The sequence below is a fragment of the Gavia stellata genome, chromosome 5 (assembly GCF_030936135.1).
Source record: "Gavia stellata isolate bGavSte3 chromosome 5, bGavSte3.hap2, whole genome shotgun sequence".
NCBI lineage: Eukaryota > Metazoa > Chordata > Aves > Gaviiformes > Gaviidae > Gavia > Gavia stellata.
The window spans coordinates 32652268-32796446 of NC_082598.1; positions in this window are offsets into that span (position 1 = coordinate 32652268).

The window sequence follows — 144179 nt, forward strand, 5'->3', positions numbered from 1 at the left end:
GTAATACGGACTTTGAAAGGTCAGACTTGTAGGTATTAAAACACTTACAAGAATATCTATCTCTATCCTCAAAAGTAGTAATGCTAATATATTGAGCTGGGTTAGAGAAGGAACAGATAAGATCAGATGGAAGATTAATGCAAGTCAGACAGCAAAAATTACCAGATTGAAAAGGAAAGTGAGAAGAAGAGTAAAGTAGCTATAGCTGTTGAAAGAAGCTTGAGAAACACACAAAGGTGGGAGCGATAAAACGTACAAGAAGCACTGAAGGTATCCAAGACTGCCTGGGTAGCCTGACTGCTGCAAGCCTTCATTTCCGAGCCACTATCCTCTGGAAGGAGTGCTACAAACCTGTAACAGCTCATTAGCCTGTATTCTGAAAAGAGGCTATTTTTACCATTTATAGTATAATGAAGTTTCATGGCCTGACCAAGATTATATTGGTGTGGGAGCATCCACGGATACAGGAATACAAGTTGGTGATTGAGTAGCTTGAACTCAAGTAAGTTAGAATAGTTTAAAGAATGAACAGCATGTCACTAAAATAGGTGAATTACCAAGTTTCTGTATTATTATTTCACACACAAGTTCACAATTATTAGCTACTTTTACTTTCATCCAGATGAAAAACATTCTCTGTCAAGCTTAATATTTGAACCAGTATTTATTTAGTTAAATTGTGGATTCTTCTCAGCAGTTGATCTTTCTTGATTGGACTATCAGAATCTCTATCAGATCCATTAGTTAAAAGATGTGCTGGCTTATTCCAGAGAGACAGCAGAAAAATTTGGCCAATCAAGAATGCTACCAAGCAAATCTCACTCCTTCCAAATCATCAGCTTCATGGGAAGAGTAAAAAGATGTATAGGCAAACTAGAACTCAAAATTAGTTAGAAATTGTCTGTAATGTTACTGTTTGGAGGTATGGGTTATCATCAACTTATGCAACCTATTGACTTCTCGAATCTGATTTTCTATGCTGTGGCTTGGTTTTTGTCACTAGAGTCTTAATTACACTAACCTGCTGTTCCTGAACCCCGCCTTTTTTTTCCTTCTTAATAGCTGCCTTTATATCACTATCAAGCAGGCAGTTCAACATTCCCTTCATTAAATCTATAAAACTTTGAAACCAAACCTTTGCTTATGACAGTAATGCAATCTTGTGATTCTTTGTTGCATACCATGTCACCAATGTCTGGCCACACGTTGTGGACCAATGTGGCCACAATTATAATTCAATAGCAATATTGCTACGTATCAACTCTGAATTTTGGTCATTGCCATTTCATCCTGACAAACACCTTCTCTGTTTTGATTTATGAGACTTACGTCTGGGACTACTTAGCATGGCATTTTTTTGGAGGCTGAATTTGCAGATCACCACAAGACAAAATGTATTCACTGACACAATGTGCAACTGGTAAGGGTTAATTAAACTTTTCTATATCAAGAAGAAAATTTGAGGGCTAACCATTGCATATGAATTTTTTTTTATAATTGCTTGCTCTAAAATTCATTATCTTTATCACTAAGAGTACTGGAACCATTCTTTTGCCTTTAATGGCTGGCAGATTTACCATAAATAGTGATAGTTCATGTCACTGAAATAATTGATCTAGTAAAATCAGTTATAACTGTGCCAATGTGATTGCTTGTGACTTGAGATACCATTATCTCAGGGCAAGATATGAAAACTGAAAGTAGTCTGTAAAAAAAAGCAGTATGAATTCTCTTTGAAAGAGGCAATCAGTAAATAAAAAGGTAGTTCTTCTGTACCAACACCTTCTCCACAGAATCACTGTTGTCTTTTTCCCTTTCCAGTGTGAAAGCAAGTAACAGACACTCATTCGATTTCTACAGTGCTGATATCAGCCGCTTAAACTGGGGTTAACGCATCTCTCTAGAAACACTGTTTAATATTTCCTCATTCTGAGCATCTTACACTAGTATATTGTTAATAGCACAAATCGTCTTTTATCTGCGTAGATTATTATTAAGAAATTAAAATATGAATTTTGCTCTTAAAGTCATTTGACCTTGGTTGAACTGTCAAAAGGGTCCTCCAGCAAACTGAATGTTATGGTATATAACATATTGTTTTGCTTTCTCAACATACCTGGTTTTATTTGGTTCATTTTAAAAGAAGATTTGCCTCCTAATATTTTAACTTTTAAAAAACCCAAAAAACCCCAGAAGTATCCATCTGATTTCCAAGCCAGAAATACTCAAAACCAATAAGCATATGGGTTCTCAGCGTTGAGCAACAGGAATAGTAGCCAGTAAGCTACTGTTCTGTCTAGGTGTTCTTGCAGTGTTGGCCAGGCACTAGGCTCTCTCATTCTAGAAACAGGAGACAGACCCCGGGTGAGTCACTGCCTTTTAAGGACCCCCGTCACTATGCACCTTTCTTTCTATACAGTTTTTTGAAGCTTGGACAACAACCACAAAAATCAACTAGAGTCTTCAGCTTCCATAATCTAGTTATGTGATGGAAAAAGCTCTTTAAATTTACAAATCTGGATTTAAAAAAATCCAGATAAAATTACAATACAGGAGTCTCTGACAGCCTGCTTTCCACACCAGTGCTTTTCCCAAACCCATCTCTCTTGAAATACACTCAGAAACAGTGAGTCAGCTTGGGAGACAACATAAAATTAAGGAAGAGCTTGACAGCTACTTGGTTTGTTTATTGAAATCAAAGTGCATCAAAAGGGAAAGGTATGGTCAAAGAGCAGCATTTGGGTTCCTCAGCATGGTGTACACTATGATCCTCTGGTAAGAAAACAAGCAGCATATACTACATCCAGAGAAGAAACCAAAGACATTAAATGCTGATTAGCAAGAAAGTAATGGCTTCACAGGGGCATACCATATTCTTCTGCTTTCCACAACATCCTCTTGGAGATCAGTTTTCTTGCAGATGAGGGAGAAAGTAGAACTTGCTTCATTTTCCAGGTATCACCTTAGAATTACAGCAAATGCAAGGGCTGAGAAACAAGTGGCCAGGGCATGGCAGAGGGGTTTATTTATATGAGGAAATCTCACTGATAGGTATCACTTCACCAAGATAAACAGGAAACAACAAACACCTTCTTTGTATTAGTAATTAACTTCTTTCCCTCTTGTCAGTCCCTTTACAGGTGGCCACTGTCAGGTTATCAGTTTCCTTCAAGATCAGCAGGTGAAAAGCAGAGACAGGAGATCTTGGTAGTTTAGAAGCAAGACCAACATACAGGCAAGCACTTTGAGAAAGCAAAGAAAGGTGAGAGTAGATAAAAACAACATCTGGTAGCTTGTAGTAGACCACAATGTGTTTGGAATAAAGCCTAAAACTAACCCTAGATACAATAAAATTTCAGATCAAAAGCAATTTCACTTAAAAATAATCTATGTTACATTATAAACTGTCACATCCCTGTCTCGTAGCTAACATTTATGATTAGAACTGTTGGGATTTCAAGAAGTTTTTCAAGAAGGTGCTAGTAGCAAGTTGGGAAACATCTGTGTTTGAACGTATAAAATAGGGCCATCTAATTTCCAAAATCTGATGAGCAATATTCCACACTTCTGCTTCTCTGGGTTCATGGTCAGGATTAAACAACAGGGAAATAGTGTGAAAGATATCGTCTGTTTTTACAGTACACTCTGATTTTATCTTTTTTTCCTCTAGAGACACCATTGTAGAGTTAAAGACTGGTATTTCAGAAAGTTAGCTTTTCTCCAGATTATTCATTTTCTTGCCAAGTACCATTTTCTCTGCTCTCCCAAACTGCAAAAACTTGATCTGCAGAGACACAAGAACTCTTTGTCAGTGGAAAGGTGCACAGGTAATAACAGAATTGTGTATATCCTGGGTATAGAGGTCTTAGAAGTTGTGGAAGATGAATCAGAGGTAAAAGCAGAAGAATCCCAACTCCTTGTGTAAAGCAGACTCTCCCATCATTTGCTTTCTCTATGTCTTGCAAGGTCTAATTAGGCCAGTCCCTCCCAAACCAGGATGTTTGTAGCACTCTTTATAAAGATGTATAAACACTGCTACAGAGTTTTCATGCTACAGTGTATAAATCCACCCACTAACACCCCAGAAACACACATTTTGCTTAATGCTGCAAGTCAGTGTGACTTTCTAACTTTTACACTTAGATTTACTGAACTGTTGTTTGCACTTATCTATAGGCTTGTATTTTCTGACTCTTTTTACCAGCCAGCTTGTCATTCCAACATGAAACCAAGCTAAAAAGAAAAATACTTAAGTCCTCTTAATCTCTCTTTTTCCAGCTTTCATGCAAACGGAACTTTGCTCAGCTTCAGTCTTTTGGGGACTGGCTGAGCTACAGATAAGCAGATCTGCACCAGGGAACACCATTGGAATTAAAAGGCTGCTGCTCGACACATTCCCCTTTAGCAGAATAAACTAAGACTATTATTTTTGTATATGTAGTTCATAGAATATCCACTGATCCCACCTACTGTTATCACTAAATCATACGGTTTTGTATTTTAAAGTTTTGAAGTAATATTGTGCTTTAGAACCTAGTTGACCTTCTCATCTGAAAGAAGTCAGCTAAAATTGATGGCTTGCTGAGAACTAGCAACTCTGAAGATTTAATTTACAGGGCATTTCAGTAGTGATCCCTATATGAAGTGTAGGTGAGTGAATTGATCTACCAAGTACATTAGCAGACAGGACAGCCTGAGCAATCCAGCCTTTTTGCAAATTCAGCAACAGAAACTAGTCTAACAGGTCTATGCCATCCAGTAACTTACACTGAACACTAGATACTTGTTTTCTTCCTAGCATGTATTTGCTAAATTATTTTATTCAAGTACAAATATTATATGTTTATAAAATTAGAAGATATGCTATACTTGAAAATTGCCATGGAAAATGCAAAAAGGGACAAGATCTGTAGAGCACTTGTAAATCTTAATTGTATACCTTTATAATGCAAATCTTTGGCTAGGTGAAGCTGTTGGAATGAATACCTGGCATATGTATTATAAAAAAATATAGACTACTATATCATTTCTCAGAAGAATACTTGTAGTCATACAGTTATAGAGTTTTCAAAAGACCTTTTTTTCTGTCCAGTACAATAATGTAAGACTGGTTACAGTTTCACCTATTTAATAAAAACAAAAAGTAGTAACTGCTCACAATCAAATAATTATGTAGTGTGTTCAGCATTGTTTAATACCGTCCCTTTGCCAGCTAGAGACATGAACTGCCAATCAAGTTATTTATATGCTTATAAGCATTTGCCGTTATATGCATATACACATTTTTTTCACTCTCTGCCATTGCTGTTGTCTTTTGAGGAGACTCCTCCCTATCTTTTTTTTTTTTAGTCTTCATTCACGAGTAGAACACAGTTTCATAGTAATTTAAGCCCAGAAAGGTAAGATTTGGACTTTTTATTCTTATATTGTATTCTTTATTATATGGGGTATATGGCTTAGTCCTCAAAAGGTCTATATATGCTTACCGTAATTATTAACTAATTACCATTCAGGATCTAGACCTAGACCTGAGAGAAGGTAAGTTTTACCATTTACTTGGTTACCATCGTTCCCAAGAGGTCCATGGACTGGTTTGCAGTAGTTGTGTGACTCCTTTTTTGAAACCAACATATGCCATTCAAATTGACAATACCACTTGGAGGAACTGGAGTCTCGTCAATGCTTCAGATGTACGGTATCATTTTCTTTGATATGTCCAACACTAGAACTGGTTTTGTATTTCCTTTAGCGTGGCTTAATCATGGATAGAAAGATGAACCAGGCTACTTCCTGAGGCTTTTTCATCCCTGTTTTCTTTAACTCTGTCTTACTGATGTTAAACAGTTCTAACATCTTTTAATCTTTCTTAGGAACCATGGCTATAGTTAGATCTTTATACACTCCATTAACTACTCTGTCCATATATTCAACTCCAAAAAAGTTTGAATTTGATGCTGTGATTCAGCTGCCTTTTTTCCAGCAGACTTTACTGTTGTAACGTGGACATAAATTTGGTAATTGTGAAAACTGTGTGGCAGGGATCACAGTGGAAAGTAATTTAAACTATTTAAAAATACTCATAAGTCCTCCAAATTTCTAAGAATTGATGGTTGGACTTAATGATCTTACAGGTCTTTTCCAACCTTAATGATTCTGTGTGATTCTGTAACAAAGGGGAAAGTCTTTAGCAGCAGGGGTTTTTTGCCTTTTGGTTTTTTGGGGTTTTTTTTGTTTGTTTGTTTTTTGGTTTTGTGGTTTGCTGTTTTTTTTTTTTTTTTGTGGTACTATGATTCAACAAGCAAAGTCTCACAGGCTTGGACAAGCAGTTAGTTCGACATCCCAGCAGGCCACACATGCTGCAGCAGACCTTTTGCCTTCAAAAGTTTGATAACTTGCTGGGGATTTGACAGAACCCAGAAACTGCTGAAAAAACTATGGTATCAGTAACAGGCATTGCAAGATTGGAGAATTTCTGAAGCCACAGAGCTTGTGTTTCTCTGGGCTCTGATTTAGCCTATAGCTAACTCTGGCTGTCACAGCTGGGCAGCAAAATGACAAGGCCATCACTAACTACAGACTTTTCTCTGTATGTCTTGCAAAAAGAAGAAAGGTTCAGTATATAGCAAATATTGTGCAGTAAAGTTGGTATCGTACATGTTTAGTCATAGAGAAGAAATTTCCTATTTCAGGCCAACTCTCATAACAAGCAGAATTACATAGCCACCAATGAAAAAATATAAAAACATCAGAAAGAATGCCATAGAGAGAGGACCAAATAGCAGCAGGCTAGTTACTATAATCAAGAGGGACTATGATGTTCTGTCCCTTAAGGCAGAGGAAAATACAATGATAATTTGTACAATTGAAAGCTAATGTACTTCTTGTTCATAATTCAAAGCATTTAAGAATTTTAATTGGTAAATCGATCAAAACCTTTTCCCAGGAGTGTTCTTTTTGCTGGTTATAGCTAATACTAAAATGTTCACAGATACATTTTATGTCTATCAGAATTAACAATTCCAGAGAAACACGGGAGCAACTATTTTCATAATACTACCGTTGATAGTGAAGACCTCTCTCCCTCTCTTCTCCCTCTACTCTTCACCAGTACTGTTTTATATGCAAATATCTCATAAACTTTGCAGATTTCAGCTGTTAAGTCCATTAATTAGCAGGTTAATAAAACCTTCACTTTAGACCTGTTTTCTATATTCCTAAGAAGTCTGCTTAAAATACATTCTTCGTCTTGAAGCCAGAAGTAGAGCATACCAAACAATACTAAATTAAACATGGTAAAATTTTGGACAACAGCAAGCTCCTTAATGGCTCCTTATGCCATAGTGCAACCTGGAGGAGGAGAAGATTTTTTTTCTCCTTAATGAAATTTTCATCTTAATTAGTCCTAATTTATTATTTGCTTTTCCAAATGTCGTATTGTACAATCACTTAACCTAGTTCACATTGCAGCAAATCCATAAGACTCACTTCCAACCCCCAGAAGCCCCTTCTCCTTTATCTGTCTTCTCAACTTTTTCTGTTGGGCATGTCTGTGTATGCATACATCACAGAGAAAACAGATTCGACGTAACAGAAGAAAACTATTCAGCTTCTTATTGGCTGATATAACATTTCTTACATGCAGCTGAACAGATTCTTACATTAATCTTTAAATAAAAGTTTTACACCAAAATTGTACTAGCATTGCAGTAAACATTAACAAGAAAATAAACATTTGTTTCATTTTTATAACACAAAACATATTTTTCCCATTATACAATTTAAGCTACATTAAGCTATTGCTGAGGACAGAGTCCTCAGGCCTCCAATGATTCGTAATTCTGAATTCCCTATTCAGTATTGCTGCACATTTCTCACTTCATAAAGAGCTTCTAGCTAACTACTGCAAATAAAGGCCACCTTGTTGCAATATACCATAGTCATCCGTTTCCCCTTTTGATACAGTCAAGGATGCTTCCTGAATAGTAAGTTGTACCTTCTCAAAGACATTTGCATTCAAACCAAAAGACGTAATTGAGTCTTAGGGATTCATACAAAAATGAAAATGCAATTATGTGCCAAATATATCTAGTTTTTGTTAGTACGTTAAAACTACATGTGCCGATGGACATCACATTAATTCATAAATGAGGAACAAATAACCTCATATGAAAAGTTAAAATAAGATGTGCCTACTGCATAAAGACCGATGTTTCTAATCCACGCATGTGTATGTGCAAGACTTTTGTGTAGCATTTTTTAAAGAAATGTGACAGTTTTCAGTAAATTGGGTGCACTTCACATTAATTAATGCTGTATGGTATAGAAAAATGGTAAGATCCTCGCTTGAGTCAACAGATTTTTACCTTAAAATGCCATTCTATTTTTTTTCCTAGTATTACCAGATCTTTTAAATCATTTAAGGAGGAGATTTTTTTTAATTGAACAACTGCCATGTTGTAATTCTTGCACTTCAACAGCAAGAGCCCTTTCCAGCAGGATGCATCTATGTCAAAGAAAACAAAACTGGTGTTAAATCAGCATTGCTATAAAGAATAAAAATTAAAGAAAAGATTGTTGTAGAAAATATGAGAGGAATAAGACTAAAGCTGTACCTTAGTTTAAAAATAAAATACGTAAGCCAGAATAATAAAAAGCTTCTTGTCTTTTATCCAGGAAGTCTTGATAAGTTTTGGTACCGCTTCTGAATATATCATACAAGTTTGAGATGAACAGTGCTAGTAAGACATGGTATATTCACTAACATTGCAGATGAGAAAAAAGTTTGAATTATTGCTGAACTCAAAATATTACTTTGACTTTCATTCTTCAAATATTTAAGTCAGAAGTACTGAGAACAAAACAACCTTCTTAGATGCCTTACCTGAAACAATATCTTTTCTCCTCTCATGTACATTCTCACATCTTTTATCTGATTTACTATTCCTTATGGAGCAGCTTGAGAAAGGTTTTCCTAAGAAGTGTTGCACAGCCTCATTGATTTCAGTATTGATAAAAGTTTCCTATGGATATAAACTTTCCTTGAAAATCTTTTATTCCATTGCTTTGAAGTTTTACTCATCTCTTAGCAAGTAGAACCCAACAAGCCATCAGGCTGATCACTCTCTAAAAAGTTCTCCTCATTCCCGTATAGGTTTCCTTCAGCACCTAAAGAGTAGCTACCTTTAATTAATCAGTTAACATCATGTCACAAATTATATATAAAATAAATATCTTAATATATCAGTGCCTTCCTGACCAGAGGTCAACAAGGACCTAAACTTGTGAGTACAGTTACTGCAGTTCTTAGTGTAGTTTGTATCTCTTCTTCATTTTCTTTTTTAATTCTGCCATAATTCTGTCTATATAGATTTTTTTCCTTTGGAACAGAGGCACACTGATTTCTGAATGAATTCATGTTAAAGCATAATTACAAAGGAAAAATAATAAGGAAAAATTAGCATATTCAGTGTTTCTCCTGCTCATTAAATAGCAAAGATATTTTGTTTACCATATAAAACTGAAAGAATTCAAACTTTCATTCTAGAATAAAGTTGGGAAGTCACAGAAATTCTTTCCATGTTTCTTCTATATTTATTACCTATCAGTTTGGGGCTGCTGCCAGGGGTCTCAAAGCATGCCAGTTAAGGTCTGCCAGAGCTCCTCAGGCTACGTGCACTGCCTTTTATGGTACCATTGTTTTTTCTTAGGATCGAAGTGTTCACACTGCACATAGGTAGAGTTCAGTATACAGTATTTTTTGATGGACTTTGATGCATCACACTCTGAAATTCTGCATCTCTACCTTCTCTATTCCATCTGGCCCAAATAAATTGCTGGGAGCTTGGGCCTGGATTGATTCAACCTCAAGCCCAGGCTCCGGGGAATGCTCTGGAGTTTGGCCTAAGCTGGTTCTTTACCTGGGTACATGAATGTTGATGAAAGATCCAGCACCAAATTTTACAGCATCCTAGATGGTGTCAAGAATCAGTACAAACACACTGTCCCTTCGGTAAGAAGCGTTGCATATATTTCCCGGACAGAAGTCTGGATCAGATGTGTGTTGGTACAAAGCAAAAAGCTTAGCAGAGAAGGTATTTTAGACTGAAAGATGCACTCTCGGACACTGCAAGGAGAGAAAGAGAGCACTACCTCTCTTGAGCAAAACTGCAAGGGTTCAGTGGTTGGTCAGTGCTGTTTTGGAGGTGACATGTGCCACTGTAAGAGCTGAACAGCTGAGTGCACAGCAGTATCATGCCGGTGGGGAAAGGAGGACGGGGCTTCGGGCAGCTGTCAAGGACAGAGACAGAGCAGACTGGCAGAGTCCAGACAGCAGCTCTGGGGCTCAGTTTGAAGGTGTTTCATGTGACACAGTTTGAGCTCTGTGAATCAGCATCTACAGATTGAGTGTTCACTGGGACTTTTCAAGCCAGCTGTAGTAATCGGATTTTTGTGGAGTCATTAATCATCATTACCACACAGCCCTGCAGTAGTGCTGCGGACCCAACCAAGACTGTGATAGTGTGACAGCACTTACGTCCACAAGTTTACAGTCCGACTGGGTAATTCTGATTATGGATACAGGAAAGAGACACAGAATACAAAAACAGATTAATAACTTCCAAAGGCCACAGACATTTGCAGAGAGTTTGTTAGGAAAAGTACAGACTAGCGTAAGGCAAGAGTAATGAAAGCAACAAGACGGGGGGCAGAACGGGCTAGTGGGAAACGAGAGGGGCACAACATGGTGTCTAGAAATCCATCAAAACTGCAAATCTGAGTGTCCCTGCAGGGTTTTGTTTCCCACAGAGTGGGATGGGGGAAAAGCTTTCTCCTCTCTCTAAACTTCTTTTTTAGGAATATTCTGCAAGACAAAACTATCAAACTCATAGATAAATTTAATATTTATAACTGTTGCTATGAATTCTATTACTTCCCTAATGATACTTTTAACTTTTATGTCTTACGGCTATAGAAATAAACCATTCCATGCATTTTTACAGCTTAACAACGCAATGACGTTTTACCTGAATTTATTGCAAGTATGTAATGCTACTTAAGATAAAAAGATATAATTTTCTCATTATTACCTATCATATTTATGCAGATACTTGTCTGACAGATCTGGTAAGGGCTAGTAATTTGAGAGGGGACGCTGTTTTATTAAAAGGATCAAAATAATCAACCACAGACATAAGAATGGAGCAGAGCAAAAAGTTGTGAATAACTTAGTAATTCTGTCTACAAATTTTTAGCAAAAGCTAAGTAATTCTTCAGTTTGGTTGTATAAGAAAATTTTGAGCTGGATACTGCAAACTGACATCAAATTGCCAGTCACTAACTTACAGAGGTGTTGAATCAGGCCCTGGTTTGGCACAGACAGATTAGATAAACAAGAAAATAAGCTTTGCATAATTAATGTACTTGATTAGCTATTGTTGTTTGCTCTCCTTAAGTTCTTCCTCTTTTTCCCTCACCCTGAGGTTAAAGTTATTAAGCCTGAAGTACTATGGAGACTAGAGCCTTCCAGAAAACAGTAAGAAATTACTTATATAATTATCCTAAACAATGCTTTCCTGAACAAAGAAACCCAGAATAAATCAAAAGCAACATCTAATATAGATTTGTAGATCTCATATGGTATTGCCAGAAATAACAGATACAACTTGGCGTATATCTTAAGCAAGTTTCTAGGAATATATATCAGTGTCCAGTAAGACTAACTGTAATTTTTGAATTCTAGTATGCAGCTAAGCTGCATGCAGTAAGAGCTCCAAATGAAAATGGAGTCACCTAATCCTCAGTTATATTCTCCCCAGAAGGGAAGCTTTGCCTCCTACCCTTCAGCCCACCTCTAGCATTACTACGATCCTGGGGATTGGATTATTTGCCAATTCCAGTTTATTAATGCAAACAGATACACATGAATAAGGTATGGGACTTATCACATTAATTTTCCAATTTGCATTTTAAAAAATTGCAAACAGATAAAACTCTCCCAATTCTCTGCAGTAGTTAGACTTTGAGACTGGGGATCCCCAGAGATCACTTCCAGCCAACAGCTGTATGCTTGTATGAAAACAGCACCACTCTGGGAAGCTGTGAATGGATCCAACACAGCTGGATAATGGCAAGTATGGAGGTAGGAACTCACAGCTGAAGCCTTTTAGCCACTTCATAGGTCCAATCAAAGATACCAGCAAGCTGTAGTCTTATAGCACTCGCTTACCTCAATATTGCTCCATAAATTGCCAAGTAAGCACACTGAAATCCTCCTCTGGGCACAGAAAAGGTTAGGGAAGGAGGCCCAGGATGGGGGGGGGGAGGGGGAAGGGGAAGCAGGAGGGAGGAAGGGAAAAGCAGGGAAATGCCAAGTCTGTGTAATAATGTAAACCTAAGTCTTCGTGACTTCCACGTAACTGCCAAACTGAGACTCTGACAAAAATACTAAACTGTATGAGAGCAATATAAGGTGTTATATTACAAACCTCCTAGTTACAATTCAATGTAAAATATTAATTGAAAGACAACATATAGAATTGAAAGGCAACAGTGATAAAATATTGTATATGTTCTATATAAAACATATATTTATATATGAATAAAATATATACAATACATAATAATAATCACAAAAGTCAGCTACCACAAACTAAATACAGGACTTTAAAAGTGAGCAAACAGCTATATGCACAGGTTTCAATAGGAAAGTTTAGGATGGAGTCCAGAATACATGGTATACTGTAGCTGGCTTAATAGTAATATTTAAGCTGCCAAATGCAATATCTTGCAAGGAAGAAATCTATTAGACAGCAATACTTTGGGAGATTAAAAAAGCAAGTACACAAAAACTAAATAACTGAGGATATTTGTTATAGAGGCTCTAGAAACCCAGAAGGAATGAGTAAATCTTAAAATATTGTGTATTAAGAAATTTTCCCTGTCATCAGGTTGTTCTGTAATAATCTCTGCAAGATCCTTGTACCTTCTTTTTGCACATCTACTATCAGGAATTGCATATTGGACTCCACATATCACTGGGCTTACTTCCCAGGTCAGCTCTTATCTAATCAGCATGAAATATAGATAATGAAATAAAATCAAACATAGTCACTAAAGCTAAGAGAGAATAGAAATCTCCTCACTATGTTGACTACTCTTCCAGTAGAGGAGAATGTAAGGGCAGAATTAGAAAATCAGTTAGACTATTTTAGCTATAACACGGCTTGGTATGAAGATGCATCGTAGATCCTCGCAAACACATTCATGAAAACCTGAACCTTTTAATAGCAGTGAAAATCAGAATCACAGAATCACTAAGGTTGGAAAAGACCTGTAAGATCATCAAGTCATCCCTTTGAGGATTTAAACAAGTGTTTATATTACTCCATCCTCTAACTAATTTACAGTGATTATTTCTAAAAATAGATGAGTTTTTTTGCTTTTATTTAGTTTTTCCACATGAAAGAAAAAGTTAATTGACTACTAATGACTAATCTGGGTACAGTGCCAAGACATGTTGATATTAACCCGAAAGATATATTTAAATTCAGTTACATGTCTAAGATCAATAAATATTAGTCTAAGCTATGAATTAATAAATTAAAATTAATTCATAAAAGTATACATATATGTTATGACTGAGGTGTTTTTTAAGACCAGTTTTTAAATTGAGGTATTCTCTAACACCTTGCTCGGAGAAGGAGCTGGAGTTTTTAAAAAGTAAACCTGAGTTAGAGGAACAAGCTTTAAGGCCTTCCTTTTTTACAGTAATCCAGAAAAAAAAACCCAAAACACCACCTTTCTGAGTCCCCACCCTAAATAAAATATTTCCTGTTTAGAAAACAACCCACAAGGTGGGATTTGGGGCACACCTGTCATATGCAATCCTCACTTTTGATGGCTGCAGGTCCCCAGGAGCGCCCACTACCTCCACTTCCAGCTTCTGCCTTTCCAGCCATCCCCCAGACAGGGCAGTCACCTCCCAGAAGAAAGGAGCAGGCACACTGCATTAAATCAAGAGACACCTTCAAATTTGTGAGTGTTTTCCTGATTGATAACTAGTTCACCAGAATGACATATATTCATTAACAGAAGTACCATACATTGGTACCACATGCCTGACAGTGTGCCCAGGTGGCCAAGGTGACAAACAGCACCCTGGCCTGTATCAGAAACAGTGTGGCCAGCAGGACCAGGGAAGTGATGGTGCCCCTGTACTCGGTGCTGGTGAGACTGCACCTCGAATACCGTGTTCAGTTTTGGACTCCCACATTTCTCCTAGCGCAAATTCCTCTATATGAAAGACATGCCCCACTTTCTCCCCAGCTGATGCGGTAGCCCCACTGAGCTCCCTGTGTGCTTCTCCCAAGCGCCACCTGACTCCACCTGTCATGGGATTTTCAAGAACCAGGACCTGGTCTCCACTTATGATAAACTCTTTCCATTAGCCCTCCAAAAACAACACAAGAAAAAAAAAAATCAGTGACTGACTCAGGAGAAAAAACTGATGAATGCATGGAACCCTTTCCTTGGACTACCTGGTAGTCTTTTGGACAGACTAAAAATTAAACAAATTAAAAAATTTTAAAACATTTGATGAAAATTATTATTGAAAGACTGCTTGCTTTAAAAAAAAAATAAATAATTCTCACCAGTTAGCAAAAAGGGAAATAAAATGAAGAATCTACGCTAACAAATCTCCTGCCAGCTTTAACTCAAGGTGACATCTTTTAAACAACACAGTGTCTGGCAGAATCAGAAAGTTTGTCTTTTATTTGCATCTTCTTCAATAGAAGAAAGCATATGAAACATAACCTCCAAAAGTATTCTTGAAGTACTTGGAAACATCTAGCATGAAATATAGGTGCGCAAAGTGATCATTTTACAAATCCTCAGAATAGTCTTACTCTTTGCAAACATCCCTCTTCCAGAGAAGTTAGGATGTTACTAAATCACAAAACAACACACCTCATATTCAGATAAAATTTCTGTAATAACCAGCAGTCTGCTACCATGCCTGCACAGCTGCTGATTCTGTGTAAGAATATCTCATAAATTAAGGGAGAAGTGATGATAGAATTACAATTTACTTCAGAATTCAATTTACCCCTGCTGGTAAAGGTATCAATGTCCACTCGATGTTTTTTTATGATTTTCAAGCTCATTCAACACATCTCAAAGTAGATGCAATATAATTATCAGGTTGATCCAACAGTTACATTGTTTATGAATTCCTTCTGCACCAAAATGAATACATTTACACATTTACAGTTACAGGAGATATGTGGAGGTGTGGATATTTTGCTCAGTAATCTCAGTTTTGCAGAATGAAAGAAACAGGGAGCAATGCACGTGCAAGTATTACAAGATGATGACTTGGATACTGGTTCATCCACAGGAAGATCTTTCTACTATGAATTCCTTTACATTGTTTTGAAGAATAACATGAGAACTATGCATGCTGTCTAAGTAGGTGTTGTCTAAGTAAGCATGATTAACTTAAATTATTTCTATCAATCGACAACTAATGAAGAGTTAAAAAGGTCCATGAAGGTTTTTAAATCCTTGTTTCTAAACATTCTAGTTAGCAAGAAACAAGGAAATACAAGAAATTAATAATAACAGCTCTGATATTTTATTAAACTTAGTAAGTTGCTTAGGTATTATGATCTGGATTACTTTATTCGATAAGTGCTTGTGTACAAAACATGTATGCATAATACCTTGCTTAGAAATCAAAGTTAGAATTGGAGCAATTAGGTGCATTGTTTGGATTTCTCTTGAAGTGGAATGAAGATTAGTCATTCAGCTGATTACAATAACAGCAATAATTTGAAAACAAATGAATGGCATCAAACAGCTGGATTTCTATATTATCTAAGACCTGAGAAGTCTGACAAAACAAATGTGTTCAAAAATTGTAATTAGTAAAAGAACTGCTTTTTTGCAAATCTAAAGAGGACAATATTGAACAAACGGATGTGGACAAGGGAGAAAACGATAATTGAAAAGAATCAGTGAAAATAAATTATGATCTCTTCATCACAGAGATGACGTCTGAGGTTATACTTCAAAGTGACATAAAGAAGAGACTGAACTGGAAAATAAAAAGATGACGGGTAATAAACCCTGTTACATTTTCTTCAAAACTCTCTCACATGCAGTCCAAAATAAGTCAAACCAAGAGTTTACATTTTGCCTTAAATTAGCAAGAAGCTAATAATCACGAACAGATCACATTCCAAAAGAAAATAGTTTTCTGATATTACTAAAGGTGAAACAATTTCATATTGTTACAGAAAAGAGACAAGATGTAAAATAACATGAATACATAAAGAAGCAAACACCTCTGAAGAGCCTGCTGTAGCTGTCTGACAGCTATCAGATTTGTATGGTGATCTGAAAAATTATTAAATGTTTGCATCATCTTATATGGAAGGAATACATGAGGGGAAGAAATGTTTAAGTGTGTAGGAAGAACAAAACCAACTACATTATTACTAGAAACAAGAAAAGACCTTTGGAAGTAACACAGAACAATAAACTGAAGCAGTAAGGCATCACCCAAAGATTATGACAAAGGTGGAAAGCAAATAAAAGCTTCAGATGTTTGTTTTGATCTTTAGCAGAAAAATAACAGTTGATGAATTCTGCTTGTACGGTTGTGAGCTGAAACAATGCCTACATAGTAAAGGTAGAAATAGTGGCTGGCAGCAGAAACTCAGTGGTTTTTACTGAGTATGAAATCACCCCAAGTCTAAGGTGTGTAGTGACCACAGCCTCTCTTTGATTATGTTTCCAACCAGAGAAATCAACACACTGGTTTTCATTAGGGAAAATTATCAGGCTGGGAACATAAAGAACATTGATGTATCTGAGACTGAAGCGAAGAAGTTTGCTGAGAGTCTGAATTTCTGATTCCTGTGGCATGTGCTATCCTATTTGCTTTCTTTGCTACCACAATACACAGATCTCTAAGAAATGGAGAAGAATAAAATCTTACAACCCTAAACCAGGACAAAGGAGAGAAGTTCGTCCAGCAGTATAAAGGCGCAAGATACTGAATGGTGGCAAAGAGAAAAAACGGTTGTGTAATGGCAATTAAGAGGGGAAAAAAAGTATTGACCAACAGAAACAAATTAGTACGAAAGACAAGACATATCTTAAAAGAAATGAGGCATCATTTCATACCCTTAAACTGAGATCAGATATTAAAGCTGGTGTGCAAGAGCAGGAATTTTAATTTTTTTTTGGTCAGAATCTGAACTAGATTAATTTCCATCAAATATCACTCATTATTGAAAAATCTACATTCTAGATTGACTTGGTTTTGCAAATACAGCCATTTATCTGTGAAATTAAACCATGCTGACATTCTCAAATAAGTTGTATACCTACCAGTGATTCTCTCAGCCTCAGAAGAGATTCAGGGTGCTTTGTGGTGGAGATTAGGAGGCAACACAAAGAGATCAGCGTTCATTGGAAGGACAAGAGAAAGGAGCTTGGAAAGTAGGGTATATTTTAAGGAACAGAAAAGCACAAATAAATGAAAAGTTTTTGCCAGGGTACAGAGACAGGGTTTAAGTTTTGTCAACTTTCATTACAGGTATTCCTACTATTGACAGAGAGAGTGGGAAACATCAGGGCTGTCAGAAATACCCCCTCCCTCTGCTTGCCTTATTAACTTACTAAGTGCATGGCTGATGAAACCAAGGACAGGGCAGCCAGGCAAAGAATGGACCAGCGAGAACTTCATCAAATTCAAAGACAGAAAGTCCTACACCTGCAATAGGTTAACCTGTGCCATAGTACAGCACTGGCTGGTTCGCTAGTGGCTCTGCAAAAAAAAAAAAAAACCAAAACCAAAAAAAACACCACACACCAACTTGAACCCGAGCCAATAGTGGAGACGTGGTGTGGAGATGTGTGCTATTCTGTTTGCCAGGTTTCTGGTCTAACCAGCACTGAAATACACTGATCAGAGCTTGCAAGGGCAGCTAAACTTCCCCCAAAACTGAAGTAAGAGTTTGCATGCTGGGGACATACCCCAGGTCACATTAGGACCTGCAAAGCATTCCTGGACTTCAGACTTCAAATAGATCTAGCAGACTCAAGCAAAGGTAGGCTTTTAGGGCTGTAAGATCTTCTGGGAGTACTTTGGTGTACATTTACTGTTTAGAGTGATGGAGTTTCTACTAGTTATTCTAGGAGAATTTTATAAAAAATGTCATCTTTCACATAAAAAAATAGAGAGATTCTAAACTTTGGTAAGAAAACACTGCCTGAGCAACTAGTTATCTCCTCTTATCTGCTCAAGCACCACTGCTGTTGCTGGCAATAGTAAGATGCAGAGCAAGGTATATATTTGGAAATTATTTTACCCTGCATTAACCTTCCCAAATATATTTACTGTCAGATCCCTATGTAAGGAGCCTCAAAAACCTTAGAGAAATCAGGTCAACACTCTCTTCCTCTATCTAGAAAACTTCTGATCTAGAAGCCTGTATTAAGCTGATGAATGTCAAGAAAAAAGACTATTCTGTAGAATGGCCCTGAGAAGTATTTATTAGCCTTCTCACAAGATGATACTATATTCCATTCCAGATCTACTTATAGCTCTTTAATAAGTTGCTTGTCTTTAATAGGAAAATCTTTTACACACCTCTTTGATCTTCAAGTAATTTCAGGTAAAATACATGAATGCCATTTCATATAATTCCTGTTCGGAAATGAAGATTGCAGTAATCTTAAACTTTAAGCATCCATCTTCTAATAAGAATCTATCTAGTTGGTAAAGGGTCTGCACAAACTTTGTATGAAAAAAATTACATACTGTTTATTCAACTTCTGTCAAAAACATTGCATATTTTGACAGAAATACATTTTACTAGGTATAAAAACGTATCATGGCTTCTTAGAATGAAAAATGTATTTGAAACTTCTATGTTTAAGAGATTAATGTCCAGTTTGGTACTTGATTTTGAATAATTTAAACCTTATTGCTTTATTGCTATATTTTCAGTTGAAAAAGAAAATGTCTTGTAAATCTGCCAAGCTGCAAAATGTATCAACAATTAGCATGTCCCTTTGTTCTGCTTAGAACAGCAGGTTCCTTAGAAACATCTTTTCTTTTTTTCAGTATATGCAGGTGTCATTTTTATACTCTGCATAGTTTGATAGGAAATTTTACTTTCCTTTTTTGCAGTACTTGATACAGCAGGGATACCACAGAATATTATGAGATACTAAAAGTGGCCAGTTTTGCTTGTGTCAAGTAGTTCAGATGGTGATTTTCAAAAGCCTACAGAAAACTTAAATATACCAATGGTGGTTAATTCATTTTCATATATGGACTGAACTTAGTGAGGTACTTGAGTTAAAGAATGTGCACACTAACTTTTATCAGTCCCAACAGACTCCACCTCCTCTTAAGCGGCAAGAAAATGCAGGTGGGATGGACAGTAACCTTTTCAGTCGAGAGCTGGACTTCCCAAGCAAGGAGGCACAGTGCATGCTCCTCCGGGGAGACAAGGCAGTAACTTGAGCTGGGCCCAATCTTCCTCTTGGGAGGGCTTGAGTACCCTGGTCCAAGATCCTAGATGGTGGCAAACAGGTCCCTGACATTTTAAATATCACTGGGTGCCCACCTCCCACATCAGAAGGGTATAGGTATCAGATGCGTCATATCTGCAATTCCACAAGGATATTTCACACATTGCAAGGATCTAAAATGGCACCAGACACCTATGGTAGATCAACTTTATTCACAGTATTAAGATTAAGTCTTTGAGACAGAAATCCTTTTACATAAAATATATGGTACTTGTTTCCCTATAGGAATTCAACGAGGTGTAGAGTGAGAATACATTTCACAGAGAATATAGAAGAATTTGAGTGACATGATGAATAATACACTTTGTGTCATGATCTCATCTCCTCTCCTTTTGCTGCTGGAAGACCATAAACAGAAGGAAAAGATCATGCCAAATGGATTTTCTCTCCTCATTCCTACAGCATTGAGGGATAAACAGAGAATGCAGCAGCTGTGAGGCCTGCCTAGAAAAGTTAGTTACTCCAGGGTTATCCCAGCTAAAAGATCTGCGTGATCTAAAGTACAGGTCTTAAATTACAAATGACTCAGAGCTGCAACCTAGAATTGCCAGAGGACTGATTTGTCACAACTGTCAGTGACTTTCATGGTACTAGAGCTCCTACAGAAAAAAAAATAAATAATGAATATGTTTAGGCGTGAGAAAGTTTTGATAAGAAAAAGAAAAAATTGCCAATATTTCCCCTGGGATAAATAATTTCATCTTGTTTGCACTAAGAATAAAGACTGTAGAAACTCAAGTACAGTGATGCAAACATTTTCTCCTAGAAGAAATAACATATTCGTGAAAACAAGGAAAACCCCTAATGATTAAAATATTCATTAGAGGCACTATCTACATTTAAATTGAGGAAAACTACAAGGCTTGTAGTTTCTTGTGAGATTTCCCCCCTTCTGGATCAACAACAAAAGATGTTTGTTATTCATTCATGTTATACTGTTTTTCAGTTCAGAAGCTGACAAGCTATGAGGGTATTTATTTGTCCTTCACTCCCTCCTCCATGAAATAAGCTAGCTTTTAAAAAGGAAAAGGTGAAGTTATATGTTTCTTTCTTAGGACAGTGCTCTATTTTTACTTCCTTGCTTTAATGGTGATGGTATCTGATTTTTATTTTTTTTTAAGAGTGGGGTGGAGGTGTATGGGGATTTTTGTATTACCTCTGTAGGAATCACTATTAGCATTGTATTAAACCCTTACTACTGAGTAAGAATGAATACAGTTGCTTATTCTCCGATAGGAGAAAATGGCTATAGAGTATTTTCAGTGATAGAGGACAACCACAATTCCAGCACTTCCCTTTAGCAAACAAGAATTTAAAGCCTAGTTAGTAATTTCCTCCATTTTTCTGAGGTTATTTACGTAAACTTAAAGGAAATACAAAACAAAGTATGATCAAATGAGAATGGGTGTGTTTAACACCCACCTTTGATTACTTTGAATACTTATGCACAAGGTCTAGATAATGATAAAAGTAGGTCTTCAAATGCATCAGCATCAAAATTAGACACATACAGTAGAGTTTAACAAGACACTGTACTTCTTCTTTAAAGAGTCTATGGAACTAGTGTAAGATATCACTTTTCAAAGTATAGACATGCAGAAATTTCTGTAATATTGCAAAGTTTGTAACCACATGCCTGTGAGGGCACTCTGACTCATACTAGAAGGACTGTACACACCCGTTGCTCCTTGTCCCTCTCACCCCAGACACAGGCTGTCATTTCACAGACATAAGACACTCTAAAACACAATTCTCCCTTGCTCCCTTCTCACCCCTTCCATTATCAGCAGTACTGAAGTTTTCTTCTGTCACAAAACTGCATTGTATAATGGTCTTAGGCGGGAAGAAAAGGAGCTCATAGCAAGGCAGCAATTAATTGCCCCATATTCCTTCAGGGAAACATTGCTTATAGCCAGCTGGTTAATTAACAAAGTCGTAGCCATGAGGCAACGCAGCCTGGCAGTTGCAGAGCTCATGTGACTAATTTGATTCATTTTCATTTCATTTGTTGCTGGATGCAAATATTTAATTTTTATTTGTTACAATGATCAAAAGTTACAGGTTTGAAAGTTCTAAGAACCCCACTATGTAGGAACTGTAAGGAAGTTTTAAGGCTTCTGAAAAGTTTTTTTCTACTACAGACTGACTATTTTTCAAAGACAAACATGTTTGACTACTCCTTGTCCATTTAGCAAGTTAATACATAACTCGAGTCGCTGAACTGTCTTATTAGGAGATTACAAGTTAGTGTACAGTACAGCATGAAGAAAGTGAAAAAAGCTAATGATATTCAAAGTCTCTGACAAATAGCTGTTGAGTAGCTGCTGAAGGCCCAAGAGACAAGCATATGGTTAGATCAAGTAGAAGTTAAGTTAAAGCTATTAATAGGGTTCCTTGTCATTCTGGCCTCAGATGCGTTGAAGAAAAGTCCTCTACTTACAGCCCATTTTCTCCTGCCCCCCCCGGATTAGCCCGCAGTGGTAGCAAATCCTGTTCATTGCCTACTGCAGTGGTGTAGGACTCCTAACACCAAAGGAGTCCACCGAAGGTCAGCTTCCATCAGCAACTCTGTACATTGATTAACACCAATCTCCAAACAACCTGCTCCAAGCTAACTTTCACAAGTTTTTTTGAGATTTGGTTCACCAGATCTCTCCTCTCCAGGCAAACATGTTTAGACAACCATTAAGGATATGTGACTGATCCCAGGTGCTGTCTTTTGTTCTGCAGTGATTGTTGAAGACAGAACTTGTCTCCAAGCCCAAGACAGAGAGCTGCACTAGAGAACTGCCCTGGCAAAGAGTTTCAGAATCAACATTTCCCAAAAAAGTCATGTTACAGGACAACCAATTCTTTCAAGTCCGGACACAGAAAGGGAGAAATCCGATGCACTTTTTGGCTCAAATGATTGTTGAAAATGTTTGTGTATTTCCATGTTGTTTACAAAAGGTGATTCTACATCACAGACACGTGACAGTTTGAGTGCTTTATTTTATTCAAAGTTGAGCCCCAGTTCAAATATAGGTCCTATAAACTCAACAAATCATACAGCAAACTGAGTTTGCTACCAGGCTGTAAAATGTTTCTGATCTTGTCTGAAGCTTCTTAATATAATGACATTCCTCATGCCTGGACCCTGCAGTATTCTCTGCTAGAGATACATTATAGTTTTATGCGTTACATTAATAAATGCTCTGATTAGCACATGATTATTTTTTTAAAATGCTGAAATTATTTTCTTATATGCAGATAAGCTATTTAACAAATTCTTTTTATTACAGAATTTATTTTCTTACCAGCACTCCTGTGCACATTCTGCATTAAAAAATAATGTTTCCCCTTTAGTGCCTGAGTGATTGCCCTCTTTTCCTATTTCCCATACTGCCTGTTTATATGTAGTACTTCAGGCACAAATATTAAGGAGCCATGAATTTTCAAATCACTACTGTGATTTATCCTTTAACAAATAAGATCACTACCTTCATATTTAGCCCATCCCTTTTAGCACAGTTCTCTTGTACCACAGTCCTTGATGTCAGCCATACTAGAAAACTCTTGCAAAAGCTTTGCAAAACTTAGTAGATTGCCTCCTCTCATAATTAAATAAGAGGGACTCAACTCAGACAGGACAACTATGAATGCAGCCACAAGTCCTTTTCATTTTTCCAGTCTAAGGACGATACATCATGTGTCCTGCTTCAATGCTTGAAAAGAAATCTTAAGGGCTTTCACAGCACCAGACATTTTATTGCACCTTGCTTTCCCTTGCAACTCTGTCAATACAGCTACATCAGTTTCCCCTGGCTGCAAACCAACCTCTAATTTCACTTAGTGTCAAGAAGAGTGGTGCTCAGAAGCCATGCATACTCTTAAGATTTCACCAAAGCCACTCCTATAATGCAGGAGCCCACTGCTGTTAGCTTCTATGTGTTATTTGGGGGGAGGGGAGCACAAAGAGAAGTCTTTTTGATATTAAGATTTACTTTGTTACCCACACCAGAACATTGATATTTGTAACAGAGAGCACAGACTTTTGGCCTTAAGAGGAAAAACAGTGACTATTTGGCTAACGTGGCTGATGTGTTGATCCACAACTAGATCAGACAAGAACAGTGAAAAATGCTGGTGGGTCAGAGTTCTCAGTCTTCCAAGGTGCTGGCCAATATTAAGTGCACCTCATGTGTGAAAGTGTACTATTCCATCTAAGAAGCCATGAATCTCAGGAGGATGATTTATCATTTATTTTCAGGAAGCTGACACAGATATATGATGTTCCGTATACTTCTTCACTATAAAGATAGTGTCTGTGCTCACACTAAAGGATTCAATTACACTCATATGTTGCTTCCCTTACAGCAAGTTCCATCAATAATTCCTCAAGTGGTTTGTTGTTGGCATTCATACTAGCGGAATGGCTTTTCTTTTGCTCCTATAAATATGATAACGTAATTATGCTCACGGTCCGATAATTTTAGGAGGCACCAAGGCTTTCTGAGAGAAATGTATTCTGTACTTTCCATCAAAAAAGTCAAACAAAAGAAGTAAAAAAAGAAGTAGTAAGCAACATCAACTAAGCAACACTCCAGATTAAAATCATTTTGCTTACGTATACTGATTCAGATCCAAGGATCTCCAACTGCAAAATTTCTGGATGACACTATACCTACATTGGAACTATTCAAATAATAAATCTGAGTAGTTGTTAAGAGTAATGTGTTGATTCACAGCCACCTACAGTACTCATTTCTATTTGTACCTGCCCAGCAACATCCGCCTCTGAATAATTTGGGTTATGGAGCTCTGTTTTGGATAAGCTACATGCAGCTATGAATTCAATCATCTGTGACACTGGGTGTTTATATGGCAGCTTATCCCTGCTTCGGTTGTCTTGTATGACATGTTCCCCAGCAGCACAGGAAGGAGACTTGTAGTGATACGGAAATACTCAAACAGAATATGCTACTGAGCCAAACTGTCCTGAAATGAATACTACAATATGCTTACAGTTCTATTTGCTAGGCAGAAAAATATCTGTAGTTTTCCAGGCATGGTGGGGCAAAAGCTATTGGCTCAGGTTTCCTATAGCACCAGCATTTCATGGAAGCTTGACTTAATACGCAGAAACACTCCAAAGCCACGTTCTAAGCCACCAAACCCCTGTCTCATATGTATGGAAAAAAGCTGAAGAGTGTTACTAAAACATTTTCCTGGAGGACTTCACAGGAATGGTGGTTTGTTTTATAGGTTAGGAGAATTGAGTCTCTGAGTGATCAACTCAAAGGTCATGTAGTGATTCAGTGTAGAATTACAAGTCAAATGGAGTGATTTGTCTTATCTTCTGACTTCAGGTGAAAATATCCTATTTCATGGGGGGAAAAAAAAAAGCTTCAGGAGTCCCACCACCTGCTTATCTCTTTGCAGAATCTAAGCATATTTCTTCCATATTTATCTCAATTAGCAACTGTTGAGAAGATACTGAACTTAGTGGAAGAAATGCTGTTTTATAATGAGTGGCATAATTTTCAGGTTTTGTAGACTGCAATTCTTGGTCTTATTTATCTACAATATATTAAGTCTTTTGGGAATTTACAGGCCAGAGACATGAAGACGAGAAATAATTGCCTCTCATGAATTTTTACATTCTAATTAAACAATTTCATACTGTACCATCACAATAGCCAAAGACTATCAAACAACTGAGTCATGGTGTGCTTTGACTTACATTGGAAATGTTCTCAAGTACAATTTATACCAGTCTCTTTGGATTGTTAAAAACAAGTTACAGAAACAGGAACATTGTTGTAACTGCTCTGAGACCACGCCACAACAGGAAAACAGGTACAAAAATCCACCTAGCTTCAATAGAAGCAGAATTTGGTCCCTTACCATCAGCAAGCGATTTTCTTGTGCAACTAGCTAAATCATCCTTTATCCTCTCAGCACTAGAAATGGACATAGCCTGAGTCCTAGCACAGCTGCCTCAGCAGAGGGACAAATGGCCCTTTCAGGGACAGTCTCACACATACCCCAGACGATAGGCACAGCCCATGATTAATTGCAGACAATGCAGAAAGTCAATATGCTCAAGTTCAGATTCGTCACAAAGTAAAGCGCATGGCAACAGCAGTGATATTTCCATCATTCCTTTCATAGGCCACATTTACCAACTGTTGGCCAGACGTACAAATAAATGGACTTGTCTCTGCTGCTATCAAAAGCAAAAGTTAATTTCAAGACTAACCGTCAACGTAACCATGATCCACAAGGCAGTTACAGCTGCTACACGTAGTTAGACAGAAACTTTACTTGGTGACTAAAGTGACAGTGAGAAGTTGAGTCTTCCCAGTGTGACACATTTGGCATACTTTTTGTTATACCATGCTACATAAATGTAGAGTAAGGTTTGGGGTTTTTTACTGGCAAAGTTATCGTGTTGGTATTTTACTTAGAAGTCAACAGGTTTTCATATTCATTTACCATCTATTTGATGATTTCAGCATCTCCCAGCTGGGTCAAAAGACAAAAGATCCTGATTGCTAGAAATGTGGTCACTGATTGTTTTTTTAAAATACTTCATCAATGTGACAGCAAGAACATTAAACAAAACCTGTCAGGAGAGCACTCATGTCCAGAAAAAAAATCCATTAGTTAAACTAAAATCTGTACTTTGCCAAAAAGCTTGTGAAATGGTAATTGCATAAAGTTTTCAGTTGATGTTATTTTCCACATAGTCACATCATGTACCTATGCGTGCTTCAGTACCTAGTTGCTCGGAGTATGTGAACAGCATTCTCACAGACTTCTTATGGTCAGGCAGGCAGAGTAATATGAAGGTAGTAATCCGGCACAGTGACCTCCAGTTGCTAAATCACATCCCAAATGTTTTTGGACAAGATCACAATAAGTTCAGAAAGCACATAAATAATATTTTTAAATAATGTATGATTTGTAAAATTATACTTAACTTATAAAATAACTGATTAATAATTTTTCGGAGTGATACATAGTGGCCAAAACATGACAAAATACAGATTCTTTCCATTTTAAACAAATTTTTCATGCTGCCTTTTGCACCTGAAAGGAAAACCAGGCTCAGAATTATTAACATATGTGATCACAAGGCTCAAATAAAACTTTAATAAACAAAATGTTTTGTTGAACATGCCTATTGAGTCACCTTGATTGCTTCACCTAAAGTCACTCTTTCTATAGCATTAAAAATGTCTTAAATTTTCTGAAGACAACAACTGGAAAAGAATATTACTATCAGCTTCATTCAGAATGTAGAGAATTTCAGGTGTGCAATTTTTTGGGGGGTCCTAATAGACCTATTTATCTTTCAGTAGTTTAACTATTTGACATATTTTACCACTTTTACCAAATATTCCTTTGATAAAGTATTAATTGGCTGTTCTTTAGAATCTATTCATATGTCTTTACTATCTAGTTGAACTCTCCACTAACAGATGTTAAATGAAACTTTAAAAAAATTATCAGAAACAAGGAAAGACAATTTCTTAGACTGGTTCATTGTGCCAGTCCTCCAGTGGACTTAAAGACAGTCATAGACATGAGTGTCACATTCTCCATAATTTTGTTAGCAAATTTGTAGAAACATCTTAGAGAATAACCGTTCATCATTCTAAAGCTTTTCCAGGAAAATGCACTGTGTCCAGTAAAGTTCCTACTGTAGAAAGTTGCTTCTTTTCAGAGTAGATTTCTGCTTAGATTCATAACCCCCTGCAGCCGTTTGGTCTAGACTGTGGGAATCACAGAAGAATCATATTCGTGCCTAAATTATCCCACATCACCTCCATCCCTTGTTAAAATTCAAGTAATATAGAGCACACTGGTCTTCGCTCTTCTATAGTAACCAAAGTCCACAAAGTCATGAGCAGACATTCAGCAAAGACTGCCTATTATTATAAAACTTTCACAGCATGTAGGAGGCTAAATCAAAGTCCTTAACCTCAATAAAATAGGAATTAGTTTTTTTCTTTTTTGTCCTCAGTCTTGGGTGTGCATTGACTGTCACCAAGATATGGACCAAAATGCAATCTAAGGTGTCTCATAAGCAAAAAATTCACAGGGCTACACATCAGAATGAAATTAAAGCTTTACAAAGCTGCAAAAAAATTAAGGGATGTGGAAGCTGCTACTTGTTTAGATCTACTATAGGGAGGTAAGGTTTCCTCTGCACCTCTTCCACTCTGAGCAGAGTTACTATTCATACCAAAGGAGACCAGTGCACATAAGGCCACTGGTGTTTAGAAAAAACATTTGCATGTAGCTCCTGCTTTCTATTTTTGTAGTTCAAGTGGCCAGAATGCACTTTCTTTCATCTTTTGACAAGCTTTCACCAGTCCCATTCACCTCATCCTCTCAAACATCCTTCAATTTCTTTAGGGTTTTTTGTGGCTGATTTTTTTTTTTTAAATTTTGCTATGATTGGATTTGCATTTTGAAGCTTTCTATTCAATATTATATATGCAACATGTCAAAGCTTTGATTTCCACTTACCACCAAATAGAGATAAAAGTAAACACACAAGCAGTAAATGAGCTCCTTTTTAGTGGAAGTACACTGCAGATGGAATGTAGAATTGATGAGCATAGAGTACCAGCAACAAAAAATTCTATTTCATGTTTAGCACAACCAAACTGAAAAAGATCTTTTATCTAACCAGTGTTCTTCCTGACACCTGCAATATAATTGTATAAATATCTGTTGTTCCTATTTTGCCTTTCATTTACATTCCTCCTACTTTTCACTCTTTCTACTGCTCTGCTTTGTTTTCTTGGGTTTTTTTTAAATAATTAAGTAGCGCACAAATGATAATGCACAAGTTCACCATTTCTTCAGTTTCCCTTCCCATCCCCTCCCAGCATTATTTTTCACTTTAACACAACAATAACTATGTAGTCTAGTATTGTAATCAAATGAAATAGTCCTCCCAATCCTGATACAAGTCAAAGCAAAGTTAAAATTAAATTAAAAATCTCTACTATTTCAATTGTTTGATTCATCTCTTTCCATTCCAAATAACCACTAGATGACAACATGGAAGAAACATTTATTCTGTACATCAAAATCTAGCTTTCAAGTAACAGTTGTCCCCTCAGCCCACTAGCTCCTAAAGATCATAACTTAAGTCAACATGGTCTTCATACTTCTAAGTTTTTCCCTAAGCCTAGTTTAGATGTTCTGTTTTTCACCAGTTTTTGGTTTCTAGAGTCAATGTGTGCCTCTCATTCAGATAACGTTGAACAGATCAGCTCCTTCCCTTGACAATTTCCTTGCACCAAGGTTCAGCTTGTCAGCTTTCCAACTACTGTTGATCTCTTTTCTACTCACCTCCTCACACAGCAGAAGCTGTTTCCAATCCATCTGATTCTTAAAGCATCCATTTTTAAAGATGCAGTTTACTTGCATATGGTAAGAATACTAAATATATAGCCATGACATGGGGTAACAGGTATTTTTCTATAATTCCCTATTATTATTTTTTCCTCTACTGAGTTAAGAACATACAAACAGCAGGCCTGGTTCAATTCTACTAGTCACACCCAGAATTGAGATGTTCCTTTTCAATTACAAGCAAATGATACCTTTCATAGCAGATACAATTTTTAGGGTGCACCCATCAAAAAGGGTATATTTATTGAGAAGATGGTTTTGGAGCATCACAGAAGTATGCACAGAGAGGCCTGTTTAGAAGTGAAAGCCTCAGGAATATCCAGCCTGTGCCGAAGCATTACATACAATGCACTTAGAACAAACACATTGAAGGAGAAGTCCACCACCCATCATTAATATGCCTACTGGAAGTGCAGCAGGTCTTTACTACCAGATTGCAGTGAAGATTTAGATAAAGATCTGACTTCATTCCAGTTTAAGTATTTTGCATTCTCTAAAATGGTAATGAATGCTGACAAAGATTTATGCACTATTGTTTGAATACTTTATTGACTGCCTCTATGTAACTGTATTTAAGCAGTCACATGAAAAAAAGTTTGCAAAGAGGTTCCAATGAAAGCTAGTTCTGAAAACATGTCACAGAAGAGTGGCTTCCCAATAGACTACATGTTTGACTTGTAGATATCAAAGTTCAAATGCTGTAGAGGATAGAACACTTCATACTTGGAATATTCATTAGTTCATTCACATAAATCCGTCATCCTGATATTTACAAACAATCCTTGAAAATTAATTGGTAAAATTACTTGGGGTTTGGGTTTTTAAAAATAAACACATACATGTGTCAATTCAAGGGAAAAGTCTTACACCAACAGAATTTATAAACAATAGAATATTTCAAGTTTAGAACACTGAATACATAACAATCTAATGGATAGACTAAAAGGTTTTTGTTTATTTGTTTTAAAAGTTTGGATTGTTTTTTGTTTGGTTGGTTTTACTGGGGTTTTTTTTGTTGTTGTTTTGGGGTGCTTATTCCAGAAAGTATTCAAAGCAAGTGGTTCAATCTTTCTGTAATGGTAATATTTTTTATTCACTCTGAACGTGAGATACATAAATTGTCTTTGCATAGAGCTTAAATTAGAAAGGAGAACTCTCACCATAAGACAGATATTATTCAGCAAGATTTTTTCTTTTGGTAGGTCCATGTTGAGGCTCCAGACAGTAAGTGTGTAAACAACAGTTGCTATTTACATTCCAAATGGAGATGTAGAAACTGTTTTTGTTATTTATAGTATTTGTGAAATTAAAGCAACAGGTTCAGAGGGTATATGCAATTGTCTGTAGTAAATTGATTCTCTAGCACTTCCATTTTAAAAGGTGGCACCTGCTATCTTTCCTTTCTGCTCATTAGTTCTCTTTCAATTATAAGCACTGAAAACATTTGTACTCCTCAATTTGCACGAGGCTGATGAACATCGAGATAGAATTCAATGTGTCCATTGATTACTCTACTTGATGTGTACAACTCACAGTCTAAAAGAATCACAGATGAAATATCCTGTCAGCTACTAATGAATCTGATTGGTGCTTCCATTATATGTTGTAAGTATTTCAGCTAGTTTGGTACTTTTCAAGCCTTTTAAACATTCTGGTTGAGATTACTGTAAGACAATTTTAGGAAATAAATTACATTAAGAGAGTCAAATAAAGATAGAGCAAGGATACTGATATTCAAATCTTAACACCAGTTTATGCAAAAACCCAAAGTTCCAATCCTAACATACCTGATTTTATAAGTGCTTCTAATGACTAAGAATTAGTGGTGTTTTTTTTCTTTTTTTCAATTTAAGATGACTAGAGAGGAAAAGGAAGATTTCTATTACATTTTAGAGCATTAGCAGAATCTGAGTTCCCCTTTGTCACACTTTTATGCAAAGTTGCAGGAAACAAATAATTTTCCAGCAAGAGTACCAATCAGCATAACTACTTTATTTTACAGAAACATTATATGGGGAGAAGAGCATAATGGATCCCTTTATTTTGTTTAGTATATCAAACTCAGTCATGTCTCCATAAAAATATACCACTTGAGAAGCCACTTCACTGACAAAATCAGCAGTTTCATTAACCTTAGCTGATCTCTTAACCTTAAGGCTATTAACAAGTCTGGCAAAAAGTGTCTAAATATTTGCTGCAGTGATCACTTCAGAATAATGCAAAATAAGAGGCCTTATCTGAAAAAAAATCTCGAAAGCATCGCATATTTAAATAATTTGGGGCTTTTTTAAGACTGGAGAAATAGTTTACAGAAATTTCTTTGATATCAAATATATTACTGAACATTGCTATCTGTTAAATATTTTTCTGTATCTAAATATATCCAGTTATTGTATGTTAATGTTCTATGTGGTGCACAGAAACTAAGAAAAGTGTCCTCCCCCTCAGAGAGATTTATATGGATGTGAAATTCAACACAGAATTAGTAAAACTAAGTGTGCAGACATATATACATAAATAACCCCCCCCATTTTTTTATAGTATTCACATTTACCCTGATCTTGAGAGCTTTCCTCTGCCCTTAGTTACACAGAAAATTCGTGGTGCTACCCACGAATGTAGTTACCAGTGGTTGTATGTATGCCTGTGTAAGTGCTTGTACAATATCAATAGTTTTAATGGCTGCTCAAGGATGAATGTTATCAAAGTGCTCTTTTTGAGCATACCTAAACGTATCTCCTGGTGCCTCAGCTTCTTATACTTGTCCATTGAAATTTCAAAGTAAAACATAATGGAGGGAAGGTGTTGCAGTGACTTAAGATATCAATGAACCCAGAATACCCATGGATTATTTTGTCAAATAGCCTATGTGCATAGATAATTATGAAAGAAAATATTAATTGTGATTCCTAATTACATTTTCATATTGAGAATTAGAATTACTTCACTTGCACAGAATCTCAATTTAATTAAATAGACTATTGAAGCATTGAGTTATCAGGTGAAATAAATTAAGTATAGAGGGTGGATTAACACTGTCATAAAATATGGAAAGTGCTATAGTACTTTCCCATGTTTGTCTTTAGAAGTGGCTTGTTAAGAATCAGCTACATATCAAGGACAATTTACACTTGATAAAGCCAGTGCAACTGAAAAATTACTACAGTTACTGTCACTACAGTTATATCTGTTATCACTATATAGTTACCACACATTAGTCAGAACTTCAGGAACACAAATGCGTTGATGTGGGATTTCAATAATCAGTTTTATGAAACATGGTATTTTGTCAGCAGTTTTGTGGATCAAGACAGCGCCGCGTACAAGGCGGTGTCAGGAGAAATCTGTGATGCTGCAGCAACGGCTGGAATCTGTTATATGATGAAAGTGCTAACACTGATCCTGTACGAAAGTATTCTGAAAACAGACGTTTTAGCCTGAAGTTACTTCCATTTTTCTCCCCTAAGGAGAAGCTTACTTCCAGATACTGAGGTCCAAACTGTGATGGGATTGGAGAAACACAGAGGTAGCACAGACAAAAGAGGAATCAGCACACCTAGTATTGAAAAACAATTACTGTGAAAGATGAGGATGTACATATACCATAAATCAATCCTTGCCATGACAACAAAACTGTGAAGAAGCCTTCAAAAGTCAATATTGTTGAAGTGTATGACCAATGGAAACTCTGGTTTCTTCTAGGAACACTGTGAAGTCCATGACACTGATAAGTACAGAGCTGTAGGAAATTATCCTACCATTTTGTTAAAACTTTGTAATCTAATGTGTTGTTAGAAATACCAATAGGCATAATTCTATAACTCACAGTTGAACCAAGTATTACCTCAAATAAGAGGACATCTGCATCTGTTGAACTACAAGCCACTAAAGGAATATTTACTTCTCCCGGTTACTACTGAGGGTCTAATAACGTACTGTTTCTACCAACCAACCTTGTCCTGCCTGCATCTGTAGGTCATAACTACACCATTACCATTCACATGTAGGTTCTCGGCACCGTGTGTATAAACCAACAGCTCCACATTCATACCACACGGGCTTCCTCAAATTTCCAGTACTGAAGACAATACAGAGCTGAGCCTGTTTAACACCATATTTGTCATGTAGCAGACTATTGTGGGTGAACTAGCTATCAAATTTAGGGGTTTTTTTCCCCCCTCAAGGGTGCTGGTTCCTTATACAGCTCCAACAAGCAAAACTAATTCTAATGTATATTAAGAAAACAGTAGTGCCCGTAACCGCCTAACCCTCAGGCAAACCTGCCACATAGCGAAGCAAAAAAAAAAAAAGAAATAATATTTGAATATTTAGTCTACCTAAGAGCAGCAATGGCTGGCTGAGTAGCTATTGTATGTTAAACAACATATCATGGCAGATAGCCAACATATTCCCTCCCCTTTCTTTTTCGTCTACTGCATAGAGAAAGGGAAATCTGGGTACTTACTCTAGTTTAGAGCAGAATTTGGAGCTGAAAAGACAATGCCTCTGGCAAGGGGGATGGCAGGTTCCCTGGCATAGCCAGAGTATAAAACCTACAACATATTTTTGTATTCAAACATTAAAGCTTTCACTCTAATAATTATCTTGAACATGAATTTAAGAATAAAGGCTCTGTAAAGCCACTTTTAAAGCCCAGTCTGTTGTCACTGAAGATTATTTTAGTAACCTATTACCTCTAATAATTTTCAGAGCATGTACTCAATTGCAGGTTGCTCATGGTTGGTATATCATCATAACTTCAGATTTCTAATGACATCTGGCTATAGCATAAATTGCTAAGTCACAAATTTGTGTTTATTCCAAGGCTATAAAATATTTAACTTCAATCTGCAAATATTTTCACATTAGTTTAATTTGTATGATCAAACATTTACTGTATAGCATTTTGTATTAAAAAGACTGTTTACATACATACTGATATACTGCTTCTAATTAAAAAAAAAAATGTATCAACAACTTCTGCAAAAAGTTTAGCTACTCAGGATTAGTGAGACCTGTAGTTAACTTTAATAATAATGTTTTACCAGTACTTTCTAAAAATATGACTTAGACCAGATAAGAAACACTGGAGCAGAAATAAAGTTTGGGACAAATAAATCAGTATTGGAGCTTATAGTTTTATTATTAAAGTATCTGAGATGTGTTGTATAATTTATATCTATCATTATTTCCTCAGAATGTTTCTGCAGGGTGATGGTTTTTTTCCTCCATGACCTTTCTATCTAACCCTTGTTCTTTTGCCATTTTTATCTCCTAATCTGTGCTTTTCTTCATCTTTAAAATGCTGCGTACAAGAACTTTAATACCATGTCACTATAGTAAAACAGCACTTTGTTACAATGACTAATCTGTCCAGCTTTATAACCATAGGGGGGGAAAAAAATAATAAAAAAAAAAAAATCACAAGAACAAAAAAGTGTCCCAAAATATTCCATCAACAGCACAGTCCTACTCTTGCCAGCATAAGGTTTCTCATTTTTTTCCCTAGAAGAAGGTTGTGCTGAACTCTAACTTTTTAAACACTCATGAAATTATATTTATAGAAGAAAATGGGATTACCTATACCAAGACAAATGAGGGCCAATTCCAAACCCACCATTTTTAACATACCAAGAAGCTTTAGGGTGGAGTTTGACAGATTAACTTGCTATACGCTATGCTAGCAGTCCTATCTGTAGCAGTTTCTATTACAACTACAATTCACAAATACTCAGAGAGCACATTTACCTGTACAGTGTCCCAGTTATTTCATAAGACACAGCATCTAGCAGAAACATCTTCAAAACATACTACAAAAATACAAAAATATTAAATACAAGATTGTTTTTACCTCTCATGTACCAAGCAGTGGGAAACAGAAACCATATGCCATCATTATTTTTTCCTAAATCTGCAGCTTAACTCCTAGAACAGCTGAGTTGTGTTGCTAAAATTAGTGTTTTACAACAAGGGACTGCTAAGTAAGAGACAGAATACGATGATCATTTAGAGGGTGCTACAGAAATAAACCATCTAGAATTCCAGATTATTCAGTCTTGTTTTCAGAACATTTGGATTCAATGCAAAATTAAAGGAAGAACAAAACCCTTTCTACTGCCTATATTTTGAACATTGCTGTGGACCGCACCAACATCTAGCCTCAAAGTATTCCAGCACTGACCTCCAACTATTTTACTGTTAAAACATCCATTAACATTGCTTGCATCACGTTAGCAGTATATTATAGAAAATGAGCACTGCATCTCAGCCAATGTGCTACTGCTAACAAAGTAAAGGGCACATTAAGATGCAGTCCCTATTCTACAGTGCAGACATTTATACAGAGATTACAGAAGCCAGTTGAAAGATTTCCAGTTAAAATTACTTGTGTCGTTAATAGAGAACATTTAGTCAGCAACATCAACTGTATGTTATTTTCTCAGCTAGAGATATTATACTAGGTACAATGATGATCACAGTAATAATGTCTTTCAAAAGAGGTTTCTAAACTTACTTTTGTACTCTAGTTTTTGGTTAGATCAACTTAAAACTGCAGTCCTTTGTCGAACAGGTGAACTGCAGCAATCATACAATATACAGCATGAGGAAAATGTCAAACATACACATGAGTGTGCCATAAAACTGATTTACACTGCTTGAAAAGAGTATTCTAGCTCTTGAGCAAAAATAATGATGGGGGAATTATGAATTTGAAGAAGAGACTTTGTTACCTTCATCACTTCAATAAAAACAAAAGCCTGTTACAAAAGAGCAGAGATTTTATTTTTACTTTAAAAAAAAAAAAAAGACCTCAAGTCAAGTAAGCAGCAGCAGAGGATGCCATTTGTACAAATGAAGCAAGATGTTCTCTCAACTGTTCCCCCCGCCCCGGTTTTTCCAAGTTTTTAAAGCATAACAGCAAAACAATACAGAAATATGATACGCTAAATATATGCAACTCATAGCAATTGCATTCAGGATTTATATTTGACAAACAACCTTTGGTTGCCAAACTAATACATGTATACACACACGTATGTACGAATATTAGGTTGGCAACCAATGATCTTGCTTAGAGTTGAAATGCTATGGTAGACAGTACCATAGAAACAAAACAGCCTCCAAACATCAAGTAATTCTGCAGTTTGTTTGCAAGACAAGGTACTAAAAGAGTTAGCAACAGTGGTAAACAAAAGGCCAATGTGCTATGGGGACTTGATGATTCAAAAAACTAAGATCTCTCAGGTGAGACATGAGATAACTTTGTTAGGTAACTTAGTTATCACCATTTGCCTGGCTACTGTGTGGCAACACAGCAAAATGCAGGAGGTTTGCCTACGTAAGGGTTGCGATTGAAGAAAGCACGACATGGGCAATAACTGCACAAACAGGCTCCCACAGCTGATATATTTGCCAGAAGCATGAGATGGTCATTTGAGTGGGACAGGTGAGAAGAGACCTGGACCCTGAAAAGACAGAGGGAAGGAAATGGAGAAGACCCAGCTGGGAGCCATACTGTCAGCCTGGGAACATCAGCCCTTCAGAGAAAAGGGTACATCAAGTTGGAAAGTCATAACTCTACCAAAGATCAACTCTACCAAAGTTGGGCAAATGACCTCTTGATATCCCTCGTAGTCCTATACTCTGATGCCTTGCTTTTTTCTTCCAAAATGAAGCAAGTCTAGCATCCAACTGGTGGTTTTATTATTCTAAGCAAGGACAAGACTGACATGCTAGTCTGATTAACTTGTTTGAGATCTCAGAAGTAACCATTTACTCAGATTGATATAGTGCAGTTTCTCACTGCAAGTAGGATGCTTACATACCAGATGACCCACAGATGATGACAGTGTCTTTGCAGATTTTTTAGCAGTTAGTGCTCTGTCTTCTGAAATGAGTATCTGTAGAGTTAGAGAATGCAAAACATATCTAATTAAACACTCAGTGAGACTATTCTCACAAGCAAGATGGATTAAGATACACAAAACCAACAGCAATACTTTCAAATTTTAAGTCATCTATAACATGGGATACCTATGAGCTTAAGAGAAATTAAGTCAGCTTTTACTTTGTCAGATCTAAAAAGAGACCTTACGTTTCCACCAAAGACCATAATATAGACATCCAGGTCTGTGTTGAGTAATATTCACTATAAAACAGTCCGTTTTTAGATTTGATATGCTTTCAAGCAAGCAGAGTGAAAAAGAACCAGAGCTGGGAGTGGAGGGTGAGGGGTGCCCAAAAATAGAGTTTTAGTTGCTGACATGCCATTATGTAGTTTTTATTTGCTTCCTTTTGACTCCTTTTGTAGGTTTTCCAGCACCATAATGTAGCACATCAATTCCGATTCAGTGTTGTCCTTGAACATACAGAGTTCAGTATACAAACAGAACACTGAAAGAAGCAATTTAGGTTCTTCGTCTCATGCAGTTTCTTAGGATGAAAGCTGAGAAATCTCACAGGAGAAAACTATTTTTTTTGAGCCGAAGAGATACTGAACAGCATACTTTACCTGTTCAGGAACTTACTACGCTCTACAACATTAGTGAATGAACATCTATATCCACCCCAAAACTATGTTTTCCCCCTTTCCTGAACCTGCCACACACACTTTACTGCTAAAATTGAACCACAGAATGTAGCATACACATATTTCAGATATGTGGGACTGTTCATGCATAAATTTAACCTTTGTAACGGCTGGAAGCTTCCTTTCTCCTTAGTTTCTTCCAAGATTTTCAAGTCATTGTTTTCCTGAAACAATGCACAAGTCTGAAAAACAGCCAACATTCCTCGGAGTTCTTGCTTTGGTATAATTGCTTTTAGCTTAAATCTACCGATATGTACTGCTGTATAAAAGCTTTTACTGGCCTAATATCTCTAGGTAAAAATGTGACAGCAGAAATCTATAACTGGCATCTTTTCCATGAAGCAGCAGAAGTGATCCCTCATTAGAGAAACAAGTAGTTATCTCCTAGCAACTAGATAACATTAGCTGTGGAAAGTGAATGCTAAGGAAATTGTCCTTGAATGTCTATTCCTGCTTGAGGAAAACAAAAAGAAAAGTGGAGGCTGAACAAGTTTTGTACGGTAAAATAAAGGAAAGGCATAGGGAAGTCTCAATGACTGAGCCTAATTTCCTTTGTAATTTTCAGCTTTTGTTTTTCTGGCTAATACCTTATGACTAATGTATCGGAACAAGTTTTAATGATAATTGTGAGTTAGTTTAAATTCACTTCCTCTTTGATCTGAAGCTATATTAAAACCCCAGACATGATTTGGGTATGTTTTACTCTCAAAGTCAAACCCTACATTCAGAACAAGAAATCACCTTTATGCTGAAGTGCAGCAGTATCTTAAGATCCTGGGCTGGACCGTAGCTGTTTCTCAGTTGCCAGATAGCCCAGGGTATGGCACAGGTGTGCAGCAGTGGTAAGAGGATTTAAACATCCTGATATAGGACAGACATTTTTAGCTTGCAGGAGATTACTCAGCAGCAGCAGCTACAGTAGAAAAGTAGAAAGAGGACATACTCAAAGGGGGTAGAAATGCTTGAATACTGAATTTGGGCTACTCTACCAGCTAGTACCCATAAGACTGAGTGAAAGGAGTTTAAGAAATTGCATGAAGAGAAGCAGTACACTGGAACCCCCAAAACCTCAGAGCATCACCTAACTATTGTGGACAGCAAACCACTTCCTTCAGCTAGGCTGCCATATCAAGTGTTATTGATGCAAACAGTTGAACCATGGTCCTGAAATAAACACCAAGAAATAAACTGAAAGAGATAACTGCAAGGCACAAAACACATTACTGTAAGGAAAAGAAAAGCCTCCCAAAACCCCAGAGTCTCAGGTTCAGCACACAGTAGAAAACACCCCTCTTCCACCAGGTGAGCAGCTGCTGCACACTTCCCAGTAATTTAAAAGCACAGCTATTAACTGTATGGAATGTAGCAGAGGCATCCACTGAGGATCCCACCAGTTTGCACACGCTGAGACACTGAAACTGTTTATGTTCCATCAGATGGCTTTTAAACTGCTTTTGGCATTCATGTGGAGTTACAGTCACAGCAACCCTATTCTGGACAGTACGGACAGCATGTGAAAAGGCAGTAGTAGGTTTTCAGCATGAGTGGCAGTGGGGCTGGTATCCTGAAACAGTGTGCTCATAATAGTAAGGCTCTCTAGAAGCTCAGAGGAGAGCAAGAATGCCAGACAAACAATATATGTTTATATGTTGTTATTTGGTATCCTCAGGTTTGATCCAAAACTGCTGACATCCACAAAAAAGATTTGTTGAAATAAACGTGTCTTAGCAGACCCTTTCATTCAACCACTGCTGCAGAAAGGCTTTTCAGCCTGAAAGATTCACCTAAATGACAGTACATAATTAAAGGCGCAGACATCAAGACAAGCTGGTCCTCAACCTCTCTTTCAACTTCACATCACATGAATGTGCAAAAGCTATCCCACAAAAAAAAAAAAAAAATTACTTTTTCTTTATTGAAAAATTGATCCTACTTAGGAAAAAGTTCTTTTGTTTATGTCACAACTCCATATAGATGAACTGCCTATAGATGAGTTGATTCAAGAAGACTTAATGGCCAATTACTGGTTTGAGATGGAATAGTATCTACAGTGCATGACAGAGGTTGCTAATGAGTTACCTCCATGAAAAAAAGGATTCATGAACCAGAGGTTCTGAAAACACTACTTGTACTGTAAGGTCTTAAACAAGGGTTTTTAAAGCCTCCTTCTTTACACAACTCCTTACTGCTTGCTTTTTAGGTGTTACGAGGTTTCATTTCTAGTTTACAACTTAGGAAAAAAAAAAACATTTCCTTGTTTCCCTTGCTAATTATTTTGTGATGCCATAGACTATATCAATCAGATCAAAGCCAGAAGTACAGGAATGTTTAATGACATCCATGACTTCTGAGTGCACATGGTCCTGTAAGTCAGTGGTATGGCATAAAAGGTACTTATTAATAAGACAAAAAAAAATGAAGAAGCCAGAGTACCTGTTGCAATACTACTGCAAATACAAAGAAGGGTTTGTATTCACTTTCAGTCAACATCTGTTGTAAAAGATGCCTCATCTGAAAGGATACCTTCCCCTATTCTTTTACTATCTAAGTTACACAAAGCAAGTTTCCCTTAGTGGGAAAAAACACAGAGGAAACAAGTTTGAAAACATTTTCTTCAAATAATTTTGAATAATAGCCTTTGGTTTAATCACTTTCTTAAATGACAAACTATTCAATGAGTGTGAATATTATGGCAAACATCTATGCTTCAGATATTTCCTTCTTTTTTAAAAAGGATTCAAATCTCCTGACCAACTAACCTCTCAGGATATGGGGCAGATCACAGGGGGCGGGGGGAAAAGGAGGACTGGGGAACAGAGGACTTTCTTGGAGATGTCCAGAGCTGCAGCTAAAGGTGAAGCCAATTATTGTTCAATATCAAACAACAGCTGATTTTGTAGTAACTAATTAAATGGAAGACATTATTATTGTGTACCTCATTTAGAGAAGCATTTCATCACATCTTCTTTATAAGCCTACTACATAATGACAATAAATGTTACAAGGAAAAGAAATCAAAATAAGAATAGAGGAATAAAGATTAAAGAAAAACAAGGTTTTAAGTTAAAATTTAAACCAACTTTTTATGAAAATTAAATGGCTTTGAATGAAATTGTAAAATGTACTTTTCAAAATTCAGTGCAAATTAAGTTATGTTTTCTTTCTGAATGAAGGAGACAGTAGAAGGAGCAGAACAAAAGAAGAGCAGACACGTAGCCCAATAACTAGCCGTATTTACTTGTATGTGCTTGAACACATGCAGGTTATTGGAGAAGATCAAAAGGAAGTGTGGACTGAGCATTAGTACTAGATATGATGTAATAGATACGATATCCATATACACACTTCTTCGTTTAGGGACGGCATTTTGTGTTTTCTGAACCCGAGTTTTTATTGTCAAAGCACTAATAAAGATACATAAATCACCCATGTGAAAGAAGCACAGTGCTATCAGCCCCAGCTTTCATTGCTAAGACTGTCAGCTTTATGGGATTCTCCTTTACTCCTCTCTCTATCCCTAAAAAAGCAAAAGCCTTAGAATTAATTACATTAGTTATGACATAAGTTAATTATGGCAATTAACATGAGGATACATTTGACCGTGAAGTCACTGTAGCCTCCAGTCTCTGACAGAAACTAGCATCTGTTCCAATATCCTGCTGTAAATTACATCCTTAGAAAAAACAGCAGGTTAGCATCTTCATCGTAAATAGCCCCCTCCTTTTTTTAATCACTAGTGGTATATTTCCATATAGATGTGCATATGTATAGACATTATTATTTAGATAAATATGTACATATACACACATTTATGTATCTACACACATAAATATTCATGTATCCTGACCAAGGATAAAGCATACTTTCACTTGTAGAGAGTTCTAAGTTTTTGCATTCTCTGACTTACTAGTTTTAGTTATACTGCAATACTTGCATGATGACATTCAAGAATAACCTACCCTATGAATCAATAGCAGCAATGCTTTGTAGACCCACTCAGAGAGTCAATGCAAGCTCACTAGCATGCTCCAGCTGAGAATCTGGCTCCTTATTTCCGCAACAGACAATGAAATCAGGCAAATCCTTTTTGGTAGGTATAATGTAACACTCTCCTACACATTCTTTTTCAATATTGATAACTCCTGTCTAAAATGCTAGTTTAGTGCAATCAATAAGATGTATACTTGCAAATAAGAAATTAGATTCTTAATGAAGAACTGTATTCTAAGCCAAATTGCCTAAAAATATTTCTTCTCTATCTGTTCCTAGAAGACGAATTTAGTGATGCTTCAAAGATCATATTAATGGATCCATTATCACATGACTTTTAATAAAACTACAGTTTTTGAAAGCCTTTTCAAGTACTCTTCAGAGGCTGCAGATACAGGTTTCTTCTTGGTGACATAGTTACCTTCAATTGCTTGTATCAAATGGCAGTTCACAGCTTTACTACATAGATACATAGCCAAATAAGGTATTTCTAAATGGGACGTGTTGTCTGTGAGCTGGGTATGCTCAGTTTTATTAGCTTAGTTTGAGTTCCAGGAACCAGGGACAATGAACTGACCATTTCAGTGACACCACATGATGCTCTTCCACATGCAATTAAGGGATTCTTTCTGATGAGGCCCTAGGGCATCAAAGCAATCATTAATAACTTCCCAGATTTCATAATATCATTATAGAATTATAGTATGTAACAGGATAAGTACAAGCAATTCCCAGCTGATTGCTGGGATGAAATTCTTCCTTTCTGGTTCTGAAAGCAGTCTGCATTAGAGATTTAGTGCTGGATGCTAGGTGGATGTTTTGACTTGCGTGCACTGCCATACGTGGAGGCCTTACGTTTTGTTAAAACAAAAACTACTCTGCAACACGCATTTTATGCTTCATGTGCATGCTGCTTGTTCGTTCATTGCACAGGCAAGAACTCCATTGGTTTGATACCACTTTACTAGAGTCCCATAGCAAGCATCTTCAACAACTGCTTTCTATTTATTAAATCATATTTCACTAGTAGCATAAGATGCTTTCTCTGAGAAGAAAGTCAAGTGAAATCACTGGCCAAAATTGAATAACAGTGGGTTAAAGCCAGGAATATAGTTAAGTAAACAAAGCCATTGGAACAAAACAGATCTGGTTTCATTATAACCTTCATATTTATATCACTGCACAAAGCAGGTCTAGAGTAGGCATCAGTGTAACAGCAGTATTCCCTCTCATATGCAATGCGTAGTACTATGCACAAATGGAGGCAGAGTTAAGATTATACTGAGAGCTAGAACTAAGATTTCCCTCACTGTAGATCATTTGAGTCTAAGAAAGCAATATTACTTTAAAATGCTTGGTTTATATTGTGTATGCATTGTTTAATGTATGCATATGTATATCAAAGCACATTAAAGCTTATACTTTGATACAAAATATTTATGAGAGCATTTGGGGCTCAATCTTTCCTTGATGAGTCTGATATGAAGGCATTACATGATTAGATCATCTGGATCCTTTGTTCACAACTTTGATTTGCCTATTTACTAGTGAAACAAATTTTGGAGCAGTTTGGTCATATTTTTCAAGTACCTTCTTAAAATTCTGCTGAGAAGTTTCTTCCCTGAAGTGAATGGTTTATTTGCTCAAGTGGGCAATGAAACTAGTAGCTGTAGGACAAAAGAGTTTAGCCCTCTTGGCAAAAAAAAAAAGAAAAAAGGCTACTGCTATAAGATGCCCTCAATCCATAAAATAAGGAAGTAGAATAGGTGTGCCAAAATAGGTGTGCCTTTTTTCCATTAAAGTGAAAACTAACACTGCATAGTAATTGTTTGAGGCTTGCAATGAGATAGCTGGGTTTTAAATAAGATTGTAAGATTAAGAATAAATTTTACAATAGTATTAATAGAACAGCAAATGAATAGCTACAAATCAACTATAGAAACCACCCCTAGCCCTCCAATGAAGATAAAATTAACTACAGCAAGGAGGAGCCTGTGAGAAGGGAGCCTTGATTATCCAAGCACACACTGACCATCTGATCTTGGATGCTGGCAATAAGAAGGGTAATCATTTGGATAATTACAGTATTGGTTGCCCATGCTCCCATATGTTGCATTATACAAACCTTTGGCATTATGAACAGGCTGTAGGCAGATCTGTCAGAACTGAAATGGAGGTACCTGAACTCCTAAAAGGGGTGGCAAGGCTGAATAAAAGAGAGTTAATGGCAACATGTGATCCCAAATATCAGCTAAACCAGGCAGGCCCTTGATGGCTTAGCCTCAGAAAGAGACAAAGTGATTTCAAACTAACGCAGGCAATTGAGGAAAGGGGCATCTTTGCAAATTCAGCAGTGGACCTAACTTTTTTAAAAAAAATCAGATGGTATAACATTTATGAAAGAAAACAAGGTTCCTTGTTATGAAGCCTTTCATAGAAAGGGAAAATTTAGGAACATTTAGAGTCATGCCTGTTGTGTCAGATATTGAGTTAGTTAACCAATTATCTCAGATACTGGTTGTTTAAGTAAAATTCTCACCAAAAGGAGCTGCACGTTATCTTCACTCAACTGTATTTAGCATTGGTGGTAATTGATTATTTAACTGAGCAGAGAAGAAATTACTTCTGTGAAAGTATGTGCATATCTCACTGTCTTTTTTCTTTACAGAGGTACCATTTACACATTTTGGTAAACAGACCTACTCAGTAGGGATTTAGTTTAAAAGTCAGCAACCAATTTTTTTCTTAACTATCATCGTAATGTAGGACAATGGTATGTTTGTAGCCCTTAGGTATCCAGACCACAAAAAGCATGTCTGATTTTGCAAATTTATACATGCTTTACTTAAACGTTTTGCACCTGGACTAAAGCATTCATCTGTCCCTTCCCTTCACCTCTGGAAACAGCGAATGAGTTAAAATAGTAGAACCTATCTGATTTAGTCAGTTTCTAAATTCTGGATAAGTATTGCCTTGTTTCTATGGACAACACAGTCTCTTTATCCACCAAAAAATTTCACTAGGTTTGAGCACACAGGTTCTTCTCTGGATCTTCCCCCAGCAAAAGTTTATTCTGCAGTATGGTTTTCATGTTAAGTTGTTCAGAATATTTTTGCAGAGAAGTCTTTCACTATATTAATCCACTCTCTTCAAGAAACTATTCCTACAATAAACTAAGCTTATCTGCAATTCTGTTACCAAGAAAAAAGAAAAAAACTATAAATTCCAGAAGTGATTAAATAAATTACTGAATTGGTGACTAGATAGATATTTTGATACCATTGTCAATAACTGTAATGTATGTATAGAAGTACTCTCTTGTAGATAATCAGAAAGCAGCCTTCAAATGGACCAGGATTTATTTCAGAGGAGTGCAAATCTTACCGAAATAAAAAGCACAGTCCATCTAATTTTGCTGAATGGATTGACAATTTTTATAAAGTTGAAAGAAATGCAGCACATTGTGTTGGTTAGATGTAGGTAGGAACTATATACGTAATAATTATCAAAGACAAATTTGAAAGTTTACACATTGAAAACAGTTACAGACATCACTTTTGCATGCTTACACAGTCTGTTGTGGCAACCGGAAATATTTTGACATCTTTATCTCATGGTGCTCAAATTGCTTTATCATCAGACGAGATACAGGTGCAAATTCAGAGGGGTCTACCACTGCATCAGTCATTATGGACTCCAGCCATATGTTCGTATGCCAAAGTGGTAGTCAAACACTCCCTACTGGCTGGGTATGACAGTTACTACTTGATCCAAATGAACTTAATTGTCATGTCACAGCACATCGATCATGCACAACTTGGTAGAGTGCTCTAACTTTTCATTGTGTTTTGCTTAAAATATGGTTGTTATCATTTGTTACTATTTAAATGTGGTATCAGGTGTCATTTTTATTTTCTTCCAAACAGCTGATGATCCTGGGCACCAAAGCTAGCAGCGTGCCCTGCTGCAAGGACCATTCAGCATCTGCTGCCATTCCAGCATCCCATGGCACAGAGGATTCCCACAAGTTAATCCTTCTTGCAAACCTTTGTTTTCTTTAAGATTTCAATAAAAAGCTGCTAAGCTGTTTGCCCTTACTGTCAAGGTCCAATATCATCACTGTGACAAAGTAAACAAGTAGCTATCTATTTTTATGACTCAGTTGAACGCTTGCTTGAAATTTTCTTCTTGTGCCTAACTGGGGGAATATATCAGGTAAGTAGACAAAAGAGCTATTCCTTAAGACTCCCCTTGTTATCTTGCCATTATACAGGTAGGTTTGCCCGGGTGCACTAGATTTTGTCAATTCTATCTACTTCTTCTGGGTTTACTGATGAATACCACAGAATTTAGCAGCTTTACATCAAGTTGTCGTTGTGGAAAGAACAGTTAAATAGCTCTAATACTTCATGTTACAATTACCAGCATGTTGTGAAATCTCATTCTGATAAAACTCACTGCGATTTTTTTTTTTAAATATAACAGTTCCTGAACAGCTCTTTGAAAAGCGACTAGCCAATCTACAAATTTTTCCTCTTAGTAGATTGAAATTAATAACATCACATATCTCACAAAGGTTATAGCAAAACATTACAAATTTTAAGTGAATTATCAGACCAAACATTCTGCATTCTAATGAATCTCTTGATGCCTTCCTCATTCCTACCAATTAGCAACAAGCAATTAAGTATTTTGTTATTTCAAAACCAAGTACTCCACACTTCAAAAAGTTGCAGTCTTACACTAAGTGAGAAAAAGAACCTTCTTTAGAAAGACACTATTTGGACTAGCATTTCAAACTGGGTTTCTAATGTTTCATTATTAACATTTCAGGTAAGAGTGTCTAAAAAGCACAAGTCAGAAGGCCAGGAGTCAAGTACTGCTGCTAGCTAGATTCAGGCTCTAAATACAGTACTTAGGTTTCATTTACTGCCTCCTGTCATGTCAACAGTTTTACGTTGCAAATTACTGTTCTGAGGAAGATAGAGAAATACTCATTTCCTTTTTTTTTTTGATAGCCCTGTTATTACTTCACACAAAATCCAGCATTTTTTCTTTCACATTTAGTTACAATTTACTAAATTCCCTGTAAAGGGAATTTAGCCTTACATGAATGTTAAATAAGAATCCACTGTTTCTATCACACATTGCTGAATGAATGGCAAGTGCCTTCAGCACTTTAGGTTTAGGGCTATATCTTATCTCGACCACTAAGGTGCCATTTGTGCTTCCTTCTCCTCTTTCTTCCATGCCTCCCCACCTTCCCCTTTCTGTTGATATCTTTTCCAGGAGAGCCCTTTCAGGCAGAGCCATGGCAGTCCTGTGGGCAAAGAGAGTGAGGGTAAAGTCTCATGACCTGAATGAGAATAAAGCTGTTCCTTACCTTAAAAATATGCTGTACCATCAGCTGTCCTCTGCTGATACTTTTTCTTTCTGATCCAAGGCTTAAAAATAAATGCATGCACTGTTTTATAGCAAGTCAAGGTATCAGTGAAACACCCATGGTCACAGTGAAATGGAGGGGATGTTCATAAGTGAAGGCACTTACTCTTGAGTAGCATAATAAAAATAAAATCTGATTTGACAGTTATGTTAACTTTTCAGAGACATGCTGCAACACCCTGAAAGTAAAAAGAGACTTCTAATGGAACAACTGCTTGCATTTAAGGCTACTTAAGTAAAATCTTAGACAAACCCTACCTCCCACACAGCCCCCCTATCCAAAAAACAACAGGAAGAAAACCCACCCAAACAGGTAGAGTTTAGACCCCGTTGACTGCTGTAATTCCCATATAACTTCACCTGGATAGTGTTTTTTTCTAAAGACATCGAATAAAACCAGAAGTGGGCAAGAAGCATCAGAGAAAACTGACAGTGATTTGTCAATATCTCAGCTTAAATAAAAAAGGCAGTTTATCACATGAAACGATTTTTTTTTCAATGTCTTGATATATCTCAAGGTCTCAGAGAGGAAGCAAAATGATTCTGCTGTTTGTATAATGGCTACCTGAATAATCTTACAACAGAGAAGAAATACCTCCATCAATAGCAGTAAGCAACCCCTCTAGACCACCCAGGATTTCAGAGAAATCATTCCAGCAGGCAAGAACTGCAAGTTAGGAATGGCATTCACCTCTTGTGAGTTTTACAATAAGATCTTGCTGATAAACCAGGTCATGCCTTTCTTTGAATATGGGCATTTACATAAAAAGACCAACAGATAGAACTGTGCAATTTCCTTGGGCTATTCAAGGCACTTTGATATACTGATTTTTTCCCCTAAAAGTTAAGACCTAAATGCAGAAATAACTAAATGTGTTAACATAAAATAGCACAAAATGATTCAGTGTAACACAGAAAAGTCAGTTTCAAAGAAATTAAGCAACTAAAACAACTGAGAAAACCCAAACATCCTCCACTAGAAGTAAAAATTGGCATTTTCTTCACTGTCAAGTGCTGACACAACTGTGGAAAAGTCAAAAGCAGCAACTAAAGCTTAATAAGGAGCTTTGGCTTGCTTGAAGACCAGTAGCTGATAGCTTACCAAACACAGCCTGTACACAGCAGATGCTCTTACAGAAGCTTGCGCATTTTAGCATTGACAGCAAACAACAATCTAATGTTTCCCTGCACACGCTAAAGATTTACCTTTAGGCAGGTTTAAATGCTGTTAAAATACTAGAAATTTCAAACACTCAATTAGTCTTTCACAGCTATCTATAGAAGTCTAATGCCTATATCTTACCCAGCTGTTTAATTCTTGAAAGTCTGAAGGCAGCTGTAAGACAGAGTCAGATACTCTGAAGATCGCTAGAGGGAAAGCTTTATCTACCACTGCAGCTGCTTTGGGCAGGAGTCTAAAGCAGACGTGCTTCTGACAATGGTGATGCAAAGAGATTTTTGGATACTTACAACCCTACTTGTGCTGGAGAGTCCTGTGTAAACAAGCATAATTCATCTGCATAATCACCACAGCTCCAGTATTTCAGCTCAATCACACAGGCAGCGATTCTAAGAAAGACTCAGCTGCTGCATCTGCATAGCTCAATTACCCATGCACTGTACAGACAGCACGTTTCAGAAGTGCTGCCTTCGCTTCAGAACGGCAGAGCACCACAGAGCTGACTGGGGGAAGGGGGCACACAGACATGTATTACTGAAAAAGAAAAGAATCTCGAATGTGAGAAAGCTCAGAGTTACGTTGGCAAATGAACCCTTTCAGTTCAGAGACGTATCTATTGAGTAGACTTAGATTAAGAAGAAGGACAGGTTACTCAGCTGTCCTTCTAGCCACTTAACATAACTAGACCTCCTTCACAGATTAAAAGTACTTTAACTTGCTTTACAGCTTAAAAAATTGTTGACAGACAAAGTTAGTCCTTAAACTTACTTCCTTGTGCTTCCCTTTTCCTCCATCCTAATTCGGGGCTTAAATTACAACAATTTAGACATACCACAAAACCCTCTAGCTACTTTCAACACAGTAACTTCACCTTACCTACTAAATTAGATCCTTGCATTGCTCTCCAACACTCTCCAGGAACACCTGTCCCCTAAACAGCTTCTAAACAACACACCAACTCACCCTTTCCCCTGCATTTAGAGCTGGTGAGATTAGTTAGGATTAAGAAAGTTAATGAGCATCAGATACTTAAATTTCCAATTTGGGCTGGTTTCGGTCATCACAGGATGACTGCAAGCCCTTGTTCTTGTGGGGGTCTTCAACCTACCAGGTGTCTGCTAGAAATATAACACAGCAGAGAGGAAACAGTCCCGGAGGTTCCTGGAGTGTGTGGAAGATAACATCCTGACACAGCTGATAAGTGAGCCTACCCGGGGAGGTGCCCTGCTTGACCCACTGTTTACGAACAGAGAAAGACTGGTGGGAGAAGTGATGGTCGGAGGCCGTCTTGGGCTTAGCGACCATGAAATTATAGAGTTCTCAATTCTTGGCCAAGTAAGGAGGGGGGAGGTCTGCAAAACCACTACGATGGACTTCCGGAGGGCAGACTTCGACCTGTTCAGGACACTGGTTGAGAGGGTCCCTTGGGAGACAGTCCTGAAGGGCCAAGGGGTCCAGGAAGGCTGGACCTTCTTCAAAAGGAAATCTGAAAGGTGCAGGAGCAGGCAGTCCCTATATGCCGTAAGAAGAACCAGCAGGGAAGATGACCAGCCTGGCTGAACGGGGAGCTTTTGCTGGGACTCAGGAAAAAAAAGAGAGTTTATCACCTTTGGAAGAAGGGGCAGGCAGCTGAAGAAGAGTACAAGGATCTCGTTAGGTCATGCAGAGAGGGAATTAGAAAGGCAAAAGCCCAGCTAGAGCTCAGTCTGGCCACGGTCGTAAGGGATAACAAAAATGTTTTTACAAATATATTAACAACAAAAAGAGAGCCAAGGAGAATCTCCATCCTTTACTGGATGCGGGGGGCAGGGGGAACACTGTCACTAAGGATGAGGAAAAGGCTGAGGTACTTAATGCCTTCTTTGCCTCAGTCTTTAATAGCCACACCAGGTATCCTCAGGCTATTCAGCTCCCTGAGCTGGAAGACAGGGATGGAGAGCAAAATAAACTCCCCATGATCCAGGAGGAAGCAGTTAATGACCTGCTATGCCACCTGGACACTCACAAGTCTATAGGGCCTGATGGCATCCACCCAAGGGGACTGAGGGAGCTGGCGGAGGAGCTTGCCAAGCCACTCTCCATCTTTCATCAACAGTCCTGGTTAACAGGGGAGGTCCCAGATGACTGGAGGCTTGCCAACGTGACACCCATCTACAAGAAGGGCCGGAAGGAGGATCCGGGGAACTACAGGCCTGTCAGCCTGACCTCAGTGCTGGGGAAGATTATGGAGAGGTTCATCTTGAGGGCACTCACAGGGCACGTGCAGGACAACCAAGGGATCAGGCCCAGCCAGCACGGGTTCATGAAAGGCAGGTGCTGCTTGACCAACCTGATCTCCTTCTATGACCAGGTGACTCGTCTAGTGCATGAGGGAAAGGCTGTGGATGTTGTCTACCTGGACTTTAGTAAAGCCTTTGACACTGTCTCCCACAGCATTCTCCTGGAGAAGCTGGCGAATCGTGGCTTAGACAGGTGCACTCTTCAATGGGTAAAAAACTGGCTGGAAAGCAGAGCCCAGAGATTTGTGGTGAATGGAGCGAAATCCAGTTGGTGGCCGGTCACAAGCGGAGTTCCCCAGGGCTCAGTTTTGGGGCTGGTCTTGTTTAATATCTTTATCGATGATCTGGATGAGGGGATCAAGTGCACCCTCAGCAAGTTTGCAGACAACACAAAGAAGTTGGGCAGAAGTGTTGATCTGCTTGAGGGTAGGAAGGCTCTACACAGGGATCTGGACAGGCTGGATCAATGGGCCAAGGCCAAATGTATGTGGTTCAACAAGGCCAAGGGCCGGGTCCTGCACTTGGGTCACAACAACCCCAGGCAACGCTACAGGCTTGAGGAACAGTGGCTGGAAAGCTGCCCCACAGAAAAGGACCTGAAAGTGTTGGTCGACAGCTGTCTGAATATGAGCCAGCAGTGTGCCCAGGTGGCCAAGAAGGCCAACGGCATCCTGGCCTGTATCAGAAATAGTGTGGCCAGCAGGACCAGGGAAGTGATCGTGCCCCTGTAATGGGCGCTGGCAAGGCCACACCTCGAATCCTGTGTTCAGTTTTGGGCCCCTCACTACAAGAAGGACATTGAGGTGCTGGAGTGTGTCCAGAGAAGGGCAACAAAGCTGGTGAGGGGTCTGGAGCACAAGTCTTATGAGGAGCGGCTGAGGGAGCTGGGGTTGTTTAGCCTGGAGAAGAGGAGGCTGAGGGGAGACCTTACTGCTCTCTACAACAACCTGAAAGGGGGTTGCAGAGAGGTGGGTGTTGGTCTCTTCTCCCAAGTGACTAGTGACAGGACAAGAGGAAATGGCCTCAAGTTGTGACAGGGGAGGTTCAAGCTGGATATTAGGAAAACTTTCTTTACTGAGAGAGTAGTGAAACACTGGAACAAACTGCCCAGGGACATGGTGGAGTCACCCTCACTGTAGGTGTGCAAGAAATGTGTGGATGTGGCATTGTGGGACATGGTTTAATGGGCATGGTGGTGTTGGTTGATGGTTGGACTTGATGATCTTACAAGTCTTTGCCAACCTTAATGATTCTGTGAGGAATATAAGAAAGAGTGAAGTCATATTTAGAAAGAAAACTTGGTCTCTTCAATACTCCCCTAATGTTTTCCTCTAGCCATATATAACCGAACTGTGAAAAGCAGCTTGAAAGAAAAGGCCCTTGTTGATACCAAGTTGGCCATAAGTCAGCAACATGCCCCTCTGGCACAGATAGCCAACAGCCTGCTGGGTGTTGCTAGCAGGTGAAAGCGCTGATCCTTCCCCTCTACTGAGCCTTGTGAGACACATCTGGAATGCTGGGTCCAGTGCTGGGCTCACTGACACAAGAAGTAATTGGACAGGCTGGAGCAAATCCAGCAAAGGGCCACAAAGATGATTAAGGGACTGGAGCACCTCTCATACGAGGTGAGAGCTGAGAGAGCTTGGACTGTTCAGCCTGGAGAAGAAAAGGGTCAGGAGGATCTCATCAATGCATATGAAACTTTAATAGGGAGAGATAGATGGAGGCAGACCCTTTTCAGTGGCGCCCAGTGACAGGACAAGAGGCAGTAGGCACAAACTGAAATACAGGAAATTGTTTAAATGTAATAAAACATTTTTCTTGTTGGAGTGGTCAGAGAGGTTGTGGAGTCTCTATCCTTGCAGATATTTAAAACCTAAATAGACATGATCCTGACCTACTCTAGCTGATCATGCTTTGAGCAAAGAGTTGGATTAGATGATCTCCAGAGGTCCTGGCCAACATCATCTGTTCTGTGATAACTGTAATGTGGTATGGTAATTTTGAAAAAACTCCTTCTGCAAAAATATAAGAAATGCAAATATCCATAGCTGCCAGAAAAAAAATGTTTCTGCATAAAAAGAACTGCTTTTTCAAGTATTTTTGTACTTTTTCAGATAGAGAAGTCAAACAAGCATTATTTTTAAGGTAAATGACAGGAAAATGTCTATTTTCAATCTTGTAAGAGAATATTAAATTAGCAGTCATATAATGAAACAAAGCTGTTCAGCTAATAACCTTCTCTCATGAGTCTTGCAAACCAAGTTCACTCTTTCATGAAACTCAACTCTGCAAGAATTATTCAGTGAGAAAATGCATTTGAACTTGCAATTCAAATATTCCCTGGAAGGTTTCTCTTAAGGCATTTCTGCAGTTAGGTTCCATTCCCTCTCCTGTACCATAACCCAATTCTATTAATTGCAGAGAACGCAAAATAGCAGCCAGTTGTATGTTTAATCAGAGAAGCAGAAAAGACTAAGAAATGAATGCATTCAACATTACAGCTAGGTTGTAAGATTACAGAACATGATAGAAAAGTTATTCTGGTTTTCACTTGATGTCCATTAAAAAAAGAGGTAGAATCAGCTTGGGAAGTTATGTCTTTTACAAAATCTGTAAATAATGCAGCCTGTACTACTAACCCTGTAAAATATTAGTGTCTGAAAAAATTACTTCCGGAGACTGTTATTCATAGCATCCAGGTCTCTAAGTAGCCCAGCCTAGTTAAGTTTTCTCATTGAAGGTCCAGTGCCTGAACATTTCAAAATAGACTCTAAAATAAGAAGAAAAGAATGAAACTACCTATTCATACACTGACAATCTTTTATGTGTTTGGACAGTAGAGAATAAATGACTTATTCCTGTCTTGAAGTTACTGGCACATTTTCTGTTATCTTTAATAAAGGGAGGGACAGTCACTGTGGGTCTCCGAGGATGTAAGTTATTCATTACTATAAAGGAATGTGGGTCACTGTGGAAAAAGACCAAAGGGGTTGAATCAAGAACAGTGTGAGATGCTTCGGTGCTCATTTCTCTGTGAAACCCTGTGTTGTGCACTGTTGCTTTTCTGTGGAAGTCAATCCTCTTCAAAGCCTGACTGCCAGAATGGTACCTCGCAGACAAATAATTCAAGATTCAAATATTTTAGTGGGGTGTTTGATGTCTTGTCTTCTTTCCCTTCCAGAAGTTAGCCATATCCAAATAATTAGTACTTTTATATGAAAAGGAGATATTCCAATGCTGGCCTCTAATTAAATTCACATTGCACAAGAATCCTGTTGCTGTGACGTTGTACACTACCCTCCCATAACTGCACTCACAAAAACATCACTGTACACAGTGAGAAAGCAGACAGGGCCTCAACTCCTTGTAATCCTGGTTTTACAGTTATAAGGCTGAGGATGAGGCAGTACACCTTGTTCTTTCAGAAAGCTGTGAAGCATGTCTGTGTTCCACTAACACCCCTGCCGTTTTCTTCTATCCAGGAAAAGAAAATGCTTCCTTCTAGTGCTGCTAGTCCAACAGTTTCACAGGCTCCAGGAGCCTGCTACAATGCAAGCATCATAAACCTCTAAGTCATTTACAACAGAAGCAGACACACGTACTCTAGAGTTTTTCACTGCTTTTCACAGCAATTGTTTATGTTGAAATGCTAATGTTTATTTAGGCAGCACATACTAACTTCTGAAAGTAGCCTGGTAAACACTTATACTACCTGTTTAAAGGAGGGTATAAACTCAAAATGCACTAACTGGAAACATTTCTGTTTGCCTGTTTGATTTGAGAGAATAACATAATTTCACATAGTTACTCTCCCTGAAAATAATTTAAGGTTATCTTAAAATTTAAATGACTAAAGGATAAACAAAATTCAGAATGTCCTTTTTATTTCCTTTTTCCTTTTATGTAGAGTTTAAATATGGAGGGACAATCTAAAAATTTTTAAGTTACACATGGATAGCAGGTTCTTTTGCGTGTTATATATCACATCTGAAACCCAATTTATTCATGGGCTTTCCCATTGCCTTTCAAAAGCGTTATTTTGTGAAGATTTTATTTTTGAAAGCTTTTTAAAGGACTACTCAGTTGGGGGGAAAAAAACGGATGACCACAACGAAGAGAGAACCCTGCAAGAGATCCATGCTGATGCCCTAGGGACAACCAGGGGCTGTACTTAAACAAGGCAGGTGTGACTCAGAGCACTCTCTGTCAGGGTAGGACTCTAGCTGATTCCCATCACCACTGTAAAAGAGGACTATTTTTTCATCAGCCACACTGATGAAAAAGCACCATTTCCTCGAGGTTGCTTCTCTACTAGCATGCAGCAGGCAACTGTACCAGTAAAACTGAACATGGCTGCTGTGCAAAAACTGTTTCAGAACTTCGATAGGAATGTCTAGACCTACCATCATTTAGAAAGTATCTTCACTGAGGAAATGCTTAGTAGCAATTCAGATATTACAGCAAGAGAAACAAAGAGTTCCACCTGTTTCACTATGGCATTCAGTAATTAGTTTTTAAATCTTTCAAGGCTAAAAATTCCTTATTGTAATGCAATTACTATAGTGGCTACATTACCCTCATTATAATGGAATTTCATTTACAATATCATCTGTAGCAGAAATGGTTTTACCACTTAAAGGTCAGTTACTTCCAAGTTTTCCTGTTCCATATAAAAAATTAATTGAAATAAAATAATTTCAGGTCTGTTACAATTCAAGTTGTTAAAATATATTAAGGTTCTGTGAAACTTATTTAATGAACAACTGGTTATTTTCTTTGGGTACACATCCTAGACATGACTAAAAGACAGTTAATTTAATAGAAAATAGTTTATTTGTGTTTACTACAGTTTATATTTGCCATATTTGTAAGCATAGTTTATTTTTTGGTGGACAACAGCAATAGGCCAGGATTCTTACAGGTATAGTTATACAATTAATATTAGTTAACATTAAATAGATATAGCAACTATATCTGTTAGTGCAAAAACTGAATATGAAGAAGCCTTCTTTTTTTTCCAGCTACCTTATTTTGGATTTTTTCAGTCCTGAAGTTAGAAAATCCAAGCTAAATTCTAAGACAAGCTTCCAGAACTAAAGAATTAGAGGTCAACTTTTCAAAAAGCTTTTTCCTTATGTAAAGTGGCCTAAATATTTTTCCTTCTTGCTCAACTACTAGATTACATACTAAAATGGCACGTACATCACTGTATCAAGAGACTTGGGGGCCAGATTTTCAAAGGAGGGGTATAATAGTGTAGGAATAAATAAATGCACATGTATATGAGATGGTGTGATATGAGTTGTCCACAAATGGTCCTTTAAGGCACAACCAGAAATATCAGATTTCTTGCTCTTTGCAAACAAGAGTTCCTCATCCTTAGAGAGCCAGCATGTCTTTTGCAATTCAAAACACCTGAGAGATGAACTGAGCAGTTCTAAGCAGATGAGTTACAGGTATTTACAGTCTGCATTTGGTTTCATACACTGTTTATCATTATCATTAGTGTTGTTTGACTGAAATGATGATATGGAGGAACTGTAGATTTAAGAAAAAGTAGGACTAGATTAATGCTAAAGAAATTAATGATAAATATTTAGAATGTAGATTCTAAGTGAACTGTTTTTCTAAAATGAAGCAGATTTCTGCTGGACTCTCTGGCTCTGAGCAAGTGCTGAAATACCATAAAGACTAAATAATCATATGGCGATGGACATAAGAGAAATACAGATGTACTAGATAAGCCAAACAGAAGCAGTCTTAGTAGTTGCTAGACATCGTCTGAAAATTTCTTTATCTTCAGTCCATAGTGATCTATTGTGCATCTCTACATATAAAGCAGTTTGGGCACGCTACTTGGATTTCACTAGCCAAAGTGGATAAACACACTGAACAGGTTAAGGAAGACCCATCAAAAGCCGATCCTTGTAGCACAGCACTGAAATGTTGCATATAGACATATGTATGGGGAAAATAAGAATGCGTTTTTCGTAGATAACCTACTTAATTTCATTTCATTATTGCTAAATGGTGTCAAGGAAGATTAGGATGTCTAGAGAAAGACCATGGCATTTCTTAAGTTTCCTTCCTAGTCAGACAACTCCAGTAGCTACAAAGAAAATAGGGAGGGATGCAAGTCATCTGAAAATTGGCAGGCATAAGCTCTCCCCTTTTTTAAACTCTCTGCTCTTGAGAAAGAGAAATCTGCATTTAGGAATAAGTATACAAATGTAATGGCTCCTTCACCCAGAAAGGCTATCAAGAGTCCAGTAACACCCACTGAAGACTGTAGAATTCCTACAGCTTGTGAAAGAATTTGATTTCAGTCAAATGCAGAATACCTGGATTTCAGATATTACCTTGTTATTAGACATAATACTTAGTCCTACCAAGCAGTCCATTCAGTATGACACTGTCAGAGGTTCTCATCATGCACAAAGAAGTTCATGTATTTGTTTTAACACTAGATCATATGTCCAAGGCTGTTTTGTTTTTGTTTTTTTTTTTTTAAATCATGCTGTGAATCTGTGGCATGATATGATTTTCTGAGGTTTAATTTCTTTCTTCCCCCCCCTCTTTCATTCCTCCTTTTAGCAACTTTTATCTTTGGCAGATGCTTATGATAGACTGAAGCTCATGCAGGCAACTCTCAGAAGATTAAAAGGCAAAATATTTTATTCAAGCTTTCAGAGCTCTTTGTTGTTGTTGTTAGATTCTTTGTAATTTATGAAATTTAGATTCATTCTGAACAGCTTATCAGCATACTGAAACGTAAAAGAAAATCTGTTAAATTAAAATGCCAAATACTCCTTTACTCATTATTTGATAAAAATATTAGAAATATAACTAATTTCACAGAGATATGCAGGAGTGCATTATGCTACCTTAATGGCTTAGGGGGGCCTTCAGCAAATATTTTAAACAATTGCTGAGTGAAAGATCAAAAAATACGGTCACTGTATTTCAAAAACATATTTGTGTGTTCAGAGGTAGATAAATGTTTATTACCTACCTTCAGATGTGTAACATGTCAAGATGCTTCCGATTTAATTCTGCATAATTTTAAATAACTGTAACAAACTAGCAAATATTAATCTTTTAGCATGAAGTTGTCATTTATTGCATGCCTCAGTAGTTTTAATCTGAGAATCACTGTATAATAGCACATACTGAACATTCACCACCCAGATTCTTCCTTTCCCATGTTAAGCAAAGTTTAATGGACTTATCTGTGGCTAAGAGGAGGAAAAACATCTAAGCAACTTGGATGTAGTAACTGAGTAATGAATGAGATTTAAGCAAACATGGAAACTAACCTTCAGTACCCTGTCTATTCAACAGTTTAAAATATGCTTAGACACAACAATGTGCACCAAATTACTGCTGTGCTATAGTGTCCAAGAATACTGCAAGAATTTTAATTTACTACTGTCGTAAAAGCAAGAAATGCATTAGTCTAATCTGATGAGCTAGGTTCTCCTGTGTTGACCTAGTGTGATACATTTATTGAGGCTGATGACAATACGTGCCAGATGGAAGAGGCAGAAATTGCAGCTGCAGTATGTGAGAGTTTTTTCTCCTACAGTATAGAGCACCTGATTGTGGGTTTGTTGTTCTTTAAACACCCATCTGTCCCTCAAATAATAGTATTTAAGAGGATTTTGGAGTATTTTGAGGGTTTTAGCAACTTTATTCTGTCAAAGAACAACGAGCATATACCAAATTGTGTGATGCTTCATTCAAAGATACTGAAGAGTTATATGCTAGATGACTGGAAAGAAATTCTGTTGTGCGGGTGGCATGATAGAGAGCTACACCCAGTTTCCATTATAACTGTATTGGCCGTAGGTGATACACATGGGGTTTTTGTGCATTTCCATAAAATAAGGTGTTTTGTTAAGCCTTTTTTCTAATCTAATAAAGTTTCCCTTAGGATCATTAGGGAATGTATTTATATCAGATAAAGCCCACATAAGAAAACAGAACTACAATGAATGAAGATTAAGCAGCAGCCATTTGGGGAGGTCATTAAATATTTCATGAAGTTCATTAGATTAGATGGAATTGCTATTAGAAGGTAAATTCCTTGCAAAGAGGGGCAGTGATACTGTATCTCAAACACAGATGACCATAATGCTGTTGCTTTACAAATAACTACACATACAAGCCTGCATTAAAAGCAGATTTTAAAAAACATAATTCAGAAGTTAAAAAAACCCTAAAGTTGTCTGTAGAATCCTAGAAGGCATTTCCTATATGTTTGTAAAATGCAGTTTTAAATTATTTTTTCCTCCTCTGAGCTTTTCCTTATTTAATGCACAGGGTATAAATCCTTATACTTCATAGAAAAATAAATATTCTATCATTGAACTGTTAACTGAAACTAAGTGAAGTAAAAAAAAAAAATCAACTGAAAGTAAAAGAATGTTCTTTTAAAAAGAAAAATCTTCTAAATACTGATTAATGAAAAAACCAGGCTAGAAGGTTGGTGGCTAACAGGATTAATAGTGTTATTCACACCATTTCCTAATATAGGCGACCTCCTTCAATCTGAGTCCAGCAGCATACAAAAGTTATAACTATCTTGTTATTCTTCACAACCCATACAGAATGAAGTGATTCAAAACCCATGTGTATGTGCTCTACTCCACTGAGAGTATTCAATTAGGAAAAATACTCAGTCCAAGATTAACAGTCTTTTTAATCACTCAGTAGCCCTTTGCACATCACTCATGTACTCTGTTTCTCTAATAATTAATCAGTAAGTTATAGTAGGAGACATTAACCTAGAGGTTATTGAATGAACCTCTACATTCATTCGCTGTCTGGTACTATTGAGAGTTGTAATCATTTGTGTTATGTTTGCAGCCTGATCAGCTTGATAAAGGACAATTATTAACAACATTAAGCAGCACCATATTGGAAGATGTATTTTTCACTGTGATTGGAAATCTTTCATTTGTAGGATTCACTGGATTTGCCTCCAGCTTTCCTTGAGTTTCTAGCAATCACATAACTAATTGGTACCTGAGGTCTGGAATATTCACTGTGTGTTATAGCAAGAAAGCAAATATTGAGGTTTTTTATCTGCTATGCTAAGCTCAAGATTGTGGCAACAAGTCTTTCATAGATAAGTGATAGAACTTGAGTCACTGTCCTCACTGGACCTGATCTGAAACATTATGCCCATACAGCTTTGAGTACAAGCAAGGATGTCGCTGCAAAATAGAGACACCCTCCCACCCCCCAAAAAATATAAATTAGCTATAGGAAAAGGAGGTGGTGGGGATTATTAGGTTATTTAGAAGTGATAGTTCAACTGAAAAACAAAATAAATATTGATAAATTAATTGCCTAACTAGAATGATCTCACACCAGCAATGTTTTTGGTTAGCTTTTCATACTTAGATATTTCTTTTCTGCTTGTAGACCTCAGTGTATACTTGAAAACACCAGAACATTTTTTCCCCTCATCAGTAGTTTCAGGTGTAGAACTCCTCTCTCCACAGCAAGCAGTTGTCACTGGGGGCTTGTGCATCTGTAACTCTAAAATCAGAGCTTCAGCCACGTACGGTTATCTTGCGACATCTTTCAGAGTGCTGAATTCAGAGTTCTGTGCTCTTAGAAAGGCATATCACTATCTGCAGCAGGAGAAAGGAAATTAACAATCGCTACCTGCACCTTTTCAGATAAATTGTTTACCCAAGAAGGTGACTGTGAGGGCTGCCCACATGTAGATGTTTATTTGAACTACTTGTCTACACTTCTGTTATATCCCATGGAAATACAAAGTATTCAGTTCAACCATTCACCTTAGGTGCCTACCTAAAACAGTTAATCCAGACAACATCTCAGGTACAGAAGCCCTCTTTCCAAAGTATAACACTGTCCAGGGACATATACTGGTCTGACCTGAGCAATGTAGGTGAGGCTGTAGACTAAAAGCTTTCCAGTGTCTTGAGAACTTTCCAAAACTGAGAACAACCAAAGAATCCAATTAAAGTACCAAAAGCTTGCCATTTGACTAAAGAATTCAACATCACTTATTCAAAATTCTTTGTTCTGTTCAGAGACTTAGGTGGACAGATTTTTCAGTCAATCCTGAAAGTCTGAAAAAAATTATTCACTACATTGGGCCAAAAATATTTTAAAAAGTTGAAACACTTGTTTTCATTTTGCCCCTTAAAACGGCTCATACAAAAACCAGACTTTTCAAGAGAAGGAAATTTTCAAGACATCTCAAAGCCAAAATATTTTGTTTCTGAAGTTCTGGAGAAGTCTATTTGAAACCAAGTGACTTGTTGAAACAGACATAAATTTGCTAAATATTTTGAGTTAATAAATAATCTTTTTGCCAAAAAAACTTGTCAGTGTTGTACAAATATAGTTCTGCTTGTTAGTTCAATTGAGCATAAGGATTTGTAGGATATTATCTGCTCTGCAATTTAATTTGAAGCGGTAAGGAAAAGCATACTACATTCCTTCCAACAATTTAAGTGAACATAGACCTAACACCTCTATTCATCTGGCTACTCAGAACTATTTTTGATTACTCTTTGTCTGTGAGCAACAATTATCATAAAGGCCAGTTTCAGAAACTGGCAAACTAAAAACAGTGTTACATTTAGCCCAATGTTTTCTCTTAGAAGTGTTGCAAAAACAATTATCAGGAAACTGAACCATTACTGAAGACTGTATTTCATTATTCTTCCTCATTCTGCATAGTTCTTTGCTTTGCGAGGACAGCCTTTGAAATCAAATAAAATAAAAATTGTTCTCAAAAAATGATTAAAAACTGCACATTATTTCCCAAGAAAGACATAATTGTGTGGATGTGCTAATATAACATCATAATATAAGTCATTTCTCTATTGATTTCTCTATAGAATCAGTTATTTGATATGACAGATGATGGGTGGTCAGTTTATATTGCTATTATTATTGTGAAAACAGCAACAATAGTTATAACAGAAGTAGATATACCAGTCGTAGTAATAATATCAACATCATCGCCATTTTATGGAGTATCAAAAGATGGACAGAACATATTTGGATAAATATTGTGTCAAAAATAATTTCTGCTTTCAATTAACCTGTTTCATTTCAATACGACAAATTAGTCAAGTATGGAAGTGGTCTTTTTTTGTCACTAAAAAGACATTTCTGCAGCCCAGAGTAGATTTCAAAGGGGTTTTCTAATTAATGGGCTATAGCAAAGACTTGTTGGCTGTTAACAATCACATTACTCCTGTTAAAGGGGGAGGAAATAAGGAGGATGCAAGGTGGGGGCAGAGAGATTTGCAGAGTCTTCCAAGGTAGGATTTCCTATATAAACATAGGAAAGATTGTTACCCTCTTCTTGCCTCGACAGTATGCATGAAGAACATATTTCCTCCATAACCTCCAAGACTTTACTACATATTGGCAATGCCTTTACCTATTCTTTTAGATCCCTTTCTGTTGTAACTGAAATAACTCAAGTCCTTTGAGTGCATTAATGTACTAAACCAATGACATTCAGCACACCATTTTTAGACATTTTCCACCATACTTTGAAACCCTACTTATACTTTGATGGAATCAATTTGTTTATAAAAATGCTTAGAGTGTTACCTGGATCCTTCCCTATGTTTTCAACACTGTTCCTAGGATTGTCTTGAAATTATGGCACAGTGGAAAAGCAGACAGTAACATTCAGCCCAGGTTTTAGGAAGCAGAACTAGGACTCTTTAGTAGTGTGAAAATGCAAGTGAGAATAAACATAAGCTCTGCATCAATGAGGTACCTTTTCTTTTTCTCTTTGAAGAGAATGGGAATGAGCACAGCCTGGAGAGGCTGTGGCACTGCTCTGGAAACACCTAAAGGCTTACTGCAACGACAGCAACTTGAGGGATAGAAGGATGTTTGTACTCCTCCGTTTACTCCACTCAGTCAGTATTGTCTTCGTTTCAGCACATAAGCCAGGGAGAGTAGGAAGTTTATTGTAACTACTCAGACAAAAACTGCTAGACTCTGAATGGGTGCCAGTGGCAGGCAGTGGATTGGAGGCAAAGGGTATGTGCATCTTACATGCACAGAGGTATAACCATACAGAATTCTAAAAGTCACATGACCCCAAAGTGGAAAGAAAATATTCTCTAGTTATCAGTAGTCCTCCACCCCACAGAGAAAACTTGCTCAGTGTAACTTGTTAGGCAGCAGAATGCAGCAAGTACAGCTTGTTTCCTTACTTCTTCACTGAAACAACCCTTAAATGCAAAAGCCAAAAAGGATTAAGGACCCAGTTTAAGAGAGCATAAATGCTTGTGTTTGAAACTGTAAGCCCTTGCAAAAGTTCATCAAAATTAAATCAACTGCCTACAGCCTGGTCTGATCAGAAACTTGCATACTTTAAAGGATCAGTCTTAATTTCTGAAGCCAAGATTAATTATGCACCAGCTGCTGCCTGTGCAATATTTTCAAATAAGTGATAAAGCAGTAAGCACTCATGTTACTAAATGAAATGTAAGAGGTTCATAACCGTAAATTGACTCAGGATATTAACAAAGTTGCATTCTAAAAGGGTTATTGTAATGCCCATTAAATGAATGGTAAATATATGATAAAAATAAACAATGATACTCACATTCTTAACTGCAATATAAAGTGAGCTCCAAAATCTGCAAATATTCATGTTTTTCATAGTGTTTATAGACAAAAATAAAACATTGTGGTTCAGCTTTTGGCCTAATTTACACTGCTGTAATCCAGATTAATTTAAGCAAGTAATATCAGACTGATGAAAAAAGAAATTAGACATTAAGAAAGAATTGGATCCTGTATTGTATGACTTCATTATAAAAACCCTTTTAAAATGAAGTTTCTTATAGCTTCTTAAAAAAGCCAGGAGCTCTCTTTTTGCAATATAAGACAACTAAAATAGATAAGATTCTAGTTTAATTATTTCAGCTCATAATTGTTTAAGCTCTTTCATTGTTTTATAAGCTTTAATTCAAGACTTGAAGTAAAAGGAGACTAGGAAGAAAAAGTGCTTCTCAAGTCTTTTTTGGTCAATACTTTTTTTGCAGAAATACAGTTTTTCTAGCTAGCAGTTCACTTATGGTTTTGGAACTTGAGACCAAGCAAAAATTTACCAGAAGTAATTCTTATTTCATATTCAAATACACCAACAATTTTCTTTCCTACAAATTATGTCAAAGTATGCTACGACAAGGATATTGTCCTTCCATTAAATCTTGAAAGGCAGTTTAACTATGTATCGTATTTTCTGAAAACTAATAAACATAGATCTCAAGATTAACTTCAGGTTACCTTCCTTTTAAAAATGAACCTTCTGCTTTCATAAGAATTACCTACTTTTTTGCCACCAAAAAATATGGAATCATGGATGCATAATATTTATTGAATATGTTATGTAGAATTGTACAGCTACCACTAAATAATGCACTTAGCACTTAAGCATTAGCATAGTGATTTTTGCTTTTTAGAAAGTATGGCCTGATTTATATGCAATTCCTGCTGTCTTTTCAATAATACTCCATAGTCTCTATGGTTCTAAAATCATAGACTAATTTAGCTTGAAAAGAACTTTAAGATCATAGAGTCCAACTATGTACAGCTGTCCACAACTAAACCATATCCTTAAATGCCACATCTACATGTCTTTTAAATACTTCCAGGGATGGTAACTCCATCACCTCCGTGGGCAGCCTGTTCCAGTGCTTGATAACCCTTTCAATGAAAAATGTTTTCCTAATATCTGATCTAAATCTCCCCTTGCACAACCTGAGGCCATTTCCTCTTGTCCTGTCACTAGTCACTTGGGAGAAGAGACCAACACCCACCTCTCCGCAACCCCCTTTCAGGGAATTGTAGAGAGCGATAAGGTCTCCCCTCAGCCTCCTCTTCTCCAGGCTAAACAACCCCAGCTCTCTCAACCGCTCCTCATAAGACACCTGCTCCAGACTCCTCAACAGCTTCGTCGCCCTTCTCTGGACACACTCCAGCACCTCAATGTCCTTCTTGTAGTGAGGGGCCCAAAACTGAACACAGGATTCGAGGTGTGGCTTCACCAGAGCCCATTACAGGGGCACAATCACTTCCCTGGTCCTGCTGGCCACACTATTTCTGATACAGGCCAGGATGCCGTTGGCCTTCTTGGCCACCTGGGCACACTGCTGGCTCATCTTCAGCCAGATGTCAACGAACACCCCCAGGTCCTTTTCTGCAGGGCAGCTTTCCAGCCACTCATCCCCAGTCCTGTAGCATTGCCTGGGGTTGTTGTGACCCAAGTGCAGGACCCGGCCATTGGCCTTGTTGAACCTCATACAATTGGCCTCGGCCCATTCATCCAGCCTGTCCAGATCCCTCTGCAGAGCCTTCCTACCCTCAAGCAGGTCAACACTCCCACCCAACTTCTTGGTGTTGTCTGCAAACTTACTGAGGGTGCACTCAATCCCCTCATCCAGATCATCGATAAAGATATTAAACAAGACCAGCCCCAAAACTGAGCCCTGGGGGACTCCGCTTGTGACCGGCCACCAACTGGATTTCACTCCATTCACCACGACTCTCTGGGCTTAGCTGTCCAGATGGTTTTTTACTCAATGAAGCATACACCTGTCCAAGCCATAAGCAGGAAGTTTCTCCAGGAGAATGCTGTGGGAAAACCTTGTTTCTACTAGCTGTACATGTTATTTCTCTTGCCACTAGAGACAATTAGACAATTATTTTATACCAAGCATAGCTGTCTTTTTATGGTTTCCTTTGTTTTATTGCTTTTTCTTATAATATAATCATTGTTGTCTACCCTAGTTCAAACACACAGATCCATTTTTGGACTATACAAGGAAACAATATGCAAGTTTTCAAATGCCAATGTGTGTAAATAATCACTACAGACATTTGAGAGTGATTTTTTGCTAGAGGAATGCATGCTCTTCATTTATTATTCTCTTTCATCCTGGTAGCTTTTGCTTTGAAAATTTTTGTTTTCAGGCAATTACAAGGGCATAAAGTTATTTTCTGCAAACTATGCAGTTCTAGCAGTCTGTTTCTCTTAAGCATCTCTGCTGAAGTGGTTGTATAAGCATTTTCCAATTGCCCATCAAAGTGTTAACTAGCTCCAATACATGCAAATGCCATAATGCTGTGTACTGTTGTGCTAGGTCTTCCCCATCAGCTTCTTACTTGACATATACCCTATTAACACTGTTAGAAAAAGGAGTAGCAAGAAGCCTCTTAACAGTAAACAGGTAGGTATAAACCAGAAAAAAAACTACCAAAAAACTGGAAGGGGAAGCATTTTAGTTGTTAAATAAGACTTATAGTTGTTTATATACAAAGCTCATGGTTCTGCTCTGTGTTCAATACAGCTCTTACAGCTCTTGTCCTAGAAGGCTACATCTGTCTCCCTCTCTTTTCCTTCTTTCAAGCAGGCTTCCCACAATTCTCCTGAGCCTCAATGCCCAAAAAAGATGGGACCTCTACGTAAAATAAATTTTACCCTTTTTGAAAATTCCCTTTCCTTCTGTTGCCTCCATTTCTCCTGTTGTCAAAGACAACTTCACAATTTAGTAATACCTGCAGAATGAATTGTGTAACTCTTGGGATGAGTTTCTTTGTCAGTTTGGTCAAAGACAGAGGCAAGGTTAGTCTGGGTCAGACTGGCCTGGGACCAAGGCAGTTCCTGCAGAAGCAGTCACTGGAGCTGCATGAAAGGGACTTGAAAAGAGGCAGCAGCTTCAGCTGTGCCCCAGGAACCACCTCACAACTTCACATGCAGAATGAGATTTCACCTTTTATCCATTTGGTGCAGCACACATGGATGGAAAGTCTAGTATCTTCACTGCACAGTTAGCAAATTTGAATTACTTAACTAGGTGGTCCAAAAGAGCAGATGCAGTCAGATTGCATGTTGGATCAGAAAACAAACATGTTTTAAATACAATCAACATAACAGATCAGTATGTAGACTATCCTTCTCTCCTACTGTACTTATTTAGCAAATGGGAAACTCTTGTGAGAATAATCAGATAAAACATTTCTTGGATTACACAACCTTAAGCAAGCTGTGCAAATCAGCTTTTTAGAAACTACTGCTCTTTATCTATGAGAGTTTATTTTTCCTCTGCAGAGGAAAAATAAATAGTTTGACTTGCAGAAATATGCGAGACTGATGCCTTTCTTTTCACCCTTTAAATACTAATCTATAACTCTACATAACGTTTAACTACAGCACTCTACTTTTCCACTTGTAAACTCGCTTTTCATGTCCTTGAAGAAGTGTTCTTAACACCTTCAGCTCACAAGGAAATGTGCTGAAGCACCTGACAACTAGACTGATCTCCTTGCAAACTGATAAACTTGTGACTGTTACTAATACATCAGCGATCATGGCATAGATTTCATCCTCATAAATTAAGATTTCAAAAATACATTTGTATATTTTCATATCAGCTGATGACCTTCCATAGTGTTTCTCTTCAGTACACAGTTGGCCCATTGCAGGGAGTACAATCAAGGAAAGTTGGTGAATTGATGTTGTTGTTTTAGCCTGATTTTAAGTTCTACATCATAACAAAATTCAAAATGATGGAAAAGATTTGCAGATTGAATAAGAGAGCAACCATAAGCAAGAACCAAGAAAAGGAAAGCAATAAGAAGGCAGAAGCAGAAAGTAATGAGGAGCCAGTCTGCCAAAAGAAACATGGACATGGAAAATGGTATTTCCCAGCACACATACAAGATGAACAGAGCAGAAACAGAAGTCAGAAAGTGACTTTCAGCCCAGCAAGAGCAAGGTCCTGAGCCCATACTGTTTTGTGAGAAATAGGGTAGCTCATCAGTATAATTTTGCATACCTAAATTTATCAGGGTCTGGGAAACGAGACACTCCCAGTCACCTTATGCATAATGCAAATGCATATTTTTCCTCCCATGTATCCAGATTATCTTAAAAGTAAGAGGATATGTCTAAAGGATCTTTTTTCTTCTTTTCATTTGAAATATAATTTAAATGATGAAACAATATTGTTATAACCTTTGGTTTTCCATGGACACATAACCAATGTACATGTCTAAATCATTCCCAGAGATACATTGACATATTGAAATAAATTTTGCCTGAAAAGTGCAATATTTTCATGAATGCTATATGAATATTCAACTATTTTCTGATTGTTTATAATTTACATCTGTTTGTACTGTGTAGTACACAAAATTTAGAAGCTATAAAGAATTAATGTTACAAGAAAGATTCCAAACAGAAAATGGAACATAGGTGGAAGAGGTCTAATATCACTTATCCCTTTGACTCTGATTTTATTCTTTCCTGAATTAGTTGTTTGCTTTCTTCTTTCCTCTTAACATATGTTTTCAGTATAGTCCTTCTTTCTTTTCTCTCTCCAGTTATCTCTTTCCTCCCTCAGTCTTTTCTCTTGTTTCTTGCTGCCCCTATTTCTTTACTATATTTTTGGTTACTTTGTTCCTGGGGCTTTTTCAACTATCATTTGAGCTCAGCAAAAGAGCAAAACCAACTCACACAGTGAAAGAGCTGAAAGGAAAAGAACAATTTTTTTCTCCCCCTTCAGTCTTCCCAAATGAATCCATAGCTTTCTCGAGTGAAAATACACTTGAAGGAATGATTTGCTGTAATTCACTACTTTAACAGGAAAAAGTTGCATTTATCTGCTATTTAAGCAGTAATGTGCTTAAGAAATAATTCAGTCAGGCAGTTCAATTCTGGTGGCCACACTGGTGGAAGTATTATTGAAACTGTAATTTATGGCACACCAGTATCTCTGTTTGTATCTAGTATATAAAGAGTATCTGTGGCTTGCTAAAGATTGCGTTTATTCTTTCTTGGGTACATATTCTAACTGCTTGTTAGAGATGCAAATTCAAAAAACAAACATGAATGCGAAAAGCTGGTAAATTCTTCTTGGTCACCACTTATATCTATTACAGTTGTGTGTTGGATTAAATCAGTGACAGTATTGTAGAAATATTAGCTCAAAAAAGTAGGACAAAATTTCAAGAGATACTTGTCGTTAGCATTAATTTATTATATGCCCTGATTTTTATGTAGTACACATTTTAAAACTGAAACATTTTCTTCTGGAAAAAGCTTTCTTAGACCAACTTCACCTCAAAGGGTAGGTTCAGGATGTGACAAGTGCAGAAGTATGTCATTTAGGTTTGCATAATATGAAAGAAAACAGATGAGCAGCCCCTTTATCCACCCAAAAACTGTACTTTGAGCAGAAGCTTTCAGCTTGGGGAGGAAAAATAATTGGTACTAGATTTTTTCAGAACTATTTACAAAATTTTAGATTACAAGGTTATTTTTAATAATTGTATTTGTCTTAACACCCAGTATTTTTTAAAGTGTTGGAATGCCGCCTTTTGCATATGTACTGCATTATCAGACAAAACCAGTTTCTGCCCTCAAGAGAGGATAGAGCAGATAGATAGATGACAGATAGAGCCATAGATGGGAAATAAAGTCAAAAGGATTACAATATCTTTAGCATATCCTAATTTAGCAATTTGTAACAGTCTTCAAGCAACAACCACATTTCTGTTTCCAAGTGTTCAAAACGCATGTAGTCTTAATTTTTCCTAAGTATTTTCAGGTTATCCATTATATTCAGTATAAGCACATACTTGGAGAAATGGGCCATGTATGATTTTATACACGATTATTTTTCTATACCCTGGAAAGAATAACATTTCCAAGAAGAATATGAATATTTATGCACTTTAACATAGCAAGATAATTGTCTTTTTAAAGTGTTGTTAATGCTGATATCTCAGTATTTACAATAAGGGGTATGGGAAAGCTACAGAATAACTGTTTTACATTTAAAATTTCTCTGTGAAATTAAGGAATAATGAAGAATCATTGCAAAGAAAAAATACAAGAAATGTTTTCTGTTCTATTCCACAGAAGCAGCTATTTGAACCTTAAGGTGTTTATACAATAATCAACTTCCATTTTTATCTGTAGATATTTCTGAGCTAATAAATCAACCCTAACAGATTGCCTAGGTGAAATTAAATAGAAGATTGTTTCTAATGATATATACTTAAATGAATTGCACGGAAGTTCAAGGCAAGAACAATACTTCAAATTGACCTGCTTGGAGGTTTTTTGTCATAGTACCTGCTAAAAAAGTAAGATGAGATGACAGAGTTTTAGTATGTAAAATGTCTTTTAGAAATGGCTTGCAAATTGCTAGCTGTTATGTATGACAAATACATATCTTTGGTGTTACATTTCCCATGTCTTTGATAAAACTCTAAGGCATGATCATTATTACAGTAAAAGCACAAAATCCAATGTGATATTCCTTTTTGCTTACAGATTAACATTACATTTTGTGTGACTAACTTCCTTCCCCCACCTTTCTCACAAAATGATGTATACAACCATTTCTAGATTTCTCAAAATCATAATCCAGAGCATTTCAGTAGAAAATTAGTGAAATAATTTGGATTGCAAAGTACATAGTGTATTTATGATTATTAGGTAACAGACAGGTGTACGCAGACACATACACATTCTCCTTCTCTCAATAAAGAGGTTCAAGCACCTCTTTTCCCCTTGCTGGCTTGCTTCACTACTTGAGGATGAATGCACACACTACCAGGTTAAGTTAAATAAGAGACCTGAATCCCAACATATTCAAGATATTGAAAATAGGTAGCCAAAATGCTAGAAAGCTAAAAGTTCTGGAAAAAATCATTGTGATTGTCTTAATCTGATGAAAAGCATAGGTCTTAAAATCTTAACATGCAAGATATTCTCCAGGCATTTTTTGCTTTTATGATCTGTGGAGTAGTCATTACAGCACATGATTTTCTAAGCCCATGAGATTTCATTTCATAAAGTAACTTTTCAGTCCTAAAATCAGCTCATGTGAGCACGTGTTCAACAAGCAGTTCAGAGCATTTGCTAAAGTATTTGTACTTTACCTTAAATAACTGTCCTTACTCTCAACATAGAGTACAAAAATTTGTACTTCCTATCTACTTTTTGTATAAAATCAAAACTTTTCTGGCTTTTTGGTTTTCTCCAAGTAAAGTTTTGCTGACACCTGAGTTTATTTTTATGTAGCTAATTCTGGAATTATCACATGGATGATCTTAAGTGCTCTCAACTACAAATAAGCGGCCTTTGACATTTACATTCAGTATTGGTTTTGCCATGACTGAGATGCAGTGGCAATCAGGATAGAGCAGCTGTAAGCAAGCACAATTCTTTCTCTATCACATAATCTGTGGTCATGCTAAAGCTGGTTGCTAACACAGGAGGTAGTTAGCCCAAACTTCCACATCTCCCTTCTTCTTTGACAAGTGTACCTCTGACAAAGGTACAAAGGCAGCACTATCATTTCTTCAGATGTGAAAGGACTATGCAGGTGTGATTTGACATGCATGTTTTCCTAACATGTGAGGCTGAGCAGCTTTAATAAAATGCTCTTACTTTGAAACAGTTGTCTACTTTGTCAACCTTTCCTTAGACAATTGTGGTATTTTCTTTGATTCTACCATTTTCATATCATCTGGGTAATTCCAGTGCTGCCCCTCCTCAGACCTCCTTGCAGGCATGCTGTGACCAGTAGCCACACCACCAACAGTTATTTTACCTCTCTTTGACCAGAATTCATAGCAACAGTCACTCAGAGAGCAACAAGCAGATGGGTATGCAATCTAAAACTGTACAGGGCATTTCTCCTCAAAAATTTAGGATTATGCCCCTAAGGATAAAAAAATAAAAGAAAGCAAAATTCAGACCTTACACTATTAGGAACTTGCCTCTGACTTCAGTCACTTCAGTATTTGTCTCAAAAACTGATTTTCATCTTAAACCTCCATGAAGTGTCTATTGTGCAAGATTAATTACAGAAAAACACTAATGTGTTGTTGAAGCCATATAGAAATGTTAATCAGACATTTCTCTTTGTCATATATAATGCTGGCTTCTCAACAAAATAGTCTTTCACTCTCCCACATAGACACAGTGGAGGGGAGTTTTTCCAGTTTTCCACAGTCTATTTATACCTGGAAATTGTATTCTCATTACCTGATGCTTACAGAGGAAGGAATATTACTCCAACAAAATGCAAGTTGTGTAACTGTCTTTTAGTAATAACAGTAGTAATAAACAGAAGCTGAAAACCTAAAGTTTTTGCAATGCTGTCAGGCTAGTAACTGCAAAAGCAGAGAATGTGTTTCTTTGCTTACTTATAATTAATTATTAAATTAAAACACCACAGCACCTTCTTGCTTAATCTGTTTATTTTCCTTATTCAGATAAGAGTTGCCAGTTTTAGTGGTGTACTGCATCTTGAGTTTAATCCGAGCACTACTTATTTGTCAAAGACTCCTCCCAGTTGACAGTGCTGTAAAAATGCAATTATACAAAGCTGACAGATTATTTTTTTTTAAGAAGCAGAAACTGTCACATTTATTTACCCTCTGTAGAAGCCTGCATACAATTATGTCAAAATGTGACGATATTATGGAGACATTGGCAAAATATTTTTCAGGTCTTCAGAGTGTCCAAGTTGTGCCTAGATCACCAATACAGCCTAGAAAGCATGAAAAATGTATTCAAGTAGGCTAAATTAACATCTCTGTTCAAGAAGGACTGTAATGAAGTTTTCCTCTTTACCTGATTGATGTTACCTTTAAGTGACAAGGAGGCCATTCATCTTAAGCAATAACTGTGAGAAATAAAGTCGGCATTATCTTTATAGTTTTGTCTCTCTCTTCCCTCAGCAAAAATCATGCAAAAACATACACTGAGAGGACTAAAAAGTGGGGGAAACCCACATTAAAAAAAGCTACTGAACTTGACAAGAGCTTAAGTCTCTGTAAAAGTTCCTTTTTTCCTTCTCCATTTCTACCAGCTGCAAAACAAAGAGAGCATGACCGTCACAAAACAAGCAACCTCATAACTGCTAAAGCTCTTTAAAAAGATAAAACCTCTCTGTCATAATGAAAGTGCCCAACAGAAAGATGAACCACGCTTTCTTTTCTAACTCACAGGACAGAGTAGGGCTTCTTTCCAGCCATTAAACCTAACTTCCAGTCTCCGGGATTGGAAGCTTGGACCTGAAAATAGGAACCGACAGTCTCATACTGTCCCAGGAGGAACCCGAGAATATGATTTCTTCCGCTACCAGGTGGATCTCTCCTACTTGATCTCAAAAGCTGTCTTCTATTCAGTTAAAAGCTAAGAAAAAATCTCTTATTTAATATAATAGATGTTGTAATGATGCAGTCTTATAAATTCATCTATATATACACATATACAGAGAGAATATATTTGAATGTAAACTAAGAAGTTGACATTTAAGATGGAAAATATAACACAGATGTGCTTTGTCTGCAATTAAAACCATGCTAAACTGCTGGAAGAAGTCTTAAAATAAGTTTACATGATTCTGGATTTTCTTTAAACATCTTAAACTTAGGTTAGATTTGCAGCCTGGGGGGTGGGAATCAAGGTTTGCTTGTTTTGTCTCCAGAGCTAAACAAAGTTGGTAATTTGTGATTCATTTTGGTTTTGGCTTTCATTTTCATCAAAACAAACATAAAAGACAAAAGGAGTTGAAAAGTAGAACTGCAGAAAGTTTAACCTGAAAACTTGAGACCTGCAACTGAAGATTTTTGCAGAGCTGTTAGTGTAACATGCTGGCTAATATCCATCATGAATATCAGTTAGAGGGAAAAAGCAGATACACTTAGTATGTGGTTAATAGAAAGTCTAATTGCTGTCAGAGAAGTCTCTAGGGAACAGAAAATTCCACATTTTCCCCTTTTGATGGCTAAAAATTTTCAACAGGTGCAGAATTATTACACTGTAACAGGTGCAAATAATCTAAAACCCTGTAAGTGGCTCTGTTTCTCTTTTAACTAATTAGAGGGTTCACTGTCTAATGTGGAAACATGCTGGCCAGACCTGTACACAGAAGTATTCCTACAGTGCCAAAGGCCTCATGTGGAAGATTGTGACAAATCCCCGACTTCAGCAGTAGCAGAAAAACCCTGTTATCCCTAGCACTGTAGCCCAAACCCAATATAATTTGTGATCACTTTCCCCACCTACTCCTCCATCTGTACCACTCCCCAGCCACTGGCTGAAGCATGATCCTGACAGCGGGCATTCAGCCTTTACCATCAATAACCAGTAGCCTTAGCTCTTGGCAGCTGATGTTACCGTTTAGAGGCATCTCAACCATGAGTAGCATATTTGCATCCCTAATGACTAAGTCCCCCTAATGCCATAGCAGTATTGTTTAAAGAGCAGAATCTTGATATGTCTTGCCATACTGGTGAGAGCCTATGGCAATGGATGAACTCAAACACTGAAGTTAGTGGGTGGATATGAAGCCTGAAGAGCTTTAGATTTTTTTTAATTTGTTTTTTTAAAGGCACTAAATATTTGGAGCAGCATCAGAACTCAAATGAAATTCCAGCAGACTTCCATTAAGCAGTGGAATCTGGAGGTATCCAGACACCCCAACCAAGTAAAAATTGTTTATTGTATACTGACATAGGCCAACACACAAAACCTTTGAAAAAGGGTAAGGCTGCAAAACCACCTGCTCAAGATACAAAAGATGCCATAAATCAACACCATCAGGGCAAAGCTTGCCCCATTTGCAGTTTAGAAACTAAGATCTTATTCCATCTATAGCATTTGAAATGCCTGCAGAGCTTGGCACAAGAACTGAAGCATTAAACTCTGCTTCAGAGCTGTTGCATGAGTATAGGGAGGATTCTCCAGCAATGACAAGGTATCACCATGGGCCAGCACAGCAGGTGGAACAAGCAACACTCATCCATAGACCTCAAAGATAGCCTGCAAACAGCAAGAACATATTAGCTTTCATATTACATATTGGTGGTGCTCTCTAGAGCTATCAGAATCAGTCTCCCCGTTTCATTCTCATTTCTCCCAGGCTGTGCTCAAGACCTCCTCACAGCTCTCTCACTGTGCTCCAGCCCCTTTAAGCAAGACTGGCACCATTTCTCTATCTCCAGTTCTATCATACTCTTCCTTCCAGCTGTCATCCAAATTTGGCTTTTCTTTTCCCTTACCTGCCTCAAGTCCACGAGGTTCTGTTTACATGAAGAAGTAGAAGATTTGTAGAGTGAATCAGACCTGAAGTCCACCCTATTCACATTTTATATCTATGTTTCACTATTGAAGCAAGTATGTGACTCCACATAAAGTCATGTACTTCCTGATGTGAAATCTGGAACCTTCTCTTCACTTGGGTTTTCTATAATATGAAGCAGTCATTTACCATGATGTGCTTTTGACTAGAAAGCACACCACTAGCAAGTTACACTGACAAATTCTGTCCCAATACATCTTTTTGAAACACATTTTACTATTTGTCCTTTAGTTTGTTTGCTTTATTAAAAGCACACCAAGATATTTGCTTCTCCCAAAGTCGAGAACTGCCTGGGAAAAACACCAGCTTTGATTTACTTAATGTTTTTATGTGGGTAACAGGTCTAAAATGACAAATGATTTAAAAAAGTAAAAGTTTAAAAAGTGTCATACAGGAAAAATTCTATTTTATTTTCTAATAGAATATTTACACACATGAAAAAGTAGGTCAGCATTAGCTTATGATACCAGCTCAATTTCATTCTTAACTATGTCTGTCATTGGCAAAGTGTCTCCTTTTGTGTCCCTGTCAGATCTTTCCCACTCCAGTCTTATCAGACAAAATCCCTCTTTTCCCACTCTTCAATTCAGTTTAATCATTTTTTCCTCACTGTCTACTCCCATCTTCCTGCTGACTCTCTAGTAGCCTTCATATCTCCACAGCAACCCTGCTCTTTCATTTCCTATGAAAGTTCCCTAACAAAAGATTATGAAGGAAAATAGGTGCATTACAGATTAAGGAGGTTACCACTGTTATCTCCAACTATTACATTTAAGGAAATTTATACTGAAGAAAGTAGAAATCTCACGTCCCTACATCATGAGGGAGGTTCACATGTAAAGTCTTAAGAAAGCCTGGGTTAGAATTTTCATATGTCATACTATGTGTATAATTTAAAACTTGATATGCTCAAATAGCTGTAAGGCTTTATTTTTTATATTCTAAATAGTAGTATTGATTGTTCAAGAGGTTTTGATTTCTAAGCCCAATAAGAGTGAAATAAGATTGATGCTGCATTTTGTTTACTAATCTGTATTTTTCTCTTGAAAAATCAACACATCTGCAGATGTATATGGATAGACACATATCTGCACGATCTGTCCATAGTATCTTAAGACTGTGGTTATGTATTTGTGTTACATTACTCAAAAATCATTGCGTTTTCAAGTAAAAAAAAAATCTGAAAATAATACTCATTTTCTCCAAAACATGTGGCTTTTTTCCTTTTTTATGCCTGTGTAATTAAATCAATCATGCACTACACTGCAATATTGGTTCCCAAAGCTGGAAGTTTGGAAGAAATGTTTATGCCAACTTGCAACACCTATAAAGCAGATGAGGCCCTTCCATTATGTGTTGCATAAATAAAATTTTCAGTTAATAATTCTGCTAATTTTAAAGGAAAATCATGATGAACATAGTTTATTTTCACATTTTGTAAAGGCTAGCACATTTATGGCTTTTCCAGAGGATAAAAAAATCCATGTCCTATTTTGACACTTGGACAACTTGTCAATATCACTTCAATATTTGAGAACCAAGTAAAACGGGTTCAAATGGGAGAAAAATTTAGATGCAGTCAACTAAGCATTTTGAGCCCGTTCTCCCACTACAGACTGCTGAGGAAAGGTGAAAAGAATGTTTGATGAGAGCTTACCAGTGTCCAAAATCCACACCTCTAAATTTCAACAGTGATAAGAGATTTATCACTCAGACCTCCAGATGACTTTGAACGAGGGTGTTTTACTGCTGCTCAGTTACTTTGTACTTTTTATACATACACCTAGACATACACATGCTCACTCTTATTCCCACCTTTCTCCCATACATTTCTTAAAACAAGACAACCCCACTCCCCAAATGCATTGAGAAAAGTACTGGAGTATAACTTAAAGGTTATAAGGTTACACATTCAAGAGTCAGGAAGCACACCAAAGTGAAGGCTGAACTTTTAGGTTTACAGTAGTGGCTATCTCATCATTGCTCTTTGTGGTCCCATACAGATACAATAGAACTGATACCTTCCAGTTCACTAAAGACATAGAAACAATTATCAACTTTAAATCTATTTAGTTTTCAAATCTTTTTACATTAAAATTAAGATATTAACATTTAATTAATAGATTTTAAAAATTGAGAGATTAATAGTTTGCCAAGGAACTCCAGGTCAGTGATATCCAAGGTACCTAAAGGAACTGTGGGGAGAAAAAAAATAATGTTCTTGCTCTTTCACAGATGATAATCCTGTATAAATTGACTATGATTAATGTTGGTTATGAAATGAGTGAGATTTTAATGCTACTCTCAGCAATTAAACTGAAAAGAGTTAAACAGCAGTTCTAAAGTTACAGAAGCATAAATTACATAATTAGGTAAGGCATAAAAATGTTACTTCAAATTTATGTTAGACACAGCTCACATCTACAGGAATATTCTTTTGGGATCCTTTTTTCCCCGTTCTGTTTCTTGGACAAGGATGAGCATAAGAACAATTAATTATTTTTTGCTTCTTCATTCTACAGTGATAAGCCAGACTGTCAACTACTTATTGCACCACTTGTTCAGATTGTAGAATTTGCAAGATTTTAGGTCGAACCCTGCTAAAGCTGCCTTTTCTTCCATCCCATCTGCTGTGCAAGCAGAGATAGAAAGGTTTTTGTTAATATATTTAAAAGACCATTTTCAGAAGGCAGCTATCATTTTAACAGCTTTTTTTATGGGTTAAGTTTTCTCCTGACTCATTTGCATCTCATGTTTTTGCTGTTTATATGTTAGTTAAAGTATCTTTGACACAGTCAGGTTAAAAATACTGAATATTTATGCCTATATATCGTATGCAGAAAAGGAGACATGGCCTACTAAACCCAAGATGCTTTACTGACAGCCCAAGATTTCTCAGCTTTGATACTGATTTAACAACATGATTTCCCTTGCTTTCCAGAGGAGTAAGAATACAGAAGTGCACAACAGGAACCACACAGAACTCAGGCCATAGCATTACATGCTGACATACATTTATCAACATGAACATTACTGTAAACACATCAAGATCATTTATCTACTGACAAGTTTTACCCAACTGCTGCAGTAACGCTAACATGATATCTCAGACCTGGCACATTAAATGGGGACAGTCAAAGTAAATTGGAAGATCTCCAAAGCCCAGGGTTTGGCCTGAAGATGATTTATTAAGCATACTTATTTGGCCTGAAGGCGATTTATCAAAATTTATTTTTTCCTCTGGGGCAACACAAAACCAAATTTAAGTATTGACTCAGGTGCTATCTTCAAACTTATTCTTTATAAAGAACTCAGTGGTCTTTAGTGATTCCATGGCTATTTTGTAAAGGTGAAGGGTGTTTATACGCAAGGGAAGCAACTCAAAAGAAAACTGGCGAAAACACAAGTTACCACATCAGCTTTAACAAAGGTATATAAACCAAGGGCATTCATAGGAAAAAGGACGTTACGTTTCTTAAGCTTCAGAAGAAAAGGCAGAGCACATTTTATCTGGAGCAAAATGGAAAAAACACACCCAGAAACGGGAAACAGAGGGGTAACATGCTAGACCTTCAGGCTACTTTGAAGTAACAGTCTCAGACAGTCTAAGAGCATCGGGCATGTCGTTTTGCTTAGCCTTCAAGGCCAAAACTTTCCTTGAGATTCTTGGAAGAGAAGCATTAAGATGAAAATGAGTTGTTATTAAATAGGACTTGAACTGTTACACTGCTTTATGATTCTTTTTGGTGGCTATGTTTTCCACCTCTGTAACAAAGGCTTTCTTTTATTTTGTTAGAAACTTGTGGTATAACCTTATTCTTGCCTAGTTTTAGAAGTGAGTCCAGATGAAGCTAACTAATAAGGATAGAGGGGTTTTTAAGTCTTGTAAATACCATTAAACTGTGCTCACACAAACTGAGACAAATTTGAAAGACCAAGGTATTGGGGTAAGCCTTCTTTTGAACTGCAGATGTCAGCATCAAGCAACAGATTTTCAGAAAAAGCCCTTCCTATCTGGCAGGCACAGACCAGCAAATCTCTGGCAAGAAGCAGGTGGCAGAAATACAGCTGAACACTCTGAACGTTCCCCAAGATCATCACTCTAATCAAAAAGAAGCACAGACTAGCCTAATGAAAGCACAGAAGTTACTCTATTAATGCTCAACTCTGTTACAAGATATAAATCAAGCAAAATTGAAGTGGGAAGAACCACTCTCTTTTCACAAATTTCTTCCAAAATTATCTTGCTTCTCACAGGTTTGCCTACTCTAGCAAGTGCTTGGCAACATCAAAAAACGAAGTCTCATTTCTTAGCTGTATTCTTGGGACAGGTAGGATTAATCAGTCAGTCTTTGAAAACAATCTGATCAGAGAGAAAGACTAAGTAGGATTAAGATATATCAAAAAGGCAACAATTAATCCGAAGGAAATTTCTAGTTTTATTGTCTTTTGAGTTTAAAAGTCATAAACTAATACCATTTCAGACTGAATGAAAGAGATGTGGGGATATCCTGGCCCTTATAATTTGTCTGTCCAAGCAGGCTGTCTTTGCCTCTTAATATTTCTAAACTACATATGTATACAGATCTGCCCTGTGAAAACCTTAAATTAGAGCTTAGTTTTTAGTTCTGAAGGCTGAATTTAAACAAGCATATGTAGGAAACAGCATCTTAGTCATACAGTATAATAATGCAAAGGCAGTACCCATCTATTTATTCAGGGTTATGTAACTGGGAGCTGCATAGTAGTAGTTATAACATCACTTGCAGTGAGCATATCCCACTGTGAATGGTTGCAGTTGTAGATTGCATACATTATTTTAGTTATGACTGGTTAATTTGCAGACTATTTAATCAGCTATGATAAAATGCTGTTATATTCAATCATATAGTAATCTCCTATATTCCTCTGGGTTATCAAATCTGCTCTTACTCTGAGAAGTACTATGGCACCTAAATCAGTATTGACCTCAAGAGTGGCCTGCAAAATGCATCTAGAAATCAGGATTTGTGCTTTAACACTTGAAAATGCAGCTGTCATGTTCTTTACTTTGGTATCAATGAAAACAATTACTGAATGCCCAAAACGATACGCATACAGGGAAAGGTGAACAACATGGAAATTATTGCTATTATATCACTACTGTATTTGCCAAAACCCACATTGAGTTGTTATCCATTGACAACACGATCCAGACAGTTTTGTGTTATTTTTCCTTTAATTTTGTAATTATGGGCTTAGTTGAAATTTTTTGCATATACAAACTTTTCTAAAATGAAGAATAATTTTCATTTCTCAGAAAAATGTAGTACTAAGAAAAGTTCCCTTCAGAATTTTAGAGTGGCAAACTTCAAGTATAAAATGTCTTTCTAGCAGTGAAGCATATTAGATTCCAAGTAGAAGACCCTTGGACAATAAAAGAGCAAACTTTCTGCAACAATACCAAATCCTTAGAGAGGAAAAAACAAATCACAGAGAACAGTCAAGCACTGAGACAGGCTGCCCATAGAGTTTGTACAATTTGCATCCTTGGATGTATTCAAAACTTGGCTGAACAAACCAAGATGACTGGACCTGCTTTGAGCAGGGTGGGGGAATAAAAGACCTTCAGAGGCCCCTTGCAACCTAAAATACTCTGCACTTGCATGATTCTATTTTCACTAACTCTATGCGAGTAATTTTCTCCAAATCACTCTATTAAGAGAAGAAAGACAAAATAATTGGAGAACTGAGTAGAGAAGCACAGGAGGAGTGAACTGGTTGCTCAGAGGTAATTGCTTCATTATTATCAGAACCAGAACCACCAGATAAGAAGCGCTGACAGTAAAGACAGTAAATTAGGTTGTTTATTCAGTAGTACTTCTAGTGAGAATTTACTACTATGTTCTTGGTAGAATTAAATCTAAAGCCAAATTGAAAGGCAAAGAAAGAAATTCACAGAAGCAAAGCAGGAAGCACTGAAAGGGAAGAAGTACATGGAAGGCAAGACATACAGAGTAATTAAGATTGAAAGATCTTCTCAGGTTATATGAAATCATGATGTGTTTTGTATTAGAGACAAGCAGAGGGAACAAAGCTGGTGGAAAGAGACTGAAGTCAAATAACAGAGGAACCAGTATGGCACAAGATTGAATTGGTGAAAGAAAGAAGCATACAGTCAGTGCCTGGGATGCATATGTGATGGAAGAATAAATTTATTTGAGATGGCAGCGACTAGTGACAGACTGCAAGAGAGATTAAAGCAAAGACCTCCTTATGAATATCAGTTTTACTGCTAAAGTAGATAATATTCATTGAATCCATATGCCAAAGGGATACTGAAGAATAAATAAAATCCACTAGTGCTGAGAGGATACAACTTGTATCAGTTAAGAACACGTTTACTCAACTGAATAGGTTATATATAATATGTTGTTATAATAGCACAATAAATTGTTTCATTCCATATCAGAGTACCTTAATATCTTGTTTTGCACATGAAGGGGTTTTTGCATACTTTATAGATAATGACCCAACTGGCTACATTCTTCTAGCCATCCCATACCTTCCAGTACCCTCTAGCAGAATGAAATGCTTATTAGTTGACACAAGAATTGGAAAAAGTTTTAGGGCAGATCATTAGACTAAAAAATGATAAATTATATTTTTGAGCAATTGACAATGATCTGGGCAAGATATTGTGTGTGCATGTTTTGGATTACAGAAATCACATGTGTGGTATCAGAGAACTTATAGCAGCCTCTGTCTGGGCTCCTCATAATCATAATGTATGCTTCCCTTTTCCTCACCATCCCTTATTCACTTCTACATATAGTAGGGTTTAATTAGTGAAACTATCTGCTCTCTCAGCAGCCGTCTATAGCCTAAAGTAGTTTTCTGAGTTCCTTACCACTACACATGACTTTGAATGTCATGTGTTGCAGGTTAGACTTTGTGTAAAGTTTTTCTGCTGTCTTTATTTTAAACTTTAAAAAGGTTTATCCAGAGCCTCAGAAAAATTTTAAATACTTAATTTTGCTATCTTTAGTAACAACCAACACAAATGTCTGTGCTGAAGAAAATTCAGGCAATTTTCCAGCAGAAAAATACTTCTAAGAAGCTGAAGAAAATAAAGCTGTGGGATGTATTAATTAGTACCAGGTCTGTTCATCACATACATTATAGACCAAGGACAGATTCATAATTATTCCAGATTCAGTCATGAGTCTGCCACTAACAAATGTCTCTGAAAACATCGAGAAATATAAATGATGCTTTGGTTAGAGCCATACTTTCTATCAGAAAGTGCTCCTAGCACTTTGGTTTTCATGTTTTCTTCCTTCTGACAGAAGACTAACTAAAACATTCACGAATGGAAAAATTGATACCAGTTACTACAGTAGTCTTGTATTTGCTATGTAGTGGAGCTATTTAACACCTTTCCACCTACACCAAGAAAGAACGCATAATCAATATTGTAATAGTCATCTAACTGCTCTTCATAAAGAGGTGTTCCTGGTCCTACAGAACCTAATCATGAACAATCCTGTTCGTTAGTTTTCTTGTGTTAAATCTAAGTTCATGATAATGGGTATCTGCCTGACACTTTCAAATGCATGGGATTTTTTTTAAAGCAGATACAAGACTGGGCCTTCATGGGTTTTCACAACTGTAACACATTACTGATATGCATGGACATCCTCCCCAACACCCCACATACCCCTGATTCCTCATCCCTATCATCTCATAGCACAGGTGTACTCAAGATTTTGCATACAGCCTTTTTTGCAACTTTGGTGTGCGCTCTTCAACACAGAATTTGGGAAGACAAACCTGAACTGATGTAACACAGCACAGCTCTGCCCTCTTAAACGGGGCAGACATTTATCAGTCAAATACCTTCTAGGTTTCTCTTATTTCCTGAGGATGCATACAGTTATTTTCTTCACTACTTGTTTTTCAGTCAGCATCAAGAATATGACAGTCTAAATTTACAATCATATCATCCACAGGTTCTGTACAGTTATATTAATAAAAATTGCCATTTTTCTTTTTGCCTGCCAGCCTGAACAGATAAGCAACAAAAACTTTGGAGAGAAAGAAATTAGGGGATTAGTCCTGTAATCCTTTGTAGAATATTGTTGCTTAGCAGCTTCTTTGCAAATCAGGGAAGGTGACCCTGCTATCATCACAGCTCATCAAATTTCACTTAATTAGAACTCAAGAGGGCACTGGTGAGAAATATGGTATAGATGGATAATTGGAATGAATTTGATGATACTACTTTACAAATTGTATCTAGTGTTATTCAATTAGTTTGATATGTTGAAGTCTCAGAAGAAAAACTAAGCAAGGCAAGATTTATAGGGAAAAGAGACTCATCTCTCAACTAATATTGTTCAATACACACAATCAAACTTTCAGGTCAGAAGAACTATATCAGACACCTCTCCCCTTTCTCCAAACCACATCAGCTGGTCTAGCAGCCTCTTCCTGAAAGCTAATCCTTTCCTCCTACATCATGATAGCCACAGCATCACCGCAGCAACAGAAAGGAGAGTTGCCAAAAATGTATACAATTTATTCATTCAGTAAGACTAATTCACAAAAAGTAGTTAGCAAAAAAAGCAGAGAGATGCCACTGTCACACACATCCCCCCATAGAAAGCAAACAAGAACACACACTCACCCAGCACTTTTACCATCAGCAGAACAGAGAAGTTTTAACTGATAATTGTAAAAGACATTAACTTACTGGAAACTAAATGGCATCAATAAATGTTGAAATAGTTGTTTTCTACCTTAAAGATTTTTTCTAGTCTCCTGTATACAGTAGGTGCAAGACATTTTTCAGTTTTAAAGTCTCCACTAAAATTTAACAGAGTACTTAAAACAGAAGTACATTTTTGGCATTACAATTAGTTAAAAAGTGTTTTTCTCTAGCCCAGGAGAGCATCAAATTGTAGCCTTCAGAATGCTGTATGTGACACAATAGAAGTTCACAGATCTCAGAAGTCATTCCTGTTATTTCCAACAGAAAAGTGAAGGAAAACATGGTTAGAAAGCTTCTGTGACCCTTAGAAAAGTGATTTACCAGGGGTGGTTTGGTTTTTTTTGCACAGTAATACAGGGTTTCAGTCAGTTCAGCTGTAACTTTTCATAGGGGACTTTTATTAAAAAAGCTCTATTTAACTAGAAATTACTTGTAAGAGCAATTTAATTTTGTCTACTGAATACTATGACTTTTTGCAACATGAGCATTTAAAATGTTTGTTCTGTTACCAAACCTGCTTATTTGAAGAGAAAAAGCCAAGATTAAGTTTTATTTCCCTAACCTCACACACATTAACACATCCCCTAGAAAGTTAATTACATTTTATGTCTCATCTATCAGGCATAGAAGTTAAAGTGTCTTAGGCCAGTCTTCCTAACTTGACTACAGACTCTTCAGAACAAATTTGACTGCTGTATTCATATACTAGAACTTAGGTGTCATGGTTTTGATGCTATATGATCAAACATCAGGTCCATCTATCATACTCAAAAACCTACTTTGGTTTCACAGGCATACTTAGCTGGAGACTAAAAACTTTAACAGTCAAATAAAATTGTTTTGTATATAAGTTATTTTTCCATGAGACCTCAAGTACTGAATTGTATTGCATCAAGTACAACATTCCATGATCCTTTTGTTCTTTTTTTCCTCCAACCAATGAGGAAAACTGATTTTCTTGCCCAAAGAAACCCAGTGTCACTGTCTAAATATTTATCAAACATAATAGGCCAGAGTGAATTTTGAGCAGAAAATGCTTTTGGCCCTCATGGTACAAGGATAACTTTCTGCAGCCACCAGTTGCAGCTCTGAAAGCACTTGAAAGGTGTTGCTCTTTTTTGATAGGAGCTTGTGTGATAAATATGCCGATTAAGTGCAGAAACCTGCAAGCAAATCTACAACATGGTGCCATGCATAACCCATAATTACTTAATAGTACTTTGGCTCAATTCAGATAAGACTCTGAAGTCTTTTTTCCCCCAGTCACAAGAACTTTGTAGTACAGACAGTGTTTTGGTTTGAACAGACTGACTGGAGGGCCACAAGTGCCCTCCTCTGGATATCTGATGCTACTTCAGTTTATTCAAGGAATAACAGATGACTGGCTCATGACCAGGTGTCTAAAACACCCTGTGCTGAAGTGTTTTGCATTATATATCCCTTCTGTGGAAATGAAAAGATCTATTGAATTGCAAGCTTGCTAGTGCAAGCTACACAGACTAAAGAGCATCAGCCAAATAATTTAATAAGAAAATATCAAGCTGTGTAATTTAACAGAGCTTTAGTGTCATTTATAGATAATTTCTCTGTGAATTTTTAACTGAGAACAGAAAATTTATCTTTAATCCTATCATTTTCAAGCAGGATTTAGATTAAGAATATGCCTCCTCCTTTTTCTTCAAAGTCTGAAAAAGTTTTTCAATTGTTTGTCTCATAATATCAATGAAGATAATCAATACATGAAAGAAACCATTAGGATATCAAAAACCAAACATTAGTACAGCTTATACCTAGCTACCAATCCACAATGAGGTAGGTAAAGGTTCCAATTCCCAACTGTTCTGGGAGCATTCACGGTGCATCGAAGCACATCTATAAATCAGTGTGTGCTTAAATATGGATTTAGGATGTTTACTATAAGTTTAGGTGTCTGTATTTGACAATCTGGGGATATACATTCACATACATTTGAGATTAAAATGAATACTGTGTATGGCAGCACAATTTGCCTGTTAATTACACAACTATCCAAAGGAATGTTGTAGACATGGCTTTATGTTCTAATCAGAAACGTACAGAAAGTTACGCACAAAATGGAAGCAAAATTAAGAAAGTTGTAACCTGAAGCATTGACTGTATTCTACTTCAGCTATCTAAGAAAGAGTCAGCTTTCTATTCTGACATATAAGCTAAGAACAACGAGGATGCTCATGTGAGCTCTGACCAAGTTACCTCTTGTACTCCATGTGGCTTGTGTCTTTTAATAGGTGAGATAAGGGGGAACAAGTTATGAGACATGGGAATTCCATATTTTTTTGTTCAGGATAAGTACATATTATTCAGATCCAGCACAGTACACATGCAGTAGACCAACCCTTCTGAGATCCACTCACATTAGAAATACCTATCATCCATTTCCACCTTACAGAGTAAAGACAGAATTTAACCTTCTCTGTTTAAGAATGGAACACCCAAAATCAAAAAGCAAAGGGTGGAAATCAAACTTGGAATTTGACAGTGTCCCAGACAAGTGTGATTACTCTCATCAAGTGTATTGCAATTTTTCTTCAGCTGATATCAGCATGTCTTTCTTCAAGGCGAGGGTCTTGAAATTAACACAAAAACAGAGAAGTTCTTTCTGTCATCACTACTAAGTGATGTAGGGAAGCCATGCAGCTCTACTGTGCTCTCTCTCATAGTTCAGCGCCCCGAGATTGAGTGTTGTGACTCCATTATGCAGTAGGAGAAACACTTGAAGTCTTATGTAAAGTACACTTAAAAGTGTCTTCACCTATATTTTATTTTCTCACTTTCTAGAAAAAAAGAGCAGTTTTTATAGCTCTCAGGTCTACTGCTAATACAAGTCACTATTGGTTCATTGATAGGAAAACAAGTCAGGAGAAAATGAAAGTTTCAGCTACCTGGAAAGTAACTTTCAGCTTGAACTGTAACTTGTTCTAGAAAATCCTGGACCCAGCACAAAATATCGCATTAAGCAGTTATGCCATGCAAAAAATATACAAAAGTAGTAACAGAGGCAGCATGAAAACCATACTTGTAATTTGTTGCAGGCTGATTTTGGAAAATTAAATGAAATTAATCAAACAACCAGCAAAGGAATCAAATATTAGAGCAAGAGATTCAAAGCCGCATTCATACTCTTAGAGCCCAGGTGTGCATTTTAAAATTTTTTTATGAAAATTTGCTGATAAAAGTGAATTTCTGATTCACTCCTTAGAGAATTATTTCCTGTTTGAGCCTGAAAGTCCATGCAAATGGACTTAAATAGATCAATCTTTTCTTTTTCTTTGCTTGCATTGGTTATACCTGTTTATGTTACTGTCTGTAGATGGGTGGAAAATATGAAGTACAGATGATGCCAGAAAGGAAAGACGCACTAGCCATTGTGGACATGATGGCAAATCTGGAAATGCCAACCTACATTCACATGCAAACACTAGAGAGCACCAAGGCACTCACCATCTTGCTTCGCACACAGACCTACTTGCAGATGTATGTCACCTATTGATCAGGACTTGCACACAACGATTTTCTTGTTATCCCAATATTAGGTGCACTTTTGATACAAAAAGTCCACAGTTGTCTATGCTTTAGTGATTTTTCACTACATATGCAAGTTTGTGGCCTCTCTGTTCAAATAGCTTGCTAGTATTTTTAACCTCCCTAGATCTCTGAACTGACTTTATTGGTCTATATTGCTTCTTAGTAAATCTTTATCTGAGGAAACTCATTAACATGCTGGTTACATCATTTGCTAATAGCTACTGAAAATGTTAAATTAGATCAGACATAAAATTGATCTCTGTGACACCCCATTGCACATTTCTTGCCCATCACAGCTCAATATGCTGTTGTTTATCATTATTGTTTATGGTCTTTTGGACAGTTTTCAATCCCTGTGTTATTCAAGACAATTTCCACTAAATTTTCAATGAGACTTTGCAAACCACTATTTTATTAATTCCTACTTTCACAAATACTTCATTAAATTCTACATACATTAAGCTTCCTATATTCCTACATTCCCTTTGTCAGTTATTTATTACACGATTTAAAAATTATGTGTGCGTGATATTCTTTGTTCTTTCCCTATTCTATTGCTCAGCAAACTTTGAGTGTTGCAAAAGTATATTTCTTTCAGTATATTACTAAGACTTAAAGTTAGGACTCTTGCAAACTGCTGTAATTCTCAGGATCATGCTTTTGATCAGCAGCACGTTTATCTTATCTCAGTGGCAGCTTCTCTGTTCTCCATGACTTTCCATAAATCACTACAGGTGGTGTGGTCACCAGCCTTTGGATCCTGGGATGCATATGCTTAGAATAGCTAACCTGTACTTTTCCCCATGGAATATTTTCTAACCAGTTCTGATTTGCTTCCTTTCTACACCCCTCCTTAGACAAAAACCTGTATTGGAAATAGCCTTTATTTGTCCTGGAATGTGCTAAGCCCTTTAATTTCTGTTTCTTATTTTTCACTGATTCTATGCTGCAGTTGATAGCAACTGTAATACATTCCCTTCCTTTCTACAGAAAGAAAGAAAAAAATTGCTGGTTTTATATACAGTTACTTAAACATCACTGTAATACATTCCCTTCCTTTCTACAGAAAGAAAAAAATTACTGGTTTTATATACAGTTACTTAAACATCACTTAAAAATCCACTTATACAAATCATGCAGCACAACTCTGAAGAGAAGGCCTTCATCTGGTGCATTTTTAAACAAAGAGTAACTACATTTTCTGAAAAGTTTTGAATTAGAGTTATTTTATAAATCCTTTAAGAAACATTACTCAAACCTAAGAGGAAAAATGTATTTCTTTTATTTAACTACATAATAAACATCAACTATATGTAACCAATGCTTTGAACTTTGATATCAAGCTGACATTATTTGTTATTTTGGAATGGCCAGAGTGATTCGTTTTTCAGTGTGCGGAAAAATTAATTCTTGGGCAAAAAAGATCATACACACCCTTAAATAAAAATTAATTGCAGCTAGATCCGATTTTATTTGTGAGCTTTCAGGGAACAGTATTAAGTTCCTGACACTGCAGTATTAATTCACTAGATAATATGCAAGCAATTCTGTAGCAAATATGCCTTTGAAAGGCAGAACTCTGGAAAGAGGTATATCTTGTATATATATATCTAAGTAGCCAGCATATGTTATGTCAAAAAGAACTAAAGTCAGTAGATCTTTCTATGGATTATAATTACCATTTGGTAATTCATAAAGTGGTACTAACTCTAGGATTTGAAGCAGATCCATACAAGATTTGCTGATGCTGCGTGTCAACTATACAAGACAAAAAGCACAAACATTTTTATTATTATTATCTGATAAGTGCTTTGGACTGCAATAATCAAAAACTTTAGAACAGAAGGGTTTCTCCTGGAATGTCCTTATGAACGGGACAGACGCTGGCTTTTTATTGACATACCTAATTAGATGTCCAGACGAAAGAAAACTACCTTGGCACCTACAAATGCCTACGAAGGTTTTGATTACAACCTTTTGAAGGAGCAGTATATGTCAGACCAAGGACTTCTTTTCATCTTAGTGATGCAAATGGTTAAATACTGCACAGAAGCTTTGTATGAACTCACAATTCCACAGGAATCTGAAAGTTAACAAGGCAATTTTCCTTTTAGGATAGTCATGACCAACACTATTACTATTCTTCCTCCCATAACACATGTCCCAGACAAGTCTTAAAATATAAATAGTTCCCAAAACAATGCATTCCCATCCCCCCCATCACATACAACAGCAAAAATGTCTTCTGTCATGGGATGAAATAACTTGCTGCAAGTGCAGTGGTTTAGTCCAAGTCTGTGATTTTGTTTCCCATATACAGCAAAAACACCAAAACCAAGGAGGGGAAAAGCCTTAATCCAGAATAATTATTTTCAAAGTAATTGTTTACACTATGAATAACAATAATTTTTATTTTAGCTACCTAAAAATCTAATTGTTTAGTCCAAGATAGTCATTCGGTTAACTTTATGCTTAAGAGAAATTAATTCTTAGCTGGCTGGGGGAGAGAATGATGGCAGATACCCAAATGAAAGCTGCTCATGCCATTCCAGGTGTCTGTACAGGGCTGTCAGATATGGCAGGGGACCACAGGAAAGCCTACACTCTTCTGAAGTGATAGATGGAGCCATACAAGCAGCTCCAGGACATCAAGAATGGCAATAACCTTTATGTATCAAAAGCAGATACTAGAATGCAAGCTCAAACTGATGGCTACAGACAGGTGAAAGTCATTTTATTCCATATGTATTACTTTATACAAGCAAAACAGAAGAGGAATCTAACACAAGTATGAAGACAAATGCAGAAATATTTGGAATGTAATTTTGAATGTGAATGTGTGTGGAAATTTGCAGAAAGCGTAAGTTATTGTTGCATGGAAGTCTCATTTTAAGGTTCCTAGAGGTAGATAAAAACCTACCCTTTGGCAACATGCTTCAAAGTACTGAAATAGTGCAAACCCTCTTGGCTAAAACTCTAGTCTAATTCTTGAAGTTTCCTTCAGCCTTTTGAGCCCGGTTTAGCTTTGGAAACTTAGCTTGAATTTGGTGATCATTTTAAACTATTAAAAGGAAATTATGTGTTTGAATGGGAGTTTTTATTAAAGGACCTTTTCTCTTGAGGAAAGCTTATACATAAGTAGAGAAGCTACCATTAGATTAATAGAACGTAAATTTCATCTATTTACATTCCCGAATTCCTTTTTCTCATGTTTTAATGATTTTATTTTTTGCCACATTTTGCTTTCATTATGATCACAATTTGACATGCAGCTGACAATAGCTGATATTTTAAGCTGTTTGTAATATCACCCTCAACTGTCATCTCTTACTTGCACTTCTTGTGATCTCTTTGGAGCAAGGAACAAGTATTCCCATCTTTACAGGCAGCACCAGGAATATTGTGGAAGCTACCAAATTACACACTAATAATGACAAGAGTAATAATTAATCTCAGTTATTTTCTTACGTGCTCTTCAAAATCAGTTCACCCATCTAACATTAGCACTTTACTAACATCCACCAATGAGCTGCCAAAATATTTAAGTTAAAAATTGACAAACATCTTGGCTACACACACTTAAGTATTAAAAATCTGGAAAGCAAGCCATATGCTGCCTATGTGCATCTTATATATACACAGACATGAAGCCTCATTACATGCATTATCATCAGCCTAGAAGCATTTCTCACACTCAATAAAGTTTTGGCCAGGAAAATCAGTATCACATAAAAGCAGTCACCTGTATTCATAGATACAAGATTTCAAATAAGAGACAGCATCAAAAGACCTGAAACTTTCAACACAGTCAATAACAAGCAACATTAGAAAGAAATAGATTTCTATATGACAAAAAAATAGACAAAGTGATACTTTTTTGAATTACCAGCCACAGAGTGCAAGAGACTAGTGTGAAGCAATATAGTTCTTGACTGTACAGAGCACTTGAATAAAGAAACAGGAGAACTTAGACCTACATTAGAGACTCAATGTCCAAGGAAATTGATTTTTCTTGGAAAAATGCATTAGAAGAGCCTTTCAATTTTTTTAATCTTACAGTTTACTACTACCAGTTGCATCTGCATACTAGATAAAGGCCCAGTATACTGAAGAAGAGTATGTAATAATGAAATTAGAAAATTATTTTGCTTATACTGATGTGGCACAGATTACCATAATTGCAGTGTTCTGGTTTTCATGTGTTTCACACTAAAGCCTTAAACTCCCTAGATTAGAAGAACATTTTAAATGTGTTTAATAGAAATATATGTGCATGTGAACATAAGAAGCCCAAGTTGCTACACAAACTATATAACATTTATTTCTTATAATTGTTCCCAAAACTAAAAGGACTGCAACAATCACTGGAGGTGTTCAAAAAACATGTAGACATGGCACTTTGGGACATGGCTTAGTGGGCATGGTGGTGTTGGGTTAACAGTTGGACTTGATGATCTTATAGATCTTTTCCAACCTTAATGATTCTGTGTGAAGGTACAAGCCTATGGGTATGCTCACACAGGATCAGGAATCCATGCCTATTCCTACCATGGGGTAGAAATTCCAGTTACAAATTCAACCAGTCTGCATAACATAGTAGGTGCCAGTAGCTAGTGTCTTTGAGGCACAACAATGAAAACATCAGCAATTCAGTCAGGGTAAAATCCACAGTCCCAAAGCTTTTGTAAAATTCCCAGGCCAAGATTGGGCCCTTTGCCTTGTTAGGTCTTGTTTCACAATCATGCTATTCTATCATGCAAATATCAACTTCTACCATGGTCTTCTTCAGTTACTAAGCCTTAGCAAAACAAAAAATCTTCTGAAAAAAAGACTAAGACATACCTCTTCAGCTTAGCACATGCAAAGACCAGGTCTGTTGAGAAAGACTCAGCACAGCTACTGTAAAGAGAAACCCTGCTTACAAACATTCTGGGGATCTCATCGGGTATCAGTAAGCAGATTTTTAAGGAGATCAAGAGGGGAAAAAATGTCAGAGGCTTCTTAAAAATACAAATACAAGTTTTCACATCAGAGATTAGCAGAGAAACAAAGTTACCCCTAGACTGAAAGAAAAGTTGAAAATATAAAACTGGTCAAAAAGCAGGAAACAAACAGCTGGACTTAATGACCACTTTTCCATGACCATGGGGAGCGCAAGTAAGCAGATGATACCAAGATCTTCATATTGATGGTAAGGAAATGCTCACAAATTGAGCACGCAAAAGATAGTGGATAAGCTTCCAAGTTCATAAATGTGTAGGAACAATAAACTAAACCATCTATCACAAATTGAGACCTGAAAGTGACAACATAGGAAACAGTTCCTAGAGTAATCAGTGATGTTTCTTTGATGTCATCAGCTCAACATATAGCAGGACTCAAAGTGAAACAACTAAATATTAGGTGTCCATCAGGAAAGGTATTAAGGATAAGGCAGAGGATACATTTATAAAAGGCTCCTCTAGAAAACCGTAGCAAGCCCACATCCTAAGCAGCACGCACAACTCTACAGTTCAAGAAGGACACAGTTGAGTTAAACTCCAAAAGTACAGGGGACTCCAATGAAGTGCAAACAAGGGCAACTAAAATGATTAAAGGCTTGCAGCAGCTGCCCTATAACAAAAGACTAAAAAGGATAGGACTCCTTAATTTGGAAAGAACAACACAAAGGGAATATGATTAACCTTTAGAAATTTCTGAATGCAGTGAACAAGTAATTGCAGAACTATTACTCACCAAAACACATAGTACTAGAACTAAGAACCACTTGATAAAGCTAGCAAGAAACTATTTTAAAGCAGGTAAAATAAACCACCATACAGAGACAACAGCACTTTCCATAATTTGTTGCTACATCTCAAGGTTGTGGGGGCAAATGTTACCAGTAACTTAAAAAACAGACTACAAAAAAACCCTCACAGTCAATGGGTGCATAAAAGGAAATTAAAAGGCATAAGCGGGATCTTACCTGCTAACATCCCTAAAACAGCAGATCTAGGGCACTGAAGAAGAGGAAGAGGTAGAGTAGACTGCAGGAAACAAAAAAGCTCCCATTCTTTCCCTAAATAGTACTTCCCATTGCCACGCTCTCAGCTGGAGAATACTAAGCTGGATGGCCCATTCCTCTGACTCAGCTGGGCCTTCTTATGCCCTAATGTTCTTAATTTGCTTTACCTTTTACCATGAGAAAAATAACTTCTTTTGTTGCAAGTATAAAATTGCAATTATTGATAAAAACAAACACATGCTTATCAGGCAGCATGTTTACTCAGCTAAGGTAATATACAGTACTTCAAAACAAAATGGCAGAATTTACTTAATATAAGGAATAAAAATATGGCATTTAAATTTGGTGATCATATTAGGTTTGAATATAAATCATGTTTGTGTTTCTTCATAAATACCCAATTTTCACAAAGGCACTTCTTTTTATCGACTGCTAATTAACGTATACTTTAAGTACCCTATACAAAAATCCATGATTCTGCACTGACTTTGGAAGACATAAGATTGTTAAACTCCACCTTTTGTATCACTTTATGGGGTTGGGTTTTTTTATAACTGTGAAAAAGAGGAAATCTAACAGAAAACACACCATCTCCATTTTCACTGAATAAACTGCAAGAAAAATAGGAATGAGTGCAACCTCTTCTTGGCATGACCATACTTCTGAAAAAAATCAGTCACAGTTATTTCTGACTTTTAGGGACATCATATTGAGGATTACGAAGTAACTAAATTTGGTGACATTTTTCTCTTAAAAGAATGAAATTAAATCTCTATACTTCTGATATTGGACTGCAATGCTTTCTCAGAGATAAATGTTTTCAAAGGGATAACAACTGTCTGCCTAGTGAAGAGCAAAACACTAAAAATATATTCAGATGAAAACTCTGGTCTCTTATCTGGGCTAAAAAATCAGAAACAAATGAATTTGGTCCAGATTAACAACCATTCCCAGTTTTTCAGGTCATAAATATGTCCTTTCTTGTTTTCTCCACTGCATATTGCAGAAGTCTTCAACATGCATTTGCTCTATGTCTATGGTGTGGTAATATGAAAGTACCACAGACAAATGGTATTGCCAAGCAATATTCTTTCTCAGTTCTCTGCTAAAAAAAGAAAAAAGCCCTTCTAAAGAGTTAGATATTTGAAGGTGAAGTTTTGTATTCTTCTATATGATGCACAATTTTTTTAAAAGTATTTCTACTTGCAGACACCAGCTCTAGTCCACTTCAGCACCAGTGGCTTATCACTGCTGAAACTAGAGAGTATAGGATCACTGTGCAAACCCTTTTCTCCTATCTGTTTGCACTTGAAATTGTTAGAAGTGGAAAATAGTAAGCTCTGTGTCAGGAACCAGTCCTGCCGATTGCTAGCTGATGTAGTGCTCTCTGTTGCAAACAGTTTTATTCATTTTTACTGGCATCTATTCATACTTAAACTCACTAAACTATTTTTAGTTCTAAGCACTAAATCTTATAGAAGTTTCAGATACAGATCTCTGGTAGAATTATTCAAGTTCAAGTACTTCTCCAGAGTTAGTGAAACTAATCCTCTTGCAGTCAGACCCTTGGCAAGTCAGAATACACAAAGAGGGAGCTTTAAAGTCAAAAGAGCCACCTGATGTTACATCTTTCAAGAATCAGCCTAGGAAGCCTAAAAGGACAAAGCCCTGTGGTTTGACTTGAAACTAAAGGTAAGAGAGAACCATTAAATATTCATTAATTCATAGATGAAGGTGGGACCTTGAATTGACTAATTCTGGTTGTGTTTACACAGATTTTACTTCGATCACTCAGATATCCTGAGAGCTTCTGTAGATCATGAATTCTAACATGGAGTAGTTGCACTATGTCAGAGACAAAAAAAGAGATGTTAAGTATTAATTGAAATTAGGTTGGGTCAGAAAGTTTCTAGAAAAACAGAATCTATCACTGACCTGAACCGTGAAAACTGCAGTCTTTCATGCCAGTATACCACAGAATCACAGAATCACTAAGGTTGGAAAAGACCTGTAAGATCATCAATTCCAACCATCAGCTAACACCACCATGCCCATTAAACCATGTCCCACAATGCCTCGTCCACACATTCCTTAAACATCTCCAGTGATGGTGACTCCACACTAAGGAAAACGTTCTTTAACATCTTCATCTGATTTAAATAAGATCCATATAGCATGAGATACAGAGAAAAACAGGTATGATACTATTTGATTCTGGCATTTCTAAATTTTCAAATTAAAAATGAAAAACCCACGCCATTTAAGAATATTTGCCTTAATGAACAAAGCGGTTTATTACAGTCCTATATCATTGGTTAGCAATTAGCAGTTAAATCATGATCAATCATTGAGCTAGCATATAATTAGGATGAAGAACACAACTATGTGTAATGCCCATAATTAGGCCTATGAAAGCTGAAACAGGCAAAATCATTAAATCAGTCAATGTTCAAATCAGATGGACACTGCATCTACTCACTAAATTGTTTGCACATGATGTCAAAGTTACATAGGGAAATTGCAGCTCATACACATTGTGCAGGCATTTTGCTAGAAACCATGCTTAATTCTCTCCTACACTGACTTAAGAATACCACCTACTGTGTTTCAACTACTGTCGCAATGCACTGCTAAAAGATAGGATATCACAGTGAACAGACCAGTAGCCTTTTGAATAAACCAGATAGTACAAGTTTTCAAAAAGACAGCCAATTAGTGCAAATTGTCTACTATGTATCAATGTTTTTTAATGTCCTGAGCTGTTTAGTGTAATTAATTGTCTTTGTATATCCTTTGCAATTACTAATTTTATTTCCATGTTACAGTTCCTTTTGTGTGTTTTCCTCCTTCAGTAATAATTTGTAAGTTCAGCGATCAACATAGTTCACCTATACAACTGCCCTTTCAGAATAAACACACAAGGCTACTGCCAATGTAATTGGAGAATCTCTTTAGAGCAGATCTGGGATTTTTGTCTGAAGCTTTTCTACATGCAACACACAAGAAGAAATCCTTGATGGTACCCATATGTGTCTGAATTATTCAAAAACACTTCCAAATCCTGACAAAGTTTAAACAAAATAAAAGTTATTTACAACAGACTAAGGGCTTTACTTCTGCCATTTCTGCAATGGGAAATATGATTCCTCAGCAGACTTTTTTAATTTAAGCACAAAGATTTGCAGAAGGGTGTCCTATATACTAAGGTCCCAGGACTCTGAATTCTGACGCTAACTATATACTTCCTTACTTTTGCCTGGAAAGCAACATTTCTCTTACCTGAAAAAAACAGATAGAGTATTAAGTATATGGACTGAGTATCACACACTGAGAAACAAAGAACAAAACCCAAGCCCCATCCAATTGGATATAAAAAAACCTTTTTTCACTGTGAGGACAGTCCAGCAGTGGAACAGGTTGCCCAGAGAGATTGTGCAAAACCCAACCGGGTAAAAGCCCTGATCAACCTTGTCTGATTTCCTTTCATAAATTTGGGCTGCAGACCTCCTGAAGTCCCTTCCAACGTGAGTTACCCTATGACTCTGTGATTCAGTAACAAACACAAAAAAGGAGGAAAATACTGTGTTTTTTCTGAGAATCTTTTATACCCATTCCAATTCCATCAAGATTTCAACACAAAGCTTGTATACTTATTTTTTCAGCACACTTAAGAGTGAATGGAAACACTACTTACAGCTTAGCCACAGATATTAGCAGCACAGATATTAGGCTACGCAACATGTTCTATAGTTCCTGTATTTTACTGACAAAGTTAGAGCAATTTCTTTGGAGGAAATCTGTTTATCTGCTTTATGCCAAAAATCAGGAGGCAGACTGTAATATTGAAAGTAAACTAGCAGGAACATAGAGTCCTTCTGACAGTGGTAAGACTGGTAAAAAGCACAGGAATTATGCCTGTGGCTATCAATCTGGTACTGAATCCTAAGTAGTCTAAGCTAATGGTTCTTTCATAGTTTCTGTAAATCTACCTCTATACCTGCCTAAATAAAAGCTTAATACAGCACCCACTGGACACAGAAAGACAGCACTTCAGGATTTTCAATGTGTTTAATGTGTTTTAATATGCTAGCTCTACAGCAATGGTGTTCAACTAGGAAAGATTCACTCAGTAAATGCCTTACATATTTTCTTGGCTCAAAGAACTACACAGTACTGCAAGAGCATACTGTACAGTTATTAAATGCTACTATGAGATATGTCATATTATTGCTGAAATCTGCACAAAACAAGAAAAAGGAAGACCCTCAATATTTGAACTTTAAAATTATACAGTATTTCAGTAGCTAAATTTTCATTTGATAAATCCAAAAGTTCTCCATAGCTAGAACTGACATGTAATCACAGCCCAAGTTGAAAACACTACAGTAAATGTGACAAGATAGATAATAAATGCGATTTTACGGTTCAAGGACTTACAGTCACAGTGTGACTACATTATGTACAGCAACAATTTTCATAATTTATTCATCATTTTAGGAATACCATGAAAAATACAGAGGCACTTTAAAAATCAGATCAACAGTATGTGCATCAATGAGTAGTTGAAACAAATATTTACTGTGTGTTTTCATGTGCTTTCATGTATTATATTGCTGAGGGCCAGATTCCAGGATAGTAGCACTCCATTTTCCTACTGCTGAGGTTCATGCTTTTGTCGTTTTATTGAAGCACTCATTAAAGTTTGGATTCTCTAAGATCTTTTGTAGCATCTGTCACTGGGTATCAGTGATACTCACCGATACCCAGTAACAATCCACAAAGAGACAGTTTACTGAAATTATGCATGCAGCAGCTCACTGTGGAAATACAAACTGAAAAAACCATAGGTTTATACTTGGAGAAGTCAAGTCATTGTTTCTTTCCATCTTCCCTGTTGTCAAGGGTTGGTATCACACCAGAGGATGCCGTGTCACCCTTCTGGTCTGCATGACCAAGGAAACAAACGCAGCACAGGGGAAACAGTACACACTGTACCACGCAGCTGCGGTATGTCACCTCAAGAGCTGTGATACTGTGTGCTAGAAGAGACAGAGCCTCTATTGACTGTGTGAATTTGAATAATACAGAATTCACATACATACCTAGGAACAAAGGACACAAATACAGACTAAACAGAGAAAAGAATGGACTAGTGCTCTGGAAAGCGTTGGCCAACAATGAAAAGATGCTCATGAACCCAAGTCATCCATGAAATGCCATCATGAAAAGGACTAATATAACCTTTGCATACACACACAAATACACATATATATAAAAATATATCTGCATATTACTATATACTCTGAGGTAGACCCTGCAGTGTGTCTGACTATTCTGCTCATTGGAAAGATCTCAATAGTTCTGGTGCTCCTTTCTCATAAAGGATGCTGAAGGATTGTGAACTATGTTGAAAGAAATTCACAAACAAAATTTGATACCTAAGAACCTGTTTTACAATTAAAGAATCAAAGAGCTCAAGCTGCTTCTTTTAACAAAAAGTATGAGGAACAACTTGATTACTCTATGAAAGTATCTCCACAGAGAGAAACAACTAGGTAGTAAAGAGCTCTTTAATCTAGCTGAGAAAATGAAACAAGAAGCAAAGGTTAGAAGCTAAAGTGACACATATTAGAACTAGAAATTAGGCACACATTTCTACCACAGCCACTTAACAAGTGTATTTGTAAGTTCTTTTCCTATTGATGCTATTTGAAGAGCTCTTTTTTAATCTGAAAAGACACAATTTTATGCAGACTTCTATCACACTTCCTGCTGTTTCTCTTACAGATTAAAATGTAAGAACTAATTACATAAAATGAATGGCCATCTACTGTAGAAGGGACAGGGAGGAGGAATGCCATTTTTTCCTCCCTGTGACAGAAGAACAAGCAACTTGGTAAAATGCAAACTTACCTAAGTTTCACTAGATATACCATAGTTCAAAGGAGTCAACCAAATTATCAACAGTGTTCCCACAGAAAGAAATTCACTGAAAACAAATTAAAGCCTGAAGTTTTGAGCTGCTTAGGATTTGGGGTATTGCAGTCTTAGAACTTTTAGCTCTAATTGAGCATCCAACAAGTTTTTTGAGTACTTTTCAACTCAGTTACTCTCAAAAACACAAGTGCAAACTCTTAACATTTTTATAAAAAACTTCTGCAATTTAATGTCAGTCATTTTCTGTTCTGAATCTAACAAAAGACAACATAATGAAATGTCTCACCAGTGACTGAACACACTGAAAAAAAATACAGTCAAGCTTTCAGTAACATTAGGCAGACAACATTAACAGATTATATTCTACATTGAAAATTGTAACAAGAATAATAATTGAAGTCAATTGCCAAATCCAAAGTAATGTAATACATGCAAGTATTCTAGCTAAAAGGTTTCTAGTCATTTTGCAAGTATACTTACAAGCTTAAAATAAGCTGATGAACTAAAAGCGCCTTCTTTAAAGAACAGGAGAGTAGACAATTTTTTATTAACTGGCCATTTACTATATGCTAAGCATGGAAAGATGAATACTAAGGAATTCATGCTATTCTGCAGCTTCCTAATTTTATTTTATCATTGAAGAATCTCAACTAGAGCAAGTAGGTTGAATCATTGTATTTATTGCAAAATTAATTTTTTCTTTGCTAATTTTTGTGCGAGTATCATTGACTATATTTTTCTTCCTGGTTAAGATAATCTTTTTCTATCACCAACGGTGGGAAAAACTGCCTTTTTCATCTCTTTCCATGAGAAACATATTATGTACATATTCCAACCTACTTAGTTTTATCTCTTTTCTTCCTTCTTTTTCCTATAAATTATCCATTAGGTGAATTAATAGTTGACTACACAACTAAACAAAAGCTAAAATATGTTGTTTCTAAGTTAGACAGAAGAAATTTCTTCAACTGTAATGTGTAGTGTAATCTTTAGAAATTATTTTATCTCTGGAAGTTATTTTAACTCTACAATTTGCTGTCTTTTCACATTTATCCTAATAAATGTGAATTTTATACTTTTCTGAAGTTTTGACTCCGTGGTTATTCAGCCATATATTCCACTGGCTCTCTTGAGTTATGCAGTCAATGAGCTGTTTGACACTAAAGTCAAACTGTTCACTGTTGCTCAAGTGTGCCTGCCCTGCAGCTGCCTGGTCGTGTGGAGCTTCTGACGCTCCAGATATACCAATAAGCCAACAGTGATGTCAGTTAAGATCTGCCTTAGCAAAAAAAATATCATATATTCTTATAAGAGAAAAAGAGCTTCAAAATCGTGGTTTTTTTGCTCTGTCTTTCTCAGTGACCTGCCAAGAGTCTAAAAACAGGGGAACTATGCAAAACAGAAAATAGCAAAAGAAGCAAGGTGTACCATTTGTGAAATAATCTTTGTCACTGTCATTTGTCTAGTCTTAGCTAATTACATGAAAACAATCAAGGAGAAACACAAAAATATGGTAAACTGTGAGAATAATTTCAAAAACTTTGACATATGAAAAATGTGTGTGTTGCATGTGAGGAATTACACTTGGGTTTAAAAATCCTCAGTGGAAGAAGGCAATGCACCTTAACACTCTAGAGTTTGCTTTGTCTTCATTCATTTTGTTCCAGAATCTTGCCAGAAAAAGCAAGATTATCAAACACACTGATTTTTAAATTGTTTCAATAAAAACTGTACCAAAATTATATCTTGGGAAAATCAGTTATTTTCTAATCTACAACTAAATTATAAAGACTGAACAGAGTGAAAGAAAAGATCTTGCTATCTCTTAAAGTGAGTAGTTCTATTGATTAGTGCTATAGAGTCAGTACTGATACCTCCACCAAACTCAAGAAATTAATGGTTTGGGGGCCAGAAGCCAGGGATATGCTTTTGAGTCAGACAAGCTTGGAGATAAAATTATAGACAGCCCAAAACAGCTAAGTAGATAACAAACTGAAGTGCAGTCGATCCTTCTCCAGTAGAGGAGAAAAATATTTCTAATGGGCTAGGAATTGGGTATTTTTTCAACTTGGATACATGCCACAAAAGTCTAGTTTAAGATCTGTGACTGTGGAAAGAAATATGCCAGTCTGTTCCAAAAAATAAGAAAAAAAAATTAAAAGATCAGTTTCTAGCAGATGATCAAGTTCTCAACCACCTGGCAAAGTACACTTAAGTAGTCAAAGGAGGCAGATTGTTTGTAATAATGGGCCTGCTGATCATATCCCCTGTAAAGAAAGAACTTCTTGGTAAGTCAAGCTGGATGCTCTATCAGAGACATTCTCCAATCTCTCACAATTTCTGTATGTCTGAAAAGGATGTCTAATAGTTATCACCAGTTAAAGCAGACTCCAAAGACAAAGAAAGGTATCTCCATGATGACATCATCTTCTTCTGTACTAAGGAAGAATATATACAGAATAAGACTGACCCAATGTGCTGCTGATTACTGCTGTGGAATGAATAACCTCATGAATAGAGTAAGATATACCAAGTTGCCATAAAGAAATTTGCTCCAGGCTTAACAGCAATGGTACTTACAGCACCAGGTCTTCTGATGTCCTCACTTACAATTATCCACTTTTCATCCATCTGTGGGGAACAGAGGCCATGAATGAGAAGTTCAGTTTCGTGGAGTGTTTTAATTCATGACTTCCATCGAAGAGGAACTGTGTTATTAAAGCTTCCTCTCCCTTTCTTTCCTTGATACCATATTCCCACTACCTCATGGAGACATGCTGACATGCATGGGAGCCAGTTACAAGGACTCAGTTCTAGGACCGCCACTCCTGCCAGAGCACAGAGAGGATTTAGAAAATAGGGAAATTGTGTGCGTTGGGTGTGCGTTGAATGGCAGACATAGTACTGGGCTGCAATTCTGGTTTCAGAGATGTGGGAGTACAGCATAAGGATAGAAGAGCTACAGTGAGCTTGGGAGAACAGGGTAAACTAAAGAGCCAGGGAGGATTGTTAGATGTCAGTTCTGGTTCTGAGACATTGAAGAATGGAAATTCCCTTCATTTGTTTCATCTCTCTAAAATTTTCACAATTGTAAATTATAGGTAATCTTAGATCTAAGCACCATTTGAGTACATTGCAGTACAGTATATGAAAATGTAATTTCCCAAGGTAATCTTGCCAAAGAAACAGACTTCTTTCTAAAGTGGCAAAAAAATCAAAGAAGGTTGAAAACATGTTCAAGGAAGAATAAAATGTTAAAGTAATACAGTCCGAAGGAAACTGTAAGATTAGAAAGGTTTTCCTATGTTCAGAGTCTCAATTTGTACTCCACGTTTTTGAAGGCCATTCAGCTCCATTTTCTGCTTTCATTTTGACTAGTCATTTTGACTAGAAACATAAATCAGCTGACAGAAACAAAATCAAATGAGCTGAGACTTGGATTTTATAGCAACATTGATAAAAGCAGTGGGCATTCCTGCTGGAACATTGGCATTTGGCCTGGGAGACAGTATTTTGAGAGATTTCTCAGGTTCTTCATGCTTCGAAAGACTTATTGTTGTGTGGCAAGTAATAAATGTGGAAAGAGGGGAAAAAAAAAAAAAAGAGTTCTCCCCATGGAAACCACAAAATAACAATTTTTCTTGCAACATTCCAAGGGTGTAACTTGCTGAAGACTGGGTAAGCCTCAGAACCATGGTAAGTTTTAAGGAGAGATATAGGGGAGGATAAAGTAATGCCTTTATAGATCTGTCTGGGCAGTTCCTGTCATGCAGAAAGGGCTGTGTAGGATAAACCTGTGGTGACATTTGATGTCAATTTAACTGGCAAAGCAGAAACTGAATTACATAGTATGAAAGGTGAAGTGAAGTTTTCCAAGGAGGGTCATCATTTTAAAAAAATAGAAATACACCAAAAAGCAAGTAAGTATTTTTAACTAGTAGGTTTTGTTTGCTTCTTTTTAAGCTTACTCCTTTTCTTTTATGTAATTCCATGCTGAAATACCCATATTTACTAACTGTATAAAATAGAACTGGAAGTAACTCATAAGATCTTTACATATTTCTTCCTCCTAAGTTATCACCAAAATCATCCTCAGAGGCCTTTGTGTAACCCATTCATAAAAAGCTCTAGTGATGAATACCACACAACAGCGCTCTTCAGTCTATCCCAGCTCTTAGTTAGAAAATATTTCTGAATTTCTAAAAACACCTCGTTGCAACATTAGCTCCTTACTTCTTGACACTGGATGAAGGAAACGGATTATTTCCTTCCTCCTCAGGTCATGTTTTCTAGACCTCTGATCACTTCCCATGCTTTTCTTTACAACCTCTTCAGCTGGTCAGGATTTTGTTTGAAATGCAATAACCAAACCAGGATATCAGATGTTCAGGGTCTTTTTTTTCTTTTTTTTTTTTTTTCCTCACAACAATATGAATTTGGCAACTGGTATTCCCTTCAATAAAACATCCTACATTTTTTTTCTGCAACTTTTGCCTAGCTAGCCAGTTTCTATCTTCCATTGCTCAGCTGATTATTCTTACTGAAGTGCAGTAATTTGCATTTGTCTTGCTTGAACTACATCCTGCTTTTCAGACCAAATCACCAATTAACGAGATTGTTTTAGATCTTAAACCTCTCCTCCAAAGTGCTTGCAGATATGCCCCCATCCATTTGCACTTTAGATGAAAGAATACGTCATCTTACACCATTCTGAGATGATTATCCCGGTCTTCCTTTGGTTTAATAAGTATAATGTGTATAATGCAAGCATTTTTCACTTCACCACACCAAGGTATTAGTTTCCAACACAATTCTGCATTTTGGGGGGCTTAATGCAGGTACCGTTGCAATTATTTTGCATATTTTGGTTGCATATTTTGGCTGTTAGGGTAAGGAATAAAATGAAACCTTCAATAGATGACATTTAGCTATTTCATTAGAAAAATCCAAAATATATAGAAATTCAGATTTGAATATAATAAACACTTTCTTACAATTTTCAGCCAGAAGAAAACTTGGTTTTCTTTAGTATCATCTAGAACGTACATCTGGGTTTTCAAGCAGAAGAGTTACAGTGCAGAAATAAAAAAATATGAAAGACAAAATTTATTGAATAACAAATCAGGTGTATATTGAAAGAGAAAGAGAACAACAGCCCAACAAAGCCTTGTTTTAATTGTCTAATAAAAACATTTACAATTTGCATAAGGATTAATGGATTAAGCCACTTTAGCATGAAAGAAAAACCTGCTGTTTATGACCTAGTGTTAGACAACACTAAATGGCTTAATTTGGTTTTCTCTGAAGGTAAAGGTGTATTTAGTAATGGATTTAAGAGATATGTACAGAATTTTCTTATTTAAATTTATTAGCACACAAACTATAAAAAATTTTGCTGCACATGTATATGTATAACCTTTTATAACTAGCATTTCCACTCCAGTATTGCATGGACTTACTTTTTATTTTATAGAAAGGAAAAGTACCCTGTGCCAATAGAAAATATAGTGAGACAGCCTTCCTAATACTGTGCTTGAATGCAGTAACTGGATTCCTAATGACAAAGCAATGATATGTGAACACCAATTAATATGCGAATTAGCAAACTCATGCTGAGAAAAACCAAAACACTTATAGGTCATAACCATATCCTGCGCTTCAGGCTATCTTCTCTCTCTATCTTGTTACTTCTTTGTGAGGCAGCACTCAGCAAATAAAAGGGTAATGTAATTTCTGTGTTGTGTTTGATAGAAAATCTAGAAATGCTTTGTAATGCCTCAGATATATTCTGTGGTGTGAAAGAGAATTATTGAAGTGTAACAGCTCAGAATTTTAAGACAAGTTTTGTCAGCAGACTGGAACACTGAGTTTACCTTTGAGCTTTGTCTACATAATCCTTACATTTTATACTACATTTGTTGAATACAAAGCCTTGCCATGAGTCAAATGATTAGTCTGGAAGAATTAGTTTGGAACTTGCATTGGTTTCAGCTAGACAGAATCAAAATTAGAACTCAGCGGCATAAACATCATTATAAACTTTGTTATATTATAAAAATAATGATTTTTATTTTTGTAGTGTAGTGCAGAAGTAGCATACTGTAAAAAAACATCACTCATGGCACAACAAAAACATAAAATAAAATTAATTGAGCAGAAATTTTTACAATACAAATAATGCTATTTTCCAAAAGAAAGAGATTTGAGAACATATACATACTTGATGTTTTATTTTAACTCTAGTAAAGCATAAGGAACTTCAATATCTGGAAATCTACACAGGAAAGGTGATCACTCAGGTGCCACTGCATCATTGCTCAGTTCTAGGGTTCAGACCTTAGTTTTCCAAATTATTTGTCCTGAATCTCAATTTTTTTACCCTATGCCACTTTACTAAGAAACTAAAAATGGACACCATGTTTGTACAATAAGAGATTTTTCAGTTCTTGATTTCAGGGTTTTAGAGAGCAGAGATAAAGAAGTTCTAGTTAAAAGATACATAGCAAAAAAGCCATGAAAATTCAAAAACATGATCTAGAAAAATGGCTTTTTTTTCCTGGAAAATGTAAAGCACGTCTCATAAAATTTAGAGTAAAAAAACCCTTGTCCTTCATAATTCGGTGTTAATGAAATATAGGTAGCATTTGAATGCTCAGAAAAGCAAAAGCAGTAGTATTTGTAGGCACAGATGTTTAAGGAAAAACAGCCTAACATTTTTCATCAGTTCACCTAGTACAATTGAAAAAGTGGACAAATGTTTGGAAAGTATATAGTGGATTTTATATACTATATATTTTATATTCTATAGTATTCACCAGTATATTCTGCCATGTAGAAGAATCTGTTAATTTATGCCTTTGGGCCATCCACAGGGGCTGAATTGGGGACCTGCAGACCCCATCTGGGTCTACTGCTACAGTCTGAGCTTCAGAGCCAAGTCTTTGCAGCTTCAATCTGTAACAGCTTGACTCTGCTCGTCATTGACACAGATAAAAACTTGTAATACACATGAACCAAAAGTTTATACTTGTAGGCTTGGTGCAACAGAAAATAGCTATAGAGTAAACGCTTCTGATTTTTAAGTTTTATGTACTCCAATTTCTTTCCAATTATTGAAAATTTGCTTAATTCTTACAATTAAAAATCATAAGATTTTATACATGGCATTTATTTGGGTTCTCAATCTCCTATTTATTTACCCTTATGAAGTATTACCCATATACCACAAACCAAAAAGGTCATGAAAGTAATCCTATATGTTCCTTCAGACAAGAAACATAACCTGTATTTAGCTAAAGTTTAATAATTGTATAGCAAAGTATAGCAAGTCCTTCTTTTTCAAACAAAAAAATTATTGTCCCTTTTACTGGAAAGCAAATGATTTGTTTGTAAAAATAGAAAGGGAAACTTTTTGCTTGTGCCCCTGAAAATACTGCTTTTGTTCAGATTAGTTCAATGGTCCAGATAAGAAATGAATAATAAAATTACTACGGTGCATGATATTTTTAATTAGAGAATATATTACAACTAAATTATTCTGGTGCTCTGGATTTCTGCCTAGAATACTATTGCCATTTGAAAATACTTTCTATTAGATTCTAGAAGGACAGGGGGGTTGATTTTCCAAATGAAAGATGTGATGTCTTTTTGACAAAGGAACGTCCTATAAATCTATTTTTTAAGTCTTCGTGCAACTGAATTATTTTGAAAAAGTCACCAAGAAGTTGGGCTTCACAACAAATGCAGTCAAATTCAAGCCATGGTTACCATTTGTATACTATACACATGCACCTGTGAAAGGTGCTATAGCACATACATTCAGCCAATTTTGGGCTGGCTACACTACTTTCAGAAAACCTTGGCCAAAATAAAAAGTGAGAAAATTAATTACTCTGCATGTACCTACTAAAAAATCTGCAACCTATTTGAAGATTTGCTTATGCCACTTGCAAACATTGCTTCATTTTGTTAATGTTTCAGTCAGAGGCTTTGAGATCACTTCATTTTTCCAGATATTTAATGTCTTAAGGAACAATTAGATTATTCTCAATGTCACAGGTTTATTTCACCCATTTACCTTATTTACTCATATTAAGCTGGTAACATAAATTAGACTACAGCATAATTTATGACTGCCTTAGGCATATCATCCTGAAAGGCATTCAGTCTCAACCTGTAAACGTCAAGGGACTGACAAGTCATCACTTTCCTGGTAAGTTTACTCCAGCAGCTAATCACGCTCCCTTTTATAAATTCACGTGCCTTATGGGGATATGTTTACGTTCATGCCCTGAGCACATATTATTATGCCCTTCTCCACTACACTGAAGTCCTTTAATATGCCAAAGTTACTCTGCATTCTATCAAGTCAAGTCTCATGTTTTTGTTTGGTTGTTTGTTAAATTAAACAGGCCAAGCTCATTCAGACTTTCACTGAGAGGTATTTTTCAAGATACTTGAGCTAGTGAAGGTGTTAGAAGCAATGATGTTGTTCAGTTATTTAGGACCACAAAACCAGCCACAGCAGATCAGGTAAACAATGGGTCACTGTAGAGGGATGCTTGGGTACACCATATAAAGACAGGACATGTATTTAGGGGTATTTTCTTCAATTTGCATTCCTGGAGAAGTGTCACTGATTATATATGTCCTCTTTTTTATTCAGTTACTGTTCATGAGAGGATTTTTATGCTTAAAGGTTTTAAGAACCTTTGCTGAAGGACCTCATCAAAAGTATTTCACATGGGTCCCCTCACTACAAGAAAGACATGGAGGTGCTGGAGCGTGTCCAGAGAAGGGCGACGAAGCTGGTGAGGGGTCTGGAACACAAGTCTTATGAGGAGCGGCTGAGGGAGCTGGGGTTGTTTAGCCTGGAGAAGAGGAGGCTGAGGGGAGACCTTATCGCTCTCTACAACTACCTGAAATGGGGTTGCAGAGAGGTGGGTGTTGGTCTCTTCTCCCAAGTGACTAGTGACAGGACTAGAGGAAATGGCCTCAAGTTGCGCCAGGGGAGGTTCAGGCTAGATATTAGGAAAAAGTTCTTTACCGAGAGAGTAGTGAAACATTGGAATAGGCTGCCCAGGGAGGTGGTAGAGTCACCCTCCCTGGAGGTATTCAAGGAGCGTGTGGATGTGGCATTGTGGGATGTAGCTTGATGGACATGGTGCTGTGTGGTGTTGGGTGGGTTGGTTTTTGGTGTGTTGTGCCTTGTTGTTGTTGTGTGGTGGTTGGCTTGCGTGGGTTGTTTGTGTGGGTTTTTTTTGTTGGTGGTTTTTTTTTTTTTTTTTTCAGGTTGGACTTGATGATCTTACAGATCTTTTCCAACCGTAGTGATTCTGTGATTCTGTGATTCTGTGGGTACATTAGAGACCTTCGAGAGCTGCCTCCACTTGCCTTACCCAGCACTGCGCCTCTGGATAAACAGACCTTGAACAGCAGCCTTCCCTGTGTTGTGACTCTCCTCTGACCAACACCCTGTCTTCCAGCACCCTTCTGCAGGTGTGGGCCTTGGAACAGCACGTGGTGTCACTTCCACCCTACACCACCATGAGATCATCTAACTTACGCGTGGAGCTGATTGGGCTTGGGAAGCATTTCAAGTACAGTTAATTTCTCTTGAAATATATCGATGGTGAAAACTGTGTGGTAAATTACAATGGAATAAAAGATGAATTTGCACATGGTTAGAAATAGTTATACAGGCTACTAATGATACTGCTGTCATCCAACAGTATGGCTATTACAGAGCTGTTCAAAAACTTTCATACAATATTCCACGACAATTATTTGGACAAGGGTGCATTACAATGTATAAATGATCTTTTTACATTTGAATAAAGACTTAGAGCTGGCTAGATTGTTTGGTTCCAACGTGGCTACAATATAATTATTTCACTCCCAGAAAGATTCCTATTGTGTTTCCCATAACTATGTGATACGTTTTCAATACTTTATGTGGCATCTGCATGCAGAGCACTCCTAAACAGTAATTGTTGGTATAATTCTCACACACAGCCTGTATATGTATCACAAGCATGGGTGGATTCACTTGCTGAAGCAGAGGACTTGTTTTCCTTGATGGAAACTGAGGGAAAAAAGGGGGTATAAAATCTCTGTTCAGTGTATTACAGACTGCAAGTGGCCCAGTGCAAAGACAGAATGAATATTTCTGATGGCATGGCTGCAAAAGCTGTAACTCTTCCCCTTATTTTTATGACTAGCCTACATTTTCTTCCATCCACTGTAAGTATTGATGAGCTGTAAAATATATGCTTGTGCTTGATTTTTTGAGCTGAAGCTGAGCTGAAGCTTAATCTTCTGACTTGAAGCTAGCAGCAAGGGAGAATATGTCCTCCATATATGCCAATTCCCCATCAACTCGTTAAAGAAGACTCAGACGCCTCCAAGCAGAGAGGGAAGATGCTTCAAGTTACCTGAGCCAGAGAAAGGCAACAAGAGGGACAGCCTTCCTTTACAGACACCATAAAGGGAAAATAATACAGCCTGAGACCTCACTGTTTTCAGCAGGGTTGCTTTTACAACATAGAAAAGAAGGGTCTCCGAATTAGAACCAGCTGAAGAGACACAGGCGCTACACCACTGAGGGAGACTGCTGTGGCAGAGCCAGAGCTGCCCTCCATCGCCTCTCCAGGGGTGTGGGTCGGTCTGTCCCTGGCACTGCTGCTGAGTGGGAGGTGGGTGTGAAACCAAACCCTCTGCCTCTTCAGGAAAACATTGGCCGAGGAAAGATTCACTCAAAAGATCCTCACCGTGAGTAATTGCTATGGCAGTTACTAAAACCGAAGGTGTCCTTGCCCGTTATTGTTGAGACCTTTGAATTTTGACACCTACCATCTTTGTTGTTGTACTCTCAGCTACAAAATGCCCATTATCACACACACGCACACTGCTGCAGTAATTAGATCCACACGCTGCCCTGGTTCTACGTGTTGATTGAACTGCTGCTGCCATTAATGAGGGTGTGTAGTAAAGAAAGCCACTAGACAGCAACAAGGTCAATGAGCAAAAATCTGGTACCTATCTCACCGGTCATGACACAGGAAAATTTTTCCCACCTGCTTCTGTGAATATTTCTTCTGTTGCAATCATGTTCTTTCTGAGACTGATAATCAAAGCAGGTGTCTAGGAAATAATACTTTTCTTAATTTCTCCTATGATCACGAAGAGAAATACCTTCTCTACTACCTTATGTGGGTATTTACTCACATAATAAATCTAATCATAGCATATCCAGAGAAAAAACTGTAACAAAGAGTGTCAAGTGAAAGTGGGTTCCTCCCTGCACCATCGAGACTGGGTTCCATGAAACACAAATAAAAATACACTTGAAGCTCATAATAGGCATTTTAATTAAAAAAAAAAAAAGTGTTATGTTTCATAGATTTATTCCTTCACACAGCCTTGCCAAAATTGTTGGCACTTGGTCAGAAACATGTATTTAGTCATGATCCAGGGTAGTGCTCCCAAGAGCACTGAGATGGCTTTACTGACATCTCTGTATTTTGCTTGCCACTGCACCCTTAGCCACTTTAAATGTTGCAAGGCTATCAGTTCTCATAATGCAAAATGTAAAGATGGGAAAATGGGCCCACCTTCTAACCTCTCAGGCCGTAGTCAATGTACATTGGCTGAGCTGACATTTACATTTTCAACTCATCAACATCCCCCTATATCACCGGACAAATAGCCTGGTGAGAGATGTGTTTTAACACTAGCATGGGAAGCGCAGAATTTTGAGTGGAAGGCTTTTTCTCTGTGCCCTCCCCTTAGAAACTCTCTTTCTCCACCCAGTGACCAGCAACAAGCAGACCCATACCCTACAAAGAAATACGCATGTGCCTAAGGTCTTGAATAAGCAAACAACAGAATTCAAGATCTCACAGGTTAGAACGAAAAAACAAGGCTGTAATGTATGCAAACCGCATCCCTCGATGCATATTTTTAGGTGTATACTGATTGACTTGTCTCAGTGTTTAAAATTAAGTTGCCTTTAGGCAGTCAGGTCTCTTTCAAGAACTACTGATGATGATATTATTAACCTTTGGTATTGAAATTCTGTTAGTAGCACCTGATTTATCCCCGTAAACAGCATTGCCATCTCATTCTTAGCCCTGGCCCATGAAAATTTACAGCTTTGGTGTTTTCATTTGTTTGTTTTTTCAGAAGCTACCAATAAAAGCAAACTACCCATCAAACTGATCTTGATACAGACTCTATATGAGGAATGCATTACAATTTTACCTCTCTTTTAAAAGGTATGGTTTTTTAAAGGTATATTTTTTCCAGGAAAAAAAAAAGAAGTTATTTTAATTGGCTCTAGATTAAAATAGAATAAATTGCGCAGACACTTAATTCTTTCTCCTCCTGTCTCCTCTTCCCCTGAAAGGTTCACAGAAGGTATTTTTTTAATAAAAAACAGGGATTGTGACTGTCATTAGGCTTAATTGTGATATAACTTGTACCAGTATAAGATAAGGATAAATTTTATTTAAGTGTAATAACAATCACAAAGACATCCATATTAATCCCAACTCAACTTTTGGATATAGGCATCTCTCAGCTCACTACAAGATGAACAGCTGAATCCCATGTATTCTTGCTGAGGGCTCCAGTTCAGAAAGTCAATAAACAGGATTTCTTTGCCACATAAGAATATAGCATTTCCTTCTCCCAGTTCAAATCCCATTTTTGTAACTATTTCTGAGCCGATGTTTAAGACAAATACCTTATTGATACTAAAATAAGGAGATGCTTGCTCCTTGAAAGGTGTGGTCTTGTTTACTTGCAGTTGACAAGGCATTTTACAGGAACGCATTTGACTTTTTACAAATTTCCAACTGCACTAAAATTTATTCCCACTGACAGCAGAAGTAATTGCAGAATGCAGAATAAAATTGATTGTTTTAAAAGTTTAAGTCTGTTTTCTTGTTTCATCTTTTGTGCTCTAAGGTTACATTTAAATCTGTTCCAGATAAATTCTTTCTCAAGGAACAATTCTTTCTATGTTACTGGGGTAAAAATACAAATAAGTGTAAGGGAAACTGAGCTTTTATCTGATGTGGAAATAGGTATTTAACTTTCTCATGTAGAAAATATTCTTTTCATAGTTAAACTTTCACAAATTTTTTTTAGTTTATAAGATCAGAAGAAAAAAAAAACATTTAGGCAATTTTAGACTTCTTTATTTAAACCAGACCTCTAATGATAATATTAAAAAAAAGCAAAAAACAAAACAACCCACCACCATAACCTTCTGCAACAAGCAAGCAATTTGTGTAAAATACCTACCAACCATCTGCCCTTATGCCATGATCCTTGGGCTAAATTCTGGAATAATGTGAATAGTGCAACTCACAGCATACACACACTCTGAAAAATATTATATGCAGAAGGGGCACTTGACACTGTGGTTCCCCACTTCTGCTTTGTGAGTGGTGATCCAATTTAAGATGCTCCAGCTACCAGCTGCCCACCGCCAGCTCTCCAACAGAGCTTACTACCTCTGCACTACTGCTGATTCAGCTGCATTTTACTTTGGATCTTGGTTTAAAAGTGTTTGTGTCCCCTAAAATTAAAATTTATGGTACCTTATCATTGCTAGAAAAGTTAAGCACGCACAATCTGTGCATCTTGCTGGCAGGTCAGATAAAGGTGAGAGAAAAGCACAGAACTGTATTGCACTGACTTGGGTAGACAGTAGAAGGCACCTTCATTTAGCTCACATTGTGCTACTGGCTTCTTCTAGTAGACTTGCATCTTGTCATCCTTTGCTGTTCCCTTCGTCTTGATGCTACTGACTTTATCTGGGGGGAGTCATGTGAAGATGCCAGAAGCATTTACATATCAATGCTATAGAATACTTTGGCATTGTGATAAATTATTTAAAACCCCATAATTTAGAATGTAAATGAGTCCTCTTATGCACATAGACAAAGATGTGATGATAGAGTCATAGAAATTGCAATTTAAGTAGACTTCTGTTTTAAAGAAAAACTACAGCATCATCATAAGTCTATTTATTTTCTTAGTTTTAAGAGCAGACTTAAGCTATCTTCTCCATGGATAGAAACAAGATTGATACCTATAACTGCTAGTCTCTGCTAGTACCATTAGCACTTCATTAAAGGGTGAGGTAGCAAAAACATTATTTGACGTTATAAGAAACAGAACAGTACACCTGTTCAACAGAAGAGCACAGGTTTTCCCTAAATTAATATTCAGTGAAAGCTAAGTGAAACGGATCCCAACCATAGATTTAGGAGAAATTTGCAGTGCCCAGGAGCTCAAGTTTCGGTGCTATACTTAGATTAGAAAAGAATAAAACACATCGCACGCTAATTCAGTGGTGACATTCCATTGGGATAGTAAGACAGTGTCTGTCTTAACACCATCCAACTCATACTGACAGTAACAACATCAGCTGCTTTTATAGGTTGTCAGATTTTTCTGCTTCCATCACCTTCTATGCCAAAGCCAATGCCCAGAGACATGTGTTTCCTCAAATTTTCTGAGTAGTCATTTGTGTTTTCTAGCACCTGGAGAAATAAATTTCACCCATTTTTTTTTCACGTGCACATAAATGTTGCGCGTGCCAAACACACATTTTTTACTGAACGGTAATATTAGCAGAAAACACTCGGTTATCCTGTTTTTAAAAAATTACAAAACGTAGTGCTAAATATGTGAATAATTAGGATGTCTCAGTGAGGAATCAGTGTGAGCGATAGTGCAGACAGCCATACAGCCATTTTGATTCCATTTGCCACCAGCTCAGCACATGATCACTGTGCTGTCATTGGTTATTGCAGTGCTCAGCCTTCCCTTTCGACTTGGCTATTCTAAAACTGCGCTGGCAAGCACTGTATGTCTATTACAAAATAATAGCGTTGGAGTCTGATGCAGCAGCATATGCCCAAAACTGAAATTAACTTTACTCAATATAATATATAATTCTTGGCATATCAGGTGCTAGGCTTCAGTGCAGCTCTCCTAGGTGCTCCCTCTTTGGTCTGCTCATCATGCTGCAGTTTGCTGCCTACTAGATACATTCATTCATTGATCAAAGCTTACAAAAGTCCAAGTTTAATAGGACAGACAGCACCTTGGCAAAGGGTGCCTTCTGTTTTATGCCTGTCAGCAGTCTGATAGAAATTTTATCATGAGACACAGAGACACTACTCACATACTCATAATTTTATTAAGCAATAGTGCAAGTGGTCTCGGTAGACTGAGCAGATGACATATTTACATGAACAGTGAATATTATCTACCTCATCTAAATTAATACTGAACAAAATAGGGAGCTTAACTAGGTAGAGGTCTCTTTCTGGGCAAATAGATCATTTTCCAATCACATACTCACTTGCATCTCATAATGAGTTGGGGGAGAAATGAAGGAAGGTATGAGATCAATTCTAAAAATACCTCGCTCCCCTGAAAACAAGATATACTTACAGAAATGAGAATGTCAGTGCCAGTACTGGGGAAACAGCACACACTAACTTGTTAGTCTCTGAAGAATGATATTCTTTTGCCAACTTTTTCAGGAAAATCTAGTAAAACATTGATGAAATGGAATAATAATTTTCCCTGCATGAAGATTAAGTGGGAACATGAGTCTACGCGATAGGCAGTTTTTGCATTCATCTCATGTCTGCTCAACTGCAGAATTCATTGGGAAATGGCATGTAGAATATTTCTAAACTGAAGTATATCTGAAATAGTAGATGTCAGTGTGAGTCCTACAGGAAGTGACAGTCAATACCAGCTTGTTGCTAGCTATTTTTGCAACCACCTATAAAGAGCTAAGCAGTCTTGTGTTAGGACTGAAACCTATTGTTTCAGAAGAAATAAAAGGGAAGATAATTATTACCAATATTTATATAACAGGTATTATATCTGAAGGCATAATTATGCACAAGCCTGCGTACTGGTACCTGTCTGAACCTCCAAAGAAAACTGAGTTTCTGACAAAGAGTATAAGGTTAGAACTAAGGATAGATGCCTTAGGTACCCCACAAACTGGAGTAACTCAGCTGAGTGATTTCTACAGAGTATTTGCCATCTGTTGGTGATGACTCAATCAAAACAAAACACAGATGGATCTTAGTCCCAATTTTTGTCTGTTTCTTTTTTCCTGAACTCTTTTAAACTTCAGAGAGGATTAGGATTTTGTGTTGTTTTGGAGGAGTGTATTTTTATAGTGAGTGGATCCTAATTTGTACTTACTCACAGCTAATTTTCAAACTATTGAAAGTAATAAATTATGCCATGAGTTTCAGCTTTAAGGCTAAGTAGTTGTCTCGGAAAAACTTCCAGTCTCTTTGTAATGCATTCTGCAATGCTCTCTGCCGTTTATTGGGGCATAGATCTTTCAACTTCCTTCCTCACACGTACATTACCTGCTGAATGGGATTTACAACAGCCAGCCTGCTCAGCAGGGAGGCTCCTGAATTACCCAAGACAAATTACCACCAAAAAAAAAAAGAAAAAAAAAAGGTGCAGACTGAAATCTTACATATCTCCTGAAGTCTTACAACCTTGACAGCAGTTTCTCTACTGGACTGATTCACATTCTTAAATGTTCTGCTGGACTATGATGACCAAGCAATCACTTTGAGTACATAATATCGGCTCAATCTTTTCTTCAAAATAGAAACAACCCCTCCAAGTTATAGTTCAAGCTAAAAGTAAAAAATGCCATTAAAAGGAAGACTCAGGCATTTTTACCTCATTTGACCACTTATGAAGTGAAAGCCATTGGGGCTACTATTGTGCACTGAACTCGCTCTTGCAAAGAATTCATCGTTTAAGCACCCTTGTTGGATCACAGTCCTCAGGAGAATTTGACATATCTCAGTGCCCCTAGGCAGGATAAATCCTAAGAAATTCCTCTCAGTCCAGATGGGAAATATGCAAGCAAATACGTTAGTCATTAGCGTGATGTGCCTAAGCAGCATTACTAGGGAAAACTGAGGCATCTGCAGATGCCTGGTGCCTAGTGGGTAAAGTGGGGTCCTTGCAAATTGTTTTCCAGGACTGAGCCTCTGTTGCACTGCAGCCACCTTCCCTGTAGCAGCTCCTGAAGGAAATAATGAATGTTCTTGGAAAACACAGGACTTCAGGCTCTCATAATGAGCCTGTTAATGGCTTGACTACTTCCAAAGCTACTTACAGACAAATCACGTTTATTCCCAAGCCACAAGTGCAATCAGGAAAGACAGAGAGTGGAGGGGGGGCTACCCAGCCCTGACTCCCTCCCAGCATTCATCATGCAGGCTGGATGTGCGATGGCTAAGCACCTTTCTGAGTTCAGATTTAACACCCCTTCCAATGTAAGGCTGTAAAGTGAACGTGAGGTAAAACCCAGATTCTGAGGCTCAGCTCAACTGGCTCTCTTCCTCTTTATTACAGGTAACTCCTGAAATTTTAGATCGCCTTTCAACTTTTGTCATTTCTGTTGATCTATGCACAGAAACGTACTAGCCTATAAAGCAGTAAAGGCTCTATTGATTTTTTACTTTTAGTTTTGATTGTTTTGTGTATGTTGGCAATTTGTTAAATGCAACTCTTAAGTTGAGCAAATGTGAAACCTTCCTTTAACACAGTTAATTTACTTGTCTTCAACTAGTTAAAGGGCAGAGACATTTATGGAGTGCTTTGCGCATGTGGACTAGCTTTAACTGGAAATAATATAATTTAGTATTACTGAATAACTTCACTTGGAAAGAATGCTACCTGTAATTTCAATGGTTTATGGCATTTTTACTCAGCTACAGGTTCCAACACACCACAATATGTCAACTACCAATGTACCAATCAGATGATTTTGCTATTTTAAGTTAAATTGATTTTCCATAAAGTTTTTAGTGAATTAAAACCTACACTGATTTTGAAGAGCTGTTTTGCCATGTGCCCACTGAACCAGGGCAATTGCATTGCTTGTGTTCAATATGAAGTTATATGTTTTTCCCCTTTCTTGAATCCAGCTCAAAATACCTTATAAACAATTCTGAGTAGAAGATGACCTACATAACTGAGAAGTTCAAGTATCATCAACACTGATTTTGAAGAGCAAAAATAGCGAAAATACCTGTGCGGATCTGGTTCAACAATCTGTACTTTCTACCCTGATGGAGGTGATAAATCCTAAAAAACTATGCAGAATCCATAATGCTGTAACAATACATTTTCATACTCAGGATCATGGTACAAAGAACAATGCATTTAGAAAGCCCAAATTCCGATTGTGTTTTCAGTTCATGTGTTTTCATTAAATGTGCACAATTACCTTCATACAAACTGGAAAGGAAGTGATTTTTCAGTAGTGGTGGCCTCCGTTTACTAACATAATTTGTCTGCTCAAGAGTTGTAGGAGCAGGAAGGTGGAACCTATAAATTCCAGACCATGCTGCTCAGATGAACTGGAGAGGACTGATAAAACAGAGAAATATTGCTAAAGGCCAGATTTTTTTATGCCTGAGGCATTCTACTGCTTGTGGCACTGATTTTTAGACATATCACTCGTGTACTTTTGCTGATGTAACTGCACTGATTTAACAAAGTACTGCTGATTTAAAATTTCAGAAAGATACTTTGTCCTCATATAGTACTTTTCGAGCAGTGCAAATATACAGGAGTTGAATCACACAATCCTACTTAATGTCCTATCTAGAGGTATAAGGGAGGTACAGACAGAGCACTTTTTTTTATTAAAGTTGTTGAACACCACAAGCTTGCTTTGACTTGCTTAGTATCTCTGTAAATCTGGCCTTGTGTGATTAGCTGCAGTAACACTGCTAACTGAGAATAAAGCCTCACATTTTGCGTCTCTCCCTGCTGTGGCTTAGCCAACAGACATTCCTTCCTGTGACAAGGAACAAAACCCAATGCTCATGGATAGCAACCTCACAACATCTTTTTTCACAAAGAAGGTGTTTGTTGTGGAACAAAGAGTTAACCTGTAATATCTTAGAATTAGCAAAAGATCTGATGGCTTAGCAGACAAGGGTCACTCTTCATTCTTAGACTGTTAAGTAATTCTGGCTTTATAATAGCATCATATATGGCTGCAGCCAAAATACAACAAGATGTTAAGTACATTTCTGTAAGCTCTTTAAACATACAGAGTATTTAAAAATAAAGACAATGGCATAACTTCTAAGCCATGTTCTCCAGATTTCTTTCAAATTAAGAGAGATGAAAATGAGAGTCTTTCCCCTATGGAGAGGCCCCTGGAACTTCCATGTCAAAGTGAGAAAAGAGTCTATTCGTAACTCAGTGTGCGCTTTTTTTTTCGTATTTGAATCCTTATCTTTGTTCTTTGGAATGCTGGATCCTTAGAGGATGTAGAAACAACTATGTTGAACGTGGATTTACAAAGTTTATATAAAATAGCACAAGGCGAAATGATTTCACAGGAAAAGTCTCTTGTGACATTTCTGCCATAATACCTTATGAACAATCTTGCTCATGGCCTAATCAGGAACCCAGGAAGGCAATATAAATCTCCAAAAGGTTAAGGGACGTACTAAGAAAGCATGACTGGGACTCCCAAATACGTCTTCACATCAGACTGATTTATCTTTGAAAGGCTCCAGCATGAGTGTAATCCTACATTCAGACCTATAGAAACAACTTACAGTAGCATCACACACTAACCTCTTCCATTTCAGGAAAAAAGAAATATGTTGCCAACCTTTATGTAAATCACTTACATGTATTTTTTTAAAATACAGAATATAGTAGCAGAGGAAAACACAACAATATTTATCCCAAAAGCCATGGAGAACAGGAAGATAAAGTGGTTTTTTCCCTTTAACTAAGCCTTCAGATTTTGGTGTATTTCCCATTTGAGGAGTGTTGAGCTTAGCAAAGCTGTAATGTACAATGTCAAAAAGCTCGGTCACAGGTTAGTACAGTTTCTTGGTAGTGATAGTGCAGGAATGATTTCTAAAGTGTATACTGAGAGCACGGCCGTTGTCTTGACCTTTTTTCTATGTCTGTTGAACAACTACACCTTATGCATAGAATTCTCTCCAGCCTCCTGGACTATGTCTAGTCCTTATACATATTGGGACACAGAGAGGAAATCCCACAATAGGAACACAGAGAAAAGGAATTTGCATGTATATTACTTTAAAACCATTTCAGCTTGACCTTTCATGAAAAATGGTTTAAAGGCTGAATTCTCTGACTGTGAATGCAAAGGTTAATTGTCTTTATTGAGTATTGCTGATAGGGCCCTGGTAAACCATGATGGTTTCTTGGAAGGACATAGGTAGGGAAGGGTAGGAGAGAGCAGGTTTTGCATTAAAAAGACAAATCACTTAGTATCCACACAAAGATGTCCATGTCCCAAACAGAGACATGAATAAATGAAGTAGGCTTCCATAAGAATATGTTGAGTACTATACTTTTCATTATGGAATGACTAACTTAAAACAGAAATATAACCACCTACCTAGTCTCATCAAAAGTCCTCCCACACCACACCAAGCACATGAGTTTCTCTGGCTCCTTCTTAAAAAAAAAAATTATAGAATTCCTCTGGGTATTAGTTCTCCTGTTAATTTAAATAATGAAGTGACTTAGATGTTTAAAAACACACAACTACTGAATCAACCTCTTGTTTAAACTCTTGTGGTTTCTTTTTTTGAATTTCTTTATCAAGTATTTCATAAATTACGTAGATCACATTGGAAGACTACTATCTCAAAACCTTATCTGTGACCAGTTTCATGCTGATGTTAAGTAAGTAGTTTCATATCACCAGGAAATGTAAAACTGTAAACAGACTATAAATATTTTCTCATGAACTGAATAAAGAAATTCAGTTAATGTTTACAAGATGATTCAGAAATACTGTAGTGTTTAACATTTTTTGCATATTAAAAGTGATAATTTCAAGACACTTGAACACACTATTAAAAATAACAATGTGGGGTTGTAATGAAAAATTCTCACTAAACCAGCATCTTCAAGCAATAAGAAATGGTTTCCAGGATGTTTTTAATTTTGTCATGCTGATAATCTCACTGTTATCATATGCTCAGTTACAAACCAACTTTCCTCCAGAAAAATATCACTGTGTTTTACAGACCTCAAGGAATACTATCTCCCACTACCTAAGACCATATACAACTTGTAGTTACTAAACAAACATAAGAGAAATGGTCGTGATATATGTTAAAGGAATTGTATGTCAAATGACTGGACAAATGTGAAGGACAAAATCTGTAATGACGCATCCAGTGTCAATGAAAATCACAAGTCAACAGCAGTCCAGCAAACACAAAGGCCTCTCCACCCTTCTTTGCAAATCAAACTCAATCAATTTTAAGCAATTAAACACAAATGCATCAACGTAAGTTTTGAATACATTAAGGGCAAAGTTTGTAGGTTAATTCATCGTATTTTATACACATATACAAATTACAAAGCCTTATAAAATACATAATACTCACACAGCCATACAGTTTCATGTATGTTCAAAATGTAGGTATAGACATTCACATGTACTTTAGGTAACAGAAAGTGCTTCACAACACTAAACCCAAGATTACAGTGCAACTACGACAGAATTATTTAGTCTGTGTTTTCAGTACTAGTCCTTTAAAATAAAAGGCCCACAGGCTTGTGAATTAAAAAATCAGAGGAAAGCTCATATATGCATCTGAGACAAGAGACAGATCAAAGGAAAACGAGAACAGCTCAAAATCTCTGGAAGAGTAGTCTCTCTTTTCAGCACTGATCCATTTCATCAGGAATTCGTGCATGGACTAGTAAGGGGAAGCACACCTAGCCTCATTAGCAGGTGTTGCACACATGATACTTGTTCAGTTTTTCACAAAATGACCTTTCAAAACGTATATTTATTACACATCTTTATATATATAATTCAGAATTCATTACAATCAGTGCAATAAATAACACACAGATTTCAAATTTATATTTAATGCCTGATCTGAGATGTATAAAAGCTTTTCAAGTTGCATAGTCTGTATTTCCAATATCATTATTACGTATTATCATTAGAGCCAGCACTTTTGACTTGTAGTATTAGCAGGAAAGTTATTGTTATTCTTTTTGATGCTTACTGGTATTCATTTGTCATAATGGAGGAAACCCAGTATCATGAAAGACAGTGTCCAGCCTGTTTCCAAAATTCTTAGTAAGTTCTGCTATGACACCCTGCTACCATATTTGACATTCTTCATGTGACCCCTTCCGTGCGGTGCGACATGGGAGAGAGCTCACTCGACACCTCAGGACCTACAGCTGCCTGCTAACTGTACGCCCCGACTCCGTCCCTTTAGTCTGGCAAGGGACTGCGCCGGCCCAAGGGAGAAGGCGTGGAGGATTGAAATGACTCAAGCTCTCCTGAGACTAGCCAGAAACTGATGAAAGCTTTCCATGACTTAGAGCACTGTTGGAGCTGCTTTTTGTTGTGCCCAACTACAACAAAGTCACCAGCTGGGAACTGCTTCAGACCCCAAGAGCTTTGCCCCCCTTATATTCCTGCTGGTGGGAAAGTGGCTGGACGCTTCTCACTGCGGGAAAGCCCCCAATTGCTGGCGCAAGGGTATGGTTGCCTTGCATCGCTGTTTGGCACAAAGAGTGCTGCTGGGGTGGGAAATTCCTCCCGGCTGCCGCGGGCGCGGGGCGAGGAGGCGCGGGGCTGACGGCCGGGCCCGCACCACCCCCTGCCGGTGGCAGCGGCGGAGCAGCGCGCCGGCCGCCGCTCCGGGCCGCGCTCCCGCTTCCGCGCCGCGCCGCGCCCGGCCTGCGTTTGAAATCACTCCCCAGCAGCCACGCATCAATAAAACACCTGGGAAGGCCAGGAAACGCCTTGTGTCAAAGTGGCTCGCCGCAGAGAGCTGCCCAGATCCTAACGGCATCTACAGCAATGCCTCCTGTTGAAGCTCTTCTCGTTGGGTGGTTTTTTTTCTTTTTTTTTGGGGGGGGGCAGATGAAAGTGCTGATGCTTAGGAGCAGTGCCCCTTCTCAGCTACGCTGTTTTGCTCAAGGTCGCTCAGCCTGTACACGCTGCAGCATTAGTCTTAATTGCAGCGCAGATGACTACGAGAGCAATGGAAGCCCCTTCCTCTACACCAGCCCTGCGCCTGTATGCCCGGCTCACAGCTGGCCGTGCCTCTCAGGCTTTAAGGACAATTCCTGCAAAGTGCTGTCCCCTTTTAGCATACACATATTTTCTTTAAAGACGCTTTAAAAATAATCCGTTGAAAGAAAACTCCCCCCCCCCCCCCCCCTTAATTGGAAGACTCGGCTCCTGTCTTTCCCACACCAGCTGTAAATCTTGGAAAGGCTGAGGAAGGAGGGCGAGGACTCCCCGGCTCAGGCAGGCAGCATTTGCGGCGCGGCAGTACTTGAAGCGCTGTGACGACCAGCGGTTCTCAAGCAAGCAATTGTTTTATTACCTTCTCCGTCCTGCGCTTCCCTCACGTCAAACACCCATCAGTGCTGCAATTCTGGTGTGCCTTTCCTTAGGGGATTTACAGCAGTTGCCAGCAAGGCTGGGGGGTGAATCTATCTGTTCATTGATGTCTTACAGACAAGTACGCTGAAGTACTTTGAGATCTGGCTTGTCAGAGAGGGAAAGGAGCCCACGGCAGCACTTCGGTGCTCACCAGAGTTTACCTCCCCGGCCGAGAGCCCTCCCCAGCCGCGGGGAGGTCGGCGCCCAGAGTGGGTGTCCCGAGGAAGGCTGTGCGTGCGGCGGGGGAGGAGGGCTATCTTCCCCTTCCTCTCCCATCGCTTCCTTAGCCGTGCACCGATACCTCCGCCACCCCCGCGACGAGGTGTGTGTCCCCCCTCCGCCGCCCCTCCGGCTCCTGCTCGGCCGTCGCTCTCCTCCCGCCCGGCGGCCCCGCCGCGCTCACCCCATGCGCCCGCTCCCCCTCGCCGCTGTCTCCCCCTCCCCACCCTCTTTACCCTCGTATAGATGGATAGAGAGATTATTATTATTACTATTACACTGTTACTATTCTTATTTTAGCCCAATTGCACTCAGGGCTGGGGGGTCCAACAGCAGGTGTGGGCAGGCTGTGCATCTCCGCAAAGGAGCATGCTCAGCGCTCCCAGGCATGCTCCTTCGGCGGGAAGGGAGCCGGAGCCAGAGCTGGGCCGGGGGGGGGGAGGCGGGGAATCCTCACACTCGCACCGTCCTAATGCAAAGTTTTATTGTTCAAGCGGCCCCAGAGCCGGGGGCCGGCCCGGCGCCCCCTGCCCCGCACCCCGCCGCCGCTTCCTCGGCTCGGCTCGGCTCGGCTCGGCTCGGGAACCCGGGCGCCGCGCCGGGGGCGGGCGGCGGGAGGGGAGGGGGTTCCCCCTGGCTCCCGGCGGCGAGGGGAGGAGGAGGAAGGAGATGCCCAGGCGAGGAAGGCTTCAGAAGCAACTTCTGCTGGGAAACCCGCAGGTCCGCTGCCGCCTCCTCCCAGGGCGAGATTGCTGCTGCGCCCGGCGCTGCGCCCAGTGCTGATGCAACGCCGAGAGCACACGGGCAGCACCGTCACCATCATCACCACCATCATGACTATCATCACCATCATCATCATTATTATTAATATTATTATGACGATGCTCGCGGCCGCGCAGGCGGAGGGGGAAGCCGCGCTCGGCGCTGGCAGCTGCCCTCCGGCGCTTCCCCTCACGGCAGGGCGGCTGCGCCCGGCTCCGCGCCCCCCGCCCGGGGCTGCGGGAGCCCCGCACACCGCCCCGCGCCGCCCCGCGCCGCCCCGCGCAGCCCCCGCCCCCGCGGCCAGGCAGCGGCGGGGAGGACAGGACGGGATCCAGCCCAAATCGTAATGACGGCACCGGCGGGTCGCCTACCTTGAGCTCCTCCGCGTCCAGGTTTGCCGATCTGTCCATAGAGCGAAACTGAGCGGAGCGGAAGGGAAACTAGGGAAGTTGTGCCAAAAAATGAATTAAGGAAAAATAAAGGGGAAAGAAAAGAAAGGAAGGGAGGGGGGAATCTAGTCTCTCAGTTTCCAGCCTAAACTCAGCCTTGTCCTCCAAACCCTGGCAGCTCCCCTCAGTCTCATTCTCCGCGATCACGCCTCCACCGGTTAAAATAAATAAATAAATAAATAAATAAATAAATAAATAAATTCACTTTTTTTTTTTTTTTTAAAAAAAGAACTCCCTTAAGGATTAAAGCGACAGGTGATCCTTCTCTCCTTCTCTGGTGAAAGAGATTCGCGTCCTCTGGCAATGGAAGGAGGAGACAGCAAAAAAAAAATAAAAATCCGCTCAGTTTAAAGATTATTTTTTCTTCTGCAAATAAGCTCAGAAACCGGCGAATCGCTGCATTCCGAGAAAAAATTCTGCTTCCCTGGACAGCATCATGCAGCAAATTCTAGCAAATGTGTTCAAACTGAAGATTATAGTCTATGATAAAAGCCTTTCGCCGTCATGCCTACTCTGGTAGCTAATTTAGCACCCTGCGAGCGCAAGACATTAGCGATGAACAATTTCGTTGGCAAGATAGCAAAATCCCCCAAGTCCTGCGTAGACTCAAAAATTGCTTTGCAGCTAAAGGTATTCTCTCAATAATAATAATAGTAGTGGGAAAAAAAGATAAGAAAGTCTGGAGGGGATGGTCGTCTTTGAAGGTTATGCGAAAAGAGTTGGGAGGAAAACAGGAGGTGGATCTCTTGCCGGAGAGCGAAGGGAGAGAGGGAGAGAGACGGAGATTTCCCCCTTCGTTCCTGTTTTACTGTCCTTCACCGCCAGGTGACTGACTTCCCTCCTCTCGCTTCTCGGCCCGCACGGGGGGGATTCCTCCAGCCCGCAGAACGCAACGTTTCCTCCCCGAGCAGCGCAGCCCCCGGGTCTTAACGCCGGCGGCCGCCGCGCCGCCAGCGCCGCCCCGCCGCGGCCCCGGGGGGGGGGGGGGGCGGGCACGGCCCCCACCCGCGCACCCCTCCGCGGCCCCCCGGGCCCCGCCACCCTCGCCAAATGGCTCCTCTCGCTAGCCCCACGTGTCTTGAATAATAGCCACACTCCCCACTTTAAGAAACCATTACTGCCTCGTGTATCGCTCCCTATAAAATATAGATATATTTATGTCTGCAGGTGTGTCGAAATTAATAAGGTGACGGGAAACGTCTCAGTCGTTGGCCTGAGGTGCACAGTTTTTATTCAGCTGTTGAGCGTATCACTAACGTGCTGCAGCTTTGGTGGAGCAGCATTTCTGATGGCACATGGATTAAGTTCGAGTTTCTCTCAGGGTGTTACTTTACTAACCTCCTTTGCCAAAAGATTCACTGTCTTGCAGCTCTCACATCACTCCAAAGAGAAGCAAAATTAGATTTCAAAGTTCAAATTCCTCCCCACCAAGACCTTGATTTTATCACGGTCCTTCATCGTAAATCTGTCACTTGCGGTTTTGAAGAACAAGGCTGTGACTTTTGGTTTCCTACTATCAGCCTTTTGGGGACCTTATTTATTATCGCCATGAATGGCAAATTCAGAACTATCACTTTCTAGTACTATCACCTCCTTTCTACACTACTTTAAATAGAATTGGTATTCCTGATAATTTGACATTAAGTAGACAGATCTAATATCTCAAAGTGCATACTCTGTTTCCAGTTCAATATAGATTTGTTTTCAGCTTCCAAAACTTCAAGGTTAACATATGCGTAAGCCCTGGGTGATGGCCAGTGATAGCCATTTCTGAAGACTGAATGTAGCCCTCATCTTCTGGAAAACTCTACAGATGCAAGGCAGACACAGGCAAATGACATTTCTTCTCAGCACAAATTGTACATGACTTCCAGGTTCATTGTGAATGCACTGTAAATATCATTATTATCATTAATCTAGAACTGCAATTTGTAAAGATTAAAGACTTAGTCTGGCATTCCTGTGTGAGCCAACAGACTCATGTCCAAATAAAAGACTGCCAAAGTGGATACTAAATCAGACTGTTGTAGGACCTATAGAAATCTAAAAGAGTGTTTTTCCCTGACAGGAAAATACTACCCTTCCTCATCCACTCCCCCAATAAAAAACCTCAAGAGACTTCTGTAAGAGACCATGCTGAAGGAAAACCTCTCTCAGAAGGCACTTCTAAGCCTCTCCAAAAGTGTCAATACGCAGTCCTGGGAAGAGGAGAGGACCTCCCCAGTGTGTGACACCAACCAGGGGACATATTTTGAGAGCACCTGGGTGCCCTGGCTGGTGCCACTGGATAACCAGAAGACCCCTGAGCCTCTCCATACATCCACACCTGTTTGCACAGTGCTTAGTAGATCAACAAGTAGCTGCACAAAATACAGCTTTATAAAAACAGGGTCCGCAGCGCTGTGACCTTCTGCTGTCTTGTTGCTGCCACACTGCAGACCTTCTTGGATGGGGCACTCCTCAGTTTGTTTTCATCTTGGCACAAAATGTGTGGGGATGTGATACATTTGAGAATCCTCTGCTGAATTTGGTTGATATTGGTCAAGAGTTCAGGGAAGAGACAAGGAAAATTGACAGGACAATCATATAAGCCTAATTTCCTTAGAAAACAAGGCAAAACAAATTGATTTTGTCAGTCACTTGAATAACACTTTGTGTTTCACTCTTCATAGGTAATATACCCTAACAAGTGACTTTAAAAGTGTTTTTTGTTGCTGAGGCAGGCACTCCAAAGTTAATTAATACCAAACTTCTAGTTGCTTCAAATATCTTAGTTTTTTATCTTGTGTATAATCTGTAAGACATCTCTTTTCTCATTGCAGGGCCCTCATTCAGAAGGCAGGGCTGACATTTTCATCCTCATTATTCATGTATGACCCTATGTCTTAGTTGTTGCATACAGTGTGGAATTATTATTTTCCTTAAAGAGGGCTTTCCATTTCATTCAACACTGTTAACAACTGTATTCTGCACGTGTCAACACAAAATTTTACTATAAGGGTAAATATTATCATTACTGTTAATACAGGGGAAAACTGAAACCAAGCCAAGAGGCTAGATCCAAAGAGGAACCAGCAAATCTTTAAGCAAATCAGAGTCTGAGCTCTGAAAACGAGCCCTGAGCCTGGTGCTTGCAAACGTGTGTCTGGAAATGAAGAACACAAAGCAGGCAGCAGTCTGCAAAGTCACCAAGCAGTGACTTTGACCTTAGTCCCTTTGTTCAGCAGGTCAACATGTGGTAGACCAATGAAAGAATTCTGTTATTTTGTGTAAATACAACTGCCTTAGCTACTGTATCACCTTTATTCATTTATTTATGTTTCATGCATCTGCTAAGCCTTCCAGCTTTTTTTTTCCCTGCTAAAAAAACATTCTGCAAAAGTCATTCCCTGCCTATGTTTTTCCTATGCCTCAGTCTTCCTATGTCAGACATTCCTAGTAAGCATACTTAAGGATTATTTATAGGATATAATTAAAGATTGCATTGTCAGGATATAATTAAAGACTATATGAGAGGAGAATCCTGGAAGAATAAGCATCCTTAAAAACTGAGTGTTTAACTTTGAAGTACTTGACTTAGGTTAAAGTCAAGTTTAGGTTATTTTTTGGTATTTAGTCTTCTAGGTTGTTGGGGTTTTTTTTTCCTTTTATTAAAGCTAAAAAGACTTGCTTTCTGAGGATCCTTGTTGTACAATTTTGTAGCGGAGTTGAGTCTGAAGTACAAGAGCAGGATAGAGAACATATTCAGGACTTTGCCCAGGACAGAGCAGAATTTTACCCAATCTGGAAATGTTGCCTCCTAGACTTGAAAAAAAATAAATTCTGCAGTCATTTAAGACTTCATGCAAACAACAGGGGAGCATATTTTCCTAAATAAAGTCTGCAAAAACATTTTTATAAACATAAGGTATTAGCAAGCTAATGTAGGGATTGTGGCCAACTCCCCCTGTGATACATCCAAATAGTAAGCAAGTGCAGTTCAAACCTGTACTGGGAGCAGTGAGAAGGTACAGCTTTTCAGCAACAAATCATGCTTTTTAGACAGACACAGTAGTTCCCGTGCTAGATAGCTATCATGATTTCTTTATCATTCCAGAGATGCAGAGACGGGCATATATCCCAAACTACATGGCACAGAGTGCTTTCTCCTCTCATCAGCACATTGATCTCGTCTTTGAAAGAGACTTTTTCTCACATTGAGGAGTTTCCAAAATAGGGTTGCCTAGAAGACCTTCTTGGGTGGGTTTGCCTTTTTTAGGCACAGATAATTTACTGGGTTGCTTTAGGCTCTCAATATAGCCCGTGCAGGAAGATAAACACTTCCAAAGGGGGACTTGTTTCATAAAGGTCTGAATCATCTCTGGAAGTGACTGTTTCCTTCTGATTGTACAGGGAGTTCCTGAAGTTAGATGGCTGAATCTGGGACAACATGCTCGGTAACTTATTACAGATATGATTGAACTCAAGCCAGAGTTACACATATGCATCTGAAAAAAGATGTCTGTCGTAATGAAACCACGTAAAATGATGGAATCTTTCGTAGTGAAGCCACAGGTGTTATGCTCTCTCGTTTCTCATCCTTTTAAAATACAGAGAACAATTTTCTTAATGTACTGTTAGTAAGAAGGAATGAATAATTCAAAAGCCAATACAGCTCTTTTGATACATTTCATAGGTATGTTCCATTCTAAAAAAACACCCCAAACACACAAACCCAACATTTAAGGCTAGGGATACAGACTTCAGCATCAAATATGAGTACATATGAGTACTAATATAGTTCTTAAACAGAATGACATTTTTCCCAAGTTGTAAGGGAAACTTGTACACCTGAAAATGTTTTTTATACTGCTCCACAATGTATAATTATTATTTTTTTAAATACTGAATGTCAGGCTAACATAAGTATATGTACGTTACATTATAATTTTCTCTTAGTAAAAGTATTCTGAGTAACATAAAATTGGAGACCTTTGGGCTGAAGTCAATAAAATACCAATCTGTCTTCCATGCTTCAGAACCCATCACAAGCCAGAAAAAATAATTTTCATTGGCCTAGCAAAGGCTTCTAAGGTGCAGAGGGGCCTGCAAGCCTTTGTTGTGCCCTGGGGCTTATGAGAGCTAAGAATAAGGAAGAACCATAACACTATAATAAGAAACAGAGCAGAGAGCAAATAAATATGTTTCCCATAAGCTGTTATGTTTAGCTTTATCATGTGAGCAAATAAATGTGTTGGCAATGAAAATGTCTAAGACTCATCCCAATCATTCTTCTATTCACTGCAGGAGTACTTTTATATTGAACAAAAAAAATGGATATTTAAAGATATATTGTGGATGATGCTCTAGGTTTTCATTGACTTGGAATTACTATGATCATGAATACAAATGAATATATTTGCAGCACTATACTGTATGTTCGTCTCTAACTTGTGGGTCATGTAATTTTTTCTAGGACACCCTTCTGTGTCATCCTAGAAAAGTCTATAGAACTTTGAAATATATGAATGAAATCTGAAGGCAAATAGGAAAGCTGGGGAAATAAAGGCAATATTTAGATTGAATTAATAATAAAGTCTTAAGAGATGAAGTAGTTTGACTTGAATTAGGCCTGGGAAGTTCAGGTGCTGCCTTCCCAAAACTTTTGGGCTTGCCTTTCACATCACTCCTCACAATCCAAATAACTCTTCCCCTTTTTCTCTATGTCTGTGCTGTTTCTTTCTTATTTTCCAAAGACTCTACCACTAACTACTTGCAAAGTTACATGTGAAGACTCCAGTATAAGGCCTATTTGAAAGCTAATACAGGGGAATTATTTGTTAATTTTCTAATACAACTATTTTAGATTGTGTTTACTCTTAGGAGTTGAGATTCAAATACTGCCTATCAAACTTACAGTTCCCTGATGTGTTAGAAATTGTACTGTAAAAATAGTACTTATTGGAAAAATTAATTATAATGCCTAGTTTGCCAATTAAATTAACACACAGTAAGCAATATGATATTCAGAGAAAACACAAGCTGATGACAATAAGGAATTCAGTTTTTTAGTAAGGGCAAAAATAAGGTAGCATTTGTCATGAAAAGATGCATTTTCTACCAAATTGCTCCAGGAGATCAAATTTTATGCATAGAATAGTCCAGCTGAGAGATGACATAGTTAGGAATACTACTCTTGCTCTGCCAATGACCTGCTCTGTGACCTTACGCAATTCAATAACTCACTTCCCTTGTTGCTTCAGTTTCCACAACTGTAAGGTGAAGAAAATTATACTTATCTGTCTGTGTAAGTTTATGAATGAAAGAGTCTGCAAACTATTGCCATATAGTAATTCAATTTGCAGCCTACCAGTTTGGATATTCAAAAAAGAAACACTGTTCACACTTCCAGCTCTACAAAGTACAACATTTCTAGAGCTCAAAGAATTTAAGGTATTCTAATAATACATAATCCATATGCGTAATTCTTTTTAATGCATATGGATTCCTGAATAACAAGCTTCCTAGCAAAATTATATACTGATCTGTAGCAAGTAATGTGAGCATTTTAATGATTAAATATGCAAATAGATAATTACGTTGAAAAATCTGTAAACCTTTAGCTATAATTAAAATAAAAGTTATGAATCAGGAAAAAATTCCTACTTCATGTAGGAAAAAACATTCATTTTCTAGTGCACTGCTTAGAGAAGTTGGTCATTTCCATAGGAAAGAAATCGTTTCAGAGTATGTTCCATTTCATCAAGAGATAAATGCTTTCTACAACAATGGTATTTAGACTGTAAGCTCTTGAGGACAGAGACCTTTTCTTTTTAATATCCAGAAAGTGCCATACAAAGATACATGTATACATTAATATTTAATATACAAATATTAATAATACCTCTGAGTGAGGAGCATACTTTCTCACAAAATCATGTTAGATTACAGCTCTGAAAGCAAATATAACAGTCTTACAATTGTAACTAGAGCTATTCCAAAGTAATACCAAGAAATACCCAAGTCCTGTGTTTGCAATCTGTATATATTTGTAAGTCAGATTTCTGAGAGGATGGGACTTACGTGGTTTGAGATTGTGCGTGTTTATATGTATGCATGGACATCTCTCTGAGCCCCGTTAGTAACCTTTGAACCTAATGACTAGCTTCAACCTGCATTAATAGAGGTCTTAAATAGATCCTCCGACCTATTTGTGAAAGTAAACAACTTTAAACAGGAGAGAACAAAGACCGTGCTAATACCTTCACTAAAAGGACAACGGCAGGGTAAAGTCAGTGTACCTTACCAGATATCCAAAAATCTGCAGGAAAACGGTAAGTTTAAAAAGCTTTAATCATAAACATGTATTTATCAGGCACAAGAGCAGTCCCTACTCAGTCAAGCTTAGTGACCCTTGCTGATCCTCTTGTGTCTAGCAATGAACAGTGTTTGAAAAAAAGCTTTTTTTGCAGTTAGGGTTATCTCCCCAGTGGATTCTCTGCTGTCTAATTAGGGGTGAGCTTGTGTTGCAACCTTAGTACAATTCAGCTAAAATGTCAACCAGGCATAAGACAACTGTAATGGAAAACAGGCTTTGTTAGGTGCAGTGCTCAGACAACTTCTTGCTATACAATTTTTAAATGATACTACTGTACTTACTACATTTATATATTAAATTCCCATTATATAGTCCTTAAATACACATATATGCTCTTATATCTATTTTAATACTTTCACCAGGCCTACCTGTATCAATATAGCTTGTAAACAATAGCATGTCAATTGTATTAAAGAATGTATGAATCTGATTCTGTTTCTTATTACAAAAAAAAAAAAAAAAGGAAAGAAAAAAAAAAAGCATCTCTGTTGCTGGACTAAGTGCAGCTGGCCCCATCTTGTAGTCCTGTTAAATGGCAAACACAGCCTGGAGTTCCCATACATGCCTTTTGGGCAATAAGAAAAGCACATAGCTCATTTATTTTTGTATATATTAAGTTATAGGTCTAAGTCATTGCTGGATGCGTATTCCAGCATACTGCTGGAACTCAGTACTTAAACTTTGGGTTTGCTGAAATGGTGTAATCACAGAATCACATTGTATTGGGTTTGCATGGCAAGGTTTTGGTAGCGGGGGGAGCTACAGGGGTGGCTTCTGTGAGAAGCTTCCCCTGTGTCCGATAGAGCCAATGCCAGCCGGCTCCAAGATGGACCTGTTGCTGGCCAAGGCTGAGCCCATCAGCAACGGTGGTAGTGGTAGCGCCTCTGGGGTAACATATTTCATGAAGGGGAAAAAACTGCTGCACAACAGCAGCCAGAGAGGAGTGAGAGCATGTGAGAGAAACAGCTCTGCAGACACCAAGGTCAGTGAAGAAGGAGGGGGAGGAGGTGCTCCAGGCTCTGGAGCAGAGATTCCCCTGCAGCCCCTGGTGAAGACCATGGTGAGGCAGGCTGTCCCCGGCAGCCCATGGAGGTCCATTGTGGAGCAGATGTCCATCTGCAGCCTGTGGAGGACTCCATGTTGGAGCAGGTGGATGTGCCCAAAGGAGGCTGTGACCCTGCGGAGAGCCCGTGCCGGAGCAGGCTCCTGGCAGGCCCTGTGACCTATGGAGAGAGGAGCCCACACTGGTGCAGGTTTGCAGGTCCTGTGACCCCGTGGGGGACCCACGCTAGTGCAGTCTGTTCCTGAGGGACTGCACCCCATAGAAAGGACCCACACTGGAGCAGTTCATGAAGAACTGCAGCCCATGGGAAGGACTCACGTTGGAGGAGTTCATGGAGGACTGTCTCCCATGGGAGGGACCCATGCTGGAGCAGGGGAAGAGTGTGAGGAGGAAGGAGTGGCAGAGACAACGTGTGATGAACTGATCAGAAACAGTGTGGCCAGCAGGATTAGGGAAGTGATTGTACCCCTGTACTCGGCACTGGTGAGGCCACACCTTGAATACTGTGTTCAGTTTTGGGTCCCTCACTACAAGAAGGACATTGAGGTGCTGGAGTGTGTCCAGAGAAGGGCAACGAAGCTGGTGAGGGGTCTGGAGCACAAGTCTCATGAGGAGCAGCTGAGGGAACTGGGGTTGTTTAGTCTGGAGAAGAGGAGGCTGAGGGGAGACCTTACTGCTCTCTACAATTTCCTGAAGGGGGGTTGCAGAGAGGTGGGTGTTGGTCTCTTCTCCCAAGTGACGAGTGATAGGACAAGAGGAAATGGCCACAAGTTGCGTCAGGAGAGGTTTAGATTGGATATTAGGAAAAACTTCTTCACTGAAAGGGTTGTCAGACATTGGAACAGGCTGCCCAGGGAGGTGGTGGAGTCACCATCCCCGGAGGTATTTAAAAGACATGTGGATGAGGTGCTTAGGGACATGGTTTAGTGGTGGACTTGGCAGTGTTAGGTTAACAGTTGGGCCTGATGATCTTAAAGGTCTTTTCCAACATAAACGATTCTGTGATTCTATGACTGTAGCCCTCATCCCCTGTCCCCCTGTGCCACTGTGCGGGAGGAAATAGAGACATTGGGGGTGAAGTTGAGCCCGGGAAGAAGGGAGGGGTGGGGGGGTGTTTTAAGATTTGGTTTTATTTCTCATTACCCTACTCTGATTTTGACTGGCAATAAATTAAATAAATTTCCTTGAGTTGAGTCTGTTTTGTCCATGATGGTAACTGGTGAGTGATCTCCCTGTCCTTATCTCGACCCACGAGCCTTTTGTTATATTTTCTTGCCTTTGTCCAGCTGAGGAGGGGGAGTGATAGAGTGGCTTGGTGGGCACCTGGCATCCAGCCAGGGTCAACCCACCACACACATCCAGAAATTTTGGGCATTTTCTATTCCTTTATGTTCAGAATAAGGTACAGAACAAGAATTGTGCTATACGTCTCAGACAGCATTTAAAAAAAAATTAAATACATTACTTCTGGTCAAACTTACCCTGCATTTGGGAAATATTTAAGTGCAGAAGCACTGTCCATAACTGGCACAATGCACCACGTTTTGTGAGATGGTATCCCTAAGGAACAACAGTTCGTCATGGAGGTTGCTGCTAGCCCTTCCAATGCATATATTATTCCTCTTTTCAGTGCTGTGCATATCTGAGGGCATAATCAAGTCTTAGTGCTGGAGGGAGATACTTTTTGTTCTAAGAAATGAAGTCTGGAAAGAAACCATTTTGCTTAATCTCTGTGAGGCATTACTCTTAAGTTTCATAAGGAAATGCCCTGCAGTTTCACGGTTCCTCTCAGGTCCATGTACACACTGAGAATTTCTCGAACACCTCAAGACAGATGAAGGTTCCCATACTCATCTCTATTTCTGACTACTGTTCAGTGAACCTGCAACAAACGACTGGGTTGTTCTGAGGGTTTTAGTTCACTGCAGACTCTGTTTCCTCAGGCCACCAGCTCAAATCCAACTTAGTCCTAATAAATGACTGTCAATGACTGTTTAGAGAGGTATGTGGCATGCACTAATAAGCACATAACAACTACAAAACTAAACATTACCACCTACTACCACCATATAACTAACTGCACAGAAGAGGGTTGAACTAAGAGGCAGAAATAAAGGAATTTTAGGTGGCAGAAAGAGCAAAACTACAATGTCTTTGTACATGTTAAGAACTTTCTCCATAATTGTCAAGGCAGCACTTTCCACAAATTAAGAAAGGCTTATTTTTTAGGCTATTTTTAATACTTATTTTGTGTTCTTTCCCATTCAATAAAAGGAAAAGCAGATAGTCAATATTGCTGATTATAAAAATAGGGGGTTTATGACCTAAGATGGAACATGACAAGTTAACCTTTTCAAGTAGGCTATGTTTAAATAAATTATTAGCATCTGTTCTTTTGTCTGCTTTTTATGAGCGATTCATTCAGCTCCTAATATAGAGAGTGTGTGCATAGGGTTATCTCTGACAGCAAAGATTGATAGCAGTAGTCATTTATTTTTTAAAGAAAACAGTACAAGCTTGATAGTGAAAGTTAAATCCAGGAATGACAGAATACTAACTGTGCTACTAACTTCTCTACTGCTGCTAATATTTTTTCATAATCCTAGCCTACTTTTTCTCACTCTTTTTCCAAGGGATTAATCCTGCCTCTTTGTGTGAGGAATGTTGGCAGTGGCTGGGATTTGCAAGAAACAGAATTGTGAGACATTTCCAAAGGAAGGTTTTGTTCTAAGGGACAAAGCTTCAAAAAACAACCACCAAACAAAACCCTTTTTCAATGCAAGATGTGCACTTGTCTAAACTATGTATCCAAATGACCTGTTTACAGATTTTTTAAATCCTTCTCTACACTCTTTTTTTTGCTACTCCTTTTCATTGCATCATATTTAAATTAAGTGCTCTAAATCCAAGGAATATATTTTTCCATTTTTTAGAACAACTAAATAAACTAATAATAATAATAGTAGAAAGATATCAGTGCTCTGAAATATTCTCTGACTTTAGTCAAGTTTGTATACTGAAATGTGTTACGAGCAAATGTGAAATGATCCTCTTTCTTTGATATTTATACAAACTAAATGCAGGACACCTTCAGGAGTTCCTCCATCTGAAACACTAAAGGTGCTCACTGGAACTACTTTAAATATTTCTACCGATGTCAGTAGTTCCAGCTGTTTTGCTCTGAAACGTCGGCCTTCTTGGCAGCTGTAAAAGCAGCATCCATCCCCTCTTTGATCTGCACCCCACCAGGTGGCCAGCCAGCAGAGCCTGAGTGGCCTAATATCTTTTATTTTTCCTGTTTGCACCAGTAGAATGTGCCTTTCAATAAGTCCAGCTGAAGATAAAAGTTAATCCTCTAAAGATAGCCCATATGAAGATAATTTGCTTGTCTTTCTTCATGTAACTAGAGATGGAGCGAATATGTATAAGGAAGTTATTCTTATGTATAATATGCCTATGTCTTCTGGAGCAATGCCTATGAACACGCGGTCTCCCATACAGCTAGGATTCCTAGGCACAAACTGATGATGAAAACATGCTTATGCTTAAATTGGTGAGCAATGAGTAAAGTACAGAGAAGTCCACTAGGAACAAGAAAAAGCAATATTCTGCTAATTGTTGCAGTTTAAGAAAACAAAACCAGAAACCAACAACTTCTTTAGATATGCGGTGATTGGCACTGAGAGCATGAAGAGATCTTTGCTCATAACTTTTTTACGTCCACTTCCTACTGACTCTTAACTTTAAAACAAATGGCTAAATATATTAATATTCTGACTATTATGAAAATTAATTTTTACTCTTTGCGAAAGATATTATCTCTGTCAATAGGTTATAATTGTAATCATGCAAGATGTAATGGAAATGTGAGAAAATAGTTCTTTTTCAGGAAGTCTTTTTCCATGTCAAGGTGAAAATAATTTAAAAAATGGTTATTTTGTATCATTATTATTTTTTCAATATTTGAGGCAGTACTTTTCTAGCAATTGTCAGATATCAGATGAAAATCAAACCACTCATCTCAGAAAAACACAAGAGCATTTTATTTATGTTCTGTTACACTTCATTCCTCTTCCCAGTTTTCAATATTTTTGCAAATGTATCTCTATGTTGGATGACTAAGCTATTAAGTTACTCATAACAATTCACAGTGAGTCAGCATACGTGATTTGCAACCTGTTCTATATTTTATAACTTGGAATCTAGATCTAAGCTCACACAGGACAAAAGGCAGAAGAACAGCAGTTTGAATTGCATAGTTCTCTTCTGAGATGTTAAATCTATTTTGCTGTTTTCACGATAGACAGGTAAGATAATTTCTCCTGAACAGGGATACACAAGGTAGCATGTGCCACCAGAACATCCTTTACACTGCTGCTACCCCATCTTTCAGTTATTTCTACCTATTTTCACATTAGAAACCTGGCAGCAGACTTTTAGGGTAGAAGTACACCTTTAAAATAAAATGGAAGAAAAAGAAATGTTCAGACCAGGTCTTGTTTTATTCTTGATAAAAGTGGGAGTATATCCAATTTTCATGGTCCTTTCACAAGATGAAGGAAAGAAAGCAGCAGAAGTATAGTCGTGCCAAATTACAAAGAACTGGCTGTACAGGCGATCCCATCCTTCACTCCCTCTCTGCAACTGTGAGGTTGTGCCATCTGCCCTTTCAGCCTACTGAGCTCTGTGCCGCTTGCGAAGACTCAAATTCGGAGTCCTCTTTTGTCAGGCCAGACACAAACCAGCCCTATACGGCAAATGTGATAACCTCCAATATATTGGGCATTCCAGGATCAAAAGCTGCCCCTCTTTTATGGAGCATGTGTTTTTTTAGTTTTCTGCTGGAAAAAAGGAAATGCAAAACAACCTTACTACTGGGACACTGAAGGATTATGTGACCATGGCTGTCATCCCTAATGGATTAGTCCATCATCTCAGATCACAGACACATGTTCCTTAATGAAAATTTAAGCACCTTTATAGGAAGTGGGTGAAGAGGGCAGTGACTTGAATGGGATGGAGTGAAATGGCAGCAATGCAATAACGGGAGCATGCAGGGCACCACCAGTGTATAATGCTTTTCTGAAACAGCGTGGAAGGACTTGTAGTTACTCCTGATCAACTAACTTGATTCATTTGATTGAAGTAAACAATGATTAAAAGCCTGACAATGTATTAAGAAAATAAGGATATTTTTAAGACCTCCACTTTTACTGTATGTTGAATATTTAAGAAATTTCTAAAGGAACTATGATGGGGAGCACAACCGGATGTGTCTTTAAAATTACTAACTGCAAAACTGAAACATTGTCAAAGGGATACCTCATTCTGCTTTTGTTGAGGTAAACTGTGTGTTTGCTTGTATCCAAGATGCTAACTGATTTAATTGCCTCCTCCAGATGCCCTCTCCCCTGCAAGAGACCCTTGCAAGGGAGGGCTACCATCTCCCACACCTCCAGCTGGTAGAGGGGTGTTGGGCCTCACTCCTGCATTTTGGTATTCTGGGAAATGTAGTGTAGCAGCAAAATAGCCATTTTGCATCTGTAAATAACTGAATTTAAACTATGGGGTGTTCAGAATAAGGGTGATGTCTGCATTGCATGTTAAGTCCAAGAGATGTGTTTTCATTAATGAACAAAGAGCCTTTAGACAAGATGCTCTAAGAAAGCTCCTTTTATAAAACAGAGGGTGGTAGAAAGTGTGTGTCACTGCCACTATCACCTAATAGAGGTTACGCACTGATAGAGGGAACAAGGGAGCTGGCAGAAGCCTGTCTCTCGCTGTCAGTTCCAGGCTGCAGGCTTTTATGTTCATTTGTAATGCAATCAATAAGGAATAGCTTAAACTGGGCTCTGGAAGCCTGATTTTATAGTTTGCTAAATTTCTCTTTTAAATCTGTTTAAAATAAAAGACAAGTTTCTATGGAAACCTTCCCTTTTATTCAAGAAAATCTCTCCAAGTCTCCCAGGCACTGTCTCTGCCTCACACAACCAGGCTGGATCAGTGCCAAGAGTTGCCACGCTCCCCCATACCTGCCGCGCCAGCACAGCGCCAGGCAGCGTGGCAAACGCCTGCCACCGCCTCCATGATGCAATTAATGTAGCCTCTTCCATCACCTCCAATAGACCAGGGAGGTGATGCCTCCTCTCCATACTCTCTCAGCTCCCAAAACAGTTGGCAGTGAAGGAAATTCCCTGCTGAGCTGGGAAGCCCCAGGAGCGGTAGTGGCATGCCCTGGATGTATCCCTGCTGCCCTGCAGCCCTGCCCAGAGCAGGGGCACCCAGGCAGAGTGAGCAGAAGCGTGTGGCTCTTGGAAGTGGGAGATGCTGGCCACTTCAGCCTTGGTAGGAGGCTAGGTGGCTTCCAGGAGTCAAAATTATTTGTTCAGATAAATCTTCAGATGTGGAAAAAACCCCACCTTCCCTGAGATAACTTCTGTTTCTGAATTACAAAGGCTTAGGGTCTTTTTCCCAAGTAATGTAAAAAAATCTGTTGACATCAAAGAAAAATATGACTGAATTACTTTCGTTTTAAGATACTGTTACCCATTATTGTCATTAGCATCAGCTGATAGATATGGTTTCTTTGTTTCCCTGAACACAGAGAGCTTAACGCAGTTTGCCTGCTTAGAGTTTCAAAGTCTCCTTTCCAAAGGGCTCTCTTTTTTTCCTAAGCCTCTCTCCCATCTCAGCTTCTGAGATTTCTTTTTGCTATTGATGCAAACCGTACGCACTGCTGCTGCGTTTGAGCTCTTCCCTCAGCCTCCACTCCCATTACTCTGCCTCTGACCAGCCTTGCACAGCGTTATCCAACCTAGGAACTGGGTTTGAATTACCTGACAGAAATCAGGCTTTACAAGTTTTTTTAATTAATCTTGAACTCACTGTGACTAGTGTACTGACCAGCTTCACCCATCGTTCATTCAGTCTGAGCCATAACAATTACATATAAAAAAAAAAAAGCTACGAAATCTATTCAGAAAGGATCTATACCAGTTGTTATCTTAAAACTACAGTAGAATATTTGTAGAAAGACAACAAGATAAAAATCAGATGTAAACCATGGCTTCTCATAACTTTGATAACAATTTGTCAAAGGTAACAAGCTGTATAAATACATAAAATATTTTAGAACTGAACTGCATTCAATTCCATGTAATTTATTTTCAGCACAGCACTTCATTACATGAGCTATTGAATAAAGAAAATAATTCAGTTTTGCACCCCTTTATTTTTAAAGTCAGGAGTAAGATATGCTAGATCAGAGGCATGTATACAATTATTATATTTTTAAAATAAAAATAGAAACTTTAAAAAAAACGTAATGCAAACTTTCCTCATCTGGAATAAATTAATTTAGAAGAGATCCTGACAATGAGAAGATATGCATTAATATCTTAGTATTTTTCTAAACATTATTCCCCTAAGAAAAACAGGGGCAGTGGTTCAATATAATACATCCTTTACCTACCCTGGCTGGTCATTCCTCACCTCTTAGGGGAATGCTGCCAAGAGAAAAGCTCCTGTGCGTGTTCCTTATCCACTCCTGTTCAAGCCAGCTGCCCTACATTAACAAAAAGGAGGTATTTCTTTACATGTGGAAAGGATTATTTTTTTAATTTCAGTTTCGCTTTTTGTGTAATAATGTTTGAATAAAAGATCTCAGAAAACCATCTGATTACCTTGGGGATTTTTTCTTAACCCTTCCGATGACTAGGTAACTCTGCATTCATTCTGAAGCTCACTGTAACTTAGCTAGCATAAGGGAAGTTGATGTATTTATTTATGTAGTTAGCAAAAGATGTAGTAGTTCTTTCTGCACAAACACAAACAAAATTAAGCAAACAAGTGGCAAACATTAAATCATTATCACTATCATCTAGTCTGTTATTTTGACTGTATTATTCCTGCATGCTGGTCTCATGACTTCGATTAAAGCTGCCAGAAATAATATTCTTTAACCCACTGTCATCAAAAGTCCTTGAAATTTTGGTATTTTTAATTAAAGATTATTTTGATTTTTCAGTAAGAGAAAAAAATCCCATTAGATAATGGTCAAAAGCAAAAAATAAATTGTTATACTTGTCAATCTCACCTCACCGGTATGTTTAATTAGTTCTTGTTATTTGGAGTCCCTAGATGAAAAATCAAAACAATCAATTTCTTAGTTCAAGGCCAAGATACAGCACTGGGATTTGCCAGGATAAGTAAACTGCTCGAGAATACGTGTATGATGATACAGAGAGCTGGTTATCACCTCAACACAGGAATTTTCAGAATACCCTGTATCTCATTTAAATCCCCTTATTGCTTTATATTCATTCCAAACAGTAGAAATGCCTGAAGACTCACTGGAATACTGTATCAGAGGGCTTGTGATAACTCCTGTGTTCCTCACGTATAACAACAATTTTTCATTGGTTCCCCACATCACTGAGAGAAGAAAAATGAGGAGGGAAACATCTCCAGAACTCTTTCACTTCCAGTACATGTCAAACTCATACAGAAATGCTGCAGCACCTTTGTGTAGGAAAGTACATGCGAAACTTGGGTTCTGCTTCCTTGGCCTTAACCTTCAGTCTCCTGCTTGGGATCTTCTGGCTGCTCATTCCTCTGTTGTTACAGAAATGAAGAGAGAGTTCAACTGCTGCATGCAAAAGATTTGAATTTTTACTAAGTGATTTTGGATATTGCAAAGATAGGATTTGATGGTCTTGGACTTGAAGAATGTTGAAAACATACAAAGAAAATGGATTTCCTTCATATTCAGTGAAAAGACTTTCCTTTGCTCTTGATTGTCCTTTTCTTCAGCGGGAAATTGATGAGAACAACACAGAGGAATGCCAATGTGCAGTCCCTATTGCAGGCAAAAGGCTGAAGAGGGACACTCCCCTGTTACAGCTAATCTTTTCTCAATTTCCTCTTCGGGCTTTTGACTGTACTTTCTTATGAGCCCTTTGCTCCGCCTTGGCCAACTCCCGCAGTTTTCTCTGCCCAGAGAACCCCTCAGATCTTCCTACCTTATTTTACAGGCATCTTCCCAGCACCCGACTCACCTTTTGGCCCTTCAAAATCCTTTCTTTGCTGCCCTTCTGGCCTCTGCAGATTGCTGCCTCTGTTTGATTAGACAACACTTGTTATAGGAAATATCATCTCTCAGCTGTATTCCCATTGTAAGGGCATTTTACAAAAGAGATGTCTTTTTATGTGCATACAGCTAATGGATAATAGCCCATTATCAAGAAGCTGTGACTTTGTTCATAGGTTTTCTTCCAGCAGTGAAAGTCTTTATTGTTGTTAACACACAAATTTCTGGAACGTTTACCTAGAATCAATTAAGGCCATATTCAGATAGGCTATTATTGTACCTAATGGGTACATAATAGGTGCTCAATAGGTGTTTAGGCACCTATTATGCTTCCCGGTTCAAAAGAGCAAAAATTATCGGGCTCTTCACTCAGGCCAAACAGAAGAGTTGTCATGATGACTAGGACTAACAGACATCCCGATGTCCCATATTATGGGCTCAAATTCATTGTTCTGGGCAAAAGCACACAGGATTTCTTCTGTGCTTCCTCTGAAGTGGTTCTTTTCAAAGCAGAGCTCTAGGGATTTGTGCAGTGTCTTGGACTTGGTCCTTGTATGACAGGACCTGATGCAAGGAGCAAGTGACTTTATCACAAAATGTCACAAGCTTCTTTGAGTAGACTGAAAAGACAAAGTCCCTTCCCCTAACATCACAGCAATCACTCACCTAATTTATTTTAAGACAGTGTATCAGATTTTCTTCAGGGATGTTAACTTGTGAAAAGTTCTTTAAAAACAAAACCCAGACAAATATATATGCACTATTTATTCTGATCATAACGCAAATTAAAAGAAAGACTTAGTTGCTCCAGATACAAAAGACACCATACACCTATTCCTGCTACCAATTTTCTTCTCTCTGTGGTTGCACTGTGAACACCACCCGAGGTGTAAAACAACCAATGCACCCTGAGGGAGATTCAGTTTGAGCAGGGCAATTTTGAAGAAACTCTTAACAACATCCTATTACATTTTAAAACATTTTGTTTCTTAAAATCAAATTACTATGCTGCTTCTAGCTCCTGTGGAATTCAGACAGACAGTCCGAAGAATTAATGTTCTTAAGTTTTGTAATTACATACTAACTTACTAATGTTCCCCAATATTGATATCTAAACACAAAGTACAGGCTCTGTAGTTTCAAACAAGAACTTTTTTCTGTCATTTAAACTATGAAACGTGATATGAAAACTATTTAAACACCTTTTCCACTTAAACACTTTTTTTTCATTTAAACTTTGAAAACAAAAATGTAAAAGCTGTTAAAAGCAGAGTTGTAAAAACTCTTAGCGTAATTGTTACCAAAAATCGTAACCAAGAAAACTCTCCAAACCAAATGCTAGTTTAGAAAGCCGACATTGGTTTATCACAGCACTGGGTGCATGGGGGATTTCTCCTCCTAATATGCGCACCCGGTTAAAATCATGACAGGTATTTAAACAGTTAACAAAGTTAGTTACTCCTACTGGTCCCACCCCTTAGCTAACTATTGGTTAGTATCTTTCTTACTTCATCTTAAAAATACAGTTCTCTTTTAATTCACTACGGATGCCCAGAGAGTAGGGGGCTTATTTGGGTTGGGGGCTTTTCTAGCTGGGAGGTGTGGTTTTTAACACTATGATGAGGTAGGTCAGCCTTAGGGCACCCATTTGGGGCATTTCACTGACTTTGTTGTTTGGTATGTAGACAATACCAAGTCTCAAGGTAGTATATCAGTCATTATCAGGAGACCCAGAAGCTCCTCCAAGGTGCTGTATCTCATTATACTGTTTATCTCAAGGTAAACAACATCAACATAACCCAATACAGCCAGTGACCACAACAAGCCTGTTTCCAGGAAAACTAATGCATATTTCAGTTTATGTGACGCAGTATCTTCTTAATTTATCTGTACAAAGTTTGCACAAAAGGGTCTGTTCTTTGTATGCTAGCTAAATTGTTTAAGTCTTTGGTATCATAACCATTTTTCTTTAATATGCAAATTAGACCACAAGTAGTAACTGCTTCGGTAGCTTGTAGAAAATAAGCACTTCTTGGTTTGTTGCAGAAATATATTACAAGATTAACTAGTCACATTCCCAATGCATTCATGCTGAAAACATTTTAAAACTTGAATAGCTTTTACCTCTGGAACAGCACCTGGGGCTGCTCACTCCCTCCCATCCTCCTAACCTTCCTGGTCATACAGATTTAAAGTAGCTGCCAGGAACGAGGCTGCCATCCAGCGAGCTAAACAGAAGCCACTACACTGGAGAGCAAATAAACCACAGGCCCTTGGCAACTGGTCAAATAGCTTGAAGGAAGCATTTTCCTTAGCAAAAAAAACCCCAAACCAACCAACCCAAAACAAAACCAGCAAGCCCTCACAGTCCAAAGAGTGTCCTCTAAAGCTGCAAAATCAAAACAAAAGAAAATAAACACAGAAGCTTTATGAAAAAATAAATATATCCCCCCCTCCCCCGATTAATTATAATCAAGCTCAGGCAAGGAGTTGGCCACTTTCCGTCCGCATGTGGAAATTCAGGCTCTCCCCTCTCCATGCTTCCCCCGGCAGGCGTTTCCTGATGCCTGGGAGCAGCAGTGCCTGTGTTCTCCCACTGCCTTTGCTGGAATTAGGAAACAGCTATGACGATTTTTCTTGGAAAAAAGTGCTGAATTAATCACGGCTGTGGGATCAGTCTCATTATGGACAGAATAGAGGTAACATTTTGCTTAAGCTCTGGTTAAAACAACCTCTGTGTGTTTTTTGAGCACACCA